The sequence below is a fragment of the Trematomus bernacchii genome, unplaced genomic scaffold, assembly GCF_902827165.1.
Source record: "Trematomus bernacchii unplaced genomic scaffold, fTreBer1.1, whole genome shotgun sequence".
Taxonomy (NCBI): domain Eukaryota; kingdom Metazoa; phylum Chordata; class Actinopteri; order Perciformes; family Nototheniidae; genus Trematomus; species Trematomus bernacchii.
The window spans coordinates 1809539-1953717 of NW_022987313.1; the positions used below are offsets into that span (position 1 = coordinate 1809539).

General features: G+C 40.5%; 1 protein-coding gene across 2 annotated transcripts; it reads left to right on the forward strand.

Annotated features, from left to right (window-relative positions):
- Positions 1-35611: 35611 nt before the first annotated feature.
- On the forward strand, positions 35612-90804 carry LOC117475889 (protein jagged-2-like). Of its 2 annotated transcripts, XM_034122261.1 has the most exons (26): positions 35612-35914; positions 36740-37078; positions 55103-55160; positions 62684-62938; positions 63829-63889; positions 68885-69015; positions 69949-70068; positions 70201-70314; positions 70925-71038; positions 72807-72920; positions 73963-74009; positions 74673-74846; positions 74946-75096; positions 75205-75369; positions 75944-76057; positions 76644-76757; positions 77213-77326; positions 77516-77635; positions 78135-78162; positions 80372-80457; positions 81035-81148; positions 81282-81397; positions 81916-82200; positions 83474-83605; positions 86249-86408; positions 87588-90804. In XM_034122261.1, the coding sequence occupies exons 1-26, from the start codon at positions 35846-35848 to the stop codon at positions 88091-88093; spliced, it is 3801 nt and encodes a 1266-aa protein (XP_033978152.1). In that variant the 5' UTR covers positions 35612-35845; the 3' UTR covers positions 88094-90804. The 2 variants fall into 2 exon arrangements, with proteins under 2 accessions (XP_033978152.1, XP_033978218.1); XM_034122327.1 differs by lacking the exon at positions 72807-72920.
- Positions 90805-144179: the final 53375 nt, after the last annotated feature.

The window sequence follows — 144179 nt, forward strand, 5'->3', positions numbered from 1 at the left end:
ACCAAAAATGCGCTTGTGGATCTCAACTCTCTGCTCGTGGATCTCAAATTTCTGCTTGTGGATCGTCTTTTTACACACACGGAATTTTGAGACAAACTTTCCTCTGGTCTCAGCTAAAATCTACTCGTGTAACTCGGTTATTTTCGGAAACCACGTGATGGCCTGCTGATGACGACATTTCAAAGTAAGAGCATGATGGCTTGTTTAATGCTCTGTTTTTTTATTATAATGAACAGCGAAACGTTAGATGCATTCTTTATCACCATCATCATCATCATCATCATCATGTTATGGTGATACAGTTAGTTTGTGTTAGTTTATTGGTTCAATACAGCATATATCGAGCACTTTCGTCGGCATTGATGTTGAAGTACAGGCTACGCCACTTATTATTATTACTTATTCGGGAGCAGCTGGCAGCGAAGCAGCCCAGAGATAATTATTTCTTCATTGTTTTTTGTGTATTCAGTCAAAGTTACAAAGCACTTCACATTTTATTAATCGGCCTAATTTTACCTTACCAGTGCAGTAATAAAGTAATCTGTAGAAAAGCACCGTATTTAGGTCAGCCTTCATAGTAAGGCTACATTAAATGTTATAATATTCATCGTGTCCTTTCTACTGTATATGCATATATTCCTGTCTATTGCTTTCATTTGTGTTTCATGTTATTATGTTTATACTTGTTTCCACACATTTCACAATTTGGGATGAATGAAGTATCTATCTGTCTGTCTGTCTGTCTGTCTGTCTGTCTGTCTGTCTGTCTGTCTATGATATCCATCTGTCTGTCTGTCTATATCTATCTATCTATCCATCTATGATATCTGTCTGTCTATATCCATCTATGATATCTGTCTGTCTGTCTGTCTGTATCTATCTATATATATCTATAGCTATCTATCTGCACCTGCAGAGTACAGGACTTTATACATTGTACATATTATATCAATCCTATAATATATTATATAACATATAATTTGAAAGTGCTTAAAACAAATGTGGCATATTCATTTGATAAAAGTAATTGACAAAGAAGTTCACGATTGTCATATTTTATTATGTAGGATACAGAACTGGACTGTAGTCAAGTAAACTTACTTACACATTCTAAATACGTGTTCTTTGCGTTAGCGTTTCGATGTTATATTTTATAACCATATAAATTATTCAAACAATTCAAATACATGCCCTACCGTTGATTGTGCACACTTTTGCCTGAAATGAATCTGCCACTGCCAGGCCCACGCACAGTCAATATAAATATAAGCAGTGGCGGCCGGTCCATAGGGGCGCCGCCCCACCTCTTCCCATATTGATAAAAATAAATAATAATTAAAATTAAAATAAAAAAAAAAAAATATGTTTAAAAAAATATATATGTTTTTATTTTTATTTTAATGAACAAGGTAAATATTATATAATTGGTATCAGTAAAATGTATAATCTACAATAAAATCTCGTTTAAAATTGTGTTACGATGTCTAAAGTTACTGATAAGTCACATGTTTCCTGCCTGGCCTTGCCCATGCACCTTCTCTCGTCTGGGCGCTAAGAGAGGAGCCTTCAACCAGTGCAGCAGCAGCCACCAGCAGCTGACTGTTGCTATCTGTAACGTGTAAACTATGCCGCGAAAATATAATTTCAGCCAATTAGCGTCGTCAAAGATGACGGTCACCGGGCGCCAATGTCAGCGCCCAGTGCAGTCTGTGAGTAGTTTGGACAGTGACTCGTATCCGGTTGACGCAGTAGTTGATGAGGATGGCTTCGTGTGCAGGTGGAGTCTCCGGACCTCGGTCCGCGCCTAATTCTGTTCAAGAGCTAATCTCCAATCCTTTCGAAAGGAGAAGTTTGGCAGATAAATTGTTGCTTAAAGACCTTGCACCGGACCAACCCGATTTGAATATATCGCAGCAATCTCGTGAAAAAGACAACATTTATACACGAGGCTTCACAAGTAGCTGGTACACAAGAAAGGCTTGGCTAGCTGGATGCAAACAGGTAAATGCTGTCTTTTGTTTCCCATGCTTGGATATCACTTTATATGTAGAGAGGAGGTTTCCCATGGTTGTTAGAAGTTTATTAATAAGTGGGCATTTATCACAGAAGTGATTGTTCTGTCTCCACGTTTGTTGCATTGTCTGTGATGTATTTTCCAACGGTTATAGCTCCTGTTCTGTCCCAGCAACACTACACGGTTTGCAGCTCCACCACATTTTTGGTTTATCTTCGGTGTCGCTTAAAATCTGCTTCCCATCGGACTAAAACCTCCACGTAATCTGAAGACAGATACTTGAAGTTATTTAAACCTTTTGCAAACTTTATGTTCTTTCTTGCTCTAGCCTTGCCAGATACATTGTACATAACACATATATTATCATTATGCTAACTGGTTGTTCGTGTTAGACGATGTAGCTTTTTCATTTCTGAGTTATTGATATATGTAAATAAGCCTGTTTGTAAATAATCCTCAGAGAAACAAAGAAAAAACACAATTTATGACATTTTGTGCTGTGGTTATTTTTTTTAAATTGCATTTATTCACAGTTCAGTTTGAAATGCTGTAGTGACTTGTATTGAACCACTTAAATATTTATAATTAATGCTACTGAAAAGATGCTATTAATTTTATATCTCACATGCAGTTCACTGTAAAGCTACTTGGTGAAGGTGTTGGTTCATAAAACATGAACAGTTTTAAGAAAGAAAAAAACAGACCAGTTCTGAGAACACAAATTCCTGGTAAAGTAGTAGATGTTCAGGTTGATAAATAATATTTTCCACACTGAAGATTATGGAGGTATTGATCAGTCTTCTCATATTTTTAAGCCTCGATTTCTCCTTTCCCCCCCCTCTAACATCACCAGAAGTCATCATTTAAGGGGTCATTTCTCGAAAAAAAAATTCGGGGGGAAACCCCCCGGGTAGGTCACTTGCGGTACGTCAAGAGCCCCACCAAAAAAAAAGACCACCGGCCGCCACTTATAAGTAATTATATTCTTTCATCTGATTTAACCAAATGCTGATAGGTTATAGCTACTGAGTGTTCTAGTTTTACTCATGCAATAATGCATAACACAAAAACACTGCAGCCAGTAGATGGCGGTAGTACCCTCGGGGCTTAGAACGCTGTCGTTTTCATACAGTGATCGATTTGGGTCACTGAAATAATAAGTAAAGTAAGTTTACTTGACTACAGTCCAGTCCTGTATCCTACATAATAAAATATCACAATCATGAATGTCTTTCTTTTTATGAAATCAGTATCCCACATTTGTTTTAAACACTTGCAAATGATATATGTTAGAAACCAATATTATAGGATTGATATAATATTTACAATGTAAAGTCCTGTACTCTGCAGGTGCTGGTAAAGAGCAATACAATGACAACCTTTCCAAACAAAACAACTAGTAGGTAGGTAGGTAAGTAGGTAGGCAGGCAGATAGGTAGGTAGGTAGGTAGGTAGGTAGGTAGGTAGGTAGGTAGGTAGGTAGGTAGGTAGGTAGGTAGGTAGGTAGGTAGGTAGGTAGGTACACAGACAGACAGACAGATATATGGATAGATAGATAGACAGACAGACAGACAGACAGATAGATAGATAGATATAGACAGACAGACAGATAGATAGATAGATAGATAGATAGATAGATAAACAGACAGACAGACAGACAGCCAGACAGACAGACAGCCAGACAGACAGACAGACAGACAAGACAGACAGACAGACAGACAGACAGACAGACAGACAGACAGACAGACAGACAGACAGACAGACAGACAGACAGACAGACAGACAGACAGACAGACAGACAGACAGACAGACAGACAGACAGACAGACAGACAGACAGACAGACAGACAGATAGATAGATAGATATCATATATAGATAGATACTTCATTCATCCCAAATTGTGAAATGTGTGGAAACAAGTATAAACATAACATAACATGAAATACAAATGAAAGCAATAGACAGGAATATATGCATATACAGTAGAAAGGACACGATGAATATTATAACATTTAATGTAGCCTTACTATGAAGGCTGACCTAAATACGGTGCTTTTCTACAGATTACTTTATTACTGCACTGGTAAGGTAAAATTAGGCCGATTTATGTCATAAATCAGATTTTAGAAAAGTGTTTTAGCCAATCAAAATGAAATATGCGGGAAATCGTCTCAATTTGCGGGACGCACCAACAGTCGTTAAAATGCTGTGCATTCCCGCGCAAAGCGGGACATCTGGTCACCCTAATTACACTGCTTAGGCCTTCATTTTTTTGCTCTTCACAGACAGAAATTGGTCAGTTCATCTTGAAAATCCCCCCAAAGACTCCAAACTGAGATTCAAGAGACGTTGAGGGGCCCTGAAGGAGGCTTGTCTTGTCTCTTCACCCCTTCTGAGTCAGACTAATCCAATATTGTTACTAATTAGATAACTCAAGTGTCTGCCACCCTGTCTGCGGCCCATAATGCATTACCAGTACCTGCCTCACTAGGATCATGAAGGAGAGCTTCTGTGAATGGGCAGGATATAAGAGATGACTAGTTTCTTTGATGCTTTGATGCTACAGAAGGAAGTGAGTTTCCTGGAATTAGATGTGGAGATGATGAAGGTCAGAGTCACATGATGGCTGAGTTTTTAAGTGAAGCCTAGGATGTGTACGGCTTTACAGCTTTTAGATAGTGTGTGAGGCCTCGTGTGAGAAGAATTGTCGTTTCAAATTACACTTTTCTTTAATACAGGAACTGCTTTTTGTTATGCTCTTCCTCCTGCACTGCTTCTTAGTTTTGATTGATATGTGGTTTCATCCTCAACACACACTTAAAGGGACACTTTCCCCCAAAATTCAAAACACATGCTGTTCAATCTCAACTGTTGTGCTGTTTATTTAGCTAGATTGTTGTGATTGTTTTTTTTTTTTTGGTGAAAAGTGTTCTATTGGAATAACAAGAGGCTTGTGAAAGACGGCTGCAAGCTTCCTTCTGTTTTGTGATACGCTTGGTGGGTGTAGTTCGGTAGAACATTTTTTTCCTACATTAAACTACTCTATTTTTCTCGATAATCTTGAGTAACCAGGTCATGATTTCTGTAGAAACACTGCTGTTGAGTTTTTTATTTTATTTTCATATCGCTTCGAGCACTGCAACCAATGTGCCGTCCACTTCCATTATATCGGAGAGAAGGCAGACATTTTGACTCCAATTAACAGCAACTCACACCAAAACAAAGTTGACTGATAAATAGCAAACGGGTGAACCATCCCTTTTTAGATTTGACAAATCATCTGTGTCCTATCACCTCATTCAAACTGTATTGGAGTGGAATTATATAGTAGCAATGAAACTGGAGATATTCAGTACATTTGGATAAAAAGTGTTTTTCAGCACATTCCCTTAAATCTATTTTGTGCTAGTTAAATCCAACCAGTGGTGTAATGTACCCAAAGTTGAATTAGTAGTATATTAATATATGTTTGTGCCGCTGCTGCCAGCAGGTGGCACTAGTGTCTAGGCAGCGGTCACATGAAGCTGATCAGTGTTTTACTCTAGTCAACCTGTGGGAATACATTGAACATCTAACACACACGCACGCACGCACGCACGCACACACACACACACAGAGCTTGTTGTCAGGTGTCAGGTATCAAACTACCAACCACACATACTTGAGGGAGTGTCGCCTCAACACCTGAGAGGCTGAGAAACCCCTCAGAGAGGAGCGCTCCAACACACTGTGAAGAAATCTCTTCAGATATTAGATTCTATTTAACAGGATTTGGTTGTTCACTACATTTAATTTTGCATTAATGTTGAGCATTTTTTAAGAGATCAATCACCATTGCTTGATGTCGTCTGCTTTATGCAGTTCCTCTTGTTTGTTCTTTACAAACCTCTGCTGCTGCTGCCAAAGATGTTAAGCATTTTAACTTTAGTGTTTCCCACTGTGTTAATACACAAACGAGCTTAACCTGAAAGAATGTGGAAGTTTATTACATTTTATACTTTTCATGGAAGATGTTTCGTAACTTACTAACTAACTTTTGTAGATTTATTTTATGTAAATAATGGATTTGGGGTTGCAGTTTCCTTTAGTTTCCTGTACTTTATATTTAAATTCCATCTGTTATTGATCTGTATGTGTGTGTTTCTGTGTAGACAGTACCACAGGTGCATGACATTACTTGTTGAAATACATTTGAGTAAGTTTTAAACTGTTTAACATTATTCAGGCCACCACATAAATAAGCTAAATTACCGTTACTCCTTGAAAAGAATGACAGAGTTAATCTCACCTGCTCAGGCTTACCTGCTGTCGCTGGGCGAACGCTACAGCGAGCGTACTGATTGGCTATCGGCCCGCGGCTCCATTGTTGTGGCCGTGCTTCTGTTGTCTCATACCTCAACAGCTGTAATGAGAGAGGGGAGGTGGGGGAGGCCTTTTCCCCCTCCTGTAGGGAAGCTGTTGAGCTTAATGTTTAATAAGCCACTGGACACAGGGAAACCCGATCCTCTCCGTAGAGGCTGCCGTGTGTGTGTTGTTGTGTTTGTGTATTTGTGTGTGTGTGCCCGATGGGTGCATTTGTTGTGTGAGTATCCAAGCATGCTGCATTATTCTCTGGTCAATGTGTGAATCAGATGCACTGTGGTGATTGGGTTGGTTGTAATCGACTCTTTATTCAACTCAAGGCCGGATAGAGTTTCTCCTCAGATCCCAGCGCCTGATAAAACACATACTCCCTTTTTCTTCTTGTGGGCCCTATATGCTCATTTTCAGGTTCATATTGTATTTAGTGTCTCTACTGTGACATGTCTCCATGCTTTAATGTTCAGAAAGCTCTTTATTCTTCTCATACTGCCTGTGCTGCAGTACCTCTTTTCACCCTCTGTCTGAAACCAGAGCCCAGTCTGCTCTGATTGGTTAGCTGGCCGGCTCTGTTGTGATTGATCAACCGCTTAAAGATGTCCCGCCCCTTAGCCTATCAGCGAAAAACGTGTCGGAGCGCTAGCCAATAGAAGTGCGAGTGTTAAGTAATGATGTCACTATGTCACATAAGTGAACAAAGGGGTCCAATGGAGGTGTTTCAGCCAGGGAGGGGGGGGGGGGATGTGTGGGTGAGAAACTCCCTCTGGACGATTTTAGCTTTTGTAGACCATTTACATGCACAAAAACCTATATAACACACTACAGGAAAGGGAAATTGAAAAAAAGTGTATAATGTGAAATCTACTCTTTAGCTCAACATAACTTTATTTTAAGTTTTAGTGTTTGATTTGCTGTTTAGACCCTATTTATGTACCTCTTGTTTTAACACGCAGTCTGTATCTTGATATCTTACCGAGATAAAAAAAAACAAGAACAAAAAACCATTTGTGCATGCAGAGAATTTAGAGGTAGTCAGGCTCGTATTGTGAATGGATCTTAGCCAAGAGTATATGACATTTGTACATTTTATCACATCATTAATGAAAAAAAACAAGCTGAACATTTACCACACTCTCATTTACACATCAAGTCATTAAGATTAGATTTATTGTCCCAGGGCGATGTTTGTTGTCACCGCTGTTACAAAACAGATATACACACAGCAACACATAGCAACATACAAATAGCAACAGATATACATATGGCAACGTACAGATGTAGACCGCACAGTAACTTAATGTGTCGGCCATATCCCTGTAATGAGATTACATAATCAGGATAGAAAAAAGGTAACTATTCGATTACAACATTACAAAAGTAATCAGAATACTATGACATTTTTGAAATTAGAGATTACTAGCAGGATTACAATGTTACAATACAAAGGATACTGTAATTCTTCTTTACTTTAAATACATGTATTTTTTATCGTTTAGGTGGACACCTGATTTATTTAACATAAATACAGTTTGCTTTTAATTAATGTATTTAGCTTAAACAACATAGGTAAACTATTATTGTTACTCACATTTTTTATGAAATATATTGGTTTCTTTTAAAGTAAAAATCATCTTATTGTTATTCATTTTCTCTTGTTTTTATTTGCATTGCATTTGAAATTGAGATACTCCAAAAGTAACGGAAAGTAATCAGGTTACTTTTACATTTTGATACTCACATTAGGTTACTGATTACATTTCTTTACATGTAACTAATTATTGTAATGGATTACATTTCTAAAGTAACCCTCCCTACCCCAATAACTTCACAGATGCCATTATTTCAGGGCTGTGTACTTGTGGTCGCACACAGCTCTCCCTCCACAGCTGTTTGCAGCAGCTGGATGCACACTGGGCCTCCAGTTGTAGGCACCAGCCAGTTAAGCGTCCGTATCAACCACATGGTGTTTGACTGGCGGTAATAATGCAGCTTTTACTCATCAACGGTCACACTGAATGGCTATTCTACTGCGGTCACGTGCCCTCTGTTGGCTGCAGCCGCTGGCCTGCCTCCTGTCCTGGGACTCGGGTAGAGTTACCGGGCAGTTAAAGCCTCTGATGTATTATTCATCTACTCATGTCAGATATTACAGGGGGACAGGGGGGACGTGGGCAGGGGGGGCGGCATGCACTGCTGCACCACAGGGTCAGGAAGTGGACACAAACAGAAGTGAGCAGGCTGGCTAACACAAAGATGAGGAGGCAGCCAGGAAGAGACTGTAGGGCTCTGTCTAAAGATGCATCTGTCCCCGACAACTCTCTCGTTCTTCTTCTCCCATCTGTTCCCCTGTTGCTATCAAAGACTAGTTTAATTTCTCTTTGCTCGAGGTAATGTATGTGATCCAAATTACATACATCCTCATATCAGTTTTGATATCATGGTACATCAGCAACATCTTAGGTGAAAGACTTTGAACTGCCAGTGTTGGTGTTTTCTATATCAAATCGAATTCTCCTGCAGAGGGTGACCGATAGTATAGAAGCCAATGAGAAAATGGCCTTACGTCTCACTTGATTTATTAACTTCGAGTTTTTGGTCTCAAATGCTAGTGTCAGGTCCTTTTCAATACATGATATTTATTTTGTCAATAATGGTTCCATTTAGAGTGAAATAGAAAAAAAAGCAAGGTATGCTTAAGGGCATCGGGTAGTTTGTGATTGACAAGTTGCTACCACTGTTGTTCTTGACTTTGTTAGAACTTTTAAAAGTTTGAAAGTTAATTCAATTGTTGGTCTAGGCTGTACACGTGTAACTTCTGGTTCCAGAAAACCAAGAAAGTTTTAAACCAACTTCTGTGAGAAATTGCTATGTAACTCAATTTGGAAACACACAACAATAGTTGTCTTATTGCATCTCGTGTTTGTGGCCAAACATTTGTTTGCCTCTTGTCTCTTCAGTTAACCAATAAAGATCATTTTCAGGTAATGTTATTTTGTTATCTGATTTGGGGATAAGGTGACTTTTCACACAGTAAATGATAGATGAGCAGGACATTGGCGTATAGTATTTGTCAGACATAAAGCAGTGAAAATGTTTGTCCCAATAACGGGCCAGACTTGCTCTTTCCCATTCCCAGTGCGACCAGGAATTAGAAGATCACCCATTGCCGGTATTACTCTCTATTTAGAGGAGGGGGAGAAAAGAAGGTTCTGAACAGGATGAAAAAAAGAAAGAAGCTAAAACCTGACCCTGCCCCTCGACACAAAGCCTAGGGGTATGTGAGGGCTATGGGAGCAATAATAGCCCTGCCTAAAAATAAAAGGGTCAAAATGACAGTGGAGGATACCGTTACAAAGAGCTCCAGTGGACAAATAGGAGGGCCAACGCTTTGAAGAGTTTCTCACAAAAGACGGACCACACACTCCCCCCTCCCTCACTCCCTCACACCCCCACCACCTCCGCCGCCCGCTCTGCACTCCCTCCGATCAGGTTCCCATTATCGGCGAGGCCACACGGTGGAGAGGGCAGGAGGTTTGAAATGCCTGTCAGAAGCCGCTCGCCTGTGTCCGGCCTCCATGGATCATGTGAGGCACGCAGAGACTGGGACGGCATGCACACATACGCTACACACACTCGCTACACACACCCATACACACTCAGAAAAGACCAACATAAACAAATACATGCATGCCTGCCTAATAATACTTTAGAGTTGTACACTTAAAGTACACTTTCATTGATAATATTTGGTATCAAAACCAGTCTAAACATGATTTTGATATTAGCTGAGACCAGTAACATTTATAAAGTGCTAGCTCAAAGTGTAGTTCGCACAATTCATGTTTATATTATGTTTATATCAATACTTAACATAATGTACCGTACGAAAATAAACTAGTGTAATCAACTCTGTTGCCTAACACATTTAAAACCACTGCACCATTGCATATTATCCTGCATCACAGTTGTACCTACCTATCATGTTGAGTTTTCTGAAATTAAGTAGCTCTGTACGGTTTGTTCCAATTTGATATATATTTAATTGTTTAGATCTTGTTTATTAGACTTGTGCACATAGAAACAAGGTATGCTGCATGTGATACTACCCAAGAACCCCTCTGAAAAATCATCTCTAGGAGGGAGCATTTCTGCTTTTCATGCACGAATGCAGTCTGGCACGCACGAGATGCTACAAGTGCAAGCTTGACCCTCCATAATCGCTCGCAACTTTTCAACACATGATTGCTTTTCAAGTTCACTTTTGAGACTTTGGAGCAAGGGATGCAATCCACGGTGGCTGATATTGATGCTCCTTTGATTTCACCAGCCAAACTGGCATCCGGGCGCCGTAAAAAACACATTGCCTAAGTGCTGGAGGGTTGTTCCCTGTGGGAGATTTAATTGATCAGTTCAGTGAACTGTTCACAGAAACGCCCTTCAATCGTGTTCATGCACAACCCTTTCCACACCTACAGTATATCAATAAAGGGTCGCAGTGGCTCTGAAGTATTTTCATTAGCAATTTTTATATCCATCATTTTTATTAACTTTTAGCCAACCTGTTCTCAGATTAGTGTGTGTGTAGCTAAGGACAAGATGGGTGGGATGTGTGTATGTTTAAAGCAAGTTGTCACTCACAGGAAGTTAAACTGAGCGAGCTGAACAAATATTTCCCTGTGATTGAACAGTTCACTGCTCATTGTATTCTGTAATGTGGTAAACCACACCCATTCAGCAATTCAAAAGGATTAAATAAACCATAAAATGCTTTTCATACTCAAGAATGACTGACAGGGTGACTGAGTCTCAGTTACATGTTAGTGTGTGTGCGTGTGTGTGCATGTGTGTGTGTGGGGGTGAGGGGGCCCAAGTGTTGGACTCTGTCCACATGTCCAGACATGTCTCCTGCTCTCTGTGTCCCACTGTTGGCCTCTGTAATTAGGATCTGAGAGGGTAATGTGCTTGAACATCCAACACTCGCACCACCAACCTTTTCTCACTCAGTCATTTCAATCAGTGCAGTTCACAAACAGCAATTCATCATTGTTTAAACAGATGACAAGTCAATTGCAATTGAGTTAAATCAATCAACCAACTAAACTCGTACATATCAGCATATCTATCATTGACTGCGGTTGCTTTACCCTTGTTTGGTATACAGTTGTGTTCATGTTTAAGATAGAGTTTAACTCTATTTAATTACCTTTTAATGTTGCCCTTTGCCCTTATTATGTATAATAAAAGCCTGATCATCGATGTGAGTATTGTCTGTGTCATCAAAACGCTAATTTACTCCTCCTCAGGTTTTTGCTTTGGTTTGTTGGGATCCTTTATCTGTTTTTCAGCTACAAGGACTTTTAGACGGATTTCTTATGAGAGTGAAACATTGTTTTCCATTCATTACATTTTAAAGTGGTTCCAGATCAACGCAGATTAATTTTCACTGATGAAATCGGTCTTTGCTCTCAGTGTGTCGATCAAGATAAGCATCAAGACACTGAACCCTTGTTATTTCACTTCTAACGGTTAAAAAACCTTAGATATTATCGTTTTTTTATGTTCACCTACGTGAAAGGATGCAGTAAGAATTATAGCTATTTTCATCTATTGCTGGTATCCTGTATATACTTTTAATTTCCGGCAAGTGTTTTAATCTTCAGGTGAATCTTTTTTCTTCGGAATAGCTGCTCACGCACCGCACCTTAAATGAATCACCCCATTTTTCTTTTACCTCCCTGGAGGATTTAGTGGTGGGAGACATAATGAGTATTAATCAGAACAGTTTGTAATGGGGCGCTCCCCCTCGACTTCTCCCAGCCTCGTGGCAGGTGCTTATCGGACCCACCAGCCGGACCACTCCTTCGGCTCGGAACCGGGCCGGCCGGGGGCGGATAATGCGGCCCACTCCCATTTTCAACACCGCATTGTTGTGCCTGGCAGCGCGCTTCGTCAGATTGAAATCTTACGGGAGAAAGTGTCATTTCCTTAAGCTAAACCCACCCGAGTGCGTCCCGCTGCCACCTTCCTAAGAAAGCCGGGAACGTACTTTTCCAGCCCGTCTGTCACTCAGCACAAAACCATGGCGTATTAACAATGCTGCTGCACCCTCTGGAGATCCTGACCAGCGATAAACACACATCCACACACCCTTGAACATATGAAGTCACACAGCCTTGGCTTTTTGACCTAATGCTCCCACATTTGCTCACATCCTTACTGCTGTGCTGTAGTCTTACATGAAGGATACTGTAAGGTTTTTTGGGGGGGGATGCAGTTGTTCAAAGAGTGAGTGTGAAAGGGAAAAGCCCGAGGGGAAACAGGGAAAGCAAGAAAACCTGAATGCGTAGAAGGTTTTCAGCTGAGTCAAAGTTGAGTGTGTGCTAACTCAGCTTTATTCTGGACATATATGCACCCATTTAGGACCAAATGTTAGCTAAGTTGGTGCAATATATGGCTACTGGATTTGTTAAGGTTCAGAGGGTGTACACTTGGCAAAGTCCATTTCCCGAGCCCTCCCAAGCCCCTTTTTATTGGAGCTCATCAGAGCCGCAACTTGATACTATCTAAACTGCACCAATGCTGTGAAAAAAATATCGTACTTGTTCCACAAACTATACTAATAAAAGTTACAAACTTTTCTTTGCGCATCTACTGTATAACCAGTACAGAAAAAGTGGAGGCATAAGATAAATGTTACATCCAAACTAAATCAAATTAAAAGTGTTTTTTTTTTGCTTGTTCTGGGCATGCCTATACTGTCTATAGAACATCCCAATGTGCATTCAGAGTCACAATGGGCTGGTAGAGACCTTTATGTGGGGGTCCCCTCCCTCTGAAGAGACATATTAACAGGCATCTGTGACTAATGGATGTAGTGGGATCTCATTTAAAGCAGGGAGGGTATCAAATCCACACGTGCACAAAGACATTAAAGGAAGTCCTCCGGGAGGCCGCACAGTTTTGATCCCGGCCGCCTCTCATGGGACTCCCAGCCGTTCATTATGTCGGATAAAAACCAGCGCACAAAAAAGAAAATACAGTATTCTGTGCCCCTAATGCCCTGTAATTTATCGAACGATACACAGCGTTTGTAGTCTAGATTGTCATCAGGTACAGTATCATGTCACAGGCAGGAAGTGTGTAGTATGTGTGTGTGTGTGTCTGTCTGTGTGGTTGGAAATATTTTGGACTTCAAAGAAAGGGGAGCTTAGAAGAAATGCTCTACGAAACTAAAGGTGCCAATTTTAGCCTGTTTTTGCCGCACATTTATAATGGCAATTATGTATGGCAATTAGAATTGATATTTTCATGTTGTGTTTAGTAATTTTAGCACATTTTTTACCCTTTTGAGTTCTATGTGTATAGCCTTAATAATGCTGACAAATGTAAGAATTAAGTGGGGAAAGGTTCATGTTCAGTGGTTCAATTGTTCCTTTAGCTATTCGCTCAGTGCTGCAGATGAAGAATGACTTATATTAGTTAATCGCATAAGTAAATAAATACTGTATCATGTAGTATGATGGTCCTGGATCAAAGATACAAAATAAGTACACAGATCACCGTTTCTGAAAAAGGTGGTGCCATTCTCATTAAATACAACTTCATTTTCATTTTCATTTAATCGTTTATTTGATGAGGGACAGTGCACATTGATGAACATCTTTAACAATTAATGCTTCAAAATGTTAATATGCCGGATTTGAGCTTTTAGCTAATTTCCATCCGTAGTCCCGTCACATACAACATTTAAGAACATGACATTTATATACATAGCAAAAATAAATACATGATATGCAGAAAGAGCATGAGCAGCTTACTGTATACTGTACAAGCATTAACCACATGGCAGTAGAAGAGAAGATACAAGAGATACATAAAGTGCAGGAGGAGATACCCCCTGTGTTAAAGTGCATTTAGCGGTGATTACACGTCTGTTTGTTTCTCAACCATTCTTTACTTTAAAACTATTGAGAGTGGGACAATCCCGTATCTCAGTTGGGAGGCTATTCCACAATGAGCTGCCTTTGATGGAGAGGACATTTTGTCCAAAAGTGGTCCGTCTACGGTAGACCTCACAGTCTCCTCTGGTTTCTGACCTAGTGCAGCGTCCAGTGTGTTTTCTGTGGATGAATTCCCCTAGGGGAGGGGGGGCCAGTCCATGTAAACATTTATAAAAAAAACACATACTTTTAAAAGACTTAAAATGGTCAAAACTCAAGAAATTGTGTTTTTCAAGGATGGTACAGTAGTGGTATGAATTTGGCTTTCTGTCAAACACCTTGATAGCTCTCTTGCACAGCTGTTCTATGGGTTTCAGGTTTGTGGCACAAGCAAACGACCAGTTTGTCAAACAGTATTCAATGTGGGATAGAATCATACAGTAGAACTGAATAAAAATGATTTATTAAAGAACCAAGATACATATTATGGGTCCATCTGGCTCATAACGTCTTAGTTAAGTTGTGCTGCTTCCAACTTAAAATCAAGCACTGTTTTTAGTTAATGCAGAGAGCATCCTCACAGCGATGGCATCTTGTTGCACGCTTGTTGAATCAATAAGAGCGGGGTTGTGCTAGCTCGTCTATTTAGCCTATTTTTGTATTCACTTTAAATTGTATGATTAGGACCGAGAGAGTTTAATTTGTCCAACTTTAACAGATTTTCCAGTTATGGAAGTTAACAGAAACACTGACACACAAACGGCATTCAAGACTTGTAGTGGGACTTTTTAAGCTGTGGATTTGCATCAAAAATTGTATTTACTTTTCCCACCACCACTCATAACGGATGGCATCTGTTGCATGTTTGCATTTACAGTACCTGACAGTTGTTCTGATTTACACAGCGAGGTGAACTCCTGCTGTAACTGCAGTCTCGTCCCTTGCATGCGAGCGCCTTTGTTTGGAGTTTGCTTCAGTGATTTGTGGTGAGCAGTTATGACTTTATGGTTTAATTGCTCCTCTCTCCTGCTGCTGTTGCCGCGGACACGCCCCTCCCCTCCCTCTGCAGGAGGATATTTTCACAGGAGGTGGGCACCTGCCTCGGCTTCCTTACTGATTGTTTCCAGGACGGGGGGCCTCAATGCTACTGACATTTTTTGCACTGAGGTAACGTTTCCTTGCATTATGGTCGCAGAATAGTTCCCCTTGTCTATTGTGCTGCACGTTAAAACTCCTTATGGATTTGTGAACGGTGACGGGGGAAAGTGGAGGGAGGGAAGGGAAGGGAAGGGGGGAGATTCCGGGGAATTCCAGAGGCATTCCTATCAGATTGCCTTCCTCGCTCTTTTTTCTTTTTTCTCTTGGCATAATCAGGGCAGCTCTGCGGTGTCAAGGCCGTGTCAGAGCTCTGTGTGTATGCCCCATTATATTAACTCATATGGAACAGTGTGAACGTGGAGCTAAAGCGATGTCCAGACATTAACCAGTTCAAGAGGAAATACAGAGAAATTATTTTCTCGAGGTATAGGGATGAGGAAATAATCATCTCCACTATGTGTATGTGTATATGTGTGAGTATGTAGGTGTGTATATGTATGTGTGCATATATGTATATCAGTGTATGTGTGTGTATGTATATTGGTATATGTATATATGTCAATCAACAGGTAAAGCAGATTAATAATAATAATAACAATAATAATGATACTTATTGCAGATTATAGATTATATATAAATCATTTAGGTACAAGGGGGTGAGATTAAATAACTTCTTCTCACTCCTTTTTGAACACTAGATGTGGCACTGTTTATGTTGCTAATGCTGTTGTTGTTGTTGTAAATGTTATTTTTGATTTCTCTTACATGACTATGCACTGCAACATTTGTTTTGTTTTGTAATTATTTATTTTACTTGTTCGAAATAAATGTATCAATCAATCAATCAATCAATCAAATATCTGCAGTTTGATAATGTGCACATTTAAATGTATATATGCATATCTGTTTATATGTACATTCATCCTTTTACTACATGTTTATTCTTATTATATATATTATTTGTATTATTATTATTATTATCCTCGTGTGTATTCTCATGTGTTTCTTTCTGAGTCTGTTGCTGCTAAAACACCTGAAATGTTCCTACGGGGATCAAAAAGGTCCATCTAATCTTATCCTATGAGCATCTAATTAAACATTGAATAGAAATGTAGAAGTGAGAATGACATTTTAGGATTTCCGAGTACAGCCGTTGTAACAAAATGGCAACCATGCACATTTCAAGCTGGTGTTTTATTCAAGACAATTTGCTAGCCAATTACATTTAAAAAAACTCAAACATTGTCTTGAATTGGTTAGAAATCAAATCAGATTAGTCAATTAAAGTACAACCACAGGCACAAGAGCAGAACTGAAAGGACTGCTAACACGAACACTGATGTTTCATTTTTTTTGCAACCACTAAACACTTTCCCACTTAAGGTATTTTGGGAGAGTCTTGCAGCCATGAGCCTCATCGAGTTTCAGAGCGATTAGACCAGCAACCCTGAGACAAAGTGCTCACAAATAATGCAGCTCCTCCGCTGGAGATCTTATTATCCAAAGGAGAAGAGGGACAAAAGAATAAAGACAAATAAACAGAATCAGAGTTTGAAGCGGTGTTGACGGTAAACAGAGAACAGAGAGCGCTCGGGGAGAGATGAACAGAGATGAGTGCTGTCGGTGTAATGAGAGCAGCGCTGTGTTTACCCCGCGTGTGACTACAAAGACTCAAAGACGATCACCCCCCCCCCTGTGTCTGCTTTCTGATCATTCAACCGTTTACCAATTCATCAGTCAGCAACACACTGCTGGACAAAGTGCCCAGGCCATAATGCCACTTTTCAAAAAGACTCCCACACAAGTTTACTTTTGGTCAAAGTATTGGCAGCAAATTGTACTTATATTTGTACAAGTACTTGTTTTGTGCCTGAGCGAGGTCAATGCAGCTTGACCAACAGGAACATCACACACAAAGATAACATTTAGGTTTTAAAGGCTGCAAAAAAATGTAGACTTACAAATTAAGACATTAAAAAAGTAACACCTGATAGATGTCATTTATAAAAAGAAAATTGGCTTTGAACTTTATATCAAATCCAGCAATTGGACTGTAATAACATCAATAGTGTTACATCCTTTACAACACCATGAAATAACATCACATCAGCTTTTCACAATAAACAGGCTAGCTTACTAACATTTGACATGTTGAAATATATATTTTTTAAATGTATTTATTCATTATTCCCTCTATTTGTTAAGTGTCTTCGAGTTCCTTAAAATCTTGAAAAAATATTATTATTATCATATATTTTTATATCAACTTTCATCTTTGTTCGCTGCTCTTATAGTCAGTAGAGGATAGATACAACTCAAAATCATGGAGTTTAAAGCTGTTCTAATTTCAATAATTGTTTGATTTAAATATGTTTTTGTTCTATTTTTGGCACCAAACCAAATGTAGTTGCCACGTAGAGTTATCATCAGTCATCGGGTTCAACAGTAAGTTCGGACATTTCATTTTACGCCTTAAACAACCCTACCTATCCTGCGTCCAAAATTAAACTTCACCCGATTACATCAGCACATTTCTAGTAAGCAATGCAGCTCTTAGACTACCACCTTATTGTTCCTGTGCCCTTCATAAATAATAAAGAAAACCTAAATAAAGAAATAGAAAGCTGACAGGAAAAGCAATTGTATTTCATAAGACAAGAGCCGGATCAGGTCTGAGTTCAGGAAGGTTGAACAGAGGGAACGTCAAATGTTTCATGGAAAAGGCCCCTGATTGGCTCCAAGAATCAAGTCTATGATATTATTCAAAGCAATATTGAAACATATCCGCGATAACTGTTGGTTTACCTATGTAATTATGTTTTTCTTTTCACTAATAGCATGAAAATCCATTACTCAGGAGGCTTTTTCCATGTATTATCTAAAAGGCTGCCATTTTGCTTTGCTTTTTGTACAGTATCTGTAGGCTCGAACACAAGTTTGTATTGTATGCTTTGTGTATTTGTGTGTGTGGAAATTGTTCCCACTGCTCCGTGGAGCCGCCGTTCTGTTGTCGCTAAGCCACAGCCGCGCTGGGCATTGTATGTGTGTCCTGTGTATCACTTCCTGCGTCAGATTGTGGATTGTTAGCGAAACAATGGAGTGTTTCGCCTTGAAAGGACACCTCAATCATTTACCACTAGGCCGTAAACGCAGACCTATACAGCGCTGTTGCTCTGAGACAATATGTATTTTCCCCCTCTGTGCTTGTCACTTGAATGTAGCCTGAGCTGACAGGCGACGTTATGAATCATAATTAAGATATGAGCATAGCCCTGATTTTTTTTCCCCCTATAACATCTAAAACAATACAAACTACAAATGGTGTTCACAGAGTTCTCCGTCATGGCGCCAACTCTCTAAACCCATTTGTGATCTTTTCAGAGATAGTGCACTAACAATGTATATTCCCAGTCAGAAGAGCAGCTGTACTGTATGTCTTCTTCTGGCGTTACAAAAGCTATTAAACGGTCTTATTTCCTGTGAGTTCACCCAGTGTGGGTATCACCATACTGTACTCGACTAAAAATATTAGTTTGAGCCAAGGCAAACATGCCCACCTCCACAAATATGCAGTCAAGCACACACTTGTCGCTCCTGGTTGTGGTTGTGGTGATGGTGGTGAGAGTGAAGCCTCTCCCGCATGCAGCTCACCTCCCACCGAGGATGTTGTGCAAAGTAAAAGAGGAAGACAAAATAAAGAGAAGGAATCAAAGCAAAATGAAGGCCGATGCAACATGTTTTGACCGAGTGGCATTCTTCAGGTCAGGAAGTGTGTCTTTATTAGGCTCCGACATGTTGCTACTCCTGCCGCTGCAGGACACAAATGGAAAGTCCAGTAACTCAGTGCATGTGCTCAAGTACTGTGGCTAAAAACAGGAATACATTATTGGTATTTTAGTTAAGTATTTCCTTCTGGGAGTCCATATTTTTGTAGATGTATTTAATTTAAGCGCATTTACTTGCCCTCTGCAGTATCATATGTTAATGTTTAAGTTGAGTTTAGCTCATGAAGCTCATTGTTGGGTAAAAGTCCCTAAAACGTTCCTAACTCCTACCATACTTACGTGACTATTTCAATAGTTGTGTGTTAAAAAAAAGTACCTCTATAGAACAATTCAGGTGAAAATCACCAAATCAAAAACCACCACAAACACTTATTATTATTTAAACTATGTAATCGAAAATTAGGCTTGCAAGAGACTTTTATCTACTTTTTTTTTTTTTTAATTTTCATTCAATCAGCTTGTTTTAGTCTATATTCTTCTTAACTATAAACCTTTATGACCAGAGTCTTTTTAGTGTAGTGGGGAAACTACATGAAATCCATGAGTAATCTTTATTTAGTAAAGCTTTTTAGTCTCAAAGAAAACTGACCACACGTTTGAGCACAATCCACAGAGACGTTGTTTTTCACCTGTGAGGTTACCCACAGGGCTGACATCTTCATCTTTTCATCAAAGAATGTAAAGTGTTCATTCACACTCAGTGTTCGTGGCAGCGGGTGGAACCAAACAGAGAAAGTTGTGGTTTCTGCCTCCTCTATCTGCAGAAGACCATCAGATGAACAACACAAAGGCTGAGTGCAGATAAGCCTCCGATCGGAGAGAGATACGGATGATACCTGCCATCCATTCAGGTGGTAAAAGATGAAAACACAACAATACCCTCTTTTAGGGCCTGTTTCCACATAGTGAGCGAATGCTGAAGGTCTCGGTCGACCCGACAAAACGCATATTTTTTCCAAACACTTCACCTTTTTTGTGTGGCCTTTCCAAACGCTTCGGGTTACAAACAATTTTGTACAAAGCCAGTTTTTTTACAGAAAATATAGCAAGACCGAAAAGCAAATTTCTGGGAGCAGATTGCCCGGAGGACGTGTGAAGTTGCTGACGTTGAGTCTTTTACGCTAATCGTCTACCTCGCTCTACAGATGTCAGACTGAGCGGTGAGAAGCTCATTCCTACAAAGTGTAACGGCCCCTAGACACGGCGGCGTGCGTTGACTCTTCAACGCTTCTGTCCATTCACTTTGAATGGTGTGACCAGAGTTCCCGTTAGCCGGTAATTACCGGACAATGACCGGTAAAATATGCTGAAGTCCGGCAAATCTAAATCTCTCCGGTCAAAATGTCCGGTCAAAATAATTTTCCCTTAGCGCAATACCGCATCAGTTGCGCCACTTATGTGACAGACAAGAATAGTATGTGACAGACAAAAGAGTATGTGACAGACAAAAATTGTCAATTCTAATGTCTAACACTTAATGTGGAGAAAGAGATGTCCTGTATGGGTTGATTGTGCGTTGATCTGTTGGTAATGCCTCGGGGTTCCGGTGGGCATGTAAACAAATGCATAATGCTGCGCTATACTTTGTGGCCTCATCCGGTTGCATAGCGACGCTTATTGTTTAGGTGTCTTTTAACAAGCAGGTAGTCATATCATTAGCTAGAACTAGCTAGATCTGATCGATATGGACATAAATGCGAGTAAAGTCTAATCTGACAGGAGAGAGAGATCGGCTGCTGCTGACGAGTCGACACGCAGCTCTGCATGATCCCCTGCAGCGGCGAGCAGAGCAAAACACACTTCAGGTTAGAAAATCACACGTAGCTATTTTAATTACCTCTCAAACTACCTAAACTAGTTATAGATATGTTTAGTTTTACTGTCGGGTCACTCATTACTGGATCCGCGAGCTGCATGATACTGACGGGCTGTCAGGAGAAGGAGAGAGCGCTCCGTTTATTATTCCCGCGTTTTTGTAAATTACTGTACACTTTTGAATAATGTAGTTAATCTACTATAATTAGTTTGTTTAATGTCGAATCATATCAATTTGTTTTAAAGCTCAATAAATAACAAAGAAGACCTTTAACCGGCACTTATCTAATTTTGTCCGGAAGATTTCAACTTTAACGGACATGTTGACCGGCAAAAAAATATTCTAACGGGAACTCTGGGTGTGACGTCACGCTTCGCCAAACTGCATTGTGGGAGCAAAGCGTAGCTTTTCTCGCGGTGCTCGCTGCAAAAGTAGAGCAATGTTCTACTTTTGAAGCTTCGACGGAGGCGTCAGCCAATCAAATCCCGCTTATGCAAATCTGCCAGTACAAGCGCTAGCCAATCAAACCGCGTGTATGCTGGGAGAGCCAGACCGCAGTTAATTTCCTCATATGCCAACAAATGGAGGAGAAAATAATCGTAGCGGTAGGGAATCACCCGGTGCTTTATGATCAGTCCCTGTTCACCTACCGGGATACAAACCGGAGGAGCCAGACATGGAGGGAGGTGGCAGAGACAGTGGGTGAAACTGGTAGGTTTTCGCCTGTTTGGGGAGTTTATATCCAGTGTACTTCGTTTGAATGGACAGCTAGCAGGCATAGACAGTATTTAGCCAGCATGGAATGTTGCGTAAAATAGCACCATAGACATTAATGTCATAAATGTTCATCATATAAAGTGTGACATGTAAAACCTTTTATGCAATTGACAGGAGAGATTCATGTGATTGGTTGTTGGTCGCGTTGCTCGCGTAAACTCCCCAAGCTCAAGACATGCCCACTGCCAAGCGTCAACGCACGCCGCCGTGTGTAGGGGCCGTAAGAGGAAGCATTTTTTGGCGGGAGTCATGGTTGAAAATACAATCCAGGGGGGGGCGAAGCTAGTCTGTCATACACCAGTGGTGATACGTTGTCAACATATCTCCCTAGCGCACATAGCGCCTTTCTTAAGATTCAAGATATGAATTGTCATATGTACATTATAACAGGCATTTTCAATGTACAATGAAATGCTTACACTCAGCTCTCCACACCTAAATATGAAACTAACCATACAAACAAACATATAAGATAAAAACTAGCATATAATTGATAACATTATTTTCTGCCAGAAAAGGTAGCTATGTGGACACAGGCCCTTACACCCTTAGGTATTTGTGTTCAACGCTGATCCTCCTCTGAGATTCCAGCAGAGACCAAAGTCCTGATCTACCTCAGGTGACCCTTTGACTCCTCAAACTTATAACTGCTTTGAAAATTCACAAAATACATCTATTTCCCTATTTTCTAGTGTCTACTTCTTTGTCTTTCATGTTTGCAGTTATATACTCATTATAAAATGCTTGTGATAAGATGTTTAGCACCTTACTGTTTAATCCACATGCTCACTCCTGTGACTCCTCGGGTGTGCAGAATGCAGGGAGCCTTTTAAAAGCTTTCACAGAGTTCACAGAAAGCCCTTGAGCTCGCGCAGTTATTAATTTGCAGTGGTTACCTGCAGCTTCACAGGACCTGCACACCTCAAACGGGCCTAATTGACACTGTCTGTGGGAAGTGGGGGCACGCTGTTGTTATGTCCCCTCCTTTTATGGCTGAGGGCTCCCCTCCCTGCACGGCTTAATGAGATGTTTACATGGAGCTGTGTGTGGGAACCGGGGCCCATATGCTGCTGTGTGAGATGACAGGGACCTGCTTTGTGTTTTTGGCATTGTTAAGATGTTTGAGGGCTGAAATCAGAGACTTCTGCCTCCATCGACCTGCAGCGAGGTGAGAGAACTAACTGATGTCAGTCAAAGTGCTAAACCAGAAGAAAAGAACAAAATTCTCTCTCAATTAAATTGTTTAAGTTAAAACCCACTAAAAACTGATTCAAACCTGGATTTTAGCATGTAGGGCGACTCAGAAACTGACCTCTTTTTGGGGCCTCATGATGCAAAATAGTGCCTTTTCAATACCTTAATTTGACGAATATACAAACAAAAGAGTAAGAGGGGTCGTTTTCCAAAGCTAATCAAAACGTCCAACAACAGTTTTGAAAGTGTATACGGGCCTGGAACTGCCTGAAAACCGTCTACATGGAGGCGTCAATGAGGCATCCTTATCACAAGCTTGAAACACTTCAACTGACTTCTTTTGGAGGAAGAACTCAGAGGTGTCTGAAAGTCACTCTTTCGCTATGAATCAGCCGAACTGCCATCCAAAGAAACCCAATTCCTGCTGCTAGTTTTGCTGCTTTTATATCTTCCCGTCGCCTAAAAGTTTTGTTTATTGTTTGTCTGTTTTGAACGTGATATCTTCTCTTGAATTGAATTTCTTCAAATGTTGCACAGTCATTTGTGGTCAATGTTCAAGGTGACGTCAGAAAACATGTTTTTGGCCATTACTCAAATACTTGACATTTTATGGATCTCAATATGGACGCGCTCATTATCAAAATGGCAGGGAGCAATATTTGTGAAGGCTAAATATGTGGTAAAATAAATATTTTCATACAAGTATTGCCAAGATGCAGAGATATCCCTACATACTTAACAATACATATATTATTGTGTATAAGATATATATATATATATATTTATTAATATATACATTTGGACATGTTGGTGAAGACATGAAACCTGCATTGCATTGAGAAGAAGATACCTGGAAAAACTGAGGGACACACGGACAGACACAGAGACAGACGGACAGACAGACGGACAGACGGACAGACGGACAGACGGACAGACAGGCAGGTGTCAAGGTTTAACTCTCTGCCCCCCTGCTCTCTGCTGCTGATAAAGGCAGTAAACCATCATGTCTCCAGTGTTATCAGACACACACACACCTTTGCTTTAAAGCAGCTGCACCTGCTGCTGCTCACACACTGACCTCAGCTCAGAGGAACTAAACCCACCCGACAACACACACCTGCTCGCTTGCCACCTGCCCTGTGTGGGCGTCTGGATCAAGTGGGTGTGTGGATGGGTGTGTGCTGGTCTAAGTTGAGATTTTTGTTTGCATCTTAGACTTAAGGCATGTCGGAGTGTGTTGTGTATGTATGAGGAGGTGTGTGATATGTGTGTATGTCTCATTTTAACTTTATAACAAAATAGATTTTAACATAGTATAAAATACATTTCCTCAGCTTATATACAGGAGCAACTGTTCCACTTACTGATTATCTTTATAACTTTTGGGACCATACTTCCTACGAAACCTTTAACTTAACAATTAAGTATAAAACTAAGTCAAATTTTGGGTCCTTTGCAGACCATTCACATGCACACACTACAGGAAAGGGAAAACCCCCAGAAGCATAATAGGGCCTCTTTAAAAGACAGACTGGCTATATTGTGGTCCTTGACACAGTGCTCGTATTGGGGCATCACTACAAATGTCCTTTTTAACTTTTCATTCTGAATGTTGCGTGATATGAATCTGAAGCCTGTGGACAAGCCCACCATCATTAATCCCAGTTTTTTGCACGCATTATAAGGAATGACTCCACAGGATGAACTAGAACTACGTCAACAGGGAAAATATGTGTGTGGGGGCAGGACACAAGGATGGTTTAAGTGGAGAATAATGCTTCATTTGGCATGCCTGTTCCAACAGTGCACTCAGTTATACATAAGTGTGTGTGTGCGTGTGTGTGTTGCCTGCTCGGTATGTGCAGAGGTGGAGAGTGGGCTTCAGCCTGTCAGCGAGCTGTCAGCTGATCAAACAGAGTTTCCTCTGAAGGTGTGAGCCTTTAAAGCGGAGGTGCAGACTGAGGTCAAATACCCTTTTCTTTTTAAACTCTCTTGTCACCCGTCTACCTAGAGAAAGGCACATCACTCAGAGTTGTGACTGCACTTTGCATCATCAATTAATAGCACTCAATTTGGCATACAATATGACCTGTAGACCATGACTCTGGATACTGCCTGCTTGAGTCAGGATTGATGAAAAACGTGATGAAACTAACCTTGCAGCTGTGTCACCTTTAGCATAACGCAGCACTCTGATTCCAGCTTACATTTATTTACCTTTTTATATCCTAACAGATTGTTGTTCACTTTGGATCTTAAACACAAAAAAAATTTATTTGTGTTACCGGTGGTACAATATTTAATCAGAATCAGAATACCTTTATTCGTCCCACAGAGGGGAAATGTACAATCATCAATCAATTGTACCTTAAACATATTGTATGTTAGTATTGAATATTGCTATTCTTCAGTTTTGTATCCTCATGGTTGATTGCACATACTGTGTTTCTTGATAAAAGCATCATCTAAAAGACGCATGATGTGATGTTACAAAGTGTAAATCAAATCAAATTTTATTTAAAAAAGCCCAAAATCACAAATTACAGATTTGTCTCAGGGGTTTTACAGTCTGTACAGCTTCCAACAAAGTCTGTTCTTAGACCCTTGCAGTGTAAAAGGAAATAAACCCCACAATTATTGGGTTGAAAAACAGAAGAAACCTCAGGGAGAGGTGTCATTTCACTTATTCTCCTCCATAATGCATAAATGGGAAAGTATTTAAGCAGATATATTGTAAAACAACGGGTAGACATGGATTTATGTATCATGTATGTATTTTCTTTTTGTTGGGCAAATATTGCCCCTTTCTTCTTCTCGTGCTGCTTAAGTCTAACTTACGCTAACCATTGCCTAACCATTTTTCAACATCTTTTCCCAATATTCTCTGCATTGAAGTGATGCAGAAACCTTAAACTCCCCCTAACTGACAGACTGCTGATGAATATTAGCCAACAAATCACATTGTGACTTCAAGCTGCTTCCTGTTGAAACACTCATGCACCACAGACAGACGGTCGTGGAGCAGACAGCGTTTCCATTATCGGAAAACATTCACGATTACTCAAGCTTTTCTTCCAGACGCTGATCACCTCTGGGTATGTCATGCTCGTCTCAGACTGCCTCATCAAAAACACAACCTGCAGGGCTTTATTTGACCCAGGCCTTTCACCCTTAGATGCATAAGTGGGTCTTTTTTGACCCGGTGAGGTGGTTTTCTTAGAGTATCTTTGTAATTACATTTTTTTATCGTTTCATATTCCAGCTATTCCTCAAAAAACATGTTTTGGATATCATGCCATTCAAATTTTTAATTTACATTTTAAGAAATTGTAGTTTTTTTATTACTACCCCAAGCTTCCTTTTTTCAAAATGTAAAAAAAATGTCTAAAATTATAAATAGTGAAAAATTAAATATAAAATATTTCTAGTGTGAACCAAAATATAATACTACATATTATACAAGTGATTTGACAAAAATGACAAAAATCGCATAAAAACACATATTATTCTAATGCGGGTCCTTTTTGACCCACTTATGGAAGAGTGTAGGGTCCAGTCACTCGTGCATCTAAGGGTTAACCCCACCCTGTGATGAGCAACACTGATCCATCGCAGGAATATTTGGGAATTGAGCATCATACGTTTGAATCCCTGCTGGGAACTGAGAGTGAACCAGTAATGATCCACTCCCTAATATCATCACCAGTGTCACATGCCTCTGAGGAATGCACTGAGTGTGTGAATTTGTGTTTTCCTGTAAACAAAAATGTATTTCCATTTCCAAACTTTTTTTTTCTTCTTTCTTCTTAAATTGGTTAGTCCACCATGTTCTTTGCTCAAACTCATTTATTTACAGGCAGAATAAGTAGAACCAAACAAAGAAACATTAGCATATGCCTTGAATAAAATACTTAAATTACCATCCAATTCGCTGTGTTCTCCAAGGATCGTAAAACTAAGAGAATCACCCATTCTGAGAAAAGGATCCTCCAATGGGGCCGTATTGTAGTGGAGAGACCACACAGGCAAGCCGCAACAGGACTGTCAAAAGTGTACTCTTTTGTCAGATAAGAGCCCCTTCAGTTGTGTTTGCATTCTTCAGGACGGGACTTGTAAACGTTTCTATGGCAGCTCGCTCGGCCCTCAGCCTGTTTGTGTGCTCTGAACATTGTGTGCAGAAGCTGTGGGTGAAGGTGAAAGCCATTGTGTTTTCTGCGTTATCCCTTCCTGAAAACACGCACGCCTTTGATTTTCAACGAGACCCTTGAAAAACAGTAGCTCCTGAGTCATAAAGAAAGACGAATATCGAGATGGAGGGCAGAAAAGGAAGTCACATGAATGCACATATTAGAAAAGGAAGTGCTACACAGTCATAGAAAGTGATATAGTTTGGCTAATTAGAAGTGATTTTCTTTCAGCATTTAAACTGTTTCTTGTTAAATCTTGTGCCAGTTGATATTCTGAAATATTGGCAGATATATTTGTGCAAGAGATTTATGGCATGACAAAGGGAAATCACAGACACTCCTTTATTTTCCAAAGGTTGGTCTTCACTCATTGACATTCAGAAAAAGTGTATTTGACTGAAATCTATGAAGTTCGTTCTGTGCCAAAAATAAGAACATGACATTGTGATAAGCCTTCAGTGAAAAGATGGAGTAGATTTTGGTCTTAGTCTTGTGTTTTTCCAGATAACTAGAAGACGTTTTTTTGGTATGCGGTAAGGTCAGTTGTTGTGGCAACCATGAAAACATATTTTAAACAACATATTCACTCTGTTGGTTAAAAAAAATGCAGGTGTGTTGATTTAAAATAAAAGTTTTGAATGAATGCATTGTTCAGCCTTTATTCTAGAAAGTGTGTTTATAGAAACGATTACGGTTCATTTAGAAATATTATCATGGTTTTGTCTAAACCGAGTCGCTGCGCCCTCTTACTTTCGGCATGCGCCCTCATATCAAAATGCCGATTTTCCCCATAAAATGTTAAGGTTATGCCAGAAAACAATATTTCTGTGCGTCCAAAACGGTGTAATGACTCCAAAAATAAGAAAATCGTGCTTTGTTTTTACGGAATCCCGAATCGTGTTGTTGTTTAGGTCCGCGCCGTCATCTTGTATATGGGCGTCATGTTCTCGCGAGAATTGATAAATCTTATATACAAGATCAGCGCCCTTTATTTTAGAACTATTTTTCTTTTTGTATTACTTTTACTATCTGTATTATTATGTTGCATTGTTGGAGAAGCCTGTGACATAAGATTTTCAACGACATAATTACTCTGTAGCTATGTTAGTTTGACAATAAAGAACCTTGAACCTTGAACCTTGAACCTCATATTAATTATTTCTAGAAAACCCCCTGATATTATGGCCACATAACTTGCAACTATAGAGTAAACAGACTACAGAAGAAAATGTAAAACAAAGCAGTTTTGTTTTTGTGATCATTGATTTAAAATGTTATTATTAATCTAGAAAAAACATTGATTCAATAAAGGAATTATCTGGCAGTTTGGGGTTGGATAAATAATAGAGACAATTAAACAAGTCACAATCATATGCAAATCTCCTTCAAGATTTTACAATGTTAAAAACACTTTTAAGACCTTTAACTAAATTAATCCTATTACAATCCTTATAATAAAACACACAAGTTTCACATTTTTGTGATATGAAAACCTTTTTCCTGCATAAGGATCTCAGATGATATCTCTTCATCAGCAATGCAGAAAGAAAGCACCAGACTCAGTTTTGACCTCTTAACCCGAGTTATGAAATGGATCCTTTCACATTTAGAAGGGTTTATCTTTCAAAAAGATAGACAGAGTTTGAGCAGAGTGAATCATTGCTATTTAAAGTCATCACACCCACTTTAAATTGAGCAACAAAAAGTAAAAGGGAGTACAAAAATGACTCTTTATTCAGCAGGCAGGCACACGTCGGGCTCTATCACCTCCAGCGCTGACTCAGAACGTAGAGGGAGTCTAAATGTTTCATGTCCACCTAGATGTAAAGTCATAAATGCCCCACTTACTTTTAACGCCAGGTGTGATTAATGTGCAGGAATGTATATCAATGGGATGGGTGCAGAGACAGACCTGAGCTTGTAAAGCAGTGCAGGACACATGCCGTGCAAAACAGAGGGCAACTGGAGAGCATCCGCCAAGGCCAAACGTCACATCTTGCAACGTTAACAAGAACAAAAAGTAATGCGTGTGCCCACCTCAATGATTTGGATCCATTTCAAAATGTAATGGGTTCTTCATCGTCCAATGCTACACCATCACACCAAGTTTAATGAATATCGGGCTGGTGTTTTTTTCTTAATCTTGCTGACAATCAAACAAACCAAAGCAAAAAAACACAACGTCCTTGGCAGATGGCAGAGATTATCCAAAGATAGTTAACTGTTCATCTAACTATAAATCGACAGCAAAAGTTCAAAATAGAAACCAAAAGGGAAAGCAACACTCTTCACATCTAAAGTCCTCTTTCGGCGCATTTAAAGTCTCAATACTCTATCATTATGATCCAACCTTAAATATCTTAATACCAATAACGCTTCAGAAAACCCTTGTGGATGGCAGCTGTAGTATTGGAGGTGGTGTGGTGCTGGTAAACAGCAGCATCATATCTTCCCTTCAGCCCGATCAGATCAGCTCGTGTAGACTTCAGCTGGGCTCTTGTTTAGTCTTTGCTCTGCATTAGAGGCCCCAGCAATGTGAGATGGCTCTTTATCTCTTGCCATATTTCTTAATCCTTCAGATATTCAGCTGCAGAATATGAAAACAGTTTTTTTCCAAGTTGTACTCATGCATCTTAAAAACAAAAGTCAACTTGTACAATAGATCTCTACATACTGTACTTTACAGTAGGGTTTACCAAATGTGCCAATGGGAACTCATGTACTCTGTTGGTCCGCAATTTGGTTCTTAACCAAATATCTATTTCAAAATGGTCTCATTGGTGATTGACATTGCTGGTTTTGAGTGAAATACCCCAACAATTATTGATTTTAGCATTTAGCTCAAAAGTCAGCAGGTTCGGAGAGCTGCGAGCATGGATGTGTTAATGCACCTGATAACATTGTTAAATCCTTCATCTATCCTTCCAACTACAGTACATTCAGCTGCTGTTTTTTGCAGTGCTAGTTACTGTGTGGCCCTAGAAATGGTCATTTTAGTTGGTTGTTCAGTCTCTCCAGCACTTTAATTTGTGCAACAACAATGCATCAATTCCTTTGTAGTTTTCTACATAAACATCCATGGTTCCCAGACAATGATTCTATTGACTTTTTTTTCGGACTTTCTAACTTTTAACAGGATACTTCTGAATTTAAGTTGGCTCAGCAGTAGTGAGAGTAATGCTTAGATCAACATTTTGCTAAGTAGTTAAACTTAAGTGTCCAGTGTTCACTCTTATTATTAACACATAAACATTCTTACTGTATGTACGTTAACAAGCTAATGTTCTCATGTGGGCATGTAGCTGCTAGTGTGGCAATATAACTTGTTGCTATGAAAACACTGTTGGGTAAAAAAATGCCCGTCACACCTGTACACAGGGGATATTTTTAAAGACACTGTTCAATCATTGCATTCGTAGAAAGAAGCCAACTTTCTGTCATCTAGAACTTGATTGAAACACGAGCTTGGCTCTCTATACAGATGATTACACAACGCTGGTGTTGTCAGTGGCATGCTGTATCTATTAGGAAATGAAGAAATCAAACGTGAGTGATGGTGTTATTGTTATTTTATGAGCTTATCTCTATATAAATGGCAAATGGGCCTTTGTTCTGCAATGTTAATCCAACCATCTCAAGAGGAAATGGTGCAATTCTTTCATCTGAAATTATGTGTAGGGGAAGTCTCATGATTAGTGACAAATGTTTCAAAGACTAGTGTTTCCTTGTGTTCTGGTTGGAAAACGTGTGATTTAATAAGAAACGCATGACACACTGGTAAAGAGAAATTAGAGTTTTTTTTTAACTTTATTATAACATCTCAGCTTAGTTTTGATGATTTCTGGTTTATTGATTTGAAGTTCAATCATTTACCCACTTAGCATGGTTTAACAAAAGGCCTTTTCTTCATTTTCACCACACCTAAAGGATGAGTGCATACCATTTGTCATTGAATAGACGTTACAGCGATGTAGAGATGGTTTGTACTGTCGGTGCAGTATATGTCTCTTGTGCCAGTTCCTCCAATTTGTTTGGCTTTTACTGCCATGCAATTCAGGGTAAACATCCACGCTGGAATTAAAGGTGGGGTAGGTAAGTTTGAGAAACCGGCTCGAGATCGCTAGAATTTGAAAATACACAACCGGAGAAAATCTGCCACTTTCTTATAGAGCCCCTCCTCCAACACACACGAACGCGCACATGACCAATGAGGTCACGAGATAAGTTTGTGCACAGATGGAAGGCTGACAGGCAGGTAGGCCATCCAGTTATTTTAGCCGGGCCGGCTCAGATGATTGGTCGTGCTTTTTACAGTACTACGGCTTCCACAGATGACATTTTTTTATGGATTTTTTGTCAAAGCACTTAAGATATTCATTGCTATCGGGATGTTAAGAGCATTCCATGGAATATAACAAAAAGTGTATCTCGAGCCGGTTTCTCAAACTTACCTACACCACCTTTAAGGGACAAAGTAAGGTTCGATTGAAGGTGCTGTGTTTTCAGATAAATCCCCAGCGTTAACATTGACATCCCTCGAAAAAGCAAAGTATCTTCAAATCTTACTTCAGGACAGGTCTTGTACATTCAAGTAAATGCAGGTTTATTAACTAAACTGTTACATTGTGAAGTTACCATTGATCCTGTGTTATACCCAGGAGCAGAGGAGTGAGCTTCATGCTAGCCTCATTACTTCCCTAGTTTATCTGTTTCCCCTACTTCCTTATCCCTGCTGATAAGAGCCGCTGCAAAGAGACGAAGACAAGACATTTGTGTCTGTGTGCAGGCATGTCAATGAGTCATATGTACACAAGTATGTGCAAATGGCTAAATGTGTGTGTGTGTGTGTCCTGTGTCTGCACCTGCTTCCCTGGGAGGAAACATCTGCTGCAGGGTGTCAGAGGCCACCTGTCTGACTCCGTCCCCACTGAGCGGCCTGCAGAACTGATCCACTGTGCGCGGGCTAAAGCTGCAGCAGGGTGATGTAAATGTGGAGAAACAGCTGTCCAATAAGACCGCCCCGTGGCCCGCCATCTGAGAGGTCGAATGAATATGAAAGCAACAGGAAATCTTGTCTGCGTGCTGGAAGTAACACATTTACAGGGTTTTCATACGTATTAGAGGGCACAGACTTCTTGAATAAAAAGGTTTGAATTTGGAAATCATCAGGAACTTGGTAAAACAAATCCTCAATGGCACAACTCAATTGATAAAAACAAGTTTATTACCAGACAAGTATGTGAATATACAGATTAATAACGACTTATATGAATATTTAGCTGTATTTTGCATGGCTATAGGAATGACAAAATCCCTGTCAGAAGTATTGGCACGCACAATTGTGTACGTGCTCATGGTTCCCAGAGGATGAATCCTACTGAATGACCTTTTGCTCTAACATAGGGTTAATATTTCTGATTTTGATTAGCATATTATCTAAACATTGTATGCATTATCATGAAATGTGGCTGTTCATTCTCTTAATATGATACCATAATAACTTTGGTGATCCACTAACTTTTAACATACAGCCATCAACAGCTTTGTGACTGGCATGTTGATGTAATATGTTTGTAGAGCATTTGAATAGATGAAGCCGTAGTGCAACCACATTGAAGTGTTAGCTGTCTCGTTGATGCTTTTGAAGTCTTTTTTTTGGACATGTTATGCCTTTATTAGAGGGTTGACGGTAGAGAGAGGAAGTGACATCCAAAAATGGCTTTCATGAATTAAATGTCAGAACCTTTAAACAATAGGACATCAAAACGCCCAAGGCAGTGTGATACTTTTCATTCTCTTCAAATACATTATGGTGGTTTGCCTGTAATTGTTTTCAATGAACCCGACCGCAGCTGCTGTCATCACAAAAATAACTAAGACGAGATGCTCTTTCCTTTATGTTAAATGAAAGATTGTCAAGGTTGGTTTGAGACGTGGCACGAATCGTCTTTTCATCAAAGTTGTTTGCTTTCACTTCCACGAATGCATCATTATTTCTTAACCACTTGTCAACGCAAAACTTTATTTATTGGTACTGAACGCAGCCTAAGATGTAGAATATGCTGTGCAGAAACCTGCTGTGTAAACATGAGTTCATGGAAGACTGCACGTAAATAAAGACTTGTTTAGGATGGCTCTGACATTAAGATGTATTACTTAAAAAAACCCCAGAGTGTGTTGGCAAACAGAGCACCATTGTTCAGAACGTAAGGTGTCCCAATTCCTGTGAATTTCAGGATAGCTGCCATACTTCCCATAAATGTCCCACTGTTGTACCGATTCCAGAAATATAACTTGATTAATGCCTTAAAATGTTCCGGCTAGTCAATGGCATCATCAATGATTAAAATGTTTCAGAAGGTTAATAAAATCGTTGTTCACCGCTCGGCTGTCGGGCAGATGAAGGAGCTGAGCGCGATGCCAAAGCTCATGCACTTCGCAGACATCGTTTCTACCTCCACTAACTTGGGTCTTTTATGTTTTTAATTAAAAAGTAATATGTGTCATCATCTTGCCTTTCAGATTCTAACTGATGGCTTTTTTTGTTTTGGTTGAGATGCCCAGATTGCCCTCCAGTGTTTCTTGTTTTTTTTACTTTCTATTGTGCACACAGACAGCTGTAGGCGCACTGAAGAAGGCAGGTACCTCTTTTCATTTTGTATATAAAAACACAGTTATATTATGTAAGTAAATGTGTTTAATACCAATGGGCTGATCATTTATTTAAAATAGTACCAGATATAATAGAGATTACCTTTGTGTAAACCAGATGATTAGATTTCCCTCAAAAACTTAATTTATTTTCAGTCTAATCGCTTTGAATACATTTAAAGTATTTTTTTATCTTCTTGTATCTGCTACTCAGCTAATGACAGTTTATCATAGGGAAACTGACAGAGGTGGAAGATGCTTTACTTAAGTAGAAATACTAAGGTCTTAAAATACTCCTACAAGTAAAAGTCCTAAATTCAAATTGTTACTTAAGTAGAAGTACAGAAGTAATGTCAGCTAGATGTACAGTATCAAAAGTATCAGTATTCAATGTGCTCTGTTCACAATATATATTTTTGTATAATAATATTTTATCTTGTTTCTATCACTAACACTTTAATGTTGTAGTTTGTCAATGTGGAGCCAATTTTCGATACTTTAAAAATAATTCCTGCATACAGTAAGCAAATCACAATCACAATGTTTTGATATGTAAAAAGTAGTTTTTAATAAATCTAGTAGAGTAAAAGTACCACATTTGCCTCCGAAGTATAGAGAAGCATAGGATGGAAATACTCAAGTCAAGTACAATTATGTCGAAAAAAGTATTTAAAGATGGCACTTAAAGTAAACTTTGTTACTCTCCACCACTTGAAACTCACGAGCACTTCTTTTACAGAGGCAGTAAATTGTCCCAGCTGCCTCCAGTGCCTCTTTAGCTGCTTGTTCTCATTATAAAGCTTTCTGATGGAGGACACGAGGGTAATCAATAATGCTAATAAAGATTAGATGGTGTTCCAGGCTGAGGCCCTCACTGATGTTCATGCTGAATCTATTACGTAAAGATTAGGTGAGAAAGGTTTTCACATTTTAGCGTCTAAACTTCCATATATATTACCTGAAAGTTGCTACACTATCTTTGAACTTGTAAGACAAAAACAAAGTCAAACAGTGATGAATGGATATGGATATTGCAGAGTAGACGAATAGAAAAAAAAGGAATCATATCTTTACTCTTTGAAATCACTTGAAAACGGAACTGCACATTTTGTGTGATACCGGCAAAGAGAAATCAACATGTCTCACCTGAAATGCTTTGAAGTAAGAAGAGAAAGTGTTTAAAATGTAAATACAAAAAATGTAGAGGCTTCTCCAGCTGTCATCACTTTTCCCTGTAGCGATGTGTTGCAGGCGGTCAGTAGAGGGCGCTAACAGCCATGTTTCTTCTGCCTGCAGGTCAGTGAGGAGCAGCTCAGGTATCCTCCACTAAACACAACATGTGCTGCACTCTACATACTTTTACACATTATTTATGAGTCTGATTTATAGCTTTATATGTGTGTTTGTTTTATGGTTTGAGTAGAACCCTCTGAATTATAATTCTGCAGAAATTCTTTACCATAAACATATTATGAGATTGATTTGTATGGAACAAACATGTATTGCCATATATATCCACATGTTCAATACAATTACATTTGACTGTGTGTTTGTGTGTGTGTATAATAAAAATACAAGCTCCTGTGTGAGAAAACTTCCATAATAAATCCATCAGCGGTCCTCCCCTACACTCCTGATCCCGCCCACGTTTCCTGATTGGCTCTCCGCTGACGAACGTTCCACCCAGGCGGCCTGTGATTGGTCCGCCGGCTGTCCATCACCAGGGGGAGCGCCCGGCTCTGGCTTTTGGCAACAGAGACGCACCGCTGCTCTGCTTCTCTGCTGTTTAGTGCGTCGAGCGGCTGAGGGAAGTGTTGTTCGCGCGTCTTGTTAAGAGGACCAAACAGCAGCAGCAGCAGCAGCGCGCGCTTCATCCTCCAGAACCTGCAGGCATCCCGGGGAGCACTGCGCCGTGAATGCCTCCCACACCAAGAGGAGGATACTGCTTTAATACTATTTTGACTGATTGAGACATACATATTTTTCATTTCCCTAATGGTAACCATCACTGGGCAGCCGGAGACATGTGGAATAATCTGGGGAAACTGCACCGCTTCTCACTAGTGTGTCTTCTCCTGACGCTGTGCGCTGAGGTGAGAACTTTATCGCGTTGATCTGAGAGGAAGATGGTGTTTCTAACGGTGTTTAATTTACCAATCCACTGGAAGTTGTGTAGGGGGTTAGATTCCAGCCTTTAATTGAATTTGCTTCTCTACAGTCCGATCATGTGATCTCGGAATTTCTAAATTCCTTTGGGGAGATACATTTAAGTTTGATTCACAGGCAACGAAAAAAAGCATCTGTCAAATAGGCTACGGTACAGGTAATACAGGCATTGACTGCTTCAAAGCAATGTACATCTTACAGTGTTTACTACCTGGAGAAAGTTTTGTATTTATGTCTAGAGTTTCATTATTTAGGGGTGGATAAGAATCGTAAATTCGGGTCTTATCCGTATTGTTAAAGCACAGTATTTGGGTGAACTAGCTGTACATGTTTGCACTACAGCTGCAGCCTGAAATGCAGAGTGGGCTAAATTGGAGTATAGGTCTCTGAGTAGCCCTGAAGTGCAACTGTGCCAAACTGTACTGTAGTGTGGGCTACACGCAGTCTGCACACTGCCAAAAAAAGTCCTATTTCTTCCTTCAAGTTGCGCATGGGGAGATTACTTCCATTGATAACAACATACATTTCCATTTAAAGACTTGATTCATCATAACAATGTTCTAAACAGATTCTTAATGCGACTTAACACCTTATTGTACACCTTTATATAAAAAAGAATAACATAAGAGTATAACATGTCAGTTTAGAGTCGGTAAATGGCATTTTAAGATAGAACAAATTGACATTATTGAAGTGCAAATACCTCGTTCAGGGTTTTTTCAGCCTTTCTCACTGTCGTTTCTTCTCCTCAGGTGTCTCACTCCACGGGTTACTTCGAGCTGCAGTTGATTTCGGTGGAAAACCCCAAAGGTCAGCTCCTGAACGGGGACTGCTGCGACGGGGACTGCTGCGACCCGGAGCAGAGAGCGGCGGACGGCCACTGCGAGGTGGACGAGTGCGACACGTACTTCAAAGTGTGTTTAAAGGAATACCAAACGGAGGTCGCGGCCAAAGGAACGTGCACGTACGGCTCGGAAACTACTAAGGTTATCGGTGGGAATACTTTTCAGTTCAAGGGGGGCCAGAAAACCGGACAGAACCGGAACCATGACACCGGGAAGATCCTAATTCCATTCCAGTTCGCGTGGCCGGTAAGTGGATCTTAATGTCACGTAGTGCAGGTGGAGAGCAGACACGTGTTTTTTTTTAAATTGCACAAATATAGCGAGTTGCTGTTGGATTTTAAGAGGAATGATTGCGTACAAGTCTCAAACTATTCACCTGGATGCACCTCAAAGCTTATCATTTACATACAACGTGATTTAATGTGAATTATCCTTCGTGTTATGTGATAAAGTTGATTTATCAAAGGGAGTTTGTATGTTTTGGAGTTGAATCGGGCACAGGCTAAAAGCGCTCATCCAGACTGTTATTTGGCACAGTTTGGCACTCTTTTCTTTAACAAGTCTGTCAGAGCTGTCTGGGTTTCTGCGTGCCGCTCATTCTTCCCTCCGCGTGCAACTTTTGGCGTCTCTACATGATCAGGCATCTCGTGAGGGGATATCACTTTCCTGTCTTGGAGTTTTTGTTGTGAATGTCTGTGCGTTTCTGACCAAGCTAAAGCCCTGAGCATGCATGACGCATGACTTTTACGCACAGCGGCGGTGCAGTGGTGTCTTGGTTTGATGAGTTACCAAACGTGTGTGTGTGTGTGTGTGTGTGTGTGTGTGTGTGTGTGTGTGTGTGTGTGTGTGTGTGTGTGTGTGTGTGTGTGTGTGTGTGTGTGTGTGTGTGTGTGTGTGGTGTGTGTGTGTGTGTGTGTGTGTGTGTGTGTGTGTGTGTGTGTGTGTGTGTGGTGTGGTGTGTGTGTGTGTGTGTGTGTGTGTGTGTGTGTGTGTGTGTGTGTGTGTGTGTGTGTGTGTGTGTGTGTGTGTGTGTGTGTGTGTGTGTGGTGTGTGTGTGTGTGTGTGTGTGTGTGTGGTGTTGTGTGTGTGTGTGTGTTGTGTGTGTGTGTGTGTGTGTGTGTGTGTGTGTGTGTGTGTGTGTGTGTGTGTGTGTGTGTGTGTGTGGAGGGGAGGTCTGCGGTGGGAGTGTTTGAAGTGGGGAAATAAGGATTTCCAAGTGAGTGCTGATTAAGAAGTGGCAGGTAACTCATTATCTTATCCAAACAAACCTGCTCCTTATTTGGAGAGCAAGCGTGGGAAGCAGAAACAGTCGTGACAATCAGAGATTTATGAAAGCTGCTGTAACACTCAGAGATCTGTATCAGAGAGGTGTAATGGTGAGAGTGAAGTCCTGTGCAGGAAACGTCACAGGTTTGATTCCCTCAACAGCTGAGTGAGCTGTCAAACAAGAGTCCTGCTCATTGTGAGGCAAACTGCTAACAGAGGATGAAAGTCAAAACTGACCATCTGTCCATTAATAGTTTTTGCTGAAGTGATTAGTCCTTTAACCGACATGTCAATATTGTTGAGTCTTTAGGTGATTACTTTAGTAAGTTAGTTACTCGGTGAGACTTTCCATCTTAGTGCGAGTCATGTTTAGATTTGTTTTAGTTATAAAAAGTAACTTCTTCTTAAAATAAGTGAGATTTAAAAAAACATTTTTACTGGCTTGTTTAAAGTATTTTTTACAATTTTGCATTTCTTTTATGTTGATTGTTGTGTCATTTGAAGTGATACTGACAATCATTTTGAGAAAAAACATTTGAATGATCTTAAATGATTTAGAGACATGGACTTTTAGACTGTATGAAGAAAAAATCCATAACACATCTTGCTCTTTGCATTTGCAAATCTCGATTTTCGTTCCTATTTCTCTGTTTTATATATATATATATGTAAATTGAATATTTTGAGTGCTTTTCATGGTTGCTCTGATGAAATAGGCTGTTTGAAGACTTGGCTTGTACTCCTGTAATATGGGATCGACATTTGCCAGAGAGTGCCTTTAGTGAAGATACAGTGTTGATAGTTGGGATGACATTTCCTGAATCTTCTGCAGGCTCCGGAGATGAAACTGTGTACTTGTATATTGATATAAATTGCTCCAAGCTTGCAATCATTCAACTTTGATCCTCATTTCAGACATTCTTGCTTTGGAGAAGCAGTGTGTGTGTGTGTGTCCATGTCAGAATGTACATATAGTACATATCGGGTGCTTTGTGTGCTCGGCTGGCTACGTGACCTCTCCATTCATCACTCCTCATGGTCAGCTGTCAGCGGAGGGGAAGATGGAAGTAGTAAGTTGGGGCCCTGCAGGCGGATACGGTTACCACTAAGTTGTGTGTGACACAGGCGGTGGATATCAGTGTCACCAACTACTCAAACAAGTGAAGATCCTCGGTCAATCTGGGCTGGGGGACGCCTTTACCTCGCCGCCTCTCAGGTTCACGCTCTATCCGTTATTGGGTCATTGTCTCACTCGGCGTGTGTGGGGTCAGTATTTTCCACTATCTACCCGGGAGGAGGAGTGTGTGTGTGTGTGTGTGTGTGAGGGGGTACAAAGGAAGGAGGGTATCAGTGTTCAGCAGCTTCTTCTGATGAGGCTGTCAAGGTTACAGCAGGCTTTTTAAAAATGTCATCACACCTCATGCTTTAAAATCAGACATGCCATAAAGTTTTCACAGGTTGTTTGAATTTCTCGTTAAAGTGGTGTGGACCGTGTGCATTATACAACAAAACAGCTGCATTTAAGTTTTAATACACAATACTGTGGGCTTTAAATTGTGATTAGTGAACAAATTATCCAGTTAGGCTATACCATTTCTATAAATAAGGAAATCTGCCATTCATTATCAGACTAATCTCAGAGTCAAATATATTACATTTACATTGATTTAAAACAACTAAAAGCTGCACTTTCTTATAGTTGAGGAGCTGGATTGGACAATGCTTGGAATTGTTGGCATTTTTTCTCAATGGATGACTTTAATTGAATCAATTAATCATAGTATAATTGTACTTATTCTGTGGCCTTGATGAGGGATCCTTTCTCTGTTGCTCGTCCTGAGGTTTCCCGTCTTTACAGAAAGCGGAAGGGGTTGTATAAGTTGCAGATTGTAGAGCCCTATTAGGAAATCCTAAAAAAAATAAAAAAAGTGTCTTTTCATTGCACGGTTATCAGAAGTTTGTGAAGGATGAGAAATGATGGATATCACACTCTCGCTTTAGACTGTACTGTGGCATGCTGACAGCCACTAAGTGTGTGTGTGTGTGTGTGTGTGTGTGTGTGTGTGGTAGACGGTGGCCTGTAGCCTCTGGTGCTGCGATAGTGGACTCCCTCAGTCGGCCCCGGTATCTGGGCCACTGGTGCTGACATGAATAAGCTCCAGAAAAAAATAAAAAAGGACATTGTTCTGCCCTCTGCCGATCATTTCCCCTTCATGTTAACCCCTCTGGCTGTTCAGCGGGTCTTTAGTGGCATCTTTTTTATGAAAGAGGATGGGGGGGAGGGATTGACCGAGAGATGATGGGGAAGAGAGGAAGCAGACCCCCTTGTTGAAAATAAAAATTAATCCATCAAGCTTCCTAGTTAAGGTTACGAGGGAGGTGTGTTTTAAGGGATGCAGAAACTTAAGATGTTTTTATACAGTAGTGAGTGGAGCAAAAACAAGCATTCACTTCTTCTCCTCTTCCTCCCCCGTTTCCCCCTCTCACCCAAACCTCCCCATCTCCTTATGGGGGTATTTTTAGAGCTGCATGTCCTCCCCTCACCCCTCTGTGAGTAAATCAAGGATCAAGGGTGTGTACTCCTTCAGTTTCATGGGCCGTTTTTTTTTTCTTTCCTCTCCACTGCCCCCCACTCCTGTCAGAATTCCCCCCTGAGCCTGGCAGATCTGAGAGGACAGAGGTGGAACAGCTGTTGTTTGGAGACCTCCTCCTGCTCCTAGAATAAATGTTTTATTGAAATAGCATTAGGAAAACAGGCTATGATTACAGAGCAGAAGATCACCTCGCTCGGAGGAAGTATCAGTGAGCAATCAGAAAGTGCAGTGTTGGATGAAGGCGAGTCTTCTTCGCTGGTTTCCTCGGTGGCGTCACTGCCGGCCGTTGGCTCGTTTGGCTCATTTGCCGAGTGCATCCTTGGCTGCTTCGTTCAGGAGCTACTCTTGGTTTGGTGGTGCTTTACGGTTGATTAATTTGGCGAAAAGAGGAGAAGAACACAAACTTGGATATAGGTGACCTGTGGTTAGCTGTAGGAGAGATGATGTGGAGCAGTGGTGATCCTGCAACATTTAAAAAGACTACAATTCTTTATTTTTTTGTTCAGGTTCACACATGCAAAACAGTTGTGCAATAACACTACCAGATGCTGCAACAAAGGAAAACCATGAGATCCAGTTTTGTGAAGTCCGCTCAGTAATTCTCCCCATGCTCTTGGCATTTCTTCGCATTAATCTGCAGACAGCCGACTAGTTAGCGTTAGCTTCCTCGCTCAAATCTGCACACGACTCAGTCCACTCCCCTCTCGCATAATCAGAGATTATATTGCAACAAAAACTTTTTTCATTATCAATATCTTCATCAATGTCTATTCTTTGTAAATGTGTGATATCTAGTTGAGCTACAAGCTTGTCAGAGGGCTGCAGCAGGTGCACTTATTCTTGAATTGTCCATGTCATTGTATAGGACTGTCCTAGATCAAAAGAGCTAATGCATTCAACTACCATCTACTTTTTTAGTGCATATTGTAGTAACTTAATGCGTGTGCAGTGGCTTTAGCTTTCGTAGCACTGTTAGCAGAAAATACTTTCTTACAGAGTAGTAAGACTGAAGATTAGTGCAAGGATGCTCTCATGTCAGCTGACCCGGTTCCGAGGTGTAGAAAAGTGCGATTAGCTGCTCCGTCTGTTCCTCTGATCGATTGTTGATGCCGCTGCTGGACCTGGTCTCATGTGTGACTGATGAGTGTACAGTGGCAGCTTTGTTTACTTGTGTGTGGACATAGATCCCACATTATGGGGATGAAGATACCCATGACGGTGATCTTCACATATGCATTATGTTGATTGAATTATGATATTTACCAGCAGTCAAAATGACCTGATAAAAAGCCAGATTCACCTTCATCCAGGCGAATCAAAAGCTTTGTCAATGTAATCATTAAAGTTCATTCTTGACTCAACACGTGATGAGGGTTGAAAACTTGGATGTACAAAATATAATTGATTTAATGTCAACCATGTGATAATTTGCACAATCAACGCAGAGTCTGAGATATTGCAATAGTTGAAACAATATTCATTAGATTGATCTAGGTGAATTGTTGTTTAGTTGAATTAGTTGGAAATCATTTCCTTTCTATTGTTGTAATTCAACAAGGATATTATAAACCAATATTCAACCTTATCACACATTATCCTTATCATTTTATGCTGGGATTGTTTGTTGGTCATTGGTTACTTTTGACCTACATTTATATAGTGACTTTAAGCATCTATATGAGTATATGTCTATACAAGGAAAATAAAGTGACCATATATAAATAAAACAGCAAATCAGTGTTTCTTCCACAGTCCATTACTTAATATCAACCTTTATATCCTTTCTATTATATATATGAGCTCTTACCTTCTAGTGTAGTGGATAGTGTTAATATTGTTTCTATGGTTACCTATAGTTCATCATACACTGAGAACTGATTTAGATGCCGTGATTAATCTTGCTCTAGTTTTAAGATGTTCTCATATAGAGAGGCGAAGTCCCGCCCATCTACTTCCGACCCATGGGACCTTATTTCGAAAAAATTATGTATTGAAGTCAATGGGGAGAGAAAATGTATCTTTCGATCCCGTTTGAATTGTGCCATGAATTACACATATGATGTTTGTCAATCTTAAAAAATAATTTCCATGTCAAAAAGTCACAGTTTGTCATAAAACTGTTGAAATATAATGGCGCATTTCCACCACACGGTCGGCCTCGGCCACGCTCGGTGCTGCTTGGCCGCGTTGGGCTTTAACAGGGCCGGCTCACTTCATGCTGCGCTTCCATTACAGTTTAGGAACTGGGGTAGTTACTATAGTAACGCAGTGTAGGCAGAGCCGTGACGTCATCTTCAATGAGAACCCCAGAAAAACAACACAGCCGTTAGCTGTTAGCACTCAGAGCTCACAGCTCCTTATATATGTTCAGAAACTCGACAAAAGTTAAACAAGTACACACCACAGACTGCCTGTGTCATGGTGAATACAGTCGCTGCTTTATTTATGTCTGTATAGGCCGTTGTTGTGAGTGTGGACGGTCGGAGCATATACTGCGTTAGCTTAGCCAATCTCCATCTAGAAAACACGCATTTTAAAAGGTTTTTCGCCTGCCGTCTGTCTGCAAACTTGCCAAAGCATTAATTCATGGTTTTTACTAACCGGTATCAGTATGTTGTTACTTCGGCATCATTTTGAAACGTGTATTACAATTAAATCACGATCAAATATGTCCATCTTGTTGTAGTTATAGCCCCCTTGCCAGCGATCCTCTCTCTAGTTTAGCATACTCAGCCCGACTCAGCCCTGTTTGTTGGCCCCGATAGAACCACAATTTTGTCGGGCCAGAAAAGAGGTGAAAAAGTGGCCCCGGGCCGGGCCGGGCCGTAACTAGGCCTAGTGGAAGCGCAACCAAAAACGGGCACGGCACGACACGGCACGCTTAAACCGCGTTCCGCGCCATGGTGGAAATGCGCCATTAGACTATGAAAAATACGCAACTAGAAAGACTACAAATCCCAGAGTCGCGTAAGTGAGTATGTTAGTTAGCATTACAGCCTTAGCCTTGTCATTGTTATTAGCCTTAACATGAAGTAACATTATGTAACCCAAAATATTAAACAGTAAGAGTAGTAGTCATATTTCGTGAACCCTTTGAAGAGTACTGTCACACCGGTGTGATCATTCCATAATACACCTTTTAAGCCCGGATGCCCCCGGGAGGCATGCTAACGCTAACGCTACATTAGCATCGGCGATCTTTTCTACTTCATGCTATCTGCACAAATGGTTAACATTGAACATTAAAAAGATCAGGCAGTTCAGGGAGAATCGAAGGAAGGCAGGCAGGCAGGCAGCTTTGCATGACATTCGTCTGGACGTGTTTCATTGTGGTGATAGTGAGGGTAGTCAATCCCTTGTTTGGCAAGACAGTAGTGACGGCCATCTTGGTGACGTGTGTTGTTGTGCGAGACCAGAGATGTAGTTCATTGAGCGGTTTCACACAAAAAAAGTCTTACTTCAAAGTTTTACAGCAAAACATTTTTTTTTTCACTTACAAAATTATCTTTTAAATTGACAAACATCATATGTGTAATTCGTGGCACAATTCAAACGGGATCGAAAGATAACTTTTCTCACGCCATTGACTTCAATACATAATCTTTCCGAAATAAGGTCCCATGGAGGTCCACCGGAAAGGGAGGGACTTCGCCTCTCTATACAGTGTCAATGGACACCTGCCAGCCAATCAGGAAGGAGTATTTCTTCCATAGCCATGTTTATATTATTGAATCTCTGCCAAGCACAGTGTGCATGTGTGTACAGTATGTGCAGATCAGTTTCATGCATGTACTGTATACAGTAGGACTGTCCTAGATCAAAAGAGCTAATGCATTCAACTACCATCTACTTTTTTAGTGCATATTGTAGTAACTTAATGCGTGTGCAGTGGCTTTAGCTTTCGTAGCGCTGTTAGCAGAAAATACTTTCTTACAGAGTAGTAAGACTGAAGATTAGTGTAAGAATCTCCTTTTCTCCATGTCAATCTGACTTTGGAACATTAAAACTTCAAAAGTTTTGTCTGGTGCAGCATGTAGGGGAATCTGGAACATGCTTCTCTCTGTTAAGTAACAAACTCAGACCATCGAACGCTCCCTCTGCACCCCCCCTCTGCTCAGTGCTTTTAATAAGCCTAAAAGCCCGCAGCAGGCCACAGCGGGGCTCCGTTACGTGGTGTGTGCCGACCCGGCGAGGCGTTTGAAAGCTCTCTGCTCGGTTAACTGCGGTCAGACGGATCCTGCTCATCTTTCCCACGCTGTCGCTGCTCTCATGTCAGCTGACCCGGGTCTGAGGTGTAGAAAAGTTAACTGCTCCGTCTGTTCCTCTGATCGATTGTTGATGCTGCTGCTGGACCTGGTCTCATGTGTGACTGATGAGTGTACAGTGGCAGCTTTGTTTACTTGTGTGTGGACATAGATCCCACATTATGGGGATGAAGATACCCATGACGGTGATCTTTACATATGCATTATGTTGATAGAATTATGATATTTACCAGCAGTCAAAATGACCTGATGAAAAGCCAGATTCACCTTCATCCAGGCGAATCAAAAGCTTTGTCAATGTAATCATTAAAGTTCATTCTTGACTCAACACGTGATGAGGGTTGAAAACTTGGATGTACAAAACATAATTGATTTAATGTCAACCATGTGGTAATTTTCACAATCAACGCAGAGTCTGAGATATTGCAATAGTTGAAACAATATTCATTAGATTGATCTAGGTGAATTGTTGTTTAGTTGAATTAGTTGGAAATAATTTCCTTTCTATTGTTGTAATTCAACAAGGATATTATAAACTAATATTCAACCTTATCACACATTATCCTTATATCATTTCATGCTGGGATTGTTTGTTGGTCATTGGTTACTTTTGACCTACATTTATATAGTGACTTTAAGCATCTATATGAGTATATGTCTATACAAGGAAAATAAAGTGACCATATATAAATAAAACAGCAAATCAGTGTTTCTTCCACAGTCCATTACTTAATATCAACCTTTATATCCTTTCTATTATATATATGAGCTCTTACCTTCTAGTGTAGTGGATAGTGTTAATATTGTTTCTCTGGTTACCTATAGTTCATCATACACTGAGAACTGATTTAGACGCTGTGATTAATCTTGCTCTAGTTTTAAGATGTTCTCATATACAGTGTCACCTGCCAGTCAATCAGGAAGGAGTATTTCTTCCATAGCCATGGTATATTATTGAATCTCTGCCAAGCACAGTGTGCATGTATGTACAGTGTGTGCATGTATGTACAGTATGTGCAGATCAGTTTCATGCATGTGTGTTACATGACCTTTATTATGCATCTATTTATGACTTAGATGCATCCATTTTTATTCAGTATTTAGCATCCTTGTTTATTGATTTGATGATTTTGCTTTTAGCTTGGTAGGTGCATTTGTTTCTTAAGAATAAGTCTCAGATGTGTTTTACGCCTGCTGAGATCCACTCACAGTCCACCTCCGGATATGGTTTCACTCATCCGATATCTTCCAATTGCAATGTGTGCATTAACACCTTGTTTTAACACCTATTCCTCCTTATCCACATCAGATATCTCCTTACTGATTAATCCTGATACTACTGTAGGTGTAAATGGGGTCTACTGCATGTGTGTATCGTTATAATGTATGTTAATTCACAACATCAAGTAATCCTGCAAGTGCACCAGCTCTTAACAAGCATTAGATGTACAATTGTATGAGTTCCATGATATTTGATTTATTTTAGATAATGTAAAGAGACATACAGTAAGCCTTGTGAGTAAAGAAGCAGTGATGTAATAATGTATCATATGATATGCCATGTGTTTGTGTATATAGTTTAAAGTAGGGAAGTAGAGAGAGAACAAATACATTTTTAATGGATGAGAGATTGGGAGAGAAACACTACAGGATATGTAGGCAGGGCAGAGGTAATGAAATGCATGCGTTGTGAGCACTGAGGTGAGCAGTGGTGATTAAAGCATGAGACAAGCACAGCTTCATTTCCCACTTGACTCCCAGGAGTTGTTCACAGGGCTAATGCAGCTCAGCTGGACCTCACTGAGGGCAAGATGGGAAATAAAAAGAGAGCTGACCAAACCCTCCATTGTTGCCGTATTTGTTTATCTCCTGATATCTTTTGTTTATCTTCTCCATCTTCCCCTTTCCCTCTCGGAGCACCTACCAGGAGAAAACCCTGTAGCTACATGTTTTGTGCGTTAGAAACTATTTGGCTCCCATGTTCCAGTTTTGTTAGCTTGTTTTGCTAGCTTTGAGGGTGTGATCGCACCGACAGTTTGCTTTCTTTGGTCCGGAACGGAGTGGGAAACGTTCTGGTGTTGTATTTTTATATGTGGCTCATTCAGGCTCACATTGTGAACCAGCTTATGATCCAAAGTTACATGGAGTGAGAAGATTTGTTCCCATCATGCAGGAGACTGTATGCATGGCCTGATTTTTATGGTAGTTTCACAAAGTAATTCTTGCACACCAAATTGGCATTCCTTGTATTTGAAGGGGATTTTTTTGCAGTCTGTGAGAGATTTCTGTCTGGGTTATTCCTCCTCCCTAATGTTTATCTCATCGAAGAGCAGCGTGCAGTGCTCTTAAAAAGAATGACTTCTTTACGCAACTGTCATTCTTTAAACTGAGTTAAGTGAGTTCAAGTAAACTGCTGCAAACACGCTTGTTATGAACACACGATGATTTGGCTTTCTTAAAGTATGCTCATGAACTCAAACAGGTCACTCTTATACAAACCGTCCCTGACAAGTGTTACTACAGTCTTCTTCGTCTTCTTCTTCTTCTGCATGTTGCTGCAACATGGATGTCGTGCAGCCTGTCCTAACGGTCCTCTCCAGAGGGATTGGCTGAAGGTTCAGCAGGGTTTCTCAACATATCTGGGCCCAAATCTCTGTCAGTTACCCAACCTCCCACTCACTCTAACACTCTCACACACTTATCAGTACACAACATATCTGAAATGCTCCTTAGAGGAGTTGTGTGTCAGATTTAATAAAGTAAAGGTTCTGTGGTAATATGGCCTTAAAGGATCATTATTTTTTATTTTAAATAGGGTCATATTTTTGGAGTTATTTCTGTCAGCTTTGATTATATTGTGCATATCCAATTTAGAAACATCTCAAAACTGCAACATCTGTACAGAGAAGTTCAACAATAACAGTCTGCTGATGAGATGAGTGGTTTTGATTTGGTCAAAAGCTCCAGAAAAAGCGATTAAGTTGACCATGATTTGACACTCGCAAATAATCTTTAGGTAAATTAACTAAACGTTATGAATAAGCATTTCTTTATAGGTTACGGCAATCCTCTTGTTCTTTGACCTGATATGTCTGTACTTCCTGTTTTTGTGCTCACGCTTAAATTAATCCTACGTGGTTTCGACGAAACTACAACTTTACAACAAACTGTTAACCTTTAACCTCCTATTGAAGAATTGATGTTAAAGCAACAGTTTGTCGCATGCATACCTCTACTTTGCCTCGACATGAAAGGGTTTGATTTGTCTGCTGTAGGCCGTTTATTCGTCACATCAGGTGGATCAATGATGAAGGAGCCGATGGGGTTTTCCCACGGCGTGAATATCACTTTCCCAGCAGCGCTGCGGAATCGAGGGCTGCCTTAACCTTTTTGTCAGCGCACCTTTCAGTGGGAACAATGACTTTATACCTCTGCCTTTGTGCCCACATATTGAGTTATCACGACGAGTGGAAGGAGGGGGGAAACAGAGGGTAAAGGAGAGAGATGGAAACAGAGAGAAGCGGAGATAGAGGAGGGCAGCTGCACCGGGCAAAATGTCAGGAGTGGATTCGAGAGCGTTTACATAAGCCCTCTCTTGTGCTGCTCTCCAGAGTGCAACATGCTGGATCTGGTATTCACGCCTGCTTCAGGTGTTGGCTCCTCGCTTCACACAGGGCTCTGAATACATAGCTGCATCCAGTTGTTAGCAGACCAAAATAGTCAAATTTAGGATCCATGTCAGCAACTGAAGCTATTCTTGTATCGTCTGCTGGACCTCCAAAAGAGTGCCATCCACCTGATTTACAGATATTTCACAGCTTTTGAGAAACTAGCGCCATCTAAGAGCCTACGTTATACATTATAAGTCCTGCTTGTTTTTGGTGACAAGACAAATGGTAAAGCGGCTCTGTGCTGGCGTTCCTGTTGTGTTTCTATGGAGAGACTACTACTTTTTTAACTTCTTATTGATGCACCACTTTGTGCCACATAGCATCTTTACACCTGTGATCCTCGTAACTCTTTAGACATGTGTACTCAAAGCTACCATGCTTCACACTGGGACACATCCAAATCTTTGACATCATGAAATGTCAAAGTCTTAACAAGATTCTGAAAATGTAAAAATGTTCTTTTGTGAGTCACTGCAGACTTTTATGGTCATGGTTGGTCTGCATTGGACTCTCTTCTCTCAGTCTCTCTTAGGTCTTTTTCTTCTACTTCACTCTGTTTACAGCCTCTTATCGCATGAATAGCTTCAGCCAAGCATTTGAACTGATCTGACACATTCCCAGTATTGCGCAAGTCCCAAATAAAGATACCACATTTAGCTTTTCCTTAGAATGAATCCTCTAGTTAAAACTTTTTATTGATTTTGATCGGTCCAATTTTGCTCATATCTTTGGTATTGTGTTGTTTTCTCAATTTTCTGTCTAATATATCGTTTTTCTTGACCTGTTCTGAGAACCTTGTGACCTTGTTATGATGCACAGTTGCCAGGATTAAATGCACAATACGTATTATACTGTATTCAAGGATACAGTTCATTCATAATTGCCTTGGATTCTATTATAAGTGTTATGTGATGGGTGATATGCGATTGTGGTTGTGATACAAGGTAAAGTTTGAAAGGATAACAAATCATCTCTGCCCCTGCTTGTGGTTGCAGTACACACACTATACTGTACTGTGTATTCTCAGTGTGTGTGTGCAGGTTGATTCAGTGCCGCCAGATTCCCAGCGGCAGCATCTGATTACAGACGATTTGATGGGGAGATAATAAAAAACTGAGCTCAGTGTTGGGTACGCGCTGTGACTTATTGAGACTTTGTTTGAAGTCTTTGGCACCTTAATTTGATAATGAACAAACAGAAATTGTGCAAACAAATCCAATTTGCAGCGGAAGTAGTCCCTTAATGCATTAGAAAATAGTGTTTATGTAAGGGAACTGAAAGAGACATATTCCTTTTCAAGTATTTGACTGAATCAGAGGACTAACTAATGGATTTAAGGCGGTATGTTCTCCCTTTACAGAGCATTCACGGCATCGATTTACTATAAAAGACACATTCTCAGAATTCCTCAGTCGCTGGAGCAGCCTGCGTAACCTGGAGCGACAGAAATAGCTTTCATGCATTTGGTGTGGGAAAAGTGAATTGGGTCATTTTCCATTCTGCAGCTCAGTATAAAGACCTGATTAGATTAGCTTTGATTAGATTTGCTGTCTGAACGAGGCCTCCTGGAGGGGGGGGGGGTGGTGGTGCGGTGAGGCCTCCTTAGAGAGGAGAGGTGGTGGTGGAGGGGCGGTGGGCTTGTCCTGTTAATAATGTGCTAAATTAACCATCTCCGCTTCTCTCTGCCTGGAGCGACATGTTTTATTCATGTCAATAGACTTAACAGGTGTGACGTGACAGGTGTTGCTGCTGTTTTTTTTTTCTCCCTCTGATCACAACTTGGGAAAAGTTGTTAATTGGGTCTCGGGATTTCTCTTTTTCTTTTTTTAAGAAAAATGCTGCTGTGAATTTTTAATTAAAGGAACATTCCTCTCCATTTTAACTCCATTTTAAGGTGGAAAATTCATATAGCAGAGCACACATTCGTCACATCAGGTCGATCGAGTTGTGTGTTTAACACGGGATCTTCTCAGTGTGGAAGTTCCAGTGTCTACAGGTGATTTTCTTCTTTTGTTGCCAGCTGTCAGCCGCCCAGCTCTTCTTCTGTTAATTATAGACAAACCATACATGTTATATATTGGCACTATCACTGTGTTTTTGTTGTCAACAATTCCGTTTCCCACAACTGAATAATACACAAATAAACATACTGTTGATCTAATCAATAATTATTATATCTCTCTTTATCACCCCCAAATGAAGACTATTTGTAAAATAGGGAATTATGAGCATGCCCTAACTGCTAGGGGATCCTTGTGAGAAAAATGTTAGTAATCTGTCCTCGTCAGTCCTGGCGTTCCTCAAGGATGTGTGTTTGGACATCCAAAATTTAAGACTGCTCTCCTACATGGACCATATGCACCTGCTTCACTTTTGTGAAAATCGATGCTTATGTGTCCAATTGTAGTTCAAACCTAGAGTGAAGACATGCCAACGCCAGGCTGCAACGGACGATTATGTACAATACATATTTTAATACAAGTGTTATCGACTTTTGGTCATTTCTGTCAAGTGACTAAAGAAATAATTGACTATTGACTTTTGTGACTTATATTGTGTTTAATCAATCAGTGCTTCCTGTGCAGTAGTTCTCCAAATCATGAGGAAAATATTAGTTTTCTGCCCAATGTAGCTACAACCAGTTGTACTATCAAAACAAACACTGCACGTTTTCAGAGACACTTCACCAAAGCCGAAAAGAGTTTTTCGGAGTAAGGAAGTAAAATGACTGTGTGTGATAGCAGTACTGAAGATTAAATCTAATTAGTGTGTATAGAAATCATAAATTCACAGAGCCGCTCCAGACTGTGCGCTGTATTCTCAGTAGGGTGGTGTGCTGCTGGCGGCTGTTCCTGCCGCGGTGGAGCTGTAATTTATTCATTGAACAGGTGAAGGCGGCGAGGAGTGGGTCGGTTTCTCCTCGCCTAATGAAAACTCAAATCCCTCTGACTCCTGTAAATTGGTTAGGCGGTGTCAAGTGTCTCCCAACACGTCCCCACCCTCCCAATATCCCCCCTCCCATATCACACACACACACACACACTTAAAGAGCACACACACTACGACTCATGCAGCTCCTGTCCTTCAAGGACACACTCTAGAGCAGTCACACACTCTAAAATACACACACACACACACACACACACACACACACACACACACACACACACACACACACACACACACACACACACACACACACCAGAGTCAGGCTGCTCTGAGGCCGTGGGACAGCCCCATCTGTTTGGGAGCCAGCGGCGGTGACATTTAAAATTGATTACAAAGGGAAAGATTGATTATGATAATGTTCACTTATATTCACTCATTACGGAGTTATGGCTGCTCATAAATCACTGCTGTGTCATCTGGAGATGATGAAGAGGAGGGTGGTATTAACAGCATGATCCTCTGCAGACTGAGGGTCATCGTTTTTAGATTTGTACTGATTTGATCTAATCTGAGTGTAGTTTAAACATTCAGTTCCACACCTGAACCAGACGTTGAGCGGTCTGTTAGAAAGGACTGATACTTAACATTGCCCTTAACCTCCCCAATTGATATGACCTTATGTCATGCTGTGCCCTGATCATGTGAGCGGAAACAGAGAACCTGCTTACACCCTGTTTGAGAGCCATTTGATAAGATTTATTCGATAATTGTATTGATGTAACTGCCCAGCTGTGTGTCTCTCACTGAGGGAAAGAATGGTACATTTGGCTTTCAATCGTCTGCCTCATAGTCAGAGGTCATCATTTGCTTCAAGTCTCTATTATAATACTGAACACTTTGATTAGTTTCTGTTAAGTCATACAGGGAAAGGGAGACATCAGTCTAGTTGCAACTCTGCACTCTAATTTAGCTGCACATACAGCAGAACTGTCATCAGATCAGTTTACTTTCATATGAGATCTTATATCATGTTTTAGGGCTGCTTACGTGAAATGTAGTGCCAGCAAACAACAGTAAAATGCAATCATTGAAATTATGAATGGCACCACCAGTGACAATTTTTGCACATTTCTGTCTACTATGAAAATAGCATTTAACAAAACAATCTTAACTCAAGACCCCTCACTAACTTGGTGGGCTTCTTTTATTTATTTTTTACGTCTGACATTTTAAAGACTCAACAATTTGTCAAAAAGAAAATGTATTAAATGAGTTGCCGCTGCAATGAGCATAACACTTTCTATTGTGAGGTAGTCTCTTGTAGATGATAGACACATTTTACATTTTATGTATGCACCATGACATCAAGTCAAATTCCTCGTATGTGTGAACCTACCTGGCAATAAACCCGTTTCTGATTCTGATTCTGATCTCCTGCCCTATGTAGGAGATTCCATGTGGTTATCCTCTTTTAATGCAAGCCAAGTAAATTACTGTATGTCTAATTTGAATTGCAGCTCTGAACTTGCTTGTTGTGAATACAGCCTAAAGCAACTACCAAATACTTGTAACAACACGGTGTCACATCTGAGTCAAGATTTTTCCTCCCTTGCGTCTTTTCTGTCCCTCTGTGAACTAAATGTAAGCACCGTAAAATCACTTTTAAAGCGCTGTAAAGCACTTTACCCCTCTACCTTCTTGTTTCATGTCTCTGTCGTCCCTCTGTCTCTAATCTCCCCCAGCACCACTTTGTTGCCTCCCCTGTAATCTTCCCTGCAGCCTCAGTCGCTGCGAGTCACACTTGGGTCATGGGAACTCACAGCTGCTCGTCCGGCCTCATGCAGTTGACGGACAGCGAGCTCCATTTTGGTTTGTTTGCTGATGCCCGTGAAAAAAAAGGAAAAAAATAGCCCTGCACCTGAAACAATCCAGAGTGTGCGTTTGTTGCTGTGGGATGGCGGAGCGCGTCTCCTCTGGGAAGTAGGCCATAGTGTGCAAGCATAGTGTGCAGGCATAGTGTGCAGGCATGCTGCGCTTTCTCTCAGAATATCCATAGAAAACTGTATCGCAGCACTAAATGGTCTAATCTAATATTGATATGAACGATACACAACACCAGTGATGGAATGTTACTAAGTACATTTGCACTTAAGTACTATTTTGACATCCATGTACTTTAATAATATTAATGATAAAGCTTTATTTGTAAAGCACTTTTCATTCAGGTCAAAATCGAGAGAATAAAAATTATAAATAAATATAATCAAAAAGTTTACAACAGATTATCCACTTAGTAAAAGTTGTATAGAAATAAGGAAAAGGGAATTCATACAAAACAATTATAAAAAATTATAATTAAATTGAACAATATGAAAAATATTTTCGGCGACTTGAGGAATATTTAAAAAGCCTGCTGCTCAGTTTTTATTTGAGTATTTGATGCTACTTTATACTTCTACTTCACTACATGTCTCACTACTATAATGAATTTAAACTTACAGTTAGAACATGCGGTGAATATATCCAAACATTGCGACAATTGATCGCATTTTAAATGATTTCAAAACGTTGTGTTGTCACTTGCTGCCTTTCTCCTCATTCTGACTCACACTCAAGTGTTACTCTCTGAGGAAGCGTACAAGAAATGCCAAGAAATGATGCACGGCAGTAAGAATGCTCAGGCAAACTCTACGTAAAAGCTGTGTATTGTATTTACATTGTATATGTTATATCTATACATCGCACTGCACTTCTTGTTATTGGTATTCTGTGCAATGACGATAAAGCTAAATCCAATATAATCTAGAAAAAATGTCATCATGAAATCATTATAATTCCTTCTAGCATTTGCTTTTAATTTAGTCTACAATGTGTTATAAGAAACCCTGAATGGTATCGATCCCATCACCCAAAGTGTCTCCCCTGACACCTGAATTAAAAGACACACCAAGCCCTTACCAGATCCATGTGGACGAAGGCAAGGAAAAATGAATTTCCCTCTTTGGAAATCAATACATTACCACTCAAAATGCCCTTGAGCAAGTCATCAAATCCCTACCACTTCCCGGGGCGCTGACCTCCCGGTGGATCGAGGAGAAGACGAACGTACGCCCTCTGATATCGATACGGTGTCATGGAAAAAGATCATCGAGATCCAGAAGTGACAAAGGAAAACTGGATTTAATATTTGGCTCTAAAACAAAATCGTTTTAATAAATAAGACCTGTCAGGTGAAATATGGAAAAGACAGTTTATTCTCGGGTGAATGTTTTGTCTTTCATCATAACAGTGGCTGCACTCTTTAACTAGCCTCGGGTTGATGGAGGCTAATCAGTTACAGCAGTGTGGGAACAAGAATTATTTTCCCACCGTTATTCACCTTAATGCAACGTGTGTGTGTGTGTGTGAGGCTGAAGACTCATGTGTTTCTGTTTATGAGTTACGGCATCTCGTATCTAGGTTTCTGTGTAAACTCCACATCATGTGCATGTCTTGAAGTGGGCATATCTGAGTTTCTGTGTGTGTGTGTGTGTTTCTGTATTAGCGTGCACTGTGATAACCTCTGCCCCCCCTTCTGTGTTTCAGCGAGCGTACACTGTGATATTGGAGGCGTGGGACAGGGACAATGGCACACACATCAACGGTAAGCATCATTTTACCAATTTAAACATTTTTCTGATGTCCGTCCTTTAATTTTGTCTTTGTATATCATAGCTCTAGTTAATGTGATTATACTTAGGTCATGGTGTTTGTGTCATATTCTGGCTCAACTCATCCGTTTCTTTAGCTTTGATTTCTTGCTAGTAATCTACAGTTTTATTCCCATCTAATGGTTCACAGTGAAAGTGATGAGCATTCACAAAAACTAGCAAAAATGGGCCATTATGTCATGCTTACTGACACCTGTACGCCCGAGGTCTATTTGGTAAGCAGCATGGAAAGAAAGCCAACTCACCCACTCATATGAAACACCTGCAATCTGTTGACTAGCATGAAAGGAATGGGAGACGTGTGCCACGTTGTGAGATTTGTGAATCTGTGCGGGCATGTCAAGTTTACCCATACCTTCAAAGTGAGGCATTGACTTCCTCATGCAGTGCACAGATCTGATTTGTCATTGAGTTTTCCTAACGCTCCTCCACCACCGTTTCCCATTTCTCGCCCTCTTCACGGTCACTCTGACTGTTTTTGGCCATCTCTATATAAAGCCTGTGAGAGCATTGCATCGTTAAGCCATTAATTACGGACCGCAGCAGCTTTTCTTTGCCCCCCTGCCCCTCTTTCCTATGATGTCTGTCTCCTAATTAGCATCCCGACAGCTGTCCGGCTACTGCACGCACTTCATTATCCTGAAGCGCTGTGACACGCTGGCATCTAGGCTGCCATGCCCCGGCCTGGACAGCAGCTCTCGTGGAGCGACACTTTGGTTTCTGATCACTCCACCACCTGTCGATGGTGCAGTGTCATGGGTGGAGGGATGCTTTAAAGGGGCCTTATTAGGCTTTTGGGTTTTTTTTACGTTTACGGAACATAGTGACACTAGCGCTCTATTGGCTAGCGCTCCAACACATTGTACGTGATAGGCTAAGGGGCGGGACATCTCTAAGCAGTTGACCAATCACAACAGAGCCGTCCAGCTAACCAATCAGACCAGACTGGTTTCAGACAGAGGGTGAAAAGAGGTGCTGCAGCACAGACAGTATGAGAAAAATAAAGAGCTTTTTGAACATTAAAGCATGGAAACATGTCGCAGTAGAGGAACGAAATACAATATGAACCTGAACATGAGAAGAATATGTCCTCTTTAATAATCCTCATCGTGGTGAGGCAGGCTGGGGGCGCCGTCCCCTATCTTGAATACTTTGGAGATTTTTCTCATTGCGCGATCAAGTTTGATTCTTAAATCTGTCAGTGAGTCTGTCAGCAGCCAAGTGTCAAATTCAAACAAAACAATTTCTTTGTATCAAATACTACATAAGTTAGGAATATAAATGTAATAATAAGAAACATTCCTCCATGGATGTGATGCTCAGATTTATTTTAGCAGGTATTTGGGCTTAAATTGTTATTATTTACTTCTCTGCGTAATGTGCGTATCTACTTTCACTCGAATGTTCCTACTTCACTTTGGGAATTCCTACATTGTTGGGAGTTGCTTTCGACAAACGTCAGAGAGCAAGGATAAACATGTTGCATCTAGCATTACTGAAACGGTTGCATAATTAAAGAGAGTGCTAGAGAATCGTCATGTATAGCAGGCCAGGTGTGAACAGGAATAAGAATGGAAGGATGTCACGATCAAGATTTTTTGGCCCAAGAGCCCATTCCTCAACACTGTGTTATATGTCTGTACGTAATCCAGGTTTAATCTAAAGTGGACCCACAGTAAAGTAAAATAGAAAACTAAGTGTGACATCGTGTGAGCTTTCTGAAAACACCAAGTAGCCCAGTTTTTTTTCAAAAGTATTTTGATTATTATTGATGGGGGAGGATTGTCAGTTGGACAACAGTATTTACAAAAGTTTAATTCATTTATTAAGAAAAAGGCCTACAGTAAGCCTCCAATGGTCTTATCTTCTGAAGTTTCAGAATTTGCTGCTTTTCTCAGTTCTGTTTTTCACCATTGATTCTCTCAGTTCATCCAAATTTCCTAGAGCCGATATTGACATACGATTTTTTTTCTGACGATTGGTCGAAATCCTAGGTATTGCATTCACTGTCAAAGAAGACGTACAATGTTAACATTTGAGACGCTAGATTCAAAATGTTTTCATTGATGAACTCTGTGAGAGGTTATGATGGCAATTATAAAAGAAGCGAGGTTACTCCAGTGAGCGTTGTGTGAACAGGTCTGGGCAGCAGGTTGGAGAGTTCTCAGAAAATGAAGTCTGTGTGGAAGCTGTTCGGGCTTCAGGAAGGATGATGATGATGTTGACTCTGTGTCGGTGGATTGTTGGCTAGTGTGGAGGGTACACTTTTTTTTTTATTACACTGGGTAAGGATGGGTAATCCCCTCCATCATAAACCAGGGGAGAATTCAGTTGAGATAGCTTCGTTCTGTTAATCTTCTTCCTCTTTTCCATAAAGATCTATTGTTATCCATCAACTGTTAAATACAGTTCATTGATTCACACACCATGAACACACACACACACACACACACACACACACACACACACACACCACACACACACACACACACACACACACACACACCACACACACACACACACACACACACACACACACACACTGTAGTTTATTGTGTGGATTATTCTGCTGCTGAAAATAGTCACCAACACATTTACTTTTTCCTCCTTGTTGAGTAAAGTTTGCTTAAAACAAAATAATATATTTGGTAGATTTAAAAGATTAACGTCTTTATCATAAACCAGTGGGAATGAGAGCTACATACAGGAAGTCATCACATATTTGGAAAGCCTTGAACTGATATTTTAATGGGATTTGTTGACAATAAAAACAATTTATATGATAAAAGTATTGCTAATCTTAACACTGACGCACTGATGGTTTTGTACGTTATATTCAGATAAATGAAAACAACTAAGGTGATAGATGAGGTATTTGTAACGAAACTGTACTAATTCATGTCACATTACCACAAACTAACAATTTAAATATCTTTGGTATCAATAAGTGGTATCCTACTCATATAATGATCAAGCATAATGTGAGCAATGAACTTAAGGTCATTTTCATATTTTCTGACGTTGGAGTGTGCCGCAAGCTGTATGCTGCAATGATAAGATGCATTATAATGTTTTTGCAATCACACAAAACCATTTCAAGGTTGATTTAAGTGCAATTTCTGTACCTTATAATTTGAACTCCACCCAGCTGAAGCAACAAGCAGGTTAAAACAAATCAGCAAAGAGAGAGAAGAGAGGTATATCCACCTCTTTTACTGATCACAAATGTATGTAACAGTTTGTTTGTGCCACACTGAACCGCCTGCAGGAAGATGCTTTCCAAAACAAAATAACTGCTTGACAACCGGGTTATCATCGCTGAATCACTTTCAGAGTGAGAGGGTTGTTCGGGCACGGCTTCTCATTCCTGTTGTGCTTTCATATGCAGCCATTATCTACAACCAACATAAGACTAAGGGCTCACGAAATGATTGCAATGGTGAGAATTGAATAAAAGTTAAATATTTTTTAAACTTTGCATTCATCTAAAACGAGCGCCTTTCAGGTTTTTTTTTATAGTTTCTAGTTGTAGGAGATTTTTGTTCTCTTGGCATATGTGATGGAAATTCAACATTTACATTTTTCTTTTAAATCCAATGATAATGGTTTTCACTGAAAAATAAATACTGGAAGACAATTTAATTTAAAGGGGCTCTATTCTGCTAATTTTCAGGTTCATATTTGTGAATATGTGAACCTGAAACGATGTGATTGGTTAGCTGACCGGCTCTGTTGTGGTTAGTCAACCGCCTATATATTTCCCGACCCTTAACCTATCACGTACAATTTAGGGGTGTAACGGTATCCGTATTCGTCCCGTACCGTCATGGTTCGGACGTCACGGTTCGGACGTCACGGTTCGGACGTCACGGTTCGGACGTCACGGTTCGGTGCATGCAGTCACACGACGAATACGCCTTTTTTTTTTTACGAGTGGGAAAAAAATCTGTCATTCGGGGCAGACTACACTATATATAATCCAGGGGGCGGTATTGCGCCTAAAAGCTGTTTGCCAGCCGCTCTTAAACAACAAATGAAGAAGAAGAAGAAAACACAACAAGTATTGCGAGTTCAGATTACTGATGGGAATTATGGCTCTTTGAAGGGAGCCGGATCTTATGGCTCCGTTACTTTGCGAGAGCCGTTCAAAAGAGCCGTTCAAAAGAGCCATTCAAAAGAGCCATTCAAAAGAGACGTTTTTTTTTAAAGGGGGCGGGGTTAATAGGTTTATCTGCGAAATATACCTTTTATAATTCAATCAAATGTAGCCCTGTTTTGACTAATGATTTATATGTGTACACATATAACACTTACATTATTCAATACATCATTTGTACTGAAGTATTCAAAAGTAAAAATTACATTTTTAATATAAATGATTTGCTGTGGCCAATTATTTTCATTGCATTTACAGACCCTTGTAACTCTCTGACTCTGATTGTAGAACCACGCAAAAAAAAAGAAGCAGATAGCAACACCTATACAAATAGACAACAAATCTTTGCTGAGCCTAAAAATAATCATAAATAAATAACATAATGAAAATAAATATATTGCAATGCTCAAAACAGCAGCATCCAACAGTCTCTAATCCTTGGATATTACATGTCACTGCATCAGCCATTATAGATAATATGGCCATCTGAGTGTGTGTGGTACTGTTTGTGGTTTGTTTTTAACTGTGTAATACAGTTAATTATTCAAAATGTTAGAGTTCCTTATTTTTATACTGAAACTTGCACTACTGTTCAAAATAAATAACAACAAACCTGGAATTATGCATTTGGGACTTTTTTTTGCTTTTTCTTGTTGTACCGAACCCGTACCTAACCGTGACCCCCAAACCGAGGTACATACCGAACCGTGAATTCTGTGAACCGTTACACCCCTAGTACAATGTGTACAATGTTCATTTTATTTTGCAAAACACTAACAACGGCATGTGTTTAGCCAACATTTTACGACGTTGGTTTCTTTTGTAAAATGAAATAGAAAGGGGGCTTTGTATATGAGTGCGTGTATTCCTCAAATTAAGCCACTAATAATCAACTGCTGGGGTTTTATTTTTGAGCATTTAAGACACACTCATGTGGGCCAGATGGGGACAATGTGACTGTACTTCTTTCTGAAAACCATCAGATGTCCGGTGAAGGAAAACAAAATAAACTTATTTTAACTAGCATCATAAACACAGCCCTGTCTTCAGTTCAAAGATCACCACTGTTACAAGTGACAAGCTGTCAAGAGGTCAAAGGTCAAAGTAAAAGTGTCACAGCCCCATAACAAAACGGTCCAGTTACAGGCAGCTTGTTGCATTCAAGTTAAAATCTAAGTAGAAAAAAGTCATGCTTTGTCTCTGAAATGAATCTTCTCCTCAGTTTTCTCTGGACACGATCAGCTGCTCGGATCTGAAGCCCCCTGTTGTTTATGTAATGTGTTTTTTTTAATGGCCCACTCTCTCCTGCTCTCCCTAGTAACAACGGCCTCTCTAGTGTGTCTCCTCACTACAGAGGGAGCTCATTGGTCTATATTTTTATATCTAATTGCTGGAGATGAGCAGCAGCGAGTGTTTCAGGTGGTGGGTGTGGGACTGGAAACTGTGGCCGTGTGTTAGCTCGCACAGAGACTCAGTAAATCAGGACAGCCTGGAAATGGATCCTTTCTCTATACAGTGTCAAACTTCAGCAGCTATGGAGATGATATTAGAAAAGCAAAGGGATATGTCTCAAGTTTTACACAGTTTATGCGATGAAAACATAACATTTTATACCAGGTACATTTCAGAAGTTATCCCTAATAAATATGGCTAAATTAAAATTAAAATGCAGCAAGTCTAATCCAGCGGATAAGGTATAAAAGATTAAACTTACTTTTTTAATGGTAAACTATTATTTCAGAATTAATTGTTAGAGTTCAGGTAAAACGATACATCTTTATGTTAATCTTAAGTGACAAAAGTTTAATTAATTTACTTTAAATTGATTTATTGTATTTACCTTATTGATCCCATATTCAGAATTTGCATACATTTCCCAATTTAGGATCAATAAAGTCAAACTAATCTAATTTAATCCCCATTTCCTATTTGTTTATGAGTCAACAACATTCTCCTTCTCCTTCTTCAACCACTAAGAGATGTCCCGCCCCTGAGCCTATTACGTACAATGTGTTGGAGCGCTAGCCAATAGACGCGCGAGTGTTAACATAGTGATATCATTATGTTCCAAAAGTAAAGCAAGTAGTGCAATAGAGGGATTACATGCAGACAATTTACATGCAAAAAAACCTATATAACAAAAAGCATAATAGGGCCCCTTTAAGACATTTTCTAGCAGTTTTCCACTTAGCTCCTCCCACTGAAGACAGAGCTGAGTTGGTACGATGAGCTCTTCCTTCCCGCTCTGTCTCTTCCAGGTCATACTCCACTCTGTTAGCGACAGCAGCAAAGCATGCTGGGTCACACTTCTCCTGTTCCTTGAGAACAAGCTAAAGGGCCTTTCCTATGTCGCCCCTCCTCGTCTGCTCCACTTCTCTTATTATTTCCGGCCTGGCTCCAATGGAGTCGGGGGTGGATATCCTGAGAGTGGGGGTGGGCAGAAAAGCATTTTGGGTTATCAAGTTCTTGCAGACCTCGCTACACCCTCGGTTTGAGCTCGCTTTATTCTCCTATTTTCTCCTCCTTCTTTCTTTTGCAACATATTTGGTGCAACAGAGTGATGTTTGACTGATGTCAGTCCTTCCTTCTGATCTGTGCTCACAACAGCCATTATTCTTGGATCGTCTTATATCACTAAACACCGGGTTGTTGGGTCAAATCCCATTACCGGAATCAGCGCTGCTTCTTGGAATGTCATTCAGAATTTGTGTTGTTTAGACCATGCTATCAAACCGACACAAATACTTGACCTGTTGAGTGTTTTTAATTTATTCAGTGCTTATATGCATCAAGTCAACCATGATTTATAGAGCAGCTTTCGAGCAAATCAAATACACTTCAGAGTGCTTTACAAGCAACTGACAAAAAATAGGACAATACAAGTGGTCAAATGTTAAAAATAACAAGTCATAATGCTCAAAAGTTTAAAAAAATTACATTGAGATAAATGGTAAAGATGATAACGAAAATAAGTACTATTGTAGAGACCTAATACTACAAAAATAGTTGATTATTCAATTTCAAGCAAAACTTTATTTATACAAAACATTCTAGCAAATCAAATGCACTTCAAAAATGCTTTTGACAAAACTACCATGCTAACAAGTTGTAAAATGTTAAAAATAAAATAAATGTAACAATTTATATTGTTCAACTGTATAGTGTCTATACATTACAGTGACATAAATAATAAAACCATATAATTATAAAACACTACATCAAAGCCAGACTAATACTAAGCCCCTTTTAGTAAAACAACTCTTTTCTGCTCTAACACTGATTTATTTGTCTTGTTTCCAGATGATGAGCTTCTGATTGAGCGCAGCATCCACAAAGGGATGATAAACCCCGGCGAAGAGAAGCAGACGGTAGAGTATAAGAGCTCCGTCACCAGCCTCGTGTACACCATCCGGGTCCGCTGCGATGAAAACTACTACGGCAGCAAGTGCAACAAAGTCTGCCGTCCCCGTGACGACTACTTCGGGCATTACGTGTGCGACCAGCTGGGGAACAGAGGCTGCATGGAGGGCTGGACAGGGCCTGACTGCAAGACAGGTACAAGGAGGGTCTGCAGCAGAACACAGGATACAGGGGGATGGGGTTTAATTAGAACTGATTTATAGTGAATTATAAGAGATTTGTTACTATTTAGTAGAGCTGTAACCAATTATCAAAGCCTTAGCTTATTAAATCAAGAGTATGAAAGTATACATAATAGCCCAACCTCTAGTAAGTTGGTGAACGTTTTAATTTCCTGCCAGAAATCAGATTAAATACATAAAAAAATGTATTTGTTCATTTATTATTATTTATATTATTTATTATTTTTTTATATATATCTTTTGCAAATCTTTTCAATTTCTTTCAAACCAACATTATTAATGGGAATCACAATTTTGGACATTGACATTGATTTAATTTTTTACATTTAATAACAGATTTTATCAAATGAAGAAGGAAAACAATAAATGATAAAACGTTATTGTGCTTGTACTCCTATAACATTTTAAATCTGATCAGATATGTGCATTCCTTAAGTACCTGGTCTTATTTTTCCTGTACGTTAAAAGGGAAGTTTGTGATCACATGGACGAAGCTTTCTTAGTCTCTACCTCCTCACTGCCCTTTTTCGTAAAAACACTTGGAAGTCCACTGATGTTCATGTCAAGTGTCACTTTGTAAGAATTCAAAGAATGTTAGGAAACTCTCGTCAGCGCTGTAGACACCTTCAATTTTCCAACATTGACTCGGCCATCCATTGTTAACGCTGCAGAGATTCTCTGGCATTTCACAAACAAGACAAAACACAGGAAATTAGCTTTTAATGATTTGACCACCTGCAAAACAAAGTGCCAGCCATGCAAAGACTTCAATTGAAATCATTTGAAGTGATGGTGTAAAGAATGCTGATGGAACTTGTCACTTTCTGTTTCCTTTTCCAAAAGCCATCTGCAAACTGGGATGCAGCCTCGAACACGGGACATGCAGCGTGCCGGGGGAATGCAAGTGAGTCACCCCCCCCCCCCCCCCCATTTGTAATTTTTTATTTATTTGTTTGTTTATTCCACTTAGTTCACCTCACAGTTCGTTGTTAAATGATGTCGAACATGCTTTTGTTTGGATGGGAAGAGTTTAATGAGGATAACAGTGGTGATGATGAGGAACAGGGGTGGGGGGTGGGGGGGGGGGGGGGGGGGGGGAGGGTCTGTTGTTGATAACATAGCAAGCAGCCTCACCCCCTACCTCCCCCATCCAAGTTGTATGAAGTGCCCCCCCCCACCCCGTCCCTCTATCCCTCAGCTGCACTCTGATTCAGAAGCCATTGTTCTGCTTCCTGTTTTAAAGCTGTCACACACACACACACACACACACAAAAGCTCTGTTTTTTTTGTTATACACTTCCTCCCTCGTCCTCCTCCAGCATTAGAGAGGCAAGGTGCCCCCCACCCCCCCCCCCCCCCTGTAATGTCTGCAGCCCGCATCACCTCTTCCTATCCCGGGTCTTGTTATGGCTGGCACTCGATGCATACCACCCAATAGGCTGCAGACAACAGGCAGGGATGCAGAGAGGATGGAGGGATATATCAGCTAAAGGGACTACTTTCATAGTCAAGAACAGAAAAAACAGAAAAAAGGAAGTAGTCATCACAATAACCAAAAGTTAGTCTGGTGACTGATAGCCGGATAATGGCCACTCATGTGTTTGTATTATCTTCTCTAGTGTCAAAAATAGCTCATGAAGAAATAACTGGTTTTGAGAATTATAAGTCGAGATTGAAACTGACAAACAATGACAAATAGGTGGAAACTGAATGAAAAACAGGCCATTTATATCGTAGATGGAGTGAAGTTAGATACAGTATTATGACATTTAAAAAAAGGCTGACCAGGCGCTTGTTGTGCAGTTATGTAAAGAGGAAAGGCAGCAGAGGGACATTTAGATTTGATTACATGAGAAACTGAGCTGTACATTTAGACACAGCGGAGCATGAGAGCTTTAAAAAGCCCAACTGCTCACACACACTCACACACACAGTAGCAAGTATTTGGGAAGAGGCGAGATGGCAGAGGGGAGGGGGTGGAGGACATTTATATCGAGGCAGGTTTCATTTAGTTAAGATCTCGACTCGTAAAGAAAAAGAAAAAGTGACACTGACATTTTGTCATCGGAAATGCCCTTGAGGATTTGAAGAGAGGAACACGTGTCTCAACATGTGATTTTAGAGCTTTATCACAATCGGTAACACGCACATGCACACACACGCACACGCACACACACACACACACACACACACGCACGTATACACATAGCTGAGAAAAGAGAGAAGTGAACATCCATCCAAAATAAGGATACAAAAGTTGTTTGTTAGTTATGAGAGTCCATGTTAATCACGACGTGACATCATCAGTGTAGGAGAACAGTTGTAAGCGCAAAAGCTAGTTAGCATACATGTATATCAAAAACATTTCACTCAACAAGGATGATGCTGAAACTATTATACATTTCTAATGTAACTTCTAACCTGAAGTACCCTAAATATTGACAAATAATTTATAGTGTACTTACTGCGTCGTTATTTAGCTTTCAACTACATTTCAGAGTCATCACTAGAATAACATTTTGAAACAAATGCGTTTCTGACGTGAATTTTTGTGGCAAGCTCCAGAAAAAGATTCCCACAACTTGGCTTGTTTCTAACTCAATATAAAAGTATATAAGACTGATATCACACTTAAATTATGAGCAAAACTCAAAAAACCCTTACAGTAGGTAAACAAAACAATCATCCTTTTGTCACATTTTCCAAACAAATTATGTGAAAGTTAATATGAAAATGAAATGAAAAAGTGAAAGAGAGAAAAATAAAGCGACAGAAGGGCTAAAGAAAGAGAAAGCAGTGAGAAACAGAAAGGCAGAGCAGCAGCCTGGCAGAGGAAAACTAAAAGTGTGTGTTTGGTATCTTGTTTCTTACACACAGCGCATTCACAACCTACGCTCCCTCATGTGACACTACTAAACATGTAGCTAGGCAACAGCGGGCTAAGTCCGTCCGCTGGATTTGGGCGCGAGGCTTTCCTGTAAATTATTCAGCACACAAACACACACACACACACACACACACACACACACACAGGCCCCTCTACCCCTGCCCACCGTCCCGTCCTCTGGGTGTGGTTTGTCTGAGGGGCAGCAGCGGAGCAGGGGTTTGTGGGCAGGCGGGATATTTTGGGCTCCTGCTGGCCCCTTGAGGCCCCTCTCATTGATGGGACGGCAGCAGCCCAGCGACGGGGCTTGGGGTAATGCCACCCTTCGCTCCAAACCATTTCCCTGCTCTCCCACACTGCAGCCAGACAGACTGTCCACGCTGCTGCACCCTGACAGTGTGCAGGGCACCACCGCTGACCACAGTGCCGGACAGCCGCACACATAAACAATGTACGGCTCTGTCACACACACACACACACACACACACACACACACACACACACACACACACACACACACACACACACACACACACACACACACACACACACACACACACACACACACACACACACATAACTGGGCTTTTACTCACGCTGCGGTCAAACTGCAGTTAAGAGAGTTTCAGCTTACAAATTGTGCATGCAGCTAAACTGGTCGTGCATGCTTTGACATAAACAGATCTTTGTCATGGTTGCATTTTTATTATGTGATTTATTGATAATGAGTTCTTTATAAAGGAACTCCACCTACATACAAATGCCCAGCTATTGACAGGGTAATATTAGGTTCCCAGTTATAGAAGAAGATATATTTTAAAACCTGGATTAATAAACTAGGCAAGACAAGGCAAGTTTATGTTCATGACACATTTCAACAAAAGGCAATTTAAAAAGCTTCTATATAAGATAGAATAATACAGGTATACAATGCAAGAATAAAAGTGACAGTGCAGTGTAAGATATGAGTGGTTATTTGATTTATTGAAGGCAGCTGCAAACATAAAAGTCTTCAGCCTGGATTTAAAGTAGAATAGACTTCCTTTATTGTCATTGCACCAGGTAAAACCAAATAAAAATAACAACAATCCTGATAGAAGTAGTGAGAGTTGCACCTATATATGGAGCATAAAGAAAGGGACTGATACCGGGCAATACCCAGCATCCTGCAATACATTACAGCTCACTACAGAGCAGGACCCCAATGTTGTTTGGAGAAGTGTTTGGTCGGCATCCATTTTGAAGTGTTTGTGGATGGACATTGGTAGTGGAGGTGGGGGGGGGGGGGGGGCGTTTGCTCCCTAAATAGCTCCCCGACGGAGAAATGACAGGACAGGTGGGGCAAGGTTACCACTGGCCTTGGAATAACAGAGTGCTGCCATAAACCAACAGATTAGCTAACCCTGCGCTGGCCTCCCCTTCGAGACGTCAAACCCTCGTTCCACAAACCCCACACTCATTCCAAGTGTGACCCCCCCCCCCCCCCCCACACAGATACACTCAGGAAGAGGGCTGAGAGAAGATATGCAACACATGACACAAAAAACAGCATCTTAGCAAGTCATTTTTGTCCATAATTGAATGCTTAACATATTTTCTGAACATTGCTGAAACAACCAATATACCAATATAAGTGTATTGATAATCAATTAAATGAATGAAAAACAACAAAATACAGTTTTTACAATTTAAAGATGGACTTGTGAGGGAAATATTTTACATGAATTAAGAGGAATTAAGATAATAGAGAGAATAATCAATAAGTACATTCATCAGCTTCAGCCCTATGTTATATAACTAGTGAATAACTGGCATCTTAGCAACTCACTTGATTCTAGTGCAGGGTCTTATTCTTGGTAGTATGCACTTATTTCTAGAACGTTTTTGAAGAGAGAATTGCTCTTCCTGAGAAAGTTATTAGAGTTCACTTAAGGACATAATGACTTCATCACTATCAGCAAATAAAGTAAAAGATGAACTTGAATGACAGCACTTGATAGCATGTTAGGACACAAACACACGCACACACACGCAAACACACACACACACACACACACACACACACACACACACACACTCAGGAATGTCCCTGGCGCTGTGTGTCCTAAGATTAGGAGCTGCAGCAAACATGTCATTCACCTTGATGAAGACGTTCTGTCCGACAAATCACTGCGGTGACATTTAGCTGCCCTCCTGTTTTATTCTGGACTTTTCTACTAAACATGTTTCCTTCATCTAATCGCCTTCCCCTTTCTACATGACTTGAAAGCATTTCCCTTTTTTCCTGGCATCTCCAGCATTCCTCATGTTTACCAGGGGACGTTAAACTGGCACGCTGCCCGGCACCATGCGCTGCTCACACATTGTAAACGTATTAAATGACTTGTTTGTTATCGCAACGTAACTATCATTGTTTTTCATGAACAACATCCCCTGTGTTATTAAGTGCATATTTGTGCCTGATATCCCCTCAGGCTGGAGCTTTAATAGGAACACACTCTCACTGTGAGGAAAAGTCCTCACAGCCACTGGTGCACCCGCTGAACTCTATCCACTGATTTTACGGCTATCAATGCTGCCACAACATTCAAGTATTTCAGTGACCAAAAAACTGTGGAAGAAATACTTTATTTTTTTTTTGAATGACTGTTTTTAAATGCCTTTGTCTGAATGTCTTTCATTTTTGTAAAGCACCTTGAATTGCCTTGTGTTGAAAGTTGCTATATAAATAAACTTGCCTTGCCTTGCCTTGCCTTGCCTTGCCTTGCCTTGCCTTGCCTTGTTTCAAGGAGAAGAAGAATAAAGTTTCGTTTTTTCCTCGCAGGGAACTTTCCCTAGTTTGTGGTTTCAGATCTCTTCAAGAAAGTGTGAAAGAAATGTATTAAAAAGTGCTAATAGTGGGAAGGAAAAGGAAAGAATGAAAGATAGAAGAAGTACATTAAACTGCAGGGATTCCTCTCAGGTGCACATTATATCTCACTCTATAAAACTAACCCTCCTCCGCGCTGTGTTCAGGTGTAACTACGGCTGGCAGGGTCCGCTGTGTGACGAGTGCCTGCCGTACCCCGGCTGTGTGCACGGGACCTGCAACGAGCCCTGGCAGTGCACCTGCGAGAAGAACTGGGGGGGTCTGCTCTGCGACAAAGGTATTATTCAGCTGCATAATAACTACGTATATCTGTCTTTTGGATAACTATAAGTGCTGAGTCAGAGGCAACTTGCTTTGGATTATCAAGGATGTTTCACTTATGATCTAAAAGGCCTCTTCAGGTCATTTGGATAATTTATGGAGTTCATTATGGTATAAAATTGATTTGGTTTGTAGATTTAAAATACTTTTCTAGTGTTTTATACGCTAACTCTGAATGTTTCATAATTTATATCTTAGGTTTTCCAAAGCATGCTGAAGAAATTTAGATGGTATTAAATTGTTTTTGAACTTTTCAGACGGACATTGGTTTCAATTATTTTCCATTTGCATTGGTTGCATTGATGTAAAACATGTTCAAGATGTTATCCCTAAACAATAACTATAACAAAATTAATGCAGGCTTCATACTCACTGTGATAGATTTCAAAACTCATGCAACTTCCAAGAAGTACATTGAAACACGACAGTATGATTTCCAAACTCATAAACTCAGAGCTATTGTGCAGTATTTTTAATTTCCAGTAAATGGGCTAAACCTGCACAGCGCTGTCTTACGCCACATGCCGTTAGTGGCATGAGGTAACCGTGTGATTGGTCAAGATGCAGAAGTAGAAATTATGTTTTCCTGTAAATATGTTCTTACATTGTGTTCCTTGTAACCCACAATCAGATGTTCTGGAAGAAAAAAAGTGAAGTATAGCCTGAAAGAACAAGTTATTGTGTGTAACTGTTAAAGAGCACAGAGCTGCAGAATGATGACATGTGCAACATTTAAACTATATTTAGATTATGTTTTTTTATACATTTCCTTAGCTGTCAGATATCTCCTGCCCTAATTCTCCCTTTGTCAAGTTGCCTATTATTTGTTACCCGAGTGCTTTACATAGAAAAACACAGGAGGGTAAATTAAGTTTTTCTTTTCATCTAGATCTGAACTACTGTGGGACCAACCGGCCCTGTAAGAACGGAGGGACGTGTATGAACACAGAGCCCGATGAGTATAACTGCGCCTGTCCCGACGGCTACTCTGGCAAAAACTGCGAGATTGGTGAGACTATGAATTAAATTAACCAGCTTCAAAATCCAATTTTTTTTGGCATGTCACGTCCAAGGCAACGTTAGATATATCCAATTGAAGATTTACAAGCATTGCTAATTTGTTCTTAACTTTTCTCTGTAGCGGAGCATGCCTGTGTTTCCAACCCCTGTGCTAACGGAGGGACGTGCCATGAAGTTCCATCAGGCTTTGAGTGTCACTGTCCAGCAGGATGGTCCGGGCCCACCTGTGCTAAAGGTGAGGGGGCAATACAAAAATAAAACCTACAAATAATATGTGGTCTGTTCGGTTGCGCATCTATTTACTTCTCTCCAATCACTGCTTGATCGGGTTTTTGATTCTTAATATTCTTTGTAAAGAGCTTTGTGTTTGGGATTCAACTAAGTCAAAGTATTTAAAATATCAGAGTCTAAGCTACAATTTTGGACATTATTAAGGTGATCAAAATGTATTTCTTTTAATTTGGGGCTTCAATTGATATTAGGGCATGTATAAAGGTATTGACTAACAGCTTTTAAATAAGAAGTTTTTAAGTAAAAAAATATTGGTACATTCTTTTTAAATAATAGGATTTGTATTTTTCCACCAGATTTAAATCCCTGGCAGGGTGTAGGGTAAAGCCTTTATCTTTTAGTGGTTTTATGATGGATTTATAAAGTTAGGAGAGGAACTAAACAGGCTAATTTAGCAGCGACTTGCAGTGTTTCACCATCCCAGTGGTCTGATTTTAAGAACTTCCAAACTATCTGATGAGTATGCAAACATAAATCAATATCACCAGTGGTAGCTGGTGTGTGACATTTATAAACGATAATTGGCTTCAACATGAGTCTGGTTTATGTTTCAGACACAGACGAATGTGCCTCCAGCCCCTGTGCTCAGGGCGGGACCTGCGTGGACATGGAGAACGGCTTCGAATGCCTCTGTCCTCAACAGTGGACGGGCAAGACCTGCCAGATAGGTACGTCTCACTGAGTGGTTAATAAGATTAACCTTTTATATTTTGAGTAACTCGTTAGTGTACATCTGATCATTGCTTAATGTCACAAGGTGTACAGTATTTGAAAATCTGAATCTTGTAACAATTCTATAGGTTAAAATGTTTTATGATCTTAAACATTGTTGCATGTCAGGTGATCATTTGCTGTAATAAAGCCGATGTGTTCAGTGTGTGTTGCACGTAAAACGAATGCCCCATTTGCTTGCAGAGTTACAGCATATCTGGGTGTTTGTTTATGCCACTGTGTCGTTTAACCAGTAGTATTACTGCAGGAGGGCCACTAATTTCAAATGGGAGTGTGTGTTTGTATATATGCACGCCCAATGGACACACTCACTGGGTATCATCTGCAACTCGAGCCAGGTGACTTGAGAAAAGCTAAAAATAACATCCAGCCTGGCAACTGCTAGCCTTGGGACAAAATAAACGCTAGTGGGGGGGGGGGGGGGGTTATATTCGGCTCCAGACTGGGCGTAACGGGGTTGTATCTACGGTGAGGCGACTCCCCGACATAGTGGAGCCCTTACCCCTCTAAACCTCACCCAGGAAACACTTCATAACCTGTAAACACACGCGGGGAGCAACAGAAATGCTTTGGTTTGTGTTACAGATTCTGTAGAGTGCTTCCCCTTTCAGAGAACAGGGTGGTACCTGGGAGCGGGATGAGGAGGAGGGGTAGTGGGAGCAGGCGAGGCTGGGTTTTTGGGAAGGGGTTGGGGTGTTTAGTTTCAGGCCGGCCAACAGGTGCCGCTTACCTCCTGGGAGTAGTATTAATGCACTGAGTCGGTTTATAGTGAGGCGGCAGGGCGGGTGCGGCGATGGCTGCCTCTGAAACTGACCACTTGGAATGCCGCAGGTTGGCCTTCAGGGAATGCTATAGAGAGACATTAACCCCAAAGGAGGGGTGAGGATAGAGCAGTGGGGCGATGGACATGAAACCCAGTGAGACATAGAGTTCACCCTGTAAATGTTCTGGCAATTTTACATGAAAAAGACCTCGGGTAATGTACCTATAAAAGTCATGAAAGAAACCTGAGTTACACCAGACAGGCCACACCACGCACAGGCTCGAATGTGCCTATTAGACACTTGAAATGTTCCAAACTGTAAAAGCTATTGCATAATAATCATTTCTACTGCACAAGAAAATATGTTCTTCTGATGTCAGCAATTTTTTTAATGTAACTTCATTAAAGGTTATTGTTTTCCTCATGAGGAGGAAGAAGAGAAAGCTTTCATTGAGCTGCAAAGAAAGTTATTATACTAATGCATAGTTTCAGTCAAATACCGTAAAGGCATTGCAGCTCTTTCCAAAACAATCATTGAACAGTTCTGGAAAGAAAAACATTATTTTTGAATTACTTCAAGACAGGAGGACATGTGTGAAATTTCTGTAAACCACACCTGTCAAAGTATTATTTTGCATTGTATCGTATGTCGAAAGTCCTAACAATGATTTCAAAAAGTGTGATTCATTCTTGATGAAAAATGAGCAGCAATTTTCCAAGTAGGGTTGAGCAACATTAAAGATTTGGTGTTTGTGAGGGGCGTCAAAAGAAGCTCCCCCTCAAAAAAAAAGCAGTTTGAAGTCAGAGTTCAGAGACCTACCTTCTCCTCCTGTAATTTTAGAGTGTTTTACAACATGGAGCTATGCTTGGTGATGGGGCTTATGAGCACGCTCTCAGCTCTCTGATTCATTCTCTCTGTGTCTCTCGTCTCCATTTTGCAGACGTTAATGAGTGTGCGGGGAAGCCTTGCCACAATGCTTACTCTTGCAAAAACTTGATTGGTGGATATCACTGTACCTGCTTTCCTGGATGGGTTGGCCAGAACTGTGAAATCAGTCAGTATCTATCCAGAAAATTATACGTCTTCAGCCTCTTTCCTCCTACCTGTAGCGCATTAGCAGGAGGCTAGTCTTCTTGGCTGGCTAGCTTCTGTAGCACTAGCTTCTTCTCACTTCTCATTCTCTCTGAAAAACAATCATGTTTCTGGATTTGTTTTGTAGTATATAGTTGTAGTTTTAGAGGCATATCATGTTATACTAGAGAATACAAGCTGAACACTATATATTTAACCAAAATAACTTTCTTATTTAGTTAGCATTGAACATAGATCTACATGTTCCATAATGCATTGACAGAATGCTAATAGCCTTTTGCTAACAATGCTAGCAAAATTATCTAGTCTTAGCCTTTTTTATGCTAATTAGTAAAAAGCTAATTTGGCTCATGTGGACAAAAACAAATGTTTTATTACTTATATGATATATCTATATATATATATATATATATATATAGCTCTTCAACGGCTACCAAAAACATAGCCTAACTCGTAGTTGAATGCTGATCTAGTATGGTAAACAATGGCATTTTGATATAAAGCTTATGGTTAAAACCCACATAATGTATTATTGTTGAACGCTAGCAAAACGTAGCTTTTTCTTGTTAAATTCAAATGTTTAAGTTCTCATCAACCACAGAAACATGTTTTAATGCATCCCCATGGGGAAGTGCTAGTGCATTACAATGGGGTTAGTAAATGAGCTCTATTAATTCTCCTTTCTTTTGCTCTAAGGTGGCTGTTTATACCTGCCACACCCTGGCTTTACTCTTCCAAGCTATAAGACTTAACTGTTTGCTTTTTCCTGATTGATCTTTAAGAAAAAATCTTGAGGGGGTCGTTTTAACTTCTGCAGTGCATGTATGTTCTCGCTGCAACTCTTTACCTGCATCTGATATTTCCTCAGGCATGGATCACCTCACTTTGGTTGTATCTTCCACTACTTCTTCTGTAGCAGCTGCATGTTTCAGCACCTATTGCATGTTCCTCCTTCCATTTGTCCAACTCAAACGTGACGTTTTCTCTGTTTGTTTTCCTCTCAGATGTGAACAGCTGCCATGGTCAGTGTCAGAATGGAGGGGCCTGCAAGGTGAGATTCACAAATGTCAAATGTGGAGTTTTTTATAGCTTTCAAAAACACTGTGGTCTTTGTTGAACTATGCTATACAGCATATAGTTTGTTATGTAACATAACGCAGTAATGGAGTAAGAACAAGATTATAGATTGATCATCAAATAACCTGAACATAGAAGAATATCCTCAAGGGTAAAATGGTTTTGTGCCATATGACTTGCAATGCCTTAAAGGGATTTTCCTTTTTTAATATAGGTTTATAAGATGAGGGAATTGACAAGGTGATTTTAAAGAATTGCAACAACATGTTGATCGATAATCAGTGTTAAAAAAATGCATTAAAATGCCATATTATCACACTGGCATCGTTATGATTGACAAATTGAGTCATTGAGGTGAGTGGGCTTATTTTCAACTCTGTAATGCCATTTGTCAAATTCTAGCAACTGGGCAGAAATGTATTAATTGAATTGTTTTGGCTGTGATAGTTCCCAATATCCCCATATTTCTAAACTGGAAGAATGTTTGTGGATTTACATTTGCTGTTGCTTCAACAAAACAAGAACGTATTTCTTGAATGATATCTAACTTTTGAATCTGTGTACTTTTAATTATCTGCACCTGAGTGACATTTGGCAGCAGTGTTTATTAACTTCTCATGTTATTTTTGTTTTTTAGAAGGTGCCCCGAGGCTACCAGTGTGTTTGCCAGACGGGGTTTGAGGGTCGGCACTGTGAGGTTCAGAGGACCCGCTGTGCCAGCAGTCCCTGTAGGAACAGAGGGCGCTGCCAGGCCCTGATCGACGGCTTCATATGTGAATGCCCGCAGGGCTTCGCTGGTGCAACCTGTGAGGTGAGGACTAAATGCAGCTAGTGAAAAAACTGTTTTGTGCTTACAGCTATTTTTCCCTGTTTGTGACAACACCTCTACCTTCCTGTTTTCCCTCGGTAGGTGCAGAATGACCGCTGCAGCCCGAACCCCTGTCACAATAAGGCTCAGTGCCACAGTCTGGTGGGAGATTTCTACTGCAGCTGCCCCGACGATTACGAGGGCAAAACCTGCTCGGAGCGTAAGGACCACTGCAAGACCAACCGCTGTCAAGGTAATACACCTGGAAAAGCCTTTATCCATCATTTCTAAATATATTTGTGTTAATAAAGCACAAACTATTTGCCCTGCTGATCTTTTATATCACTTATTTCACCCCAAGTGATTGACAGTTGCACAGTTGCTGTGGCAACAAATGACACCCAAAAGCGGGTGTGGCACATCTCGTCCAATGTGTGCGGTCCCCACGGACGCTGCATCAGCCTGCCTGCCGGGAACTTCAGCTGCTCCTGTGAGCCGGGCTTCACGGGCACCTACTGCCATGAGAGTGAGTCATTAATAGCTACACAGACACACCACACACACACTATATTTATCATCAGTTTCCATCACAGGGCACCACATGATTATTACGGTATATCCTACTCCGGTTTCAGTAATTATAACTCTTAGTTTACTTTATACAGATAAACAATAAACACAAAGCAAATCAAAAGGAAAACATATGCAGGAAAAGGCTGGAAAATAATTTTGCATCTGATTCCATTGCAGTTTTCGGTTGGTACCATTACATAATGCTTTTGTATGTTTGTGATACTGTACACAACAAACTCATCTATTTTCTCTTATTCTCAAAAAAGCTGTTAGTAGTGGGTGTTATTTTATTTATATATATTTGAGACATATGCTGAGTCTTATTTATCATTTGAACAAAATAACAGTTTTTCAGACAGCATGATTAAAAACTGAGCGCACGGCAACCTTAAATGACAGAAAATGCAGGACAAAACCCAAGAAAATGCAAAAATTCGATTGATGCTTTTCAAAAATACAAAAACTTAGCCAAATAATTGTTTTCATAATTTCACATGTGTAAATATCTGTCCTTTCTCTGCTTGCAGACATTAACGACTGTGCGTCCTCCCCCTGTAAGAACAGAGGCACTTGCATCGATGGGATCAACTCCTTCCAGTGTGTTTGCCCAAACGGCTGGGAGGGTAATCTATGTGATGTTGGTAAGTGTGTGTATGAGTGTGTGTCTGTTAGTGTGAGAACTGGGTTTGTTGGGGTTAGCAACAGTACAGGCATGTGAACGTTGGAAAATAGCCTTGTTAAGTCATGCTGCCTGTGAGTCAAATACTCTGGGAAAAATTCCTCACTAGCCTCTAGCAGCAGAGGAACAATCAGCAGTCTGGGAAAAATATGGATGACGATTCAACCTAGTGTTTTTTGGCATGAAAGGCATCAGAAAAGTGTGGTAACTAACCCAGCTGAATGATTCTAAATACAGTGGAAATGGAGTTGGAAAGTGTGCCAGTTTGCAGATGACACCATCACGTACATTCATGTTTAGAGATGGTCTATATGAGACCTATAAACAAATAGGTCTCATATAGACCATCTCTAAACATGAATGTACGTGATGGTGTCACCTGCAAACTGGCACACTAAAACTAGTTAAAACTAGCCAAACTAATATAACTCTGTCAAGTTTTTAACAGGTTTATCTCATGCTTCAAGACATGAAGGCTCTGTGTAATCCCGACACAATCATTATACGATCAATAACTAAAATAATCCCATTGCTCGACTTTGTTCCAGATGTGAATGAGTGCAACAGGAACCCCTGTCAGAACGGAGGCCAATGTGTGGATCTGCTCAACGACTTCTACTGCAACTGTGTGGACAACTGGAAGGGAAAGACCTGCCACTCCCGTAAGTCTTTTAAAATCAACAAGTACTGCTAATTCGCCAGTGACTACATGTTTTCTTTTACATTTCTTTGTAAATGGTGTTGTAAAAAAATGAGGAAACATGTGCATGAAGTTTAAACAGGCATTTTAGCCGAATGGTGTGTTATGAAATAAAATAGCTGCTGTTTAGGAAAAAGGCTATTTAACTATCAAAGTACAGCAAAAAGGAAATGAAAGCCTGTGACACTGTTATAATGCAACTTTGTTCTCAGTACCATCTTCTCCAACATGTCAGGTCTCATAGTGTTTTATGACCTCAGCTTCTCCTTTCTGATGCATGATGCCGTCACCTGCTGCTGTGTGGGCTTGTTCTCTCCGCCCTGCCTCTGATCTCTACTTTGAAGCTGAAGTAATCACTAATCATCACCCTGGCACCGATTTCAAAAGTGTAACATTTATACCCATCGTTTTCTTTAGGTGAGAGCCAGTGCGACTCCAGCACCTGCAGTAATGGAGGGACGTGTTATGACCACGGAGACTCTTTTCTGTGTAGCTGTCCCTCAGGCTGGGGTGGCAGCACCTGCAATACAGGTAGGCATTCAGTGTTCTTAGCTCACTCTCATTATTATGTTATGGCTTTGCTAATGGTAGTGTAATAATAATATATGGTCCCGCAGAGTTACGATCTGTGAGACTAAGTGAACACAGGCGCTCCCATTGTGGGGTGGTCAGAAGGAAAAACAAATTAATAAACAGGATTTCTATGGTTTTGTTTTTTAGCCAAGAACAGCACATGTGACTCCCGTCCATGTGAGAACGGAGGGACATGTGTCGGAGGAGGAGGAGACGCCTTCACCTGCATCTGCAAGGACGGCTGGGAGGGAGCCACCTGTGCACAGAGTATGTCCCTTTTTAAAGAGGCCCGTTATGGCAGTATGAGAAAAATAAAGAGCTTTTTGAACATTAAAGCTTGGACACATGTCACAGAAGAGGCACAAAATACAAATATGAAACATGAAAAAGGCCAAATTCGAGTCCATGGATGAATATTTCTATCCTTGAGAGCGTCAACCGACAAGTCAAGACAGTTGCATGATTGCAGAGTTGCTTGTCTTCTCATCAAAGCGGGGTTTAATCTACTTAAACAAAGGACTTTGGCATCCGCATATCATTTTGTGCCAAATTAGATCATTCACAACTTTCCAATAAATTGTAGTTCCCTGTCATTATTATTTATTGGATGCCTGAGAATATTCATCAATGCGCTACCGCTTCTGTTTTTACAACCTCACATGCACCTTCAACTTGTAATTTAAACAGATTTATTGTCTGATTTAGAGGAAATTATCCAAACCGGTTTTGGCTGATTGTCATTCGGTCTCTCTTCTTTCTTTTGCAGATGTCGACGACTGCAATCCGCATCCATGGTAAGACTATTTTCTTTCATTGTTTTACTTGATTTTTAGAGCACACATGCAATATTATCACCTATTATTGGTTGCAGATTATCATGAAATGTAGACGTCTGAAAGACATTCATTGAGGGCTTTTAGCTGGAGTTTTCTTGCATGGTTAAAAAAAAAAGAATTAGCCCTATAACAACCTTTTAATGATCAATCAATCAATCAATCAATGTTTATTTACATAGCCCAATATCACAAATGTTACATTTGTCTCAGCGGACTTCACAGTTTGTACAGAATATCAGTATGACAATACGACACCCTCTGTCCTTAGACCCTCACATCGTACAAGGGAAAACTTCCAAAGAAACCCCACAGTTTAAAGGGGAAAATGGGAGAAACCTCAGAGAGAGCATCGTAGGAGGGATCCCCTCTCCCAGGACGGACAGACGTGCAATAGATGCCGTGTGTAAATGATGATGTCAAACTACTTTTGAATCATCAGCAATGCATTGCTTATTACCTGTTTTGGTATTGATTACGATTTAGTTTCCACTGTTATCTAAATGTCAGTTAAACTTGACCTCAGTTGATCCTGGGAATGGATTCATCTGAAGCCTGGACTGCAGCCCCCAGGCGTATTGACTATTTATCAATGTTGCGTGCGGCAGCTGTAGGAACATCACCTGGCTTGGGTCTGGCGAAACTCTAACATTAAGAGATTTACTGTCTTGTTTTGGAAAAATAATAGAGAGCATGTGAGTAAGTACATATTTTCCCATCAACTCATACACACAACCTACTACAATTCTGATTATACGCTCCCAATTTTCCCTTTGACGATTAAAATGCAAAAAAAGTCTCAAATCTTTGCTTTCCAAATTTGTGCAATGTCAATTTAAAATGACACTTATTTTCATATTCTTGAGGGTTTTGGTAATGCATCAACTTGAATTTTAAGAACTTGTCATTTGTATTTGTATTCGCGAGATAAAAATCACCAAGTGGAGAACTGCTGACTGCTTCTCTGGATCAGAGAGGCTACCCAGGACAAAAGCCACCCTATTCCTCCCCCATTTCTCTCCTCCTCACCCCCCTCTCCAATGACTGACAGGTGGATTAGTGGAGGTTTTGGTTCTTAAAGGAGGGGGTAGAGTGAGTGTGAAGAGGAGCCCCTCTCACTATTCACCGGCCTCGACCTGGGGGTAGCTGTGAGGAGTGGAGGTGTTTGGGAGGGGGTCTCAGTATGTGGTCAGCAGGGATTTACATATGAAGTCTGGACATTGATCAGGGATCAGCTTCAGGCTGCTGACACTCAGAGTCTCTGCAGGAGAAAAGTCTGGTAGATTGTGTAGCTCAGGGGGAAGAACGTGAGACTAACTCCACCTGTTTCTGACCTCAGAGGCTTAATATGGCTTTACAGCCGCTTGTAGTGGTGTAGATGTTAATGTAGTACATTCTGGGTCAGTGTGGAGATGTTCACCAAAGAAAATAAATATCCAGTTTATTCACTTTCCCACGGAAGAGGATTAGGGCCTCACGTTAAAAAATGTTGAGAACCAAAAGTTAGTATTTTGAGATTTAACTGAAAAAGAGATCTACATTTATTCTTTTTGCATTATTTTTCCTACAAACTGGTTATTTTTGTATACGTTTGTTTTTAAGGATTTAAAGCTGAAGTTATCATAGGGAAATGGGTCAAGAGCTGGCACAAATGATAAGTAACCTCTTCTATTAGATCATAGTTATAAAGCCAAGGGATATTATGTTGGTGAATTCTTAACATTGGTCTTCATATGGAACTTTTGACACATTTGCGATTCCTTGTGAACTCCTTTTAAGGGATTATTAGAAATGAGGCAACGTAAACTTTTGACTTTATATCACTCAGCTCAGAGGGCCGGATGAGACATAGTTAAATGTAAGTGTTCACAACATGTCCACAGGACTTTTGGTGAAAAGGAAAATCCACTAAATGTCAAATATCAGTCAGCAGTGAGCTATCTTTTTATTTGAAGTGAATTCGAGGCAGACGTCAACACCACAATCAGTGTTTCCCTAGAAAGGACGTCAACTGATGGACTTGATTCATAGCTTAGCATAAAGCATGGAGCATGAGAAGGCTTTAGACATTAGAAGAAACTTAATGTAGGAGTTGTACTGTTTGAGCTCACTGTGAACCTCAGGTTTTGCAGCAGCGGTGAATTAATGTTTCTTTTGTTTCTTTCTGCAGCTACAACGGCGGCCTCTGCGTGGACGGTGTGAACTGGTTTCGCTGCGAGTGCGCCCCGGGATTCGCCGGACCGGACTGCCGCATCAGTGAGTCCCTGGGAACCGGAGGGGGCGTGTGCAGGGGTCAGGTGGGCGGGGGGTCAGAGGTGAAAGGCCGCGGCGGGGGAGCGTGAGCCGATTGTTTCAGGGCGGCAGATTAGGAAGCCTTTTAGGAAGACGGTCTTAACCTCTCCCCTCTGCGCTGAGCCCGGGTCAGAGCTGAGGTCCGTCAGACGGGTCAGTGCGCTCTCCCGCGGCCTTCTGGGAGAAATCTCTTCAGAAAGGCCTTTTCAGAGCCAGAGTGTCATCCAATTGATGCGTTTCAAACCAAACTGCAATAAACCCATTGTGTGAAGAAAGATCCTCTGAGTTCCATCACTCATTGAAGATATTTGAATATCACATTGAAATCTCTCAAAGCTCAGATTTTTCTCGGCTAAAGAGAAATACTTGAAGGAGATCAATGCATTAAGACCTGTGTGAATTGTAAAAGATAGGATATATAGGGACTAAGAACTCTTCCACATCTTTTTCGCTCTGTTTATGGATCAGTCTTGAGTTTCTTCCTCATGATTACTCTGTATTTTGGACTGCATATTTTAAAATGTATGTTTTCTTTCTACAGACATCGATGAGTGTCAGTCGTCTCCTTGTGCCGAAGGTTCAACCTGCATGGATGAAATCAACGGATACCGCTGTGTCTGTCCTCCAGGATACGCCGGACCTCGCTGTCAGAAGTGTGAGTACCATGAGTCTCAATCACCCATTTATACTGTTTGGTAGATTTCCTGGAGTACCTTGGGTACATAAAGAAGAGGATTGACAACCGAGTCTCTTCCTTTTGTTCTGAAACTCTCCTCTGTTCTCTCCAGTCATCGGACTCGGGAAGTCGTGTCGTCACGCCGGTCTGCAGTTTCCTCACGGCAGCCGCTGGGATGAGGAGTGTAACGCCTGCCAGTGTGTCAACGGAAACGTGCACTGCTCCAAGGTAAGGCTCACAGCAAAGACTGTTTATTACCAACGTGATAATGTTGGTAATAAACCTTTGAATGTGGTTATAAAAACTAGCAATACACATATAGACTTAGAGCAACCCATCCAGGGACTTTCCCCTATTCGCCAATCCTTTCAAAAGATTATTTATCTACATGGAGCACAAGTATGATGCTCAGTCAGGCAAACAATTAAGCAATGTCATTGGAGATCGATGATCGGCGTTAATATATAGTCACATTAAAAGCAATAGGGGATCGATGTCCTGTCAGTCTGCGGGCTGATGAGTGGCAGGAAGCAGGCTCTCACTTAAACTTGGATTTCCTTGGCTTTTCAGTGTTTTATGCAGCATCTACATTCACCACTTTGACTTTGAACCAAACAGCAGCTATCTCTGACAATTGACGATGACCTCATAAGCATCATAAGTGCTTCCCACAGACGTACAGAATCGACTTATAAAAGATGTTTGAACCCAGTGACAGCAGTGTCTGACTGACCGTGCTCCCCCAGGTGCGATGTGGCCGTCGGCCCTGCCTCCTCCCGAAGGCTCCTCCTCCTCCTCCTCCTTCTCCTGCGGACTCAACCCCCCCGCCCTGCCCCGGCGGTCACGAGTGTGTGGAGCATCAGTTCCTCACCTGCTTCTCGCCGCCCTGCCACCAGTGGGGTGTGTGTTCTACGCCCGACCCCCCGACACCCCTACACACAAAGTGCGAGCCCAACAGCGGTTACCAACAACAGCTCGACAACAGCTGCGCTCGCATCACCCTCATCTTCAAGAAGGACAAAGTGCCGCAGGTAAGGAGCTGTCTGTTTGTTGGATACAGAAGTAAAGTTATAATTGTAATATCTTGTAAGATCGGTTTTGGACTACGGGTCAGACTTAACAAGTGAATCGTGAGGAGGATTAGTCCATGCAATTTTTACATTTTATACCCCAGAAAATGTATCAAATGAATTAAGTATGCTCGGTCATCAATAATGGCAAAATGCATTTATTAGCATTTACAAGTCATTCACACACTGTGTGCTCAGGGGGACTAACATTTATACTCATTCACACACTGGTGGCCATGAAGCAGTTTGGGGTTAAGTACAGTACAGTACAGTATGCTGGGAATCGAACCACTGACCTTCTGATTGGAATACGACGTCTCAAAGCCACAGCTGCCATATAACATTAAAGAAATAGCGCTTTGTGCATGGAAATACTTGGGCGAGTTCTCAATGAGAGAAAAGTCTGAAAAAAAGTCTGAAGAGACAGTTGCGAAACCACCAACGCGCCTACAATCCAATCATCAAGTAATCTTTCATCCATGTTGATGTGTCATGTCATAACATCACATTTGAAATCATTCTCCTCCCACCCTGCATTGTTAACATTTGATAATTGCTGGATTGGTAGAAAATGTGTTGAGATATGTTCTTGTTTGAATCTGCAACCGCAAACACACACGTGTCATTCCTCACTGTATTCAGATGAGGGCCTATTTTTGACTCCGTTGACAGATTGTCTCATTTTATAAATCCACACATCATCAAACCCTACCACGCAGCATGTAACTCCTCCATGAAGATGTTTGGAGGCTGAGAAAACAAATCATTAAGGGAAGAAAAGTCTGTGAAGCTGCAGATTTTTATCAGATTTGGATCCTGGATCTCCTTTCTTGTTGAAGAATACAAAAATTTGCCAATTTATGGAGGGAATAGACTTTAACTGCAGCGAGAGAAAGTCCAGACACTTCCAGTTAAAGTGGCAGATGTGCTCTTCCATGAATGGATCCTCTCTCTTGTTAGTCAACATGGTGTTTTTGTTGTTTACTACTCTATCACGAAACGTTCAATGGCGTCCCTGCAGGTCTGAATGAAGTTTTATGAATGGAAATGAATCGGTTCCTCTGAAGAGATACTGATCTGAGATCTGAGCCACAGTCTCCCCGGGGAGGATATTATAAACGTCTGCATCTGAAACAGACTTAGGAGGAATTAGAAGCTGATTGTTCCTCGCCAGCAGCGCAGATACTAATCTGTTTTATCTGTGTGTGTGTGTGTGTGTGTGTGTGTGTGGCAGGGCACCACTGTAGAGAACATCTGCTCGGAGCTGAGGTACCTCCCGGTCACTCAGACGCTGGCGGAGGAGCGGGCGCTGCTCATCCTCTGTGACCTGTCCTACTCCAACAGCGACGCCGTGGAGGTCGCAATGGTGAATATTACACACACGCACACACACACACACACACACACACACACACACACACACACACACACACACACACACACACACACACACACACACACACACACACACACACACATTGACATAGTAGGGTATTGATCCAAAAAAAGGTTTTTCTTTGGTGGTACTCTTTTATTTTAGAAGGTTTCTAGATTGCATGCATGGTCCATGATCTTTCTGGGTTTCATGTACATTTATTAAGTGATATAAAGTCTACAATTTGCAACCTTGAAAAAAATAAACACTATTATTAATTTTTAACGATATTACTTAAAAATGAACTTAATATAGTTATTCATCAGGACGGAGACTAGCAGCTTATGCTAATTACAATGTGCCTTGGAAATAGCATTAGCTGCTAGCTTAAGGCAACAGGTTGAGCCCTGAGTCTTATAAGAGCATCGTTTCTGGTGTCTTACAACTTTGGGCTTATTTTCATAGTTCCCATTTTCAACACAGATTTAGAAGCTGCCTGTCACTTTCCCTCTTTTCTTCTCCCACCCCCAATCACACTTTATTTGTCACTGCAAATTGCTTCCAGAGGATTCCAGTAAAAACCAAACCTTTTCTACTTCTGAATCCGTCTTCTTTGTTAAAAAAAAAAAGGAACAAGAAAGGAAGAACAGGAAGAGACAGAAAGAGGGAGAGGCGTTTGAAGCTTTCTAAACACATCTGGATGAGATTTAGCGATTCTGTTGGGACACCTTGCTGATCTTCGTCTCTCTCTTCTTCTTCTGTTTTCTGTTTCTCCTTACCTTTTTCTCTGGTGCTGTCTCTTCTACTTTCTTTCTCCTCTTTTCTCTGTCTTCCCTTATTCTTCCTCGCTCAGCCACCCATACTCGGGGGGGGAAATCAGTCACCTCGGGGCTCTAAGCTTTTAATGGATGGGATTAGCTCTTGCTCCTCTGATGTTTGCAGGCCTGTTTTGAGCGACAGATACAGGAAAAGGAGTGGCCAACCTGACATCCACCCAAACCCCACAACAAGGCTTTCATATAATAAGAAAAAAAACTCACTCCCACTCGCTGGCGACTCGTGTTGCAGCAAAATGTCAGCCCTCATTTCAAAGTGTGGAGGAAATCTTTATAATCCAGCCCCGCAGATTGTGGCCATTTTTGGTCCATTTATTCTCTTCTAAAGGCTCTCCGTGTGTTTGTAAACGCCTGAAATGCTCTGTTGCGAAGCCTTGAGTGCTTCAATATGTCTCAGTGTGTGTGTGGGGGGAGGAATGAGGAGCTTTTTCATTATTCAGGGTGTCACAATGTTCTTTAACAAGGCTTGATACAGATGTATCAGCTTTTAAGTCTTCAAAGTTTACTAAAGATTTTAAATGAAAGTTTGGTCTGATTCATCAAATCAAATAACAAACAAACTTGAATCATTAAGTATCTTAGAAAAAGTAGGTGTGTGTATAAAAGCTCCAATGTTGTCCGAAAATGACTAAAAACACTTTGCACTCTGGGACATTTTCCCTCTTTACCGTAATCACACCATAGCAAATATGTCAATGCTAATTAAAGTAGTATCATTATATTCAAGTATGTAACCCAATCCCATATACAATGCCCTGCTGCATCAAATACACACTTGAGCAACATATGTGGATTAATCCGCCGCTGAAAATAGTCCCAAACAAATAAATAAAATTTTCAATAACAAAGTAGGAGCCAGCTAATTTTAGTTTTTTTATGCTTATATGATACAGTATACAAATAATACAAAAATATCTATTTAAGTATCAAAGTATCCAATTTAGTTAATGATCATTTTGATCCTCAGTGCTACACACACAGTCGGCAGTATAGTAGGATACTCAGCGTGATGTGGCCTGTCAATCACTCAGGGGGCGGGCCTAGAGGTGTGTGAATGAGCTGCTGATTTTCTCAGGAGAAGAAAAGAGGAGTGTTCGTCCCCGGCCGAGCGGGGAGCACAGCTGGCCTGTTCTCTATTGTTTGTCCTAATTGAACTGCACAGCATACAGCTAATCCCCCTCTGCCCCCCCCCACCTCCTGCCTGCTCTCACCCTCAGCACCTTATTAGGCAATTAACTCCACCCTCTGTGGTCTCAGTGGGGGGGGGGTTCCGCAGCCTGCCAGATGTTAGGATGGGAATCTCTTTTATTCTGACGGATGAATGTGTGTTTTTCCTTCTCTCTCTCTCTTGTTGTTCTCCATAGCCTCAAGCAACACTGACCATTTGGCAAATAGGCTTTATTTTGATTTCCCTTCTGCACTGAATCTGTGCTGTCAGCTGATCAATCTGTGCTGTCACTTTCTTCACTGAACCTAGTCCCTTTGCAATTTTCAACCACTACCTACCAATCGCCTTTTTTTGATTATTGCTAAATGTTCTTTTTAAGTAACCACACAGTTTTAGGGCAACATGTGGCACACTGTAACAATCTATCAGATGCTCCAAACTAACTGAAAACAAGCAGTGTATCTGAGAGAAAGGACTGTTTGTTGCATGCTAATGGACCATACAAAACCACCAAATTAACATTGCCTACATATTCTCCCAGAAATGTGAAAACACTTGAGTTTTTTTTTACCATGTGGAATGCAGTGCAAAACAAATTGATTCCTGACCTCCATCTTTCTGTCTCTGCAGTCCTTTGAGCAGGACGGCCGGTCCAGTGACGCTGATCGTGGACAGATCCAGAAGGCAGCCAGCTCCATCATCAGCGCCCTCTCCAAACGCCACAACAGCACCGTCATGATGGCAGTGGTGGAGGTCAAGGTGGAGATGCCGGTGGAGCCTCCGCCTGTTGGTGAGTCACAGATCCCTGATTTATATATGAAGATTATTTAAATAAAAAAGGACGTATAATGCTAATTTCCAGGTTCATATTTGTATTTTGTGCCTCGACTGCACATGTGTCAAACTCAAATCAGGCCCTTGGTGGATTTAATTTCGGCCCGCAGTATAATTTTTAATTACTATTAGATCTGGCACGCACACCTTCACTCAATCCTGAGGGTTACCTCAGCTCAGAGCCTGACCCCAAACATTGATGAACTTGCACCCAAGATGAGATGCCAAGTATCTGGCTTGAACTAGCATCACAGAGCAGCAAACTGAGTTTCAATGGATGTTTCCTTCTGCACTTTCTTTCTTGCGACAACAGGGCATGTTTGGTTTTTTCTTTGAGGGAAATAGTTTTTTTGAAGCTGTTGTTGGCCTGTGGAAAAATGTAATCATAAGAAATGACTCTGCAGATAGAGCCATAAGAAATGGATGCAACTGATTATTTAATGTTGTTTTTATAGGCAATAATTTAAGCTTTGTTAGTTCCAGGTTTAATATATGCAATAAGTTCATTTCAATACGTTTTGCAATAAACATTGAACCAGTCCGGCCCTCGACTAGTACCGATTTTTAAATTTTGGCCCACTGTGTATTTGAGTTTCACACCCCTGATCCACTGTGACATGTTTACATCCTTTAATGTTCAAACAGCTCTTTATTTTTCTTATACTGCCTGTGCTGCAGCACCTCTTTTCACCCTCTGTCTGAAACCAGAGCCTAGTCTGCTCTGATTGGTTAGCTGGACGGCTCTGTTGTGATTGGTCAACCGCTTAGAGATGTCCCGCCTCTTTGCCTATCACGTACAATGTGTTGGAGCGCTAGCCAATAAAAGCCAAGTGTTACATACTGATGTCACTATGTCCCAGAAGTAAACAGATTAGTCAGAAACTCCCTCTGTAGGGAACACAGGGATGTTAGCCTTTGCAGACCATTAACATGCATCCTATAGAACACACTAGAGGAAAGGGAAAACCCCCAAATCATAATAGGGCCTCTTTAATACTTTGGGGGTGGAAGGTTCTTGGTGTAAATGCACTTTTTTAGCATGTGTTCAAGCCTGTTGAAGACAAACAGGGTCAAGTACTCTTTATTTCCTACAGAGAAATATTCTTCTAACGTGTCCTTTGACTTCATCCTGCAGGTTACCTGGTCCCGGTGCTGTGCGTGGTCTTCAGCCTCCTCTGGATCTTCTGCATTGTTGTTTGCGTTTGGTGGACGCGCAAGAGGAAGAAAGAGCGCGAGAGAGCGTCCCGATCCGAGGACACGACGGTCAACAACCGACTGGAGCCGCCGCGGAGCAGCGCCCCCAAGGACAACCGCGACAAAGACATTCAGTACGAATGCAAGAAACTGATGGGCCCGTGCGACGGGGCCGAGGGCGAGGAGGAAGGGGAGCAGGAGGGGGAGCAGGAGGGGGAGCAGGAGGAAGACGAGGAGCTGGGCATGGGGGAGAACTGTCCGGCTCTAAAATGCCCCACAGCGGGGGCGCAGGACAAGGGGCTGATGGGTAAGGGAGGGGTCGTCTGCACGTCTCGCAGCGCTCCGGTCAAGGCGCCGCACCGGACAGTGTACAGCCCCAAAGACAACCGCTGTAAAAACCTGAACGCAGCACAGCTCAGCGAGGACATTAAAGACCACTATGTATGAACACCAGGAAAAACTGCAATGTCTTCAGAGACTTTTAGACTCTCAAAAGCACCAAAAGTGAAGATTACAGATGCTTTCATTTTCTATTTTTGTTTGTCACACCTTATTTAACTCCTTTGTCTGCCGCACGGATGCTTATTTTACCAAAAAAACAAACCAAAAAAATACAGAAAAACCAACAAAAAAAGACTCGGAAAATAAACATCACAGCTTCTTCTGGATTTTGTCACCACTCTGTTGGAATCAAGGATAATTTTCTTTTCACATTGTTTAAAAACTGTTTTCCACTCATCAGAAGTGACGCTTCCCTTTTTCTTTCATTTAAACCTCGGAGATTTAACAGATCATCGGCTGGCAGCTGTTAACATTATTTTAATGTTTGGTGCTTTCGGCTCCTGTCTGCCTTAGCCCACACCTGCGGGCCTTTTCTACACTGTCTTCATATCATGTCTTTTTATAAAACAAAACTAAGAAAAAAAAGATTTTATATACTTTTAAGTCCTTGAAAGTTGGCACAGAGAATCCACTGTATCATACCTGGCATGAGCATTTCTTTGTTTACATTCATAAACATCTTTTCCATTTCGTGTTAAGACTTCTTACGTATATCCTTTTTAATAATTATGTCATTGCCTTCTGCCGGTCTCCATGATTTTTCAGTATTTGCTTTGGTAGAAAAGTGCCTTCAGCCCTATTTCTTTTCTTCTTTTCTCCCCTCCTATAGATGTTATGCAGAATTTAAATACATATAAAGGGAAAGATGTCCTAGTTACAACTCTCTAACGCAGTAAAAGTTATTTTCTTTGCGATGTACATATGTAAATATGAAGAAATGGCTGTGTATATTTGAATTCAGTAACTTAAGTGATGCTTTGTATCATAGTTATTCTAACTTTTTTTTTTCCGTGGTTGTTTTTTTAATGATGTCATTCCGTTTCTGAGTGTCTGTTGACTCTACGAAAGGTTTTATACAGATTTTCGGACCGTGTCCAGGGTCCCGTTGAATCAAGAGCATCAGTCTGAAAAGAAAACAGATCATGATTGTTTGTCTGTCTGTGTTATGGTTATTTGTTACAGCTGTTGAGAACACAAATACAGAGTTTGTTAAGCGTGTCACTATCAATGTGAGAGGTTGTCAGGATCTGAGTGGGGTTCACTAAAGAGCTGATAAAGCTCGGTGTCAGTCAACTTTTGGAAACTCCTTTCAATTCATTAGAAACTTGTTTTAACCCCTTAAATCAGAATTCCCCTTAAACTGCAGGATTCACTTTTCTATAACAGCTATTTATGTTTTAGGTTTCTGAAAGTCCTTACAACTACAAATGTCTTATGGGCCACCCTTCATGCAATAATCCACCTCTTTAAACCATTTCATTCTTATTAAACCGTCAGAAAGTAATATAAATGTCACTAATTTCAACGTTTTTTCAAACGTTCAAAAAATGATGCTTTAGCTGCTAACACTGAGATTTCTTTGGAAAACACTGTTGGTCTTTTCCACATTTCAAGCTATGTTCACATCCTATGACTGTGTGTAAATAATTATTAACACACTGTTAGCATCCGGTTCAATATATATATAAAGCAACAGCCAGACCCAGCTGCAGCCAACAGGCCAAATTTCACGTTCCCTTTTAACTATTTTTATTTTAAAATGAAGAATGCTAACGGCCTTTCCAAAAGGGTAGAATATCAATCATTTCTTTGGCTTTGAAATTATGCTTAATTGCAGAAATTGAACTGGTTTGTTTCTGCACTTTTTTGTCCAAATCTACGATGTAAAGAGACTAGCTTTGTCCAAAATGACTCCCTCCTTTAATTATTTGACACCAACTGTTCCATAGTGATATATTGAACACATTTCAGAGACACATTTAACACCCATTTAAAGCTTAGAGCTCTGCTTCAAGTCGCCTATTTCATTTCATGTTTCCATTTTAGGACACCAAATGGCACAAGAACACTAAAGTAGCCCTGTGCAAGAGATTCAGGTCTTAAACCGGCTCTGATGCATTTTTCAATCCACTCTTACGGGTCACAGGGTCCAAACAACGTAAAAGCACTGCTGTCAGTCTCTCTCTTCTTAAGCCTGCTCGTACTTCAGTTATAAATTCACTATTTTACAGTCTGTTGACAGTGGAGATGCCATGCAGGGCAGCGGGGTGTTTAGTGAGTATGAAAACCCTTGTTGTGCCGCGCCCCCCCCACCCCTACTTAAGTGCCCTATTGCACGACACTGAACCCCCCATCACTGACAAATCAGAAGGTGTGAGGTTTTGAATGGACTCGCAGTGGATGAGTGTGAATCCTTAATGTTACTCCCTGTTAAGCCCCGCCTCTCCTTCTGTTTGTATTATGGTCTAATGAAGGGAACAAGTTGTGTTGTTGTTGATGTTGTTGACTGTTGTGCTTGTCGTCCAATGTTTGTAAAGAGTCTGTTTCTGCACTAAGAACACACAGGAGAAGAGAAACTTAAAAATTAAAATAAGTCAAATGTTGTCACTACATTATGTTTTATGATTTTGTTACAAATCTGATGCAAATCACGTAAAACCCAAATTCATATTCTGTTGGTAAATCTTCTGAATGGGCAGAACATTGTAATTATTTTGTACAAAATTTGGTAAAAGTCTTGGTTTGTTAGTGGAATTTTTTTTTGTTTGTTCTTAGAACAACCCTATTATTTATTAAAGTATTTTATACCAAGTTCATTTAGCTTTGTCTCGTTTTTTGTGTTAACATATTTCAACAATGTTTCTTTAGCAACTGACCCTTTACAAAGCCCCGCCCCCTTAGTTACTGTTGCTATTCCGACCAAGATTTCTCTAGAACTTTGTATGCCATTGCCGATGGCAATGATAACTGTGGCAGATTTATCTTTATAAATGTGTGACCACCTTTTTCCTACAAAGATGGACACATTTAAGCTAGTTTTCTAGTAAGCAGATAGCCAGTTAGCCCACTAGATAATTACCATTAAGTCCACAATGTGTTGGAAAACTAAAATCAAAACCCAGGAAAAATGTAATTGTTACATATACATGATATAACTCAGCATGCTTTTAGAAAATAAAAAAGGAAAACATTGTAATTTAGATGAACAAGTATGGCTAAGATTAGTTTATGTTCATTTGTAGTGTCACAACATGTATTACTTTTACTTTAGAGAAGGTTTTTAGGATTATCTACTGGCAAGGTCCTGTCAGATTTAATAAAGAGCAGAGAAGATAACTTTGAAATGTTTGATTTAAGAAATGTTTGCTCACAAAAATCACTCGTTATATCAGAGGCTTTGGATTTGAAATGAGATATCCAGCTTTTGTAAAAAATGTAAAAAGTCTCATTTACAGTAGTATTTGATCATAATGTATTTGTTTTATTTTAAGATGGAAATGTATCTGTTTGAAAATGTAGTCTTAACACTCTTTACACTCTCTAAAAGCCCCTCCACCACCTCTCTGCCTCCCGCCTCATTTAGCGGCAGTCCAATGAGGTGAGTCCTTGGCGGGCCTCCATCTGCCCCTCTAATGACACTGTGGGAAATGATTAACATTAGCCCGCTCTGCATGGAGGCCTTCCAGCAGCTGTGTCGGACATCCATAATGCTTGGCGGGACGTTATGTGCCGTGCTGTGTGTTCATTAACCCGGCAGTTGTTTTGGGAAGAATGGGAAACGTGTCTGGAATCCTGGACGGATCGCCGCTCGGGTCACATGCACTAACAAAACACACGACTGCTGACCTACTTGGAGAGAAGTACAATGAAGGAGAAGGAGATGGATGGTATAGTAGAAGGAGGACGGGCCAATGTTGGTATGATGGTTGCTTGTCATACTACAATGCAAGCGTGTAAGCTGAAACCAGATTCCTCCAGGAGCTGCTTATAGTGAAGGCTGCTGGTTTTCCATGCTGCATGTTGGGCTTCATGATTCATGTCGCAGTGTCAGCGAGTGTGGGGGGCTTTGGATCTGAGCGTTACAATGAAACAGTCCTGGATAAAGTAGAAGCTGCAAAAAATTGTATCTGAAAAGTTTATTTTTTGTCATTAAAATAGAAGTTCCAGTAGAAGCTATTCTGAGCCTTAGAAGGAAATTAAAAAGATCTTCATCAGCAGATCAAGTGAAACCAACTGTCAAAGAATTTCCGTTGTTTCCATTTCCATTTATTCTGAACACTTGAAGAACTCCTTGTCCATGTTGGGGCATCTTCAATTTAATGAAATCTGGGAAAACTATTAAAATTACTTTCCGTCAACAAAAACATTACTAGTTTGCTACCCTGGCTCCAAAATGGTGTGAAATGCTCCCCATTGACATCAGGAGTGCAGAAAGTCTACACATATTCTGACAGAAACTGATAACTCACCTGTCGTATCTTTAGATTTGGTCTTTTGGTGCCTCAAATTGTGTTGTGTTTACCAGCCCATTAGAATGACCAACATATGTTGTATTTATCTTCATTTATTTAAACCCATCTGTACTACCTTTGATTCTTAAACAAGCACAAACACACAATTCATCATTCTTTACAAGAAATAGGCCATCAGTCTTTCTGTCTCAAGCCACTAGAGATGGGCGAGTCCTGATTCATCCGGATCATTAACCCGGATCCTAGAAATGAGCTGGTCATGACGAGTCTCCCCTCTCCATTAACCCGAGTCCTTGAGTCCCACACTTGGTGTGACGTACAAATTAAAACTATAAATTGCGTCACTCGCTACTCTCTTTATAACATGTAAAATCACATTACAACGTACCCCAGTCCATCTGCCTACCCTTTAGCAAGTATACAGGATAGCTGCCAGAAGTGATCGTTTGGCTCAGGGGAGGGGACGCGGATCAGTGAAACTTCCTGCAGACTCGTGGGGACTCAGAGGAGCCGACGGCTCCAACAGCAGACTCGCAGATTCGCAGATTCGCAAATCCTGACTCGCTGCAACACACAGCGGATCAGACTCGTGCGGACTCGGAGCCGTAACCGTATAGCAGCAGATCCAGAGATCCAGCAGACTCGTCGTCATGCACGAGTCCACACAGCAGACTCGGATTCGCAGATTCGCAAATCCTGACTCGCTGCAACACACAGCGGATCAGACTCGTGCGGACTCGGAGCCGTAACCATATAGCAGCAGATCCAGAGATCCAGCAGACTCGTCGTCATGCACGAGTCCACAGCAGACTCGGATTCGCAAATCCTGACTCACTGTGTGTGCAACACACAGCAGAGCAGACTCGTGCGGACTCGGAGCCGTATATAGCAGCAGATCCAGAGATCCAGCAGACTCGTCCTCATGCACGAGTCCACAGCAGACTCAGATTTGCCAAATCGCAAAATAACCCTTTTTTTTGTGATCAACATTTTTTATTAAAGCAAAATACACTGTGTAGCGGAGGTTAATTATAACGTCAGTTTAATAGATAGATAGATAGATAGTACTTTATTGATCCCAAATTGGGAAATTGTTGTTGTTACAGCAGCATAAAAGGCATTTTACAATAAAACAAAACTACAAAATATACAAGAATAGAAATAAAAATAAAATATAAAATATACATGTCGAAATAGAAAATATACATGCAGATATTATATATATATATATACAAATATATATATATATATATTCAAAATATATGGAATAATAATATGCTCGTGAAATGCAACAACTTTTCGGTTTCACCAATAGGATTTCTACGGTCTTGGTCATGCTGACTCATATGACTCAAATGACTCGTATGATCCGGATCTCTTCAATGACTGACTCAGAAGACCCTGAGTCCGTAAAATGATCCGGATTTGCCATCTCTACAAGCCACAGATTATTAAAAAAACAAGAACTCAATTTGAAAGCTGCATTTAGCTCATGCTTGTCAGTCATTGGCTGCATTAGCTGTCAATCAATCCTGTCACCATCATTCATTGGCTAGGCCACATGGCATGGTTTGCCAATGAGCATCGAAACTCTCCAAATGGTGACATTCAAGAGACGTTTTCAGGAAGTGGCTTTTTTATTGATATTTTAGCGAAAATAAAAATGTAAACAACATAGCAGAGGGTTGCATTAAAACCTAAGATGTGGAGGAAGCTGCAGCGGCACTTTAGTGAGTTTTTGGTGGAGTTTCAATGTCAAATAGTTTGTTGTTTTTAAAAGGCCACATGGAAAACCTCTCAGTGTGAGAGCATGAAGTAGTGAGATTTTTTTTTTTGGTCCAGATAAGGAGGATGAGTGTTGGCGTGAAGCTTTATATTTAGCCAACCTTGTGTTTATAAAGTCCATGTGTGATACTGTTGGCTGAAACCTTTGTAATTCCATTTGTATTGACTTAAAGTTTTATAATCAGCTTAGTGAAGCTTGATTATTAATTAGACACACCTGTAGAAATCACACTACTACTGCTTTGTTGACACTGTTTAATTGAATTCATTGTATAGTCATGTTAATCGTGTCCAACTCTGTCATCTGGAAACCTGGACTCAGACAATGCAGATTTTACCTCCAAAGATGAAGAAGGTAAATTGATTGTTGATGGACTGCTGTTGTATTTGTCATCGTGTACAGACATACACTTAAGATTGTGTTCATTAAATGTATTTCATGTGATTATTATTTCTGCATATTTGTGTACATTGTTGATATTCAACTTGTCAAGAAATCATAGATGCCAAATACTTGATTGTGCTGTTTTCTGAGACCTAAATTATAATAAATGTATAGAAAAATGAGTCTTATGTGACATACAGTAAAGACTAAGTATAGGTATAAGAAAAGAAAAAGAAAAGATTTCCGCCAAAGGACACTCCACAATGTAAGCTTAAAATAAGCCACAGCGTCTTCTTAATAGACTTGTCACAGTTTACAACACAGTGTAGCATTAGAGACAAGCGTTTAACAGTACGATCTGTTCAGTTAAGTATCCTGTCGCCTATATGTCAAATGTCACCATCATAAATCCAGCGGCCCGCTCGGACAGCACTAAAGCTTCATGACAGAACATCACGGCTTCACGGCCCATTTGATGTTCGTCCTCTTGGATCATTTGAATGACCAACACAATGCGGTCTCCACGGTGATGCGATGGTTTAGCTTGATGTTTAACAGAAAGTCTCACATCTTCTGGCTCCAAACAGACGAGGCACTGTGGCGGATAATCTGCTGAAGATGGACGGCTGCCATGCCGCCGTCTCCAGGAGCCGTGGAGCCATCAGTTCCAGGTAAAAGGAGCAGAGACACTGAGATGGATGGATCTCACAGAGCAGGGACTTTTAAGGTCAACATCCTGGTGGCTGCACAGTAAATCTGAAGCTATCACCTTACTTATTGTCCTATTCTATAGACAAAATTAGGAATACAAAGTCATTTACTAGCTTCTCAACTCCATGTAAGATAAAACTGAGATGAAGTTTGATTTGAAAAACAAAAAATGCCTATCTTCAACCAGAATTTCAGTTTTGCGTGCAGAAATATCATTTTACATGTTCAGAAAGACCAGGAAATGTCCTGCAAATGAAAAAAAACTGTTTTCTAGTTGAATACTTTCCTTGTTGCATCTCGACTTGATACGGGTAAATCAAATAAGTTACTTGCCAGTGGCGTGCACAGATTGAGATCATATCTTTACTATTTTACCACCAAACTCCAGTTATTTAATTTAAACTACCTTTTTGTCCAACAAAAGTACAAATTAAATCAAATGAAATGGTGCTTTTTGGTATCCGATTGTGGTGATACACCAATCGAAGGAAACATAAATATCATAATTACACCTAAAATATTAGACTGAAATAGATCTGTTGGAGTCTATCCGAGCAGTGATAGCCTTTTCGAAATCTGAGGAATGCCCCGGCCTGCTGCTGTGTCGCTGCTCAGATTTTTAACGCACGTGGCGAGCCGTCAGGGCCCTCTAGGCCCTCTGTGAGGGCCTAAGATATTCTAAAAAATAATATTTGAAAACATTAAAAATAAATATTATCTTTTATATATATTTACATTTTTCATTAGTTTTACCAAAATAACTTGATTTAATTGTATTTAAAATAACATTTCCAAAGAAATAAATCCTTCGAATCTGCCTGTTCAGTTTCTGTTGGAATGTGAAGGGTTAAATGCCGTCTCTGCGAGTTACTGTGAAGACGGGAGAGCTTGTTGGTCCCTCTGTACATTCACAGAGGGCCGCTATAGTAACTCAACTCAAGTAATGTCAAATGACAGTACAATTGACCAATCATATCTTCGCTCTAAATGGGTGGGCTTTATTTTCGCTGACTTTATGACAAGTTCCGCCCGCTGTGAGGTTTATGCAAGTGGTGCAGTGACGTAACCCGGAAGTAAGCTGCGCTCGGGTTCCCTCGACAGAAAAGCAATGGGATTTCTCATGGATGTAATAGCTCGAAATAAGGTCTGTGGAAAACGAACCTGTTAGATAAATGCCTGTTTTGTTCAGCCGGATAATATCCACATGTCTACCCTACTTTTATTATTTTCGAATCATAAATCTAATCGATAGATTTATGATGATAGATTTATGATTAGCATAAGTTCGTTCATGATGGCTCATTTCAGTGATAGTGATGACATTGTTGCGAAATTATTAACCGAGTCATTTTCAAGATTGAGTTACAATGATAAACTGGAGTGGCAAAGGATCAGCTGCATGACCCCGCCATCAAGTGCTTCATCCAAAAGGACAGGAGGATGGACTTTGTGTTTAAGTGAATTGATCATCAAAGGTAGGCCTAAGTCATTTTCAATGTGGGCCGCCGTGCCGACGCAATTCATTTGTAATTGTTACTTGGCTGTGGGTGCCCTGTCATGATAGGTGTTTATATAAATGGTGTTGTTTTGTGTGGTAGAGGGTCGCTGTCATTGATGCGTTTTGCACCCCCGGCCGCTGTTTTGATATTCCGCTGAAGTATACGCTGAGACGTAATAACTCTTCTTTTTTTCGAGGGAAGGGGGGGGGGGTCAGAGGGCCTAGGTATAAAAGTCACGGCTCGCCACTGAAACGCAGTGACCAGGATATAATGAAGCTGGGAGGCTCAATGAATCCCCAGCAGCCTCCTGCTTCTCTCACTCACAGACCTCAGTCCACACACACCTGTTTTCATTGGATCACAAGCGGTGAGCTTTAGTCTCACACACTCGAGCGATGATGAAATACTGCTGCAACCTCTGCTGCTGTCCAGCTCCCTGTGAGTCTGTGGAGAGACCACATCTCCAAATAATGTTTCCACTTAAAGTCAATTGTAATTTCAATTAGCACTTTTAGTTAGCATGGGTTGGTGAAGATGTTTCTTTATGTGCATGTGTTTTGGCACATTTGTGTTTTCTTTTAAACTGCAGCGAGTTTTTCCTAATGCTTTTGCACCTGTCGGCCACCGTAGTAATCTCCCTGCATCAACATGAACTAAACAAACTCTGAGGGTGTTTCTCAATCGCGAGTAAAGCTGCTTCAGAGCCACTATTTCAAGCATACTACGTCATCGAGTGCCGCCGAAGTACTGTTCCAATCTCCAGCATACTTGGAAATCTACCGAGCCCGGCGTACTCCGTTTGGAGAAATATCGAGGCTGCACATGAGTAGACTCCGCGGTCTTAAAATCCCCACAATGCTTTGCGCACGGACCAATTTCCCCAAATCTGTGGCGGAAGATGTAAAGCGGGGCCTCTCATATGACGCACACTTGCTAGCCTGTTCCACTCTTTGTTTTCCGAATGGCAGGAAGTATTCTTGCCTCGCTTCTGAAGCAAGATGCTCGGTAGACATGTGCTACCAAGCAAGCGTACTCGCGATTGAGAAACACCCTCTGTCTGAACCAGAGACATTTTCTCTTTGATAAAGTCAGGCTAGAATCAGATCAAAGTGTTGTTGATTTCAAGGTTCAAGGTTCAAGGCTTTTATTGTCATTTGTACATAGCTACAGTGTAGTTATGACAATTAAAATCTTAGGTCACAGTGCAACACAATAAACAGATAAAATAGTGCAAGTACATACAAATAAAACGGAATATAATAGAAATAGTGCAAGAATAGTCTATATTCAAGTAATTGGAATATTGATATATAAGTTGCAAACAGATTAATGTTATGTATGTTCTTTCAAAAGTGCAGGTGTTTAACATTCTTATGGCCTGTGGGATGAAACTGTCCCTGAGTCTGGTGGTTTTAGTCCTGATGCTGCGGTACCGCCTGCCAGACGGCAGCAGGCAGAACAGTTTGATGCTGGGGTGATGGGGGGTCTTTTATAATCCTGAGGGCTTTCTTCCTGAGCCGCTGGGAGTAAAGGTCCTCCATGGATGGCAGCTCCGTCCTGGTGATGTGCTGTGCAGTTTGCACCACCCTCTGTAAAGACTTAAGGTTGAGGGCGGTACAACTGCCATACCAGGCAATATTGTGGCTAATATGAGTTACTCTTTACAGTACTGTACTTTGATTATGTCCACAAATATGATTGTTGTAACAGCATGATGACATAAACTGAAAAACTTGTGCACACATTTGACTATCTGTAGTGCCTACCAGGCCCACAAACTGAAATTATACTGTCGGTTTAAGTCTTTTATTTTTATTTTGCACCAAAGCGATCTTTGATATTGTTCTGACATATTTCACTCTGTTCCTTTCTGTTCATTACTGACGTTCAAGACTTTGATTTATTACATTTTTCACTTCAATTATCCACCAATGGATTGCACCTGTGGGATGGATTTTTACCTGCCTTAAGGAGTGCTATCCCTTAGAGAAATGAACCTGCTCAGGTTTCTGAAGTTGGCAGATGATTTGAGATCCAGACAAGAATAAGTCTTTGAGATAAAACCCGGACCCTAATGAAGCAATCTGACATGTTGGAAGCTGTTGAAGCCTCTGTCGTTCTGGAGCATGTTTCAGGAGGGGGGGGGGGGGGGGGGGGGGGGGGGGGACGACGACTAGCACATGGATCAGGAGACAGGGAGGAGGCAGGAATGCTCCTGAGGACAGCAGGAGAGCCGGATTCCTCCTCGGAGCGACCACGCCTCGGCCTCTCAGCTGGTGGAGCGCCCTCCTCCCGGGGTTAGGGCCGAGTCCACATGTTCAAACGGAGATGAAAGGCCCCCGGTAGGAAGGTTGTCGGTGTCAACACCAACCGCCTGCCAAGTAAGCCCTGCTTCGCACCACTCTCCCAGATGTTCCTGACACTGAATATTCTGCTGTTCGCCGCTCCCCAGGGACCACGGACCTCCGCCTGACCCCTGCACATCAAAGTGTGGAGGAGGACTCAAAACAATGAGCACTTCCACAGAGGGAAGGAGAGAAAGGGGTGTGTGTGTGTGTGTGTGTGTGTGTGTGTGTGTGTGTGTGTGTGTGTGTGTGTGTGTGTGTGTGTGTGTGTGTGTGTGTGTGTGTGTGTGTGTGTGTGTGTGTGTGTGTGTGTGTGTGTGTGTGTGTGTGTGTGTGTGTGTGTGTGTGTGTGTGTGTGTGTGTGTGTGTGTGTGTGGAAAGAGGGAATCAAGGATTTAGGAGGGTAAGAAGTGGGTTGGGTGCCTCATCAGAATAGCTGATGTTAATGTCCTGTGGTTATGTAATCAAAGAGAATAGAGAGGGCTAACGCACACTTTGAGCAAACACCGGCATCCTTTTGCTAACAGTTTCATTCATACTGTACTGTACATACACTTCACTGTACATACTGTATACACATGATGAGTGATTGATTCCCTGTTCATGTCAACACGGTACGAGAGTGGTGTTGAACGTTTTCATATCTGCAAGTAAAAGTAAAAATACCACTACGTGAATTCAAAGATTTGCATTCAAAAGTCCTGCATGCAAAGTTTAGTAGGGCCTAAAAGTCATTTTCTTTCAGTGGGATATAGAATATTAGATTATGGTCACTGATGCATTTACATGTAAGCAGCATTTTCATCTTCTACTGTATATACCTTCTCAAAGGCTTTATTGTAATATGCACAGTAACTACAGTGTAGACATGGCAATGAAAAACGTAAGTCCCGAGCTCCTCCAACAATGCATAGGACATAAAACAAATAAGAAAAGTAAATGGTGTAAGAAGAAACAGAGTAGAATAGAGTAGAATAAATGTGTGCAGATTATGTTGCAAGACCAATGTGGAAGTAATGTAGATGAAGGAACCTATATACATTTTATTAATAATAATATATTTCATTTATACTGCGCCTTTCAAGGAACCCAAGGCCTTCAAATCAAATCAAATCAGGTTTTATTTATATAGCACATTTAAAAGCGATTTTTGGTCGAGCCAAAGTGCTGTACATGTAATAAAAACACATTACTACAAATCACAATAAACGACAATAAATTACAACAGATATATCTTAAAAACAAAATAAAAATAAAACACACAAAAGTCAGGAGTCGTGCTCCGCTCTAACTAGAAATCCAGAGAGAAGAAGTGTGTTTTTAGTTTAGATTTAAAAACCCCTAGGGTCTGGGCCGACCTCACATGGAGGGGCAGAGTGTTCCAGAGCCTAGGGCCAGCTGCTGCGAAGGCTCGGTGCCCTCGGGTTTTTAGCCTGGTCACTACCAGCAGCAGCTGGTCAGCAGACCTTAAAGCTCTGGCTGGGGTGTAGCGCTGGAGCAGTTCAGCTATATAGGCCGGAGCCAGCCCATTTAGTGCTTTAAAAACAAATAAAAGGATTTTAAAATCAATTCTGAACCGAACTGGAAGCCAGTGTAGTGAGGCGAATAGAATAGGGGTGATGTGGTCGCGCTTTTTGTGGCCAGTCAGCAAACGTGCAGCCGCGTTTTGGACTAGCTGTAAGCGTTTAATTGAGGCCTGGTCCATACCCACATACAGAGCGTTACAATAGTCCAGTCTCGAGGTTACAAAGGCGTTAATAACCCTTTCTAAGTCATTAAAAGATAAATACGACTTGGTTTTGGCCAATAGTCTTATTTTAAAAAAGCAGGATTTTACTACGGTGCTGACCTGCTTGTCGAATTTAAAAGTGCTAGTGAAGGTCACTCCAAGGTTCATGACCGAGGGGAGGATGTTTTTTTTGATAGAGCCCAGAATATCAACCGGAGAGGCTGGAGGTTGCGGTCCAAAAAAGATGACCTCGGTCTTGCTCTCGTTGAGGTTGAGGACGTTTTTGCTCAGCCAGGATTTTATTTCTGCTAAGCAGTCCATCAACTGCTGTAGTGAGTGTGTGACATTTGCTTTGAGAGGCAGATAGATCTGTACATCGTCGGCGTAGCAGTGGAAGGGAATGTTATGTTTTGTGAGAATTGAACCTAGGGGCAGTATGTACAGTAGAAAAAGGATGGGGCCCAGAATCGAGCCTTGGGGAACCCCACAGGTAAGAGGGGCTTTGGCAGAGGAGAAGGCACCTAGCTGTACCGAGAAGCTACGGTCTGTCAGGTAGGACCTGAACCATGCAAGGGCAGAGCCTGTGATGCCAGCGGACTGTTCAAGCCGTGACAGCAGGATGCTATGGTCCACAGTGTCAAAGGCAGCTGTCAGGTCTAACAGCACCAAGACAGCTGGGCTACCTGAGTCGGCGGCTAGGAGCAGATCATTAAAAACTCTTAAAAGGGCTGTTTCAGTGCTGTGCATGGGTTTAAAGCCAGACTGAAACTTTTCATGGATTCCATGGATGGTTAAAAAAGACTGCAGCTGGGCGTAGACTACTCGCTCCAGGGCTTTTGATAAAAAAGGTAGCTGGGAGATGGGCCTAAAATTTGCGAGAATGGAGGGGTCGAGATTTTTCTTTTTAAGGAGTGGCTTAACCACGGCATGTTTAAAGGCAGCTGGGACACATCCTGAGGTAAGAGAGGTGTTTAAAAGTAATAAAATACTTGCTCCAACTGAATCAAAAACATCTCTGAGAAGGCGAGAGGGAATGCTGTCTGAGGTGCAGTTTGTCGGCCGCAGGTGCTTGACTACATCCGAGAGAGAAGAGAGGGATACAGGCTCAAAGTGGTCGAGGACAGCAGGGCACAGAAAAGGAGCAGGATCTGGGGTAGCACTAGTGTGGGCTAGCCTAAGAGCAGATACCTTTTCAATAAAAAATGTAAGAAACTTATCACAGAGAGTAGTCGATGGGACAATAGAAGAAACATCACAGGGATTAATGATAGAGTTGAGGACATTAAAAAGAACCTGAGGTTTATGGCTGTTTTTGGAGATTAACAGAGAAATGTGCTCTGTTTTGGCTGCTTTGACTGCTGTAGTCAGAAAGGCAAGCACGAAGGATTTCTAGGGAGACATGGAGTTTATCCTTTTTTCCATTTTCTCTCTGCACGCCTGCAAGTGCGTCTGAGAGCACGAGTACAGTCATTGAGCCACGGCTCTGATAGAACTTTGGTGCGTCTAAGCGTAAAAGGAGCAACAGAATCCAGTATTAGTGTGCATGTCGAGTCAAACATGGAGATAAGCTCATCAGCATCAAAAGCACAGTTCACATCTAATTTACAGATCGGAGAAGCATTAAAAACATCAGAGAACTGTGAGGCAGTCAAGGGGTTAATCGAACGCAGACGACGCGCCGGGGCACGTGATTCGACTCCTGCGGAAGGGATGTAGGTTGTAAACAGAACCGGTAAATGGTCTGAGATACGCGTTGCTGCACATATTTCATCCACAGATACAGACAGTCCAAACGATAATACTAAGTCCAAAGTGTGTCCTTTTGTGTTGGGCCAGCCACGGACTGAACGAGACCAAAGGAATCAAGGAGATTTAAAAAGTCCCTAACCAGAGGTTTGGACTCGCAACACACATGGACATTGAAGTCTCCGGAGATCAAAACACGATCATATTTCACCATGATCCCGGACAGAAAGTCAGAAAAGTCATTTATGAAATCCTTATTACACTTTGGCGGACGATACACGACTGCGCAGAGTATAGGCGAGGCCGGGTTCAGTTCAAAAAGCTGCAACTCAAAGCTGGCATAGCTAGATACAGGGTGAAGCAATCGGCATTGGAGGCTAGCTCTAAACACTGATGCTATGCCCCCACCATGGCCAGTGGCACGGGGGGAGCTGAAGAATGTGCAGTCAGGAGGAAGAAGTTCAGAGAACGGTGTATACTCGCCAGCGTGGACCCAGGTCTCCGTCAGGAACATAAAATCCAGTTCACGAGAGGTGAAGAACGTTTTGTTTGCTATCGACCTAGCATTTAGCAAAGCCATGCAAAGTTTTCGCTCCGGGCTTGCCGAAGGTGTAGTGCGTCTCAGCTGATGAAGATGTGCGTGTTGAACGCCGCGCGGGCCGGGAGCAGTCAGTCGGGCAGGAGGAGCTGCCAGCGGGCCCCTCAGAGTCCGGAGCTCCGGAAAAACGGGGCGAATCCACCGATCCCTCACATGGCGTGCAGCGGGAGGGCCATGACATCCGAGGCGTGGATAATTCACAGAAGAAGCCGTCAGGTATGCCTTAAGATGGACCAGTGCACCACCACGCTTTCCCCGTCGTCGAAAGCGCTTTCGGCGAGGCAGGATGCAGTGTGACCGGCGTAGGTAAGTGGGGATATCCGACAGTAGAGGGGGGGGGGGACGATTTATGGTTGCCAGATGTAGGTTTGGGCAGCAATATCAACTCCAGTGAGGGTCTGAGGTGGAGGAGAGCTTGGCGATCATAAACGAGCAGAGCAGAGATATTCTGACAAACATAAAACAAAAACAGGATAGCTAAAGGTAGAGAGCTGAGCGAGCGGCGAGCCGACACAGGCGCCATCTTGAATCACGTCACGTGATAAGTACCCACAGTGTGCGAGTGTGCCTTGGAAATGGTTTTGTTGCATTGTGATTTTCTTGCAGCGCATTGCTATTGCAACGCATGTAATGTCAAATAATTGAACATTATTCTTCATTTGGAAAGAATGAAAAACGAAATTGCTTGATAGAAAATATGGGTTATCACATTTAATTTACTGCATAATCACATGCCCAGCACACCTTTTGTCTGATCACAGGGACGTTTTCCAACAGGAGACAGACAGTAAGATGTTACCTTGATGACCTCCTTCTGTTTTTGATCCAAACATGGAGACGGAAGATATTTGTGTAAGTAAGCAATAGGAAAAAGTCATTAAGACACACATGGTGTTCAGTCAGAATACAGAGAAATACTTTGAGTCATTTCATTGCCTTTTGAATTCGTAAGAGTTTGATGCGGCACGCCTGGCTCGCATGCACACCACCCGAGGCTATACATTTATAGACAAGCCTCAACTGAGAGAGGAACGCCGTAAATCCCAACATCATCCACCCATTCATCTTGACAAATGGACTGGATCGTGCCAGAGTTTTACTGCACACTCCTAATGAAAGCTGTGGAGACGCCTGTACAAGAAGGAGAAGCTCATTGTGATGCTGTAAAACGCATTATGTTCATATGCTTACAAAGCATGCCACACACTGTTAATTTATCAAATGATGTCGGCCTGTACGTTTTGTATTATGTTAGAAAGATAGCCTGGAGGGAAAGAAGAGGTTAGACTGGGTTTATTGTTCGTAAATCTCGCTGTGGTTTCTGCACTCGCACGTAAAGACACCTATATTCTAAGCACGTATTTTAAATCAAATACTGTCATTTAAACATAACTATGTTAAACATAAGTTAAAACAGAGTTAAATATTTGTACAAGATTTAAAGATTTTACAAAATATGTGCATATGAGATACTAGTATATTTATACTGTATATATGTGTTTAACATATACAGATTGACTTTACAGGATATCATGCACATATTTAACCCAAAAAATGAAGTACTCTTTCCATATACATTTCTAATTAATACAACTATTTCAAATGAAACGCATTTAAAAAATAGTTTTAGCTCTTTAGATTTCATAACTTGTTTCTATGTATATCAATATATGAAAAATATTTATAAGAAATGGACACAAGAACTAACATTGACAACAAATATAGAAAATGGAAAAGTACTGCAAACATTTACATTATTCTATTCTATGGGCATGTCAAATATTAATAAAAAAAAAAAGAGTATGAACATTTACAGCGTATGTACATACAGTATATACCAATATTATTAAATTATATATTTTAAGTATATTTATTCTTCAGAACAGCAGTGTGAACCAGATCTGACTTTCTGACCTTTCACTCTCCTCTCTTTTAGCTTGTACATCACACACACACAGACCCAGACACACAGACCCACACAGACAGACCCCCCCCCCCCACACACACACACACACACACCCACACACACACACGACACGGGTCAGGCCTCACGTCATGCCATCAGCATGCTGTGAGGTGGAGGCTTTTGGTGAGGCAGCGTGATGGAGCCCTGTGTCATCAGTCGGCCGGAGGTGCAACAATAAGGCTTTAATGCGTGATTAAGTCCCGAATCAGCTCTCATTATGAGTGAGCACGTCAATCGTGAGTGCAGCGCGGCTCCCTTTCAGAAACTGAACCCTGCATCCAAATCCCCCCCCCCCCCCCCCCCCCCCCTTGAACTCACACAGTGGCTCTGCTGCTGCTTTCAGTCTCTTTGCATCTTTTACTTTGTTGTTACCACCAGTTTTCCTGTCTGCTTGTCTCATCTTCTTGCCCATCAGAGGTGTTGCTTCTTCTCTCTTATCTCATTGAAACTTCTCCAAAGTCAAACACTACACGTGCCTGTGTCTTCCTGAATTTGCCTCTTGGGGTACTTTTGACTTGTAGTACCAATCGCCTCTGATGTGTCTTTCTGTGCTTCCTCTCCACTCTTTTCTTACTCACACTTACATCAGACTCCATCTCTCTCCACAAAAACTGCAGGATTCAATTTGTGACAGCCAACAACTCTGTAACATTAAATCTGCCTCCTTTTTTTCTCTTGTTAAATCTCATCCTCTGTGAAGGAAAGCATTGTTTCAGACTTTATACTCTGCCCTCTCCTCCCTGGGCACATTTCACTTTTAGAACCTGATGCTACCTGTCAGTTGACTCCACAGGCGATATATGTTGAAAGGGTGAGGAATTTATTTTATACCCGGCCATCCATCAGAATCCTCCTCCACTACCCTCGGGATTTTAGAGTAGCTGAAATAAAACATGTTGAGGTCTGTCTGTTTCAGGGAGCCGACAGAAACCAAAGAGAGTTTTTAATGGAGGAAAGTTACCTTATAGCCGCTGTCAGCTGAGAACACTGTCCCTGCAGTTCTGATGATTTTTAGCATGCTTCTGCTTGAATTTAAGGATTAATAGTTCATCTTTGGTTTGAGGAAGTGTCACATCCCCATGGGCTGGTAAAGCCCTTTGAATAGCTCTTTCCAAATATTTGACAGTTTTACTGTTTGGCTGTCAATACAAAAGTAATTCTTCAGATTGCAGGTTTAGAAATTGTATATTCAACTACAAGGAGGTCTAGAGAAGATAGACATGAGGATTCTTCCGGATTACACTAAAAGGCCTTTTTCTAATCACCAGCACATGTTTAATTCTATTTAGGTTTATTCCCTGATCCCATTTGACTGAAGCCTCCGAGCATGATACAGAGGTCTTAACCATTTGCATGCATGATGTGACTGTCAGCACACATGCAACACACACACAAACATTTATTTTATGATAAACATGAGGTTTCCGATGATTACCATATGAGATGCAGTCCCTCTGTTGTCCATCTGTGACACAGAGTAAACACACAGGCAGATCTCCCAATGCTGTACTACACTAATACCCACAGTGGAGTAGTACTAAAAAATGCTAAGCACAGTACCATGTCAGGAGGTATTAAAGGGGCCCTATAATGTTTATTTTCAGGTTCATAATTATATTTTGTGCCTCTACTTTGACATGTTTACATGTTTTAATGTAAAAAAAAAAGCTTGGTTAGCTGGCCAGCTCTGTTGTGATTGGTTATCCGCTTAGAGATGCCCCGCCCCTTAACCTGTTAAGCCCGGGAGCCCCCGCCCCCGGGGCAACAAGCAACATCTTGCAAGAAACAGCGTCTGAGGGCTTCTTAACATTTAACAAACTATGAATGTGTCCTACCCACTTAACGGGAAGAAACTCAGCTACCTGACGATATGAACCATTTTTACCGAAACAAAACACAAGTCTAACGCCGAGCCTCTGAATTAGCACTAAGCGCTTAGCACATAACTCACGGTATACATATTTTATACTTCATCGGATCTGCACAAACTCGATAGCATATGAAAGCTGAGATTCCACAGATTCCAATGGTATCATCACTGTGCGACCAAAACTTGCGGCAGCGAAAGCCAGCAAAGACAACACACAACTTCACTTTACGTAGCCAAAACGGCAAATACGTCTTACCTTTGCTGTTTTCTGATCAAAAGTTGTGTTCAAGGGCATTAAAACGCAGATAAACACTGCTGAAGGTTAATCCAATGTCTCTGTGTCACTTTGAAGTGATTACTGATAATCCATCATAACATTTATGGCAATAAGCCTAGTTTTCAGTTTTCAGAGCGTAACATAGCTTTCGGTTTGGGAAAAGTGTGTGCGCATCACTCTCACTCCTCAATGGTAACATGTAGGTGGATTTAGGAACTTCCCCTCGATTCTATTGGCTCTAACGGTTCAAAAGTTATGTCAATCACCAAAATCGACCAATGGGTTCCAGAGATATGGCAAATACACCCAAATGACCCCAGAGGTGGGTTCTTTTTTCTAAATCTCTCTAAAAAGGTCAAATTTCACTTGTTTTGCATCAATCTTGATACAGGGTACTTAGTTTGGATTCCCCCCCCCCCCGCCGTTATAATGTCCGTCTTTTCACTGAATTGTCGTCTTGAAAAGGGTACTCACAACAATTCCGCAACAACATCAGCTTCACCTGTTGCACTTGCCATTTCAACGTTAAAAACAATAGTGTTGTGTTGGAGAGAAAACTCCTTGAGGGAACTAGGGGATTTTAGTATTTTTCAGACCATATCCATGCACACACACCTTTATAACACACTACAGCAGAGGTAAAACCCTAAAAAGCATAATAAGGCCAATCACACCAGAGCCGGTCAGCTAACCAATCAGAGCAGACTGGGCGCTGTGTAATGCAGTGCAGTGGAGACGTACGTACATGTCATAACTTCGGTGACACCTTTGGTGAATCGTACCGATGATTCGGTGACGCTCAGGTATGAACATGGTGTTTGATCGGTGATGGGTTTGGCAAACCTCTTGAATGTCCTGTGATTTAGTATCTTCGGTATGATTGAACACGCCATTGCTGAGGTTGAGTCTGCCAGACTGTCTTTGTAATCTTCACCACAGGAAAAGCGGACGTGTTTAAAATACCTGTGTTTTTTCACCCTGCTAGTGAAACCAAAGACCTGAGCGGATTTTGGGGAGGTGGTCGAGGACGGGTTTCTGCTGACCTCTACTTGGAAAAAGCCTTTGAACTGAACACCACTTAGCAGACGTGTTGTTGCGTACTGCTGCTGGTGGATGGATGGATGGAGGGTGGGATGGATGACTTGTCCTGAAAAGAGAGGGTCACTGCTCTCCAGAGGGAGCTGAGCTGAGAGGACAGCAGCTAAGTGGCTCCTGTGAAGAGGCCTTCAGACGTCCAGACGGAGGTTAATGGGCCACTTCACCTCTGAGTTTCCAGGTCAGATCTCAAGATAGACATCAGCTCCGTGACACAGACAAACCCCCCGACCCTCTTAAAGACAAGAGGGGTAGATGATACCTTTCTCTTAAAGACAGGAATGTTAAACCCTCTAAGACAACACCTTCCCATGAATGCATTTAAAATGGCATATAGTAGTATTGTAAAAAAAGGCGTTTTTTTCCAAATTTAGGCAACATAGCCAATTTCAACACTTAAAATAATGACTAAAAACTCATGGTGGATAACTAAAGTTTGCACTTTTAACCAAATTCAACCCAAAATCAGCCAAATGTAGTTTAGATAATTAACTTTATTTCAGAGAATCATGAGTGGAGTTTATCGAACATCCATTGAAACTCACAAATCTAACATATATAAGGATTTCTGTCATTTAAAATTGATGTTATTTTCAGTCCTAATAGAAAAGTGGCAGTCATCTTTTAATATAAAGTATTTTATTTTCAAGGATTTTCTTTATTTAAAGGGAATCATATGGGGATATTTGGTCCATCTTTTGCCTGATATAGTATTCTCTTCCACCCCTACCCTCCAACATTGATTTTTGATTATTCTGCTATTGCCCTGTTAACCCTTAGATGCATAAGTGGGTCTTTTTTGACCCGGTGAGGTGGTTTTCTTAGAGTATCTTTGTAATTACATTTTCTTTATCATTTCATATTCCAGTTATTCCTCAAAAAACATGTTTTGGATATCATGCCATTCACATTTTAAATGTACATTTTAAGAAATTGTAGTGTTTGTATTACTACCCCAAGCTTCCATAAGTGGGTCAAAAAATGTCTATGGAATTTTCTTTTTTTTTCAAAATGTAAAAAAAATGTCTAAAATTATAAATAGTGAAAAATTAAATATAAAATATTTCTAGTGTGAACCAAAATATAATACTAAATATTATACAAGTGATTTCTCTTAACCAAAATGACAATATTGTTAAGTCATTTAACAACACAATATGTGTTGTTAAATGACTTAACAACACATATTATTCTAATACAGGTCCTTTTTGACCCACTTATGGAAGAGTGCAGGGTCCAGTCACTCGTGCATCTAAGGGTTAATAAATAACTCTGTGTCCCGGCTTCACCTACAATGCAAGTGCACAAATCTATGGCAGGGTTGAATCGCATTTTATTTACATGCACCAACTTTTTTACACCAGAGGACTCCTTTAACTTTATATGATGCTGCACTTCACTTCTGCTTTCACAAATAAATACCTAGGATGCAACTCTTAACTGCAATGGATTTTATTGCCTTCCATAAATGAATCCATTCGACATAAATCATCACCTTACTTCTTTAACATGGAAACATGTGGAACCCTAACATCCCCATGTTCCCTGTGCAGAGGAGCTTAAGTATGTGTAACAGGACATGGGCAAAAAAAGAGAAAAATGTAAAAGTGTATGTAAATCGGGGCATATTTCTGTACTTCCTGTGTGATCTCCACCCCCCTGCAGCCATCCTACACCTCTGCCTGGCCAGTGCAGGCAGGTTGGTGTGTTGGCCCGCGCTTCAAAGCTTTTAACCAAAGTCTGACGGCGGCATAGAGGGTTTGAGTCCCAGATGCTTCTTGTGGAAGTCCAGCCGATGGATCTGGGATAACTGCCCTCCTGGAAAACAGACAGAGAGACAGGAAGAAGACAGACAGATCCTGGTTATCGCTCCAGTGTCTCCGAGGTGCGAGACACTCTTCTCACCTCCTCTTATTTGAACACCATGATAGACATGTAGAGCATGTAACACGAGGAGGAAACACTCACTGCAGAGGTATGCAGATGGGAAATGTGGCCTCCACATCAATAAGTTGTTTTGCCAAATGAATTATTACATTTCACTCTAAGTTGTATGTATTAGTTGGAAAACATAAAAAAAAGTTGTGAAGACAAAAAATACTGAAAATGATGCCACAATTAATGATAACACATGCCATGAGCCTGGAAAATACATATTTGTGATTGGTTGGTGTGATGGTTGTTGTAATAAACACCTCTAACAAGTTTCAGTCAACTGTTAAATAATTATTTGGAAAACAGGGCTAAAGATCCAATAAATTAAAAGTAATTACTGGAACAACACTTGCAGTTAAATCACTAGTGAATATAAGCTGACCATTTCATCAAGTTTATGTGATTTACTAAAATTAAACTTAGTGATTGATCTTGAGTTTAATGATTTATGATGGTGCACCTGGATTGTGCATAAACACATTATACATACACTCACTGCTTTAATCTACTTGAACATCTGATAAGATCTCAAACTAATGGATCTTTTTCCCTCACTGTCTTTCATAATTTGATTTCATCATCTTGGGGATACCTGAAACAACATGCCCACCAACACATCCCCTTGAATTATTTAAAATGCGTAGGTGGTATGACACCCACTCGTGCATTTTCTAAATACTTGAACACCTACATAGTGGTTACATAACACCATTTAGACCTTGACATATTTAGACCCTCAAATACAGTATTCCCCTTTTGCCATTTGCATTTTCCTTACAAGAAACCCTTCATCATATCATGTTACAAATGATATTGTTGTATTTGATTGTTTTCTAACTTGTAAAAGCAATCATTCTAAAAACTGTTGTACTTAACCAGCTTGGGTTTCATGGCCAATATAAACAGGTGCCTCCATTTCTTATTCCAAAAGATTGTCATCAATATTCTGGGTGATTAGCGCCTTAATAATGCTTCACCCTACTTTCAGTGACATCTTTGGCAAACAAGAAAACCTGTTGAACACCATCTGATATGAGCACATTGTTCATCTGCAGCTCGGGTTTCCTGACTGTCCCCTTCCAGATACAGCTGGACTCCAGCTCTGCTCTATTTTTACCAGGCTGACACACACCTGCTTCTGGTTTACACACACATGCTGCATCAGTGATGATCACTGGCAGGTCGGTCTGCTCATCCTCCCAGGGAAACGTCCACAACAGAGAGAGGCTGGATCCACTCATGAGGAAAAATGTAGGCTTTTATTTCAAAGCCTAATCCTTTTTTCAGGAATTCTTCAGTCAAAACTTCAAAGATGCAGATGACCAAATGCTCCAAAAATGTTACTGTTTGGTGGGCAAAAAGGACAACCCTCGTGAGTTTAATGTTTTAAAAATGAATGTGAATCTCATGTTGGCGGTTTGGAAAGTTAGAGTGGAACTAAGCAGTTCTCCATGCACACTGAAGGTCTCTAAAAAACATAAAACACCTGTTAGATTGTCCAAATCCTGTCTCGTCCCATGCAAGAATGTTAGATCCCTTTTAGGAAAACTCTCCCTTTTTTTAAATCCAAATTGTCGGGGCATTCTGAGCAGGAACGTTTCTCTGAGACTGAACTGTACTGTAAGTGATATTCAATGATTGTCCAATCTGTCTATCTGCAAGGGTTATCTGTCTATTATATTTTATTTCTATTGTATAGAATATTTATCCAATAGAATTAGAATGAGAGTATAAGGGACATTTAAAGGTTTCCTGAGGTCATAGGTTAAACTAACACATACACCATTGTGACCTGTGAGAGCCCAGGGACTACTGCTCTTCTAATACAACTGCTACTGCTTTAGAGGAGTTGAACAAAGCCTTTTTATTCAGAAAGCAACAGGGACATCCCCTGAAGCTAATAGTTGTACTGATTTGGTGGTTCTTTTTCTTGAAACTACGGTTCAATACTTAGATGCTCTGTTGATTTGAAAGAGAATGCATAAGTCTTTAATCTTGTTTCTGTGATTTATCGTGGTGGTACTAGAGGAAATATTTACCAACTGTTGAGGCTTTTTTGGCCAGATGATTTCAAGATGATCTGTTAGCTAACATCATTCATTGGATCATGCTGTTTGTTTAAAATGAATATTCTTAAAAACCTAATAGATATGTCAAAGTTTGTCATTTCTTAACTCGTCAAAGTAAGGAATATCCTTAAATAGACGTGTGGAAGTTGGTGATATCAAGTGTAATTCTTATTATAAATAGATGTTGGATTTGGGTTGTCCATCCTTCAGATTCAGACAGCTCTGACCTCAGTGACACACAGACTTAAACTCAAAGTTTTATTGTTGCATGTTTGAATCCCGTCAAACAGGAAATAACTACCAGATCCATGTGGTGAGGAGTGAAAACATTACAAGCAGTGATGGCCGCATACCTCTTCTGATGCTGAGTGCTGTAACAGCTGGAGGCCTATAGCGTTAGCATCAAGTGTCATCATCTGTCTTTCCTTTTACATCATATAATGTGTCAAACTTTGATCTCAACCGTTCTCTTAGCAGATCCAACTACATTCCCCCTGTGTTCTTACAGCGATGAGCTTTGACAGCTGATTTGAGCAGATTTAGGGGTCGCAGTCCTTTTAGTCAGCATGCATATCAAAAGAGACTTTAAATTGGTAAAGATGAGTTAAGGTAGGGCTGTGCAATTAATCGTATTTTAATCTCGATTACGATTTTGGCTTGCAACGATTACGAAAACAACGTAATCGAAATAAAACGATTATTATTTTAATTAAATTTAAAAAAAAAATGTGATTATTTAGTTTTTTCATATTTTTTTTTATTGGTTTTTCAGTTGAATTATACTTTAAGTTCAGGGTAATCAACTGTTAAAAACATACTGTTCCAATTTTATTTTTCAATAAATGGATGTTTTCAAAGTAAATGGATAATCGTTTTTAATAATCGTGATATCAATTATTGACCAAAATAATCGTGATTATGATTTTTGCCATAATCGCACAGCCCTAAGTTAAGGTGTCTTTGTTACTGGGCAGTTTTATAAAAAACAAAGCATTTGAAACAACAAGAGTTTGGTGCAAGCTTACCTTGATATAGTTTCTTCTAGGGTTTTGCAAACATTTGCGTAGACTATTAATTTATTCCACGCAGGAAATATTTACTTTTATTTAAAGTTAGGCAGATAGGATGGATACTAAAATTCCTATGAAGTGATGAGGGGTTTTCTGTTCCTTTGATGATCTTGATAACATGTACAATAACCCTGGTAAGCATGTCTTTTGAGTATCTTCAGCTTTGGACCATTTGAATAACCATGGCAAGATATTTTTTTCGAATATAAATAGATCATGTGTATATGTCACCATCACTTTGTCACAACACCACCACACACACACCTGTGTAAAATGTGTCTTAAAGGACGGGACAATGTGGAAGATGGAAGGCCTTTAACATCAGCGTTTTGTTACTTGATGGAATTGTAAATATCTAAGCAAAACTGCTCAGACTTTGTACTGTATTTCTCTAGTCTCTAGTGAAAGCTGCTACTGATTTAATTATTGACAGTGTTTATTCAGTAAAGGCAGTTTGAAAATGCATTGATGGAGTTTAGTTTGTACATGATCTGAACACCTGCTGTTTGCAAAATAGATGTTTTCTGACAACATTTGAAGATGCTTTTGGGTACTTTTATCTGAAATCAAAGGACAGTTCCAATTCCCATTGACCTGCACAGGATAGAGTTGTATAGTAACTGGATTATGGATGGATTATTGCATTTGTTTTTTACTTGGACAGTTCTCACAACAATTGTACAATATGGATTCATTATTTACAACTGTCTTGTAATTGTACTTAAGTTGATACCTTGATTAAATGTACTTGTGTGATACCATGCCAGATTATTCATGCTGTTAAAGGCTGGGCTTGAGGTCTGTAGCAGCTGTTCTTTGTGTGTGTGTGTGTGTGTGTGTGTGTGTGTGTGTGTGTGTGTGTGTGTGTGTGTGTGTGTGTGTGTGGTGTGTGTGTGTGTGTGTGTGTGTGTGTGTGTGTGTGTGTGTGTGTGTGTGTGTGTGTGTGTGTGTGTGTGTGTGTGTGTGTGTGTGTGTGTGTGTGTGTGTGTGTGTGTGTGTGTGTGTGTGTGTGTGTGTGTGTGTATCCCAGAACAAAGTAGTGATGCTCATGTAGTTACAACATTTGAACGTCTGACTGACCTGACTCACTAGACACAGACGAGACACAACTCATCACATCATCACACACGTCTACCAAAAGGTGAACGTTTTATATCTGGGACACACTCAAAGAAGAACATGATGTGTAAATATGCTACTGATATTTATGTGAGGTCGATGTGCTGAGATGTGAAACTTGAATTGCAAGAACCCTAAATGAACACGCACGGTGCATTTGAGGACAAGCTAATGTTGGGTTTTCAAGATGTTTTTTGGAGAAAAAAAAGAATGCTAATCATGACATCAAACCCCATAAATAAAAAAAAATGCATTTTTCATAAAAATGAGTTTAACAGTCCCATGTCATGCTTTTCTGGTCATTACCCGTCCCCTTGTGTGTTATGTAGCTTTTTATGCATGTAAACGGTCTGCAGAGTCACAAACCCTCAAAGTACACCCTGGAGCGAGTAAAACTCAAACACAGAAAAGATCTGTCTATGCTGCCCCAGAACGCCTCGTTGGAGATTTCTCTTTTTCCATTGTTTTCTTCTTGGGTATAGTGACGTATTTGGGTATAGTGACGTGTATATGTCACCAACACTTTGTCACAACACCACCACACACACACCTGTGTAAAATGTGTCTTAAAGGACGGGACAATGTGGAAGATGGAAGGCCTTTAACATCAGCGTTTTGTTTACCTTCTTGTATCTCTGGTTTCTTACTTGATGGAATTGTAAAAATCTAAGCTAAACTGCTTTGTATTTCTCTAGTCTCTAGTGAAAGCTGCTACTGATTTAATTATTGACAGTGTTAATTCAGTAAAGGCAGTTTGAAAATGCATTGATGGAGTTTAGTTTGTACATGATCTGAACACCTGCTGTTTGCAAAATAGATGTTTTCTGACAACATTTGAAGATGCTTTTGGGTACTTCTATCTGAAATCAAAGGACGGCTCCGCAGATTGGTCCGCGGAGCCGTTACGTCCGCTGAGCCGTTACGTCCGCTGAGCCGTTACGTTTGGACCAATCCGCGGACTTCCTCACACACACACACTCGGCGGGACGTTGCGAGGCTCGCTGCTGCGAGGAGCGGACAGTGTGAGCTGACTCACTGGTGTGGGGTCGGCGAGACACCACGGAACTCAGCCTGAGCACACACACAAACTCCCAGCCAGGCTGCGGGTGTGTGTGTGTTTCGGGCTAGGTTTCGCTGTGTCTCGCTGTCTCGCAGACGGCCACTGGGCTCACAGGGAGGGGGGGCAGGAGCTCCAACAAGCCGTTTAGGACAGAGAGTGAATACACATACTATACAGAGATGCTGTATGAGAAACCAATGTGAGTTTGGAAAATTGCACGATATAAATCTATTTTAGTATACCTCAACAATGGAATTATGATCAGTAGAAATGGCCATGTCATGGGACCTTTAACTTGCTTTGTTCTTGAATGAAAAAGGCTGCAGTCGAACGTACTAATGAGTTCATAGTGGATAAAAATGGCAATTTAAGCATAAAGTAAACATGAGTGTGAAACAGCTTTACTGTAGACTATGATGTTACCTTGGTGTTGTGACCTTTTATACAGTAAACCAAGCTAACATGCCAAAAAGCTGCATCATCAATAATCCCATCTCACATCACACTTCCCATAGAGCTGATTAGTCGGTCCTGTTTGGATCTGTAGCCCGGCAACATGACGGAGCACATTTTCACTGACTCCAGATCTGCCGATCATCTTCAGAAATGTCTTTAACTGAGATGTTAACACATTTTTTAGACACAACCATTATTTTGTGACTAACCTTAAGGCAAACCCTAACCCTAACCTGAAGGATTGTAACTTGATTTGCACAAAATGTTCCAAAACAGTCCTGATGTGGTTGGCAAGTGTTAATAATTTGTATGTTAAATCAGCCCTGTGCAGTTTTTATAAACTATTTTTGTTTGTATGCATTGCTGTTTCCTTAAGCGTCCATATAGTTTCCTCAGTGTACAAAGTAGGTTCACTAGCTAGTAGTTTGAATTCATAGTCTATCTTAAATGTTCATTTTTTTGTTCAATGGATGTTTTCATCTGTTATTGAATTGCTTATTATAAGTAATATAATCTGTATTTTTGACTGATTCATATTACAGAGTCACAAGCCAGAAAGCTACTCAACCACTAATGAGCATATGAGCTCATGATTTATTTTGTACTGTGAAGTTTTGCGTAGTTTGTCATTGGGAACATGTTTTTATCGGTAACAGTCATTGCTCTGACAAGTTCTCATTTGTTTATCTACTAATTACTCATAAGTCTTGTCTTGACATACAAAACATCAGAGATGTAAGCACCGTTTGGCAATAGTCTGTGTGGGAACCAGTTTTTGGTCTTTATTACATTTCCAGACAACAGTAATTTGATGTTTGCCAAGGGGAATCTGGCTAAACTTCACAACCCTTATCAAGGAATTTACCAAAACCAAATAATTGTTTGGGAGACACTATTAGTCAAGTTTAAATCTTTAAACAACACACCAAATGTTATGTGTCTCTTTACATCTACCAATTATTCTTTCTTCACAAATAATATCAGACCGGAACATCAACACCACACATACACAGAGCTGATCCACTGCGTGGGAGACATCTTTTTTTATTTTACCATGGATCGTCTTCTTGATCTAATGATTACCCTTTAACAGGCTGGAGGACTGCCAACACTATCGTGAGAGTTTGTTGTAATTCACCACTGATCCATTGGAACAACAGGAGAAAAACGTGTTTCAGTTGGGGCGGCAGGGGACGCTGATGGCTCAAAGTTTTTTATTTAAGACCAGCAGCTCTATGAAAAAGTTCCTTGCCATTTGCTGGCCAGGGTTCTCGCCCCAGGAGTCTATCATTTAGCGTTAACGTCATCAGCTTTTGATGCGAGTATAGGCAAAAAGCTGGTGTGGCAGTGCGTGGCCAATAACAAAAAAAGGTCATATAACTTCTTTATACTTAAGCCACACCCCTTTTCATACCTTTTCATCATTGCACTCAGCAGAGTTTGTAAGGTTATGTGTTTGTGATTGTAAGCACATAAGTATTTGCAGATATTGAGAATTTACATTTTTGGTAGAGAGTCGATCTGATGGAAACGTTGAATGGTACAAACATATGAATATGATTGAACATATGGTTCTCTGGTAGCCAGCTGATGCAAGTGCAGTTGTATTGCTCTGTCTGAAAAGCACAGTGCTACAAATCAAGTTATTATTTTGTTATGGACTTAATTAATCTAAAGGACAGGAAAAGTACATGATTTCTATGTAATCTATAATCACAATAATCCTTATTGAATTTGGACTAACCCTAATTTACGACTAACCCTAACCTGATCCTTCTTGTTTCATTTGATGTTGTTTTTCAAATGCATTGGGACTGTGCGGACAAAATCTAACCGAAACCAAACAGAGAAATGCAACAGGTTCATTCTTCACTATTTTCCCTAACAAAGAACATGCACAGTAAGTGCACGTTTAGGAGAAAGTCTAAGAGAAAAAAAACACTTGTTAGTTTGCCATAAAGAAGTCTGGAAATCTACCAGTCACATATTTTTCTGTCACGTACATAAACCAGAATGTCAACAACTGAAGCATGCGTGGGAGATGCTGCATATTTTCTTATTATTATGGAGTCTGTATTCATCTGGTGATTAACCTCCTGAATACCTGCTAACCAAACCACTGCAGCCAATGGACTACAGCACAGGTGGCTTATCCTCAATGAAAGAGGACGACAACTCAGTGTGATAGAGCCTTACGAGTGATTAATTCTCTGAGGTGTGCTTCTTTGTTGCTCTTTTGAACATTACTGTCAGCGAGCTTAACCCTCTTCCCTGCCTAAACACGCCGCTATCGCCGAGCCTACCTGTGCTTGTCTGGGCAAACAGCAGGCGTTGAGAGTGATACAGCGATGGGTGAAATATTTTGGCACAGAATAAACTCCTTTCAAACATAGCCGCGGGGGCCTTTTAGCTGTTCGAGTGACTCAACAAGAGAACATGCATGAGTGGGCGATTTAGCTTTTTCTCTTTGCCTTTGATGGTAAGGAGAAGCTACCGGTGGCACGCCCTTATCTGAAGGTTTCCCTGGCAACTTCCTGTAAAGATCCTGCAGGAATTGAGACTGCACAGAAGAGAAGAAAAGAACAGCGCTCTAAATGCTTTGACCTTTCTTTTGCCTTGACTTTAGTTTTAGCTGTATAATAGGCAAATGAGGTCACATAATCCTGCAATTCTTTCCCGAAGATGCTATCTCTCTGGATGATGAATTGCGTCAAAGAATTCAACAAATGTCAATAGTCTTTGCGGATGTGGAGGTGAACCCATGGACATTTAACTTCTTTCAAGATTTTTCAACTGTGAAAAGTCATAAGATTATCTGATGGTGAAGATAACAGAAAATATCCTCATATGCACAAAGGGTGTTAGTGAGAACTTCCCTATAGAGTTTTTTTTGCAAAATCAGTATAAAGGGGCTCTATTATACTGACTTTCAGGTTCATAGTTGTATTCTGTGTCTCTACTGTGACATGTTTCCATGCTTTAATGTTCAAAAAGTGCTGCAGCTCCTCTTTTCACCCTCTGTCTGAAACCAGAGCCCAGTCTGCTCTGATTGGTCAGCTGTCCGGCTCTGTTGTGATTGGTCAACCGCTTAGAGATTACAATGTGTTGAATTGCTAGCCAATAGAATCGTGTTGTTCACTAGTGTTACATAGTGATGTCACTATGTTCCAGAAGTAGGTTTTGATACAGCTCAATCTAATACAGTCTTGTCATTTAACCACATTTGTTTTAGGATCTGGAATTAAAACATCTTCCACTGTCTGATGATATGACATAGTTATCTAATCCGCCCAACATCTGGTGTGTAACATGAATTTAAGCAGGCAAAGCAATAGAGTATTAAAAGTATTATAGTGTGAAGGATTCAATAATTCGTACTTAACTGTGATTAGTGTATTGAGGCACCTCTTAGAAGTATATCTCAACTTTAGTATTTCGTTTTACCACCACTCAAAGTATCTGTGCTCCCTTCATGATATCTTGATTTATCTTTATGACAGCTTACAAAATGCATCTCTTTCATCGGCACATCTTTTAAGGTTAAAAAGAAAATGAGAATCCATGCTGAGATGTCCACACTTTGCAGATACACTTTAATGGTGTGATGTGCAGGATTTTAATTGTCAGTCATTCAAATTAATTGTGCAACCCTGGTAGTTACTGTAAACATATGAAACCATATTAAAATTTTAATTAAATACTAAGATAATATTGTGGGATTGATTTGACCAGGCATTAGAAGAAAGTCTTTTTTATTGTAGGTCTGCTCACACTGACAAAACAGCGCCCTCTTTCTGCGTTTTGAAATGTAACAATTGAGAAGTTTCCCCACAAGATCTACTTCACTGCTGCCAAGTTTAAATTGTGGTATAGAGGCCAGAAATGGTTTAGCCAGCTTAATTATACTTTGACACAAAATGTGATGGTTATATATTTCCGTTTAGATGCTAAACATCACACTTTCAGAACCACTATCGTATCTGTCTCCTTGTCATCAGTCCAGAACAGAAGTTCCCAGAGGATGAGGATTGTTTTTAGGGATTAAGTCAGTCCGTCGTGTGGTTCAGAGGAAACAGTTCCCACCTTTGTGCAGTGGGGATTTAACCCAGGCCTCGCTCTGCTGTGGCTGCTCTGTAATGGCCTCTTCCTCCCTTGTTCTCTCATGTTGTCTTTAGTTTAACTCAGAAAATGAATGGGCACTTCTTCGACATAAAGTGGAGAGCAGTGTCTGCTTTTTCCGGTGGTTTGCTCGGTAATCATCACCTCTAAGCTTTAAAGGATTTGCTAAGCGTCGTGTTAGAAAACCACTTAATGCTACATTTGTTCAAACTCTGTCATTTTTTAATTCACAAAGATTTGGGAGCAGGCGCAGAGCCAGAAGGAGTCGAATACAACGTGTGTGTGTGCGTGTGTGTGTGTGTGTGTGTGTGTGTGTGTGTGTGTGTGTGTGTATGTGTGTGTGTGTGTGTGTGTGTATGTGTGTGAGTGTGTGTGTGTGTGTGTGTGTGTGTATGTGTGTGTGTGTGTGTGTGTGTGTGTGTGTGTGTGTGTGTGTGTGTGTGTGTGTGTGTGTGTGTGTGTGTGTGTGTGTGTGTGTGTGGGGGGGGTCATATCATGTCAGAAATCTGGAGTGCTCCATTATTCATATGAACAGTATGTTTCAGCAACTCTGTGTCCACATGTTTCTGCATGTTGTGTGTGTGTGTGTGTGTGTGTGTGTGTGTGTGTGTGTGTGTGTGTGTGTGTGTGTGTGTGTGTGTGTGTGGGAGGGTGGGTGGGTCATATCATGTCAGAAATCTGGAGTGCTCCGTTATTCATATGAACAGTATGTTTCAGCAACTCTGTGTCCACATGTTTCTGCATGGTGTGTGTGTGTGTGTGTGTGTGTGTGTGTGTGTGTGTGTGTGTGTGTGTGTGTGTGTGTGTGTGTGTGTGTGTGTGTGTGTGTGTGTGTGTGTGTGTGTGTGTCAGCAAAAGTGTGGAACTGTTAGTGTAGAAGTTGTTATACAGCAGTTCTGCTTGGAGAGGCCCTCAATGTATGTATGTGTGTGTGTGTGTGTGTGTGCGCATTTGTGTACTCTTATCTTTGTGAGGACCTATTTGAAATATAGACCTTAGGGATGAAGACATAATAAACAAAGATGGCTCTAATAAAAGTAAGAACAGTCATTATACATCTTGGAAGTGGAGACAATTTGAAAATTCTAGATTTTTTATTAAAAATGTTATGTGAGGACATCATTGAAAAGTGAGGACATTCTGGAAAATGTTTTAGGAAATTGAAACATTTGTGTGATTGAACTTTTTGACAGTGAGGAAAAGTTTGGATATATACTATCATGTAACTTATAATATAATTGTATTAATTTGTTATTTCCTTAGATTTCTATCTACATGTTGGATGTTTATGTTATGTTACCTTGTCTTATTTGAAACACTTTGCCATTGTGCTTTTTGTATCGAAACATTATCTAAATTATTCAAAGAGGCTGTTTAAAGGTCACCTCTTTAACCTATTTCTCACCTATTCATTTTGATTGTTTAATGCATTCCCTGAGGATAGGGAATATATAATACACTTACTGGAAGTACACTGTGTGAATAGAGCAATCTCAAGGTGAAAAGGAGAAATTATACAAAGAGTCACGATAACTCTGTGTGTTTAGTGGATTGTACATAGTTACTTTGTTAAATGGTACTTTCTGTTTTGCTGCAGCAGTGGCAACCATTGGGTACTATGACCTCTTCTACATTTAAGTGTTCAGGCAAAAGATTTGTTACAAACAAAACTAAATGAGAAGCGCACATTATCTTCACACCTTTGCCAGTGATCTGTCAATTAAAGACAACGCATTAAAAGCAAAGAGGTTTCATTTTAGTGTGTATATTATATTTAACCTCTTAAGCACGGCGGTCCCCCCATTGGACCCCTCCCACCGTTTTGTTTTCGAGATAATGTCTCAGGGCTTCTTAACATTTATGAAACTATTATTGTGTAGCACCAGATTAACGGGAAGAATCTCAGCTAACTGAAGATATGAACCATTTTTACCAAAACAAAACACAAGTCTCATAAGAAGCGTCTAAATGACCCCTGAGCGAAAAGATTCTAACGCACTGCGGCACACAATTCAAGATAAAAATACCCTTATTACTTATCGTAGCTGCACATACAATATAGCCGATTAAAGCTGAGACTCCACTGATTATTTAGGTATAGTATCATCACTGAGCGATCCGAACTTGCGACAGGGGAAGCAAACACAGACATCACAACACGTACCTTTCCGGAGCTTTTACGGCAGATCGTCTCACCGTAGCTGTCAATTAGGTCAAAAGACGTGTTCAATGGCATTAAAACGAAAAAAAAAGGCTACAACTGTTGATCCATAGGTTGATAATGTACCTGTGCCTTTGAAGAAATTATTTATAATCTATAATTCCATTTTTTATGTAAAAATCGGAGCGGAAAAGTTAGCTGCTAATGGTAGCCACCAGAGTGTATGCAGCTTCCGGTTTTGGTAACGTGTCACTCTCACTCCTTATTTGTTAACGTTTTGGTGTGTATATAACTTTCCCTCGATTCCATTGGCTCTAGCGGTTATAAAGAGATTTCATTCATCAAAATCGAGCAAGGGGGGCCAGAGATAGGTCAAATCCACCCAAATGACCCCAGAAGTGGGGGTTTTTGGCTAAATCTCTCTAAAAAGGTCAAATTTCACTTGTTTTGCATCAATCTTGATACAGGGTACTTATTATATGTTGTACTTTGGATTCCTAAAGCTTTTAGTCTACTAACCCATCATCCAAGGGTAGTTTTCACTATAAGTAAAAAAGACTTTTTGGACGGACACTATAATTTACAGTTTTTTACTATGTTCAATCTGAATTTTCTTTAAAATAAAAAACATCTATATTGATTCTGACTTTTCTACATCCAACTCACAGGTTTATCATTACTTTGAGAAAAAAGATTATTAATTTAACCCTTTTAGAAGGGAAGATATGGTCATTTGTTCTGGGAATATCATTTTCGAGCCTGAGACCTGAAAAACAGGCTCAGGGCTTAAGAGGTTAAAACAAATGGGATAAGTCATAAATATGTAAATATGCTAGTTTATGACCGGGTTCACTTGAACATCATCTAAAAGGGAAAATACTCATGTTGAACACGCTACAGGTTGTGACATGTCTCTCCAACACAAAATGGAAGACTGGGAAACAACCTAGCAGGTTAATGATTAATCTATCTTTTTAGTTTAACAGACAATTCTGGCATAATTTGTGTCAATGATTGCCACAGCCAACGTTGAGTGATTAACAACATATAATTGCTGCTACCAAGAAGAACAAAAAGTGGAGTTTTGGCATCCTGTAATGGCTTTTTTATTGGTCTTTTTGTATATACTGTACAGTAGGCCTAACACTAATCTATTTACACTTGTGCAGGGAACAGTCAGTCACGTTTTTCAGTAATTTGTTTTGTGAATACATATTTGGAATTGAGATGTTGACTTAAAAAGTCTGTGAAGTAAGACAGATTTTTTAGAAGAGCTTCTCCTTCAATCATAAGACGGGATATTGGAGAACAAATGACGAAGCAAGGAATATGAAGTTAATTTATCAGGAATGTCCTGTGACGCAGTTTGCTTTTTGGTATAGCCATAAACTGTTTTGTGCAGGTAGGTGGAGAGCTTTTGTGTGATGCTCAAATTCCAATTTGTGGTTAGTTTAATTTGTGGTTAGTAATAAGTATTTGAACACCCCTTCTGTAATGCCCTGAAGCTAAACTGCAATAGATTGTTTAACCTATTATTTTAACATCCTGCCAAGAAAAAGTGCTCGAGTGATGTAGAGCTCCAGACTGTCTGTGGGAGTGGCAGACTGAAGACTGTCTCCTAATGCTAGACATTCCCCTCCACACACACACACACACACACACACACACACACACACACACACACACACACACACACACACACACACACACACACACCTAATGTATACACAGGGGTTCCTGTGTGTACATGTGAACCCTCAAACATGTATCAACCCTCAAACATGTATCGACCCCACCAGTGTTCACCAAACTGCATCACAGCTTTGCATGCAGACGCTCACACACACATGTACACACAGCTCACTGTCATTAGAGCGCCCACTCACACTGACAAACACCCTTTCCTCCCTCTCATTATCAATGCTCTCTGGCACCAAACTCCAGGTAAGAGAAGACCAAAGCAAAGCACCCTCATTACTATCTGAGGCTAATACAGTAACTACCACGTCCCTTTTGTCTCTCTAAGTCTCTGTCCCGACCTCAGAGTCACACAGACTCCTCCTTCATATGTTTGTTTCATCTGCTTACAGCACACACAATATTTCTTTATTATAATAAGCAGTGTTCATTTGTATTTATTCCATATTTTTCTGTTTTACATGTTTACTTATTCCTGCATTTACTTGCACATTTGTCACTGGCTTATTTCTGTTTCTTCTTGCAGTATTTTTTATTGTTGTATGTCTTATATGTCTTACATATATATATATATTTAAGTTGCATCGTTGGAGGAGCCTGGTTAATAAGATTTTTTGGAATCTTTTGAATGTACCCTTTAGGTTATCATCATATGTTTTATTTCTACTTTTATTCACTGGTACTTGTATTTTGTGTGGTTTGTAGTAATCATTTCTCTTTTCACAAGATTGCACACACTGATAGATAACTTTTTCACAAGACATGGAACTTAAGGGTCCTTATTATATTGTAGACTTCTTATCTGAGAAAAACAAACCCAAATACTAAATCATCTTCTTCAATCAGCACTCGGGAAAAGTGCCTCCTCCAAATCCACATAACAGTCAGACCATATCATTGTCTCCTCCCTGCCAGGAAAATAATTTTTATTTAAGCAGTGCACTTACAGAAGGTAATGTTTAAGGCTCAGGTACTTGAGTTTCAATTTAGGGAATGAGCTTCCCATTTCCTTTCCAAACAGGGAAATTACACCCACAGTAATATTTTGCAGTTCAGTATTTTGGTTGTTACTTTCCATCATCATTCCGCACGTTTATTTTCACATCAACGGTAGATAGTATCAGAGGATGAAACCCTCTTTAATTGTCACACATACATGCACACAGCACTTACAGGGAAATTTGACCTCTGCATTTAACCCATCCTAGTACTAGGAGCAGTGGGCATAAAGTAATAATAAGAACAATTCAGTAATAAAGAACAATTCAATATCAACTTGAGTTCTCAATCTTAAACCTATAATATGATTCTGTTCTCTTCATGTTTTTAAGATTTTCTCTTAAAAACTCTTTTGAAACCTGACCTGTTCCTTAAGACAATGTCCAAATTGATAAATAAGTATCTAGTGCTGTTTTCTTAACATAGATACACATTTTTTTTTTAAGTTAACTAAAATCAGCTACCAGGACAGATCAAACAAAGCACAACTGTGTTGATACTTGTCGCTTTCAAAGCAGTGAAACTTGAGGTTTCATTTATCTGGATCTGTGGTTTTAATGCCAAAGTGCTTTAGTGATAAATGTTTAAATTGACAGTTCCTTGGAACATCACATAACTAATTGAATGGGAACAACAAACGCTTTTAGCATTTTTCAGTAATATGTTCATGTTACAATGAGAAAACTGTCTCAGAATGTAAATGTTATATTTAATTCCAGTTTTAAACTCTGGAAAGAGAATACACAGGTATTTCACTGGAGTCCAATTTCAATTTCTGTGGAAATGCTATTTTGATTTGTGGCATGACTAATACAAATCGTTCTGAAGTCAGGTCTGTTGCTGAGTTAATAACTATTTATCAAACACCATTGATGCCCTTGAGCTTTTTCACTGATATCTGATTAGCAATGGAGAAATATTTTTTATTTGTTTATGCAGAGAGAAACGGAGAACCAAAACCACCGATTAGAAATTACACCCGAAGACTCATTTTCTTGAAGACTCTAAAGGTTGTTGTGTTCTCATATCCAAATAAACTTGAATCAAGTATATCCCGTAGGCTATTTAAACTATTTTTAAATGAACAACTGCTTCATGTATTTAACCTCAATAGGTCTCACGTGGCACAGGATTTCAATATTTCACATTATAGATCAAAATATTCAATGTTCTTGATATAGTGACATTTTCTCCAATTTCTAAGGATGTTCTCACCTGACAGATATTTTTCTTTATAAATGTGCTCCATGCAATAAGTAGCTCTTTCTTCATGACCTGAGCCTTAAGTGGCAATGCTTACAGGGTTAAGTTATTAGCTTGATTAGCGTTACCAACTGAATGTGATAAAGCCCAATATGCTACATGTTAACATTAACAGGAGTTGGTATACTAACAACCACATTAGCTATCAAGCACCTTAACAGTTAAGACTGACATTACAGTGCTGGCAGAAATGTATTCATAGCTTTTGAGTTGTCATACTTTAAAGTTTTGTATGAGTTGTTAAGTGATAGCCGTAACTAATGTCACATGCTTGCTAACCGTCTTAGCTAGCGAGTTCAGATATCTTAGTCAATATCTTAACAATAGTTATGTCTTGGCAAGTTGTTTTACCCAGGTTAGCTCACTTTAAACTAATTTAGCCCAAATGTCTTAGCCTCCTAGGTTTCACTACTGACGTATATTGTATCTGTTTGAAAGCTTTTGACCTGCTCTGACTCCAGAATGTTTCTCTGTGAGATTTTAGTGTAGGTCAAACAGGCCTGACCAATGTTTAATGTTCTGTGTGTGTGACTACAAAGCGTGAGAACACAGAGGTTATCATTTTCTGCTTTGTAGTTTTTTTGCATCGCTGCTTTCTATAAACTGACATTTGCCCGGTGGAGGTCAAACAGTGTAAACGCCAACAGTGATATACTGCTGTGTGTGTATCTGATTTACTGTGTGTGAGAACGTGGAGCCTGTCATTTCACAAAACCACATGACTGACGCTAAAAAGGGAAGGAGGAGGGGGATTTGTGTGCAGAGGGGGGGGTTAAGACCACATTTGGATATGTTAAGAAGTCCTTGAAGGGTGGTTATAATTGTCAGATAGACCAGTCTGACTCATTGTTTACGGCTCGCGACAAATGCCCGTGTGTACTGTAGCCGTCCATTCATCGAGCTACCATAAATGATTAGGCCTGTACTGAGTTATGGTGGGAACCAGTAACATTTCCTCCCTCATGTAGACCCGGGTTCCTGCTGATAACAAACAACCGCACAAAGCCCTTGTGTGTACGTGCACCACAGCCTGTGTTGTGTTGAATTGCAGGGAGAGTGGTGCATTTGAAGGACCCGTTGCATTCATATTGGTGGCGGAGTATTAATAGATTTATGAGACATGGAGGACCCTTATATAAACCAGGAAATACACATCAGAAGGAGGTTCCTCCCAGTGCCACTTATTCTATTTTCTATTCAATCTCAGTCCATGTCAACACGTGGGCGAACTTTGAGTGTTCACTCCACTTGTGGGTTCGGTGATATACTATTATTAAACACAGTATTTCATTATGTACTTCCTCTCTATGCTGATATTGTTTCCAACCAGTCCCACTCTTTTTAAATAAATCATTTTAAGGCCAAACACAATAGACAAAAACTTTTTTTCCGCCATCCTTTTGGCTTTTACAGACTAGTTAAACGATACAAATGTAGTATTCTAGTGTGTAACTTAAGTGCAAAAGTGACGGGAAATAAGAGGAACGACACATGTAACACATGATCTTGGCCATATTTGAACCAGAAGGGCTGTTATTCAAGGGTCGGTGGCTCAAACCCTGAAAAGGGCCCATTGCATAAACATCTTACAAACACATTTTGTGACCTTGTTCATTGTTGTTTATTTTAGCCATACTATCTCTATTATGGCAATATCAGATGGTCAATCCGTCAGTCCACAATTTTGGATGTGATATACATATCTATAGGGGAGATTGGCATATCATTTAGGCTTTCAGGGTCCCCAGATAATGAACCCTAATGACCTTGTTGATTCTCTGACTTTTTCTTTTCCATGATATTGACCTTTTTGGTTTACTACCCTAAAACAAAGCCTAAAGTTGTACCTTCTATGTGCAAAACAAAAATCCATCGATGTGATCTTATTCATATCCTTATTAAACTTACTTTATACAATAAAGTGTTTTATACAGTACATGAAGTTCATAGAAACATTAGAACTGTTTCATCAAGTTGTTTTATCGTTTATTATATATTGATTTTTGGCTATCGTACATTTTTCTTCTAAAGTACTTTTATTTTGGTTTCTGCAATTACTTTCTCCACAGGGACCAACACAGTTTCATCTCCTGCCTCCTCTTCATCCAACCCTACAGCCCATATCTGTAAGTAAGAACAAATTCTTTCTTGATACGTCAAGATAAATAGCCCTGTAATGCATTCATGAAGACAGATGGAGGTGTGGGTATGTGAGAGCTCCTCTCTTCTTCTGCTCCCCTCTGAAACTACTGTGTTTGGTTTTGGTCTCTAAGCACCGAGATCATGTTTGACGTCGGCTTAGAACGAAACAAAAAAATATCTTTGCACTCAAGGTGCTTTGGAGAGGTTCAGCCCTGTTTGTTCACCTGTGTTGTGTTTTGCCTTTTGGGTACAACAATCACTGCAGTGTCTGCTGGGAAACATTAGCTAAGATCTTTTATAAGCCAGACTAATTACCATGAAAGAACTCCACTGTAGGAGCTCATCACATGTTCAGCTGCACCTTGGTGTTACATGTTTAATGTTTTACCCTAACACCATTTGTATTCTAACACAATGTAGGTCAGTAAGGGCTTGCTTATTAATGCATTGGTGCCATTTCTGTTAGTATGTCTTTATTTAGTAATGTGCAAAATGTTGTGGTTAGGATTATTCTGTACTGTATCAAGTACCAAATAGGTATCTATGCAAGAGATATGAAAGACATTAGAATCATACATTTGCATGCACATACACAGGCAATCAGAGAATTGTCTACATACACTGTAGTAACTACTGTTAATATATGTATGGCTGCAGTGGTAACCACCAACCTTTTTTGGATAAATCTATTTTGAAGGGCCTGAGGACATATTGTCTTATTGGTTGTTTTACTATTAGTGGTCCTTCTTTACACTATTTTGGATTGTTTAGTCACTCTAAATTAAAATCTAGCCATACCACACCCGCAATGTGTACATTTCTCAGTAGCGTATAAAGACCTTGCAAGGTCTTTGCATTGCAAAGAGCTGACTGATCAGGGACACACATTTATAACGTTTTCAATGGTTGAAATTGACCTTTTGAAACTTCAAGAGGCTAACATTTAGTACATTTTCATTGATGGGTAAATGATCCTTCCTTGTTTCCAGCCACTCAAAAAAATCATGTTTTGGCAGCAGATGACAAGATAAAAGAAATAGAAAAAGAGGTAGCAATAATAAGTGTGTGTGGCAGTACTGGCTAACAGCAGGACAGGCCTGATTAGCGAGACACAGAAGCGCTGGCTCTGCATTCCCAGCTGCCTCTGTCCCGAACACACTGTCAACAGCACATCAACAAAACCCAAGACCCCACCCTCCCGAAAAGCACCCTCCAGAGAGGTGACACACATCCACCGTCCTCCTGACCTGGGTAGTAGTTGGCAGCATGCTAGCAGGGAAAACTTGTTCCTGCACTGCAACGGAGCGAGAGTCTGTGCATGTTGAAGATTGAAGTAAAAACACTCATTCTGCTGATCAATACTACGCTCGCTGACACAGGATTGGCATTTACTAAATGCTTCCCATCCTCTTGAATAACATCTTTGATGCTTAACATCTTGTGTGAGTCTGTCATGGTGGCAGATGATCCTTGATGATCCTAATTTCAGGCAATTTAAACTCTTAGTAGTTGAAAATTGTGCAAATTAACTTCTTGTTGTCAATGTTTAAGCTTCTTGTAAAATGTGTTTCTTCTGTCAGGTTTAAGTGAGACAGTGATGGAATATGGCAAAAGATGTGATGCATTTTTGGCAGGAACTTAAAGAAAATACATGTGCAATACTGGGAATTTCACTATAACTCATCCCTAAGTAGTGCAGAGGTTGGCATGTCAATTCCTTATGGCAAGAAGTTTTCAATCATATTTGTCCATCAAAGCTAGGCCATCGGGCCAAAGACCAAAATAATACTATTTTCTATTTCCTAGAATTTTTTTTCTTTTCATTTCCTTGCTGTAAGAAATTGGGTCTTAGATGAACTCTCTTTTATCTGTAAGTGTTAATAATATTAGGTTGGGAAATGTTGGGAAACAAGAATCAGAAATAAAGAATTAGAAACTAAGTACTTTGATTGAGTTTGTTATAGAGATTTTGAATTGATTTTTAAAGTATAGTTGTCATGTTTGGATAACTAAGCATTTTACTTACCTATTATTGACAGTAAGAAAAGACATCAATACCACTCTTATTTATTTTTCCAAAAAACGTGTGGCTGGACCACATTTCCAATCCATCACACACCCATGTTCTCTAAAAAACACTTGTCCATCCTGCTAATCTGACAACTTTATTGTCCATTACATTGACAACATATGGACATCTGTCTCTGGCATAACAACATTGCGGTTAAAAATAGTTTTAAAAGCAGGGACTGACAGATTTACAGTGTATGACATACATAACATTATCTCTGTACAACCCACCAGACACCGTATGAGCAAACAGGTGTCGTCATTTGTATTAGTTGTACATTTGTATTTCAGGCTTATTAAATCAATGCCTTTCAGTTCTAATTGTAAATATGAGACAGTATTAAACCATTAATCTCTCTTTCATGTTCCCTCTAGCATTGAAAGCTCAAAATGCTCAGTAATTCCTGCTGTGGGTTTCTGTTGATCGGTTCCCATCCAGATATGCAGGATTTCCTCAGAAGAATTACTCAGTTTTTCTTCGGAAATCTTTGGAGGATATTTGTCTTCATGCTACATGTCTCTTTGAAATGCTGTTGGCATGAAGACTTAAAAAGTCAGGCCTGGGCTTAGATCATCTCCACCTACTGCCTTTGAAACTATGTGAGGTTATGTTTGGATGGGTTTGTATTGGCAATCTGAGATGATATACTTGTGCATATTATGACACGGTAATCAATTGTATCAGAAACCGATCAAAAAACGGAAATACTTTTTTAATCCTTGAGTTTAGTTTTATTCATCGATTTTGTCAGTTGCCAGAAAATAGTTCATAAATACCTTTTTGTTGATTGTTTGTTTTAAACCCTGGTTGCCTCCTCATATCTATTAACGTTCAACCTGCATTAACTAATAGTGGTACATTTGACAATTTACTATCTAATTACAATTGTTTAGAACACACTGAAAGTTTAGAGCATGCATTTTTAGAATCAGTGGTTACAACTATTAATTCAGACTACATGCAGATTACATCTGCCGTTCCCAAGCTACAATCCTTACAAAAGACAAGATAGGATACAATAGACCTTTTAATGTTCTCTGTAGAGAAATGCAGGTGTTAGAGCAGCAACAGAATAGGAGAGAAGCACAGGACAGAACTCATACAGAACAAGTATTATACCTTTAACCATTAAGTAAGTTAGCAGCAGTTGCTGTATAGTAATAAAAAGTAAACGGCCAAGTCAGATGACAGGACGATGCCAGCCAAGGTCAGGATCCTTGAAGGAGTGAAATCGAATCTGCGTCGGAGAGGAAAGGATGTTGTGCCAGTCAGCCACTCTCTTATTAGGACATGTGGGACCAGCTGTTTGTGTATGTTTGTTCCTTCGCCTCGATGAACGAATGATGGGAGCGCTTCCTTGTTTGTTTGGATGCAGATGGTGCAGAGCCAAACACAAGCTGATGCACACATTCATGCACGCAATTACCGGCACACAGACAAACAACACCTGAACACACCACATGTGGAAACACAACTTTGCGAGCAGATCTTCATGTAAACACACTTGTAGTGCGTTTGGCAGCGTCATAGTAACCTCATGTGTTTCTCTCCCTGTCACGGTTCATTTCTCCCGTTGCCTTCCTGCTGGTAGTGATCCGCCCAGGCTGATGTTGCTGATAGCAGAGCCGCTGGGGGGGGCTTTCTGCTGAGTAGCTGGTTAGCTGCTACGGTGAGCGTGTTAGCACTTGCTGACCTGACTTCACACCAGCTATTTAGCTCAAAATCACAGGGGGAACCTTTAATATCCTTGTTTTCGGAAAAAGTTTGCTCATTGGGGTCCACATTTTCTTTTGTTTCATTACACACCATCGTTATAACGTTTTCTAAAGATATGAATAGCCATACAACTCGTCAGAATCAGAACTACAATGGTCATTTGTGACGGAATAAATATGGAACCAACAGGAATTGGTACAGGAAATAACAAATCAATGGCAGCAGTGCAATGTGTTTTTTGTTAATAAGCATGAAAGTTAATTCAGTTTACACTAACAGTTGTTGCAAGATGTGCTTGGAGGTTTTATCAGAGCTAACAGATGTGTCTATGTTTCAGATGCCTTTGTCAATAAATGTATATTTATTTGTTTGTTGCATTTTGTTTTTTTGTGCAAGATTTATTTCCTTGGACCTTCAGTATTTTGTTAAATATTCACCATATCTTGTCAGGACATGGCTCATTCAAAGATTATTATACTGTATGTTGCAATGTTGGCGGAGCATGGGCCTTAAGATTTGCATTGCCAACAACTACGCTGTAACTCTTGTGCAAATGACAATAACGCTTTTAAATCATGAGGCAGGGGAGCTGATTTACCAACACTGGTGTTTCACATAATAATTAATAAACCATTTTCTTATTTAGTAAAAAAAAAGGTTTTAATGCACAAATCGGAAGTCGTTGCTGTCTCAAACCCTTGAGGTCCTTATTGAGTTGGTTTAACCTGCACAAACACATTCTCGACAATACAATAATGTTGGCACACACACAAAAGTCACAAACGTACTGTATGCATTCGCACATCCATGCACAAACACATGCATGCAAATATTTGTATGCACACACATTCCTTCAGGACTATACTCCCCTGATACACACACAGACATAACACACAATACACATTTTCCAGAGATCTCCCCTCTGACGCTGGCTGAAAATAGCTCCATCTCTTCGTTGTGTGAAGTGTCCGGGCTCTCACAGCTGATTGTGGCCCAGAGAGAAACGGTGTGAGGCAGTGGGATGTGACAAGAGCGCCGCCGTGGGAGGTACTTCTCTTAAAGGAAAATTCCTCCCACTAATTCTCTTTGATATCATCAAGTGTTGAAGCTCACTCTCAGCTGTGGGCCGTACGTGGGTAAAGTTCGGTTGTTGTTGATTGAAGCTACTCTGTGGATATTTTAGTCTCAATAAGCACTGAAAACAGCACAAATGAACAATATTTGTCTAGCACATGGTGTAAAACTGAGAATTTAGGAGGTTTTTTGTTTTCAGTTCTCAGATTTTGAAGAACTGACACCAAAACCTAGTAATCACTGTTGATATTTAAATTAAGTTTAACATTTTCCATTAATTTGCTGAAAATATACAAATAGATAACAGTTCGAATGTGATTGCCCATGGAAACAGACACAACTAAAAATAACAAATACAAACAGGTTTTAAGAACATCCACCTTCACCATTTTTTAACCAGTGTGAGATATTTAGGGTATACTTTTCCTTTAAGAGAGAACACCTACACAGACCGTTAAATTAATAAACACAGATATACGTTAGGTGTGTGCGTGTGTGATCAAATCAAGTTTTATTTTATTTATTTATATAGCACATTTTTAAAACGATTTTTGGTCGAGCCAAAGTGCTGTACATACAATAAAAATACTTTACAATAAAAACACTTTACAACAAATACAACAGCACAAATTAAAAATCACACACAGGGAAATGTCAGGAGTCGTGCTCCACTCAGACTAGAAGGCCAGAGAGAAGAAGTGAGTTTTAAGTGTAGATTTAAAAACCCCTAGGGTCTGGGACGACCTCACATGGAGGGGCAGAGTGTTCCAGAGCCTACAGTAGGGCCAGCTGCTGTGAATGCTCGGTGCCCTCGGGTTTTGAGCCTGGTCTTGGGCACTACCAGCAGCAGCTGGTCAGCCGACCTTAAAGCTCTGGCTGGGGTGTAGCGATGGAGGAGTTCGGCTATATAGGCCGGAGTCAGCCCATTTAGTGCTTTAAAAACAAATAAAAGGAGTTTAAAATCAATTCGTAACCGAATTGGAAGCCAGTGCAGTGAGGCCAGAATTGGGGTGATGTGGTCACGCTTTTTATGGCCAGTGAGAAGACGTGCAGCTGCGTTCTGCACTAGCTGCAGGCGTTTAATTGACGCCTGGTCCATACCCACATACAGAGCGTTGCCGTAATCCAGTCTTGAGTTAACAAAGGCGTTAATAACCCTTTCTAGGTCTTTAAAAGATAAAAACGACTTGGTCTTGGCCATTAGTCGTATTTTAAAAAAGCAGGTCTTGACTACGGTGCTGACCTGCTTATCAAATGTAAAAGCGCTATTGAAGATCACTCCAAGGTTCATGACAGAGGGGAGGATGTTTTTATTGAGGGAGCCCAGAATTTCAACCGGGGAGGCTGGAGGTTGGGGTCCAAACAAGATGACCTCGGTCTTGCTCTCGTTGAGGTTAAGGACATTTTGGCTCAGCCAGGATTTGATCTCTGTTAAGCAGTCCATCAACTGCTGTAGTGAGTTGACATTTGAATTGCGAGGCAGATAGATCTGTACATCATCGGCGTAACAATGGAAGGGGATGTTGTGTTTTGTGAGAATTGAACCTAGGGGCAGTATGTACAGTAGAAAAAGGATGGGGCCCAGAATTGAGCCTTGGGGAACCCCACAGGTAAGAGGGGCTTTGGCAGAGGAGAAGGTACCTAGCTGCACTGAGAAGCTACGGTCTGTCAGGTAGGACCTGAACCATGCAAGTGCAGAGCCTGTGATGCCTGCGGACTGTTCAAGCCGTGACAACAGGATGCTATGGTCCATAGACCACAGTGTTATATTCTACAAATATCTCCTGAACTTCCCCACTCAATCTATCAAGACCCGAGCAGTTCTATTAGAAGTCCAAGGTAAGGCACGGAGCATGTCGCTCAAAGGAATCCCTCGCCATATGAACTTTGACCCTCGGAGATAGAGAGGCAGAATGTGTCTGCTCCCTTAGGATAGGTCTGAGAGACTGGGGTAGGAAGAGAGAAGTAAGAAACAGAGGAAGAGAGGCACAACGTGTCTACGTAAATGCACTCTCCTAATAGTTTGAGGGAAAGGGGTGAAGAAATACAAAGTAAGAAGCTGAAATGAAAAGGCACCACATTGCGTAAATGCTTCCCCTTAGAATAGGGTGGAAATTATGAGAAGGGGACAGGGACACAAGTGAAGAGGGACAAAAGTGAAGAGGCACAACGTGTCTAACCTTCACGTAATTGCACTCCCCAAAGGGAAAGAAAGTAAAAAGTATGATCATGAGCTTACTACACGTGTACACAACTGATTTAGGGCAAACACGTTTTATATATGCACATACATCTAAGTGTTATTTTCTTTGGTCGTTTGTGTGTGTCTGGTGTGTGCGGCTGAGTGTATGTTTATATCTTCAGCATGTGAACAACAGTAGCACTGCATGCATCTATTATGAAAGCCTGTGTGGGTGTAAAGCTTCTTTACACAACACAGAACACCACAGAGCGGTTTTACAGTTAGCAGCAGTATGATTAGCATTGTTGCTAAAGCGTGAGAAAGTTTGTGTGTGTGTGTGTGTGTGTGTGTGTGTGTGTGTGTGTGTGTGTGTGTGTGTGTGTGTGTGTGTTGTACTGCATGATCCAAACTCCCCCCAGTCTTTCATCTTCCTGTTCTCACGGCTGTCAGGACTTCCTGCTCACGCCCAGCTGGCCCCGCCCTCTGCGAGGCTGACAGCCCATTCGCTGTCACTGCAGCCAACACGTCCTTCCCTTTAATTGTGCCGCCCCTTTAATTGGCCTGTGTCTTATTGTTTTACATTACACACTGTGAAACGTGTTTTATGAACAGTGTGTGGTGTATGTTATGGTAAAAGGCGGTGTTTGTGCACAGTGTGGTGGTGAGTAAGACAGAGGATAGTTTGACATTTGTGGGTAACCAAGACACTGTACTGTAAGTAAATGCAGGGGTTATAATTATCTACAAACATCCTTGTAGGTGCAGGTTTATTTACAGAATAATAAATTACACTTTTTGTGTTTTTAAATATTTGATTTATGATGCATTACATAATCGTGCAGCATGGCTTGATTTTACTTTTACACAGAAAATAACAATCACCTACCTTTATTGTTTACTTTTATCTATTTACTCATCCTTCTCAATATTCTTTTTTTTACAAATAGCCATAATAGTTCAAATGCATTGGGACCACTAGTAGTTCCTGTAGCTAAATGATAACGTTAGCATGCTAACACGCTTAAATCCTGCTAATTGTTAGCGTCTCAGCATGTTAACATTTGCCACTCAAATACAACATATAACACTTTACACAAAGTACAGATAAGTGTAATGGGTATAAGATTATAAACCAGAGTATTGGACACAAAATAAAAAAGGTCTCAGTTCTTGCTTTTACTTGCACATTTTCTTATATCCATAACAGTAACCAGTGGTGAAAAGTCTTGGCTAATCATTGTAATGCTGCGTTCACACCGGACGCGATGCGATGTTTGGGGACGGCGCGATTACATGTAAAGTCAATGCAGAGATGCGGACAGACGCAAATTTGCTCCGACCGCGAACATGAAGCGGTTGATGCGAATGCAGCGGCGCGATTGAGGCGATTGGAGGGGGCCACGACAACCGCTCGAGTTCAATTTTTTCAACTCGAGCGTCAAATTCATGGCTTTTACTAACCGGTATCAGTATGTTGTTACTTTGGCATCATTTAGAAATGTGTATTACAATTTAATCACGGTAAAATATGTTCATTTTGTTGTAGTTGTAGCCCCCTGGCCAGCGAGTCTTGTTTGAATGATGCGAGTAAACAGCTGACAGCCGCGGTGAAACTCGAGCGTTTAGACCGAAGCGAATATTCGCATCGCGTCCGGTGTGAACGCAGGGCTAAAATACACAAAGCATCAGAAAGGTATTTTAATGCCGTTATAAGAACAAATCTGTTTTCATCACTTTAGGATTTTATCGAATGTGTCATTAGTACGGTGGCCGGCAGGTGCAAACGCGGATCAACGGCCAAAAACGCATACATAAGCAGGAAACAGCTGCAAATAATGAAATGAAAAACACACAAACCCTGAAAACCACCGCAACAGAAAAACGCTGCAAATACAATAACGATATGCGAAGTCAAAAACACATACAAACCCAAAAACACATACAAACCCAAAAACACACAATGCTCCAGGCCTCTAGGGGGCGTGTTACGTGGAACAGATTGAGGTCTGACCAGACATAGAGAGAACGAACGAGAGTGATGGGAATTGAAGCCAGAGGAAACAAAGTTGATCGAAGTGGACAAAGTCGATATATAAGAAGGTAAGTTTTGTTTTGTTTTGTTTTGATACAAAGAGCGTCATATTTACCCAGCTAGCGTTAACTTGTTTGGTAAAAGAGCTTGCAAGTCAAGAGACAGCATTGTGCACCTAAATGTAACTCTTGACATCATATAGATATATTATAGGTGCAGAGAGGAGTTGGTTTATTGTGCCCCAATGTAAATCATAATGTGAGAGTTAAAGGACGCTCAACAATATAATGTACCTTGGTCAGTTTGGATTTATCATGGCATTTATTCTTAACCTCTTAAGCACGGCGGTCCCCCCATTGGACCCCTCCCACCGTTTTTTTTTCGAGATAATGTCTCAGGGCTTCTTAACATTTATGAAACTATTAATGTGTAGCACCAGATTAACGGGAAGAATCTCAGCTAACTGAAGATATGAACCATTTTTACCAAAACAAAACACAAGTCTCATACGAAGCGTCTAAATGACCCCTGAGCGAAAAAAAACGCACTGCGGCACACAATTCAAGATAAAGATACCCTTATTACTTATCGTAGCTGCACATACAATATAGCCGATTAAAGCTGAGACTCCACTGATTATTTAGGTATAGTATCATCACTGAGCGATCCGAACTTGCGACAGGGGAAGCAAACACAGACATCACAACACGTACCTTTACGGAGCTTTTACGGCAGATCGTCTCACCGTAGCTGTCAATTAGGTCAAAAGACGTGCTCTATGGCATTAAAACGAAAAAAAAAAATGCTATAACTGTTGATCCATAGGTTGATAATGTACCTGTGCCTTTGAAGAAATTATTTATAATCCATAATTCCATTTTTTATGTAAAAATCGGAGTGGAAAAGTTAGCTGCTAATGGTAGCCACCAGAGTGTATGCAGCTTCCGGTTTTGGTAACGCGTCACTCTCACTCCTTATTTGTTAACGTTTTGGTGTGTATATAACTTTCCCTCGATTCCATTGGCTCTAGCGGTTATAAAGAGATTTCATTCATCAAAATCAAGCAAGGGGGGCCAGAGATAGGTCAAATCCACCCAAATGACCCCAGAAGTGGGGGTTTTTGGCTAAATCTCTCTAAAAAGGTCAAATTTCACTTGTTTTGCATCAATCTTGATACAGAGTACTTATTATATGTTGTACTTTGGAAGCTTTTAGTCTACTAACCCATCATCCAAGGGTGGTTTTCACTATAAGTAAAAAAGAATTTTTGGACGGACACTATAATTTACAGTTTTTTACTATGTAAAATCTGAATTTTCTTTAAAATAAAAAACATCTATATTGATTCTGACTTTTCTACATCCAACTCACAGGTTTATCATTACTTTGAGAATAAAGATTATTAATTTAACCCTTTTAGAAGGGAAGATATGGTCATTTGTTCTGGGAATGTCATTTTCGAGCCTGAGACCTGAAAAACAGGCTCAGGGCTTAAGAGGTTAATTAAAGTGAATTTATTTTATTTCAGTCAGTCATTTGTGTGTATGCAGGTGTGGGACATTCCAAATGTTCAAAAAGTGAGCACCCCAAGAATGGACAACAGTTTGCCAGGGTAAAATAAAACATTGTCAACATATTATTTTATGCCACAAGAAGCAGAATTATATGCCAGTACAAGCTCTAGCCAATCAAACCGCGTGCTTGTGTGTCCGGGGCGGGAGATTCATGTGATTGGTTGTTGGTAGAGTTTCAGACACGCCCGCCGGCAAGCTTCAACGCACGCTGCCGTGTGGACGCTGCGTTAGTGAAGGCGATACAAAAAACACCCACAAATATTTTTCAAAGATCAGATATTGTTTCTTGCATCCATTTCAAATGTTTACAAGGATTGTGCAGGAGTATGACAAAAGTGCTGTTGTCAGTTTAGACCCCAATGTATTAAAAAAAAAACAGGAAGAGGATCGACATCCTTTTGTAAATATGACTGTCATGCATATATTTTGTATTTGAAAGTAATTATTCAACTGTCTTCTCACTGCAGCAACTACACAAATGTGTATGCACCTATCATTATTGACAGCCAGTCTGAGCCAAAAGACAAAATGGAGCAAACTGCAGAGGAAAGGTATTAATTGTTACTATTACCACTTAATTTGTCTATTCTATACTGTAAATCTTATTACTAGCTTCATCATTTAATATTACAATACATCGGTGTGTCTTTCCCAGCACAGAATACCTGACTGCGGAGGACATTGTTGCAGAACTCTCTGCAAAAATAACAAATACATCTTGCAGCAGGTTCAATATTAATAGAGCCAATGTATGGGATGGAGCAATCCACGGCTTCAAACGTGCCTCATTCGACCCCTCTCATGAGATGTCAGTTAAAGTGAACCTATCATGCTATATTTGAATAATATAGTGTAGGACCATGCCTATGTAAGGCATATTTATACTTTTTTTTTTTCAAAATACCAAACAGATCATGCCTCATTTTGCTCAATTTGACATTTTTTAGCTCTGTTTTTGCAAGGGCAGATTCTGTGAGAACAGCACCATCTACTGGCCTGGCATATGTACTACAGCGTCTCCAGCGCTTTCGAACGGCAATGGCCGTGGCTGTCTCCTCCTGATTGGTGGAGTTGGCCCATTAGCCGTAGCGCCACTGTCCTGACGTCAGGACAGTGTTCACATCTGGATCAGTTTTTATCAGATCCGTTGCAGCCCCTTTTTTAGAGATTTGGGTATGGAGGAAAATAGAGAGGGTTGTGTTTTCTGACACTTGGTGAGTTCCCAGGAACACCGGGGACACATATTCATGTATAAAAGACGTACAAAAGTGCATTTTGCATGATAGGTCCCCTTTAAGTTCACTGATGATGAGGGACAAACTGAGGATGGAGTGGACACTGGTGGTCCCAAGTGTGAGTTCCTGACCCTCCTTATGGAATGCCTGAGAATGCGAAGATCATGTCATAGCAACTGTTTGTGCCCCATGGCGGTATGACTTTCCCAGCCGCTCACTGTCTCAAAATCTGATCCTAAATGTATAATTTTCTCTATAAAGATAGAACTACACAATTATTAATGTAAAGCTGTTTTGTGTATTTAATCATGCATTGGTCTACAATTGAATGATGGCTTCTACATATTTCACATAAACAGACAATGAAAGAATGTGTCCTTCATGCTGATAACTAGTGTATGCATCTGCCAATTAGTATTCTAAACAGAGTAGTGTGTTGAATCCTTATTTCTTGCATTTGAAACAGATACAGTACAATACAAAAAAAGTGAACTTACTGTTGTATTCAACTTCTGCCAAAAACTGTACATTGTTGCCACAGGAGCCACAGCACACTTGAACTGTCCCCAGATGTTGGCCACAGAAAGGACAAAACATGGCAGCCTGAAAAGACATACATTGATGTAGTAAATCCATTTAATCAAGTCAATCAAAAACACATAGTCTAAATTGTGGTTAGCTAAATAAATAGAAAGATACTTCATGTTTACCGTTGAATCTGTGTTTTGTCTCTCCTTGAATGTCTTCTCTATATTTGTTCTTGAGCATGTCTAATGCAAACTTACCTTCTTATATATTGACTTCAATCAACTTTGTTTCCTCCGGCTTCAATTTCCATCACTCTCGTTCGTTCTCTCTATGTCTGGTCGGACATCAATCTGTTCCACACAACGCTCCCCCTAGAGGCCTGTAGCACTGTGTGTTTTGGGGTTTGTATGTGTTTTTGACTTTGCATATCGTTTTCGTATTTGCAGCGTTTATCTGTTGCGTTTCTTTTCGGGGTTTGTGTATTGTATTTAGTTTGCATCATTTCTGAAAATGCAGTGTTTTTTTGTTGTATTAGTTTTCAGGGTTTGTTTGTTTTTAATTTCATTTGTTACAGCTGTTTCCTGCTTATGTATGCATTTTTGGCCGTTGTTCAGCGTTTGCACCTGCCGGCCACCGTACATTAGCCATTTATAAGCCGGGGGGCGGCTGTGGCTCAGTGGATAGAGTGCTAGACTTCGAATCAGGGGGTAGCAAGTTCGAGTCCCCCTGCACTCAGCATGTCGTTGTGTCCCTGGGCAAGACACTTCACCCCAAATTGCTCCTGTGGGGATTGTCCACAGAACTGAATGTATGTAAGTCGCTTTGGATAAAAGCGTCTAACAAATGACATGTAATGTAATGTTATAACCAGAGATGGGGTCGTTACTAAAAAAAAGTAATATATTACATATTACATATTACTTTAAAAAAAAGTAATATATTACACTACTTTGTTACTCTCTACATAAAGTAACTCGTTACTTTACTCGTTACTTTACTCGCAGGGCCGGCCCGCCCCTCCCTACAGGCAGATCACGCAGACTGCTAAAGTTTCAAATGTTCGCTTTAGTTCAGTTTCCATTGTCGCATAAGACTGATCCAGATAGCTCTGACTATGGCTGTCCTCTGTCTCCTGCTATCTGTATTTTGCGCAGTATATCTCTGAACGATGCGATGGTGATTCCACTGTGCAAATGGGCAACATTACCTCTACTATGAAGGATGCTACAAGCCTGTCCATCTCTGCTTTGGTTACCGGTCCTCCAAATTCTAATTTGTGCCGCTTTGGAGTCGGCGGCGGTGACTGACAACATCCTCACTCTGGGTTCGGGGGTCCGGTCCTTAGCTATTAGCTTCACCTTAGCATGTGTTCTTTGCAGGTGTTTGTTGAGGTTTGACGTGGTGTTTGCAGCAGTGGATAACAGCTTCTGGCCTGGAAACAGTTTGCACCTCACCGTCACATTCCTGTCTATTCTTCGGACGAACTCAAAATAATGGGCATACCTCCACCCCTCGAAAGTTATCGCTGACTCTGCCATGTTTATGCAGCACTGCACGTGGAGATATGGACGCGCAGATTACGTACATATAAACCTGCGGCGGAAACCCCTCTTGTCTGTCAGTGTGATTATGACTGATTTTATAAAAGTAACGAAGTAACGCGTGTCGGGGCAATGTTAGTAACTGTAGTGTGATTACTGAATTATAAAAGTAACGCGTTACACTACTCCGTTACCGACAAAAGTAATATTATTTGTGCGTTACACCCAACTCTGGTTATAACCATGTTTTGTTTTTATTGCAATACTAATATTACCCCATAATCCTTCACTTAAAATGACTTCATCATTTCCATCACAGATTTCTCACTTGTGTTTTTCCTGTGAGAAACTTCATGACTCATTGTTTTGAAGGTGAGAAAATGAGTGAGAGGTGACTGTAAATTCACAAACAGTCATGCAGCGACCACATGATTTTCAGTGTGTTTAGTGTCTTCATGCAGGCGGGCTCTGCTTTATTGCCCCTCTGTGTGACCCCGGTGTAGTTTGGAGAGGCCGAGGCTATCATTAGCGGGACCGTTGGCCCTCCCCTTCACTCTGCAGCAGGGCAGCCAGCTGGTCCTGCACTCCCTCATTAGCTCCAGTCCATCTCATCTCCACGTTACCTGCTGGTCATGTTACTACCCTCCTCTTATCGCAAACACCACGTAAGCTGCTCTCTTTAACCTTGCCCCCCTCCCCTCCCCTCTCCCCCCGCCTCCCCCCTATCTTAATCTGTCTAATGTGTGTGTAAATAACGCTTGCGTGGTCCAGATAGCTTTTGTTTTACCATCAAACAAGCCCCGGCCATGGGAACCTGGTCATTAATTACCATGTGATTCATGGTTATGGCTCTGTGTCTCGTCTCGCCACTCGTCTGTCATTAAGACTTTCCCAGACTTCCCATCCCGGCCTCTCCCAGCTAACAGCTCACCCACACCAGCACTCAGCCAGGCTACATCATCACCACCATTTACACACAATATCAGCACCTTCTCTTCCACCAGGAAACACACACTTGTTTCCATGCAAATTAAAATTAACACAATCGTTCTAAGACTAGTGCAGTGCCCCGATGCTTGCCCTTTTATATTTATTGACTTTAGGTTTCGAACTTAAATTATGTTTTCTTTACTGCACACTCTCAGGCATGTATGGTATAGCATTATGCATCATCATTAGCGGCAACAAAAACTAAAAGAAGTAGAACTGTACTTCTTAATGGCCGAGAAATCTCGCATTTATTCACATGCCACACCAGTTTTCGCAGATTTTATTAACACTGCTGTGTCTTGTGATGGAGAATCTCAATACACTACACAGTCAGACCTATTGCCCTATAAGTAACACACTGGAAGTGCACACACTGCACTTATATTCAACAGTACACCTGCCAAATGTGAAGTTGTTCAGAATATCGTTGGAGAAAAAGGCAATTTTGATTTTTTTCCAACCCAGATGTTGGGCCCCCTGATGGGGATAGCAAGGTTCAAGGTTCTTTATTGTCAATCTGACATAGCTACAGAGTAATTATGCAGTTGAAAATCTTATGTCACAGGCTTCTCCAACAATGCAACATAATAACATAACATAATAACAATAAGAGCAAGAGCAATACAAAAATAATAATAGTTATAAAAATGAAATAAAGTTATGATGTGGAATAGTGCAG

Bases quoted from the DNA above. Each gene is read 5' to 3' on its own strand.
- LOC117475889 (XM_034122261.1), top strand. From the start codon at position 35,846: ATGTGGAATAATCTGGGGAAACTGCACCGCTTCTCACTAGTGTGTCTT. The intron at 74,847-74,945 runs GTGAGGACTAAA...TTCCCTCGGTAG, and splicing joins TCGCTGGTGCAACCTGTGAG to GTGCAGAATGACCGCTGCAG. The intron at 77,327-77,515 runs GTAGGCATTCAG...TTTGTTTTTTAG, and splicing joins TGGCAGCACCTGCAATACAG to CCAAGAACAGCACATGTGAC.